The sequence below is a fragment of the Diceros bicornis genome, chromosome 2, assembly GCF_020826845.1.
Source record: "Diceros bicornis minor isolate mBicDic1 chromosome 2, mDicBic1.mat.cur, whole genome shotgun sequence".
NCBI lineage: Eukaryota > Metazoa > Chordata > Mammalia > Perissodactyla > Rhinocerotidae > Diceros > Diceros bicornis.
The window spans coordinates 70,997,916-71,100,309 of record NC_080741.1 but is presented as its reverse complement, the minus strand read 5'-3'; the positions used below and the strand labels follow the sequence as shown (position 1 = coordinate 71,100,309).

Below are 102,394 nucleotides of genomic sequence, written 5' to 3'. Positions count from 1 at the left end.
TTTTATTATCATGATTCTGATGACATTGCGTAAGCGCCCAGGAAGTTAGAGAGGGCGGGGACCTCGGAAGTCCTCTCCAGGCCTGGCATTTTTACCAATAGGATAGCTGAGGCGTAGAGAGCTAGCCTGGAAAACAGCACCAGAACCCAGAACATCTGGCTCCCAGCCAGCGTGTGGACATTTTTATTGTCTTCTCTTGTCTGTGAGCTTTTCAAGGAAAAGATCTTAACTTGTTCCACCTTCTCCTCTCAAAGCCTAGCACAAGGAAGGAAGGAAGGGAGGGAGGAAAGACTATTTCTTTTCTTGTCTTAGAAGGTGCAGATTTGGACACAAGCTGTTGCAACTGTTGACTCTCTTAAAAGACGATGGCCCTGACCCTGACCCTAACCCTGACCCCACGTGGCAGAGGTAGGCAAAAGCTGCCCCCACACAAAATACTTCTCTCAATTTTGCCATCAGAGAACCAGTCCCCTGTGTCTTGAAACTCTTCCATTGTTCAGAGCATCCAGCTCAATTACAAATAGACTTGCAGGGGGGTATAAGGGAGTGTCATCATCAAACACTTGGCCAGCACTCACCATAGATTTAGTTTATCTGGTCCCTTCTGATCTGAAGGGGCCTACTCTCTACACAGCAAAGCTTAGTCTCCACTTCTCCCTGCCACCCTGTCCTCTATTCAGGCAGGCCTCTTCCTGCAAGAGCTGTGAGGGACAATACAGTTGGCACTAGCCATGTGTGGGTATTTAAATTTGAATTAATTAAAATTAAATAAAATTTATAATTCAGTTCCTGAGTTCTTCAGTAAAATTCAGTCCCTCGGTCACACTAGCCACATTTCCAGTACTTGATAGCCACAGGTGGCTAGCGGCTTCCATATTATATAGCATGGATAAAGAAAATTCCACTATTGCAAAAAGTTCTTTTGGAACTTTCTGTTAGACAATATACCATGCTAATTTCTTTCACCTTGCTTTGTCTGTTTTCATCAACTGTTCCCCTCACTTGGGGTTGCCTCAACTTCTAAACACTGGAAAAGTCCATGACAGGAGACAAAGTACACACAGCAGCAGCAGCCTGGGGGATCAGAGAAAGTTTCCCTGGAGGAAGTAGGTATTTAAGCTGAGACCCGAATTATGAGAGGAAGGTAGCCAAGAGGAGCTTTCATACAGGAAAACCATCAGTGCACAGGCCTTGAAATGAGAGAGAAGAGCCAGGTGGGTTCTGAAGAGCCATAAGAAATTCAGTCTGAATTGAGCTGAGAGTGCAAGGGCAGAAGTGGCAAGAGATGAGGGTGAAGAATTATTTCTGCGGTTCATTTCTTTCTCCTTCCTTGGAATTCTCTAGGCAGCATGCATCACAATGTCTGTGGTTGCTAGAGCCTCTCACTGATACTAATCCCTTTGGAAGAAAACAGAATGTAAATGTGACAGCCAGCCTCTGAGATTGCCCCAATTGTGCTGTCTCCTGGGATTCACGCCCTAGTGTAGTCTCCTCCCACACTGAATCAGAGCTGGCCTGTGTGACCAGTAGGAGTGTGGCAGAGGGAATGGTGTTTCACTTCTGAGGCTGGGTCGTAAAATATGCTTTGGCATCTGCCTTGGGCTCTTGGATTGCTGGCTCTAGAGGAAGCCATCTGCCATGTCATGAGAACATTAGAGCAGCCCTGGGGAAAGGTCCCAATGGAGAAGAACCGAGGCGTTAGAAGTGGGTCCTTCAGCCTACAGAAATCCTTCAGATGACTGCAGCCCCAGCTGGCATCTGGACCACAACCTTATGAGGGATCCCAAGCCAGAACCACCCATCTAAGCTGCTCCTCAATTCCTGATCCACAGAAACTATGAAAGATGACAAATGTTTATAATTGTTCTAAGTTTCCAAATTCTGGGATAATTTGTTACACAGCAATAGATAACTAATGCGACAAATGAGAATATTAATAGTAACAGCTAACATTTATTAAGTATTCTCTGTTACAAAAATAGCCAGTGTAATCCTAGCAAAAATCCTATGAGATAGGTGATATTATTATCCCACTTAACAGAAGGGAAAATTGAGGTATAAAGAGGTGAACTAACTTGCCCATGGTCACACAACTACACAAGCAAGTGACTGACCCATGTTTCAGACCTGGACTGACTTCAAAGCCCCCAAACACTTTCTTGTCCTCAAGAAGGTTGCAAACTACCGGGAGAGATAAGAGTACGCTGTAAAAGTATAGTTTGGTATATCAGAGCATAGATTCTGATGCAAAGTAGAAGGAGTGTATGCGAACTGGGTGGTCAGAGGCCTTCGAAATCTCTTCCAGGCAGGGATAGAAGTTGCTCTTTAGAAAGGCCTTGCTTAAAGACTGGAAAAAGTTTGCACCTACAGGGAAGAGACTTCCAGGCAGAGGGAATGGTATTAACCAGGCGAACAGTCGTTGAGGGCCTCCTGGGTGTAGGGAGAAGATGTAACTAGACTCTATTTCCCCTACGGAGCTCATGGTCTGATGGAGGAGATGGACCTTAAATAAACGTAAACCACACATCAATGTGGAAGACGGGCTCATTGCTCCAGGAATATGCAAGAGGGAAAAAGCCCGAACTTGAGAAAACACAGAGTAGGAGGTGGAAGATGGAAACAGAAAGAGAAGTGAGAGAGAGAAAACAGCTGGGACCATGTCAGAGAAAATGCTTGAGGATCTTCTTATAACCCCAGGGAGAATTACTGGAGTCTGACCATGCCTCGGGGATGAGGCTGTGGGAAGGGACATGAAGAGGGGATTGAGGAAAAGTCTAGAAAAACTCACACTCCGTCTACAAGGATTGGAGGACAGGGAACAGGCCGGGTTAAAACACCACTACAGAAAGCCTTGGAGGCTCTTTGAAGATTTTATTTATTTATTTTTTCCCGCCAAAGCCCCAGTAGATAGTTGCATGTCACAGCTGCACGTCCTTCTAGTTGCTGTATGTGGGACGCGGCCTCAGCACGGTGGAGAAGCCGTGCGTCTGTGAGTGCCCGGGTCCGAACCCGGGCCGCCAGCAGTGGAGCGTGCGCACTTAACCGCTAAGCCACAGGGCCGGCCCTGGAGGCTCTTTGATTCTCATGGCCTTTTACTCATGCCTTTTGGACCTTATTTATATGTCGTAGTGGGTATCAAGATGAAGCTGAGGTAGGAAGGTGGACAAAATAAGGGGAAACAATTTTCTAAACAGTTAAGAGGGTAGTTTCACGTATCATCAGGGTTAACTTTTTTCTAGAGACTCTCCAAAGCTAACACATTTTTATTGGAAATAAGGGTAACAAAGGATCTGTTCTGAAAGACTCTGGGTTGCTTCCTGTGGTGCCACAACCGTGTGATTGCTGCTGGTGGCCGTGTTGAGCCGAAGAGCAGTGTTAGGAGAGGAGGCTGGCAAAGAGGAGTACTGCCGAGCTGGATGACTTCGTTGAGTTTGACTGCAATAATGGGAGTTCACTTCAAATTGTGTGAAAGAAAATGGGAATTTGGTAGGAGAGTAGGGTATTCCATGGCATCCAGGACTCTAACTGAACCCAATACCATTCTCTTCTTCAGGTCTCCACATTTCTCTCTCTCTCTCTGAATCAGTGTTTACTGCTCACAGATAGGTGGCCTCATTTCCAGTGACTTGCTAAGACAAGTGACCAGCATCTCTCAGTCGCAACCAGAGTATCTTGGGCCAAGTGTTCACTCAACTGTGGCCTGGAAAGTACAGAGGCTCCTAGTGTAAACCCCAACACTTTGGCTGTGGATGTGGGGCATCGAGGCCAGGCAATAGAGGAGTAGGGGAAGCGGCGGCCAGAGACCCCCAAAGATGACTACAACAGGGGCCTGACTAACCCTAACCAAACTCAAACAGCAGGCAGGATGGTGCAGTGTGGAGCCCAAGCAAACAAGCAATCTGAGAGAAAGTTCGTCCTAACTGTGGGTGTCGTTTGGAAACACAATCCCATCCCCATGTGAGAGTACACTCCTCCAGTGTGTGTAGGAAATGGCATCTCCCCTCTCCCTCAGGCAGGGCCGGATAGACACTAATCAATTCTTGCTATCAAATGTCCACTTTTTAGCCTAGTCTCTCTCTATATATATATAGATAGATATGTATATCTATATCTATAAACACACACATATATTATATGTATATATACTGTGATGGTTAATTTTATGTGTCAACTTGACTGGGCCACAGAGTGCCCTGATAGTCAATCAAACATTATTCTGGGTGCTTTTTGAGAGTAACATTTAAATCAGACTAAGTAAAGCAGATTGCCCTCCTTAATGTGGGTGAGCCTCACATCCAATCAGTTGAAGGCCTGAACAGAACAAAAAGGCTGGCACCCCCTCCCCTGCTGAGTAATAGAGAATTCTTCCTCCCTGATGGGTTTCAAACTGAGACATTGGCTTTTTTTCCTACCTTTGGACTCAAGCTGAAACACCGACTCTTCCTGGGTCTCAAGTCTGCAAGCCTTCGGACTAGAACTACATCATTGGTTCTCCTGGGTCTCCCGCTTGGAGAATGACCCTGCAGATCTTGGGCCTTGCCAGCCTCCATAATCACCAATTATAATAAGTAATTATAATTAATTATATTAATTAAATATTATAATAAAGAATCCAATTCCTTATATAAATATATATACACACACATATACATCCTATTGGTTCTGTTTTTCTGTAGAACCCTGACCAGTACATATACATACACACATATAGATGCATACATATACACACACAATATTCAATAATTGAATATGATAAAATTGAGTGGTGTGCTAATTAAGAGAAAAGGGTCTAAAATCAAACAGATCTGGGTTTAATTCCTGCTTATCACTTCCTAGCTGTGTGAACTCTGGTAAATGATTAATATCAAAATGCCTCAGTCTCCTCATCTGCAAATTGGAGTTAATAATAGTACCTCACTCATAGGTTTGCTGTGAGGATTAAGCAAGTGATTTGATTCAATCAGCATTAGTTATTGTTGTTATTTAGGTTAAGAAGTACAAAGATAATATTTGTGATTTTGTTTCCTTTTTCTTTCGAAATCATTTCAAACTCATAAAAGATTTGCAAGTATGGTACAAAGAACACTTTGTTTCTAAACCATTTGGGAGTGAGTTGTCCAACTTTTACCCCCGAACCCCTGAAATTACACACCCTTTAGCATGCAATTCCTTCAAGGCCATTCTGCTACATAACGACAATACTATCAAGATCAGAAAATTAGCATTGATATATTACCTCCATCTCATCCTCTGACTCTATTTAAATTATACCAGTTGAATCAATAATGTCCTTTCTAGAAGAAGGATCCAGTCCTGGGTCACGAGTTGCATTCAGTTGTGTCTTTAGTCTCCTTCAGGCTAAGAGAGTTCCTCAGTCTTCCCTTGACTTTCATTACCTTGATCCTGTTGAAGATTACCATTGTAGACTGTCCCTCATTTGGGGTTTGTATGACATTTCCTCGTGACGAGATTCAGGTGATGCATCTCTGGCAGGAATGTCATAGAAGGGATGCTATGTTTTCTCATTTCATCCTAGTGGTGGCCCACAATTTCAGTTTGTCCCATTACTGATGTTCACTTTGATCACGTGATTAAGGTAGTGCCTGCCAGATTTTGCCTCTGTAAGATTGCTCTTTTCCCCTTTGTAATTGTATGTTTCCTGTGGCTGCTGGTAACAAGTTACCACAAACTGGGTGGCTTAAAACAACAGAAATGTATTCTCTTACAGTTCTGGAGGCCAGAAGTCTGAGATCAAGTGTCAGTAGGGCCATACTCCCTCTAGAGGCTCTAGGGGAGACTCAGTTCCTTACTTCTGCCGGCTTCTGCTGTTCCTTGACGTGTGGCTGTATCACTCCCATCTCTGCCTCTGTGGTCACATCCCCTCTTCTTCTGTCTGTCAAGTCTCCCTTGACCTTACTCTTAAAAGGACACTAGTTATTGGATTTAGGGCTCACCTAGATAATCCAGGATGATCTCCTCAGCTCAAGATTCTTAAATTACATCTACAAAGACCCTTTTTCCCAATAAGGTAACAATCACAGGTTCCAGGGATGAGGACGTGGGCATATCATTTTGGGGGCTACCATTTAGTCCGCTATAGTAACTAAAATTGTTTTGTGAGGAGGTACTTTGAAACTATGTAAATATCTCATTTCTCATCAAACTTTCACTCTTGAGTTTTTGCATCCATTGATAATTCTTGGCTGAGTTAATTATTACTATGATGGTTGCCAGATGCTGGTTTTCTAATTCCATCATTCATTTTACATTTATTAATTGGTATTCTAATATAAGAGAGGATTCATCTTCTCTCATTCATTCATTTTTTTAAATTTATATTAGTTTGGACTCACGGATTCCTATTTTATTCAATGGGTTATAATCCATTACTATCATTATTTATTTTGATACATAAATTGTCCTAGACTTGGCCAGTGGGAACTTCTTTGAACTGGCTTCTGCATCCTTTTGACATGTCCCCATCATTCTTGGAGCACTTCTTTATTTTCTGTATGAAAAGCTATTCCAGGCTCATCTTGCATCTTCCCTCTCCCACCCCTGAAATTAGCCATTTCTCCAAGAAATCCTGATTCATTTTAGTGGAGAATGCTATTTAGGAACCTAGATGAGGCTGCTAGGGTCTTCACTGCCATTGAGATGTCATTGCTCCCAGGCCCTATTGACAGACAGAGCTAGAGAATATATACATGTATTCATATACACATCCACATTCATGTATATATTTCTGTACTAGCTATATAAATATAAATATATATATGTTTATTTATTTAATTAATTTATTTATAGAAAACTATGAGTTCACAGCTTCCAATGCCCATCTAACACTGGAAGGTTCATTCTAGTTTTCTCCCTTGCCGTATGTAGAACTCCAACAGTAAAGAAACTGGCTGCCATTATTGTCAATATGTTGACTTGCTGGATCAATCTCCATGGTATGCAACCGACCTGTTACCACTGCCAATCTTTTAACAGTTGCCGTTCTCACCTCTCTTGCACTCTGACACTCTGCACCAGGCTTCCTTCCCCTACCCCCTTGCAGATTCCTACTTGTCTCGGCTACAACTGACTGGTTTTAGACTGAATTATTCTGGAAGAAAGGGTAAAAATTATTAGTATTTATAATAATAATAGTAATAAAAGTAATTTTTAATTCCTCAAATAACTGATAAATAATGTTTCATAAAGCAACTCAAAGAATACAGGGCAAGCAAAAGTCTCTTATGACCCTCTCCCTGACCCAACACCCACCACAGCTATATGAAGCATTACGAGTTGGCTGTGAGTCTTTCTGGATGTTTATGTGGTGTATGTGTCTCACCTGTGTTATTACAACAGCCTCCAAGAGCTCTTCTGCCTTCTATCCTTGCTTTCCTACAATTTATTTTCAATACAGCAGCCAGGGTCCTTTGAACAAGAAGATCAGATCATGTCACACCTCTGCTCAAATCTCTGCATCGCTCTTGTTTCACTCAGAGTAAAAGCCACGGTCCTTACAATGAGCCACACTTCGGCCCCCTAGGCGCACTCTGCCACTCCCTCCTCTCTCTAACCTTATCTCCTACCCCAACCAGGAGCCCTTCTTTAAGCTGCTCCAGGCTTGCTGGCCTTGGTGATGTACCTTTAACCTGTGGGTACACTCCCTGCTTAGGACCTTGCCCTGGCTCTTCCTTCTGCCTGATCGCTCTTCCCTGGGACAGCCACGTGACCCCCCCCACCTCCTCCAGATCCATCTTCTCAATGAGGCCTCCCCTGACCACACTAAGTGACGTGGCACCCTCCCTCCTCCCCTGACCACACTAAGTGACGTGGCACCCTCCCTCCTCCCCTGCGCTCCTGACCTGTTTCTTTTGCTCATTTTTGCTCATTTGCCCTTTCCACCTCCTAACAGGTTACGTAATTTCCGTTTTAAATTGTGTTTGCTGTATGTCTCTGCGTTACTAGAACACAGCACCCTGAGGACAGGAAACTATGTTTTGTTTACTGATTGTTCCCAAGCATCTTGAAGGCTTGCACAGTGTCTGTATCCCATAGGTGCTCAATAAATAAATATTTGTTGCATAAATACGTATTGAAGTAGTTATTTTTGGCTTAAATTTCTCTCTCTGAATAGTAATGTATTCTTCTGCAATTTAATTTTTTTGACTTAGTAATATGTCTTGGGATCTTTTCATTTTATTTTATAAATACTAATCTAAATCTTATTTTACATAGTAGTTTGGAGTATAGGTAGAATATTATTATTTAACCAGTTATCTATGAGTGATATATAGGACTAACCAGTTTTGATCTGTTATAAACAAGATCTTGGATAATTCAAGTCTCAGTGTCCTCTTTTATAAAATAGAAATAGTATTCACCTCATAAAAGACTGAGATCTCATAAAAGACTGAGATCCTAGGGTAGTGCCTGGCAAATCTTTTATTATGTTTTCATATTATTATTATTATTACCTGTGCTACTGCCGTTGCTGTTACTATTACTATAAGACTCTCTGTGCCTATGGAATACTATTTTTCTAGGAGAGCAATTGCTGGATAGGTGCATTTTTAATCGACAGTGCCAACTGACTCCCTCAAACAGCGCTGTCAACTCCCCAAAGTATGTAAGTGTACACACACTTGTGGACTCACTAATTTTCATCAATCTGATAGGTAAAAAAATGAATACCTCTGTGTTGTTTTGATTTTCATTTCCAAGGTTTATCAGTTAGTTGCAGCATTTATTTCCTGTACTTTTTGGCCAAGTATGTAGTTTCATCTTTGTTTACATTTCAGCCCCTAAAAACTGGTGAGACCACCCAAAGTCACATTGATTGGATTTGGCTATTTTCTGGTTTGTCATAAGATAGGTCACTTCTGCAACTGCCTAATTGCATGTGGATTTTATTACAGATTTTATTCTACCCAGAAGGGTAGAATAGGTAGGGGGCAAGGGGATCAGCTTCTATCAGCAAAGTCACGGGCTTGGACCCCAGGAAATTCTCAGGGCTGAATATTTCCTGAGTGTGTATTTTATGCCAGGAACTGGTCTGTGGAGACAGCGGTGAACAAGGCAGACAGGATCCTTGCCGTCATGGATCTTACAGTCTAGTGGGATAGACAAATGTAAAGGAAGTAGACATTTACATAAAAGCCCAAGAATTGTAGATTGTAGTCCCAGTGCTATGATGGAAATAAACAGGATAATATGGTATGATAGCCATGGGGGGAGGCCACTTTGGATGGGGTGATCAGGGGAGGTCTCTCTGAAGAGGTGACATTTGGGTTGAGACCTGAAAATGTTGGGGAAGAGCTAGGGAAACAAAACATGCAAAGGCTCTGAGATAGGAAAGGGCGTGGTATGTTCAAGGAACCTGGAAGTGAGTTGGAGCGTGGTGGGTGAGAGGAGAGCAGAGCTAGGACAAGGGAGGGAGAAGCTGGTTACCGTGGGTTCCACTAAGCCATCCAAGGATGGCTCATCTTAAGGGTGATGGAGCGTAGAATGTTTTAAGCAAGTAAATGGCATAATCCAATTTATGTTTGTCAAAATCATGGTGGTTTATTGTCCAGTTTTCCTTTCTAGGAGCTCTGAATGGCATACTCCTCTTCTAGCGATTTCCCAGTTCCTGTCATTTCTTCTAACATCCTAAAACCTACAACTGATAACATGCCACCTAGACTGTCTGTCTCAAAATTTAGAGTGGTTAGAATTACTTGTGGAGCTTGATAAAAACGGGTATTCTGGGTCCCTACCCCAGAGATCCTGATTTAGCAGCCCTGGAGTGGGAGCCAGGAATCCTCATTTTAGGAAACTCCTAGGTCAGTGTTTCTCAAACTTCAGTCTGCATCAGAACTACCTGGAGGGCTTATTGAAACACAGATTACTTGGCCCCATCCCCAAAATTTCTAATTCAGTAGGTCTAGGGTAGGGCTCAAGAATCTTTATTTCTAACAAGTTCCCAGGTAATACCAGTCCAGGAACCACACTTTAAGAACTACTGCCCAGTGTGGTTCTAATAAAGGTGATCCCTGGGACCGCACTTTGAGAAACACAGGCCCAGGGACTAAAGCCAATCTTACCAGTATGTCATAAAGGGCCTTTGTAATGTTCTCCCAGCCTATCCTGCCAGCCTCACCTTGTTCCATCCACTCTCTGCCCTGGGCCACCCGCTAGCATTCTTTGCTCTTGGCACAGAAAATTTCTCAGCACGCCTAGAGCTTCTGATGACTGTGCACACTTCCAGGCCTTTGCACATGCTATTCCTTTTCCTTGCAATGCCCCTCCCCCAAACATTCCCTTAAGACTCCCTTAAGACTCCGCTCAAATGTTATCCCTTCCGTGTTGTGTCCCCCAACTCTCTGCTAGATGTTAATTGCTTCTTTCATTGGACTGCCTAAAGCTTTGTTTTTTTTGTGTGTGTGTGAGGAAGATCAGCCCTGAGCTAACATTTGCCAATCCTCCTCTTTTTGCTGAGGAAGACTGGCCCTGGGCTAACATCCGTGCCCATCTTCCTCTACTTTATATGGGATGCTGCCACAGCATGGCTTGACAAGCGGTGCGTCAGTGTGCGCCCGGGATCCGAACCCCGGGCCGCCACAGCAGAGCCCTGCACTTAACCGGGCCGGCCCCCTCATGCTTTGTATATATCTCTAACACAGGGGCTTGAAAACGTTTTTGTTCAAGACCTGTAGTAAAAAATTCGTTGTATATTGCAACCCAATAAACATAGACTGATGTGTAAAATTAAAATGTGATTTTATAAAACAATACTTACCTTAATATGCACTCTGATATTCTATTTCATTTAAAAAAAAAGGCTGACTGTGACTTTTTAAATTGACTGCGGTATGAAACACACGGTTCTAGTACACTTTTCTCATATCACATTATAATTATTTTTATATTTATCTCCTCAATTAAAGTGTAATCTGTTTGAAGGTTGGGGTTGTAGCTTATTCATCATGTGTCTTCAAAGCCTACTAAGGACTTTAGTATTAAGTCCTTAATAGATACTCAACAGACACTCAATAAATATTAATTGAATAAATGAATGAATACAAGGGCCTATTGCCCTTGATTGTCCTATCCAATATTGATCTAAACATTAATGTCTAGCTAAACACAAGCCACTGACTCAATTGTTGAAAAAACTGGATACCTGTATGGAAATCAATGAATGTCAACCCTTATCTCTTCCTGTACATAAAAATTAACTCAAAATTGGTCGCGTATCCTCTCAATGCTGAGAGAGAAATCATGTCTTTTGTGTTTCTTCTTATAAGGGAATTAATCCACCCTTGTAATTTCCTCCCAAAGGCCCCACCTCCCAATACAATCACATTGGGGATTAGGATTTCAACATATGAATTTTGGGGAGACACAAACATTCAGTACATAACAAAATCTAAAACTATAAAATTTCTGGAAAAAGACACAGAAGAAAATATTTGCAACTTGGGATAGGCAATCATTTCTTAAAATGAAAAGCATAAAACAAAAAAGAAAAAGTTGATATATTGGACTTAACCAAAATAAACACTTTTGTTCTTAGAAAGACCTTGTTAAAAAAATAAAAAGGTAGGGGCCAGCCCCATGGCCTAGTGATTGGGTTCAGCATGCTCCGCTTTGGCAGCCTGGGTTTGTGAGTTCAGAACTCGGCCGTGGACCTACACCACTCGTCAGCTGTGCTGTGGAGGCAACCCACATGCAAAGCAGAGGAAGACTGGCATAGATGTTAGCTCAGGGGGAATCTTCCTCACCAAAAAAAAAAAAAAAAGAAAAGACTAGCCACAGACTAAGAAAAAATATTTGCAACACATATATCAAAGGATTTGTGTCTAGAATATGTAAAGACTCCGAAAACTCAATAATAAGAGTTGCACAATGCAATTTTTACAAAATGGGCAAAAGCTTTGAACAAATATTTTACCAACGAAGGTCTATGAATGTCAAATAAACACATGAAAGGATGTTCAACATCATTACTCACCAGGAAAAAGCAACGGAAAATCACAAAGAGATACCACTTCACACTCACTAGATTGGCTAAAATTAAAAAGACTGTCCACACAATCTTGGCAAGGATGCGGAGCAACTGAAACTACTAGTGGAAATGTAAATGGTACAACCAATCAGAGAACAGTTTAGCAATTTCTTGAAAAGTTAAACATACATCTACCGTACTAGTCACCCACTCCACTCCTAATTTTTACCCAAGAGAAATGAAGAAATACATCCAAAGGCTTGTTCATGAATGTCCATAACAGCTTTATTTGTAATAGCCAAAAACTGGAGACAAGCAAATCCATCAACAAGAGAATAAATAAACAAATTAGGGTTAATCCATAGAAAGAAATACTACTCAACAATAAAAAAGAATGAACTATTGATACATGCAACAATATGGATGAATCTCAACTATGCTGAGTGAAGGAAGCCAAACAAAAAGGGTACATGCTGTCTGATTCCACTTACATAAAGTTCTAAAATATGAAAACTCATGTACAGTAACAGAAAACAGACCAGTGGTTAGCTGGGGACAGGTGTGGGGAAAGGGATGGATTGAAAGGGGCAAGAACAGCCTTTTAGGAGTGACAAAAATATTTGTTATCTTGATTGTGGAGATAGTTTCAAGGGAGTATACGTAAATCAAAACCAATCAAATTGTACGTTTTAAATATGACTAGTTTATTGTATTTCAATTACATCCTAACAAAGTTGTACAAAAATATTAATGACTAGCTAAACAAGTCATAAATGCAGAAACAAAACAAAAATCCTACTCTAAAATACAATGCATTTAAAATGCATTCCCTTAAAAAGAGAAATAAAGGATAATAGATCTCAAAGCATCTGGAGATCTTTGGAGTTAAAATAAATCACCCAACTATGTTATTATTCAGAATACAATTAAAATAACAGCCATGCCACCGACTGGAGTGTAAATGTTATAAACCTTGAATATGTAAAATAATAAAGCTAATAAAATCTAGTGAAGGGAGAAAAGTAATGAGGATATATAAGAATGCTAATTTCCAAATATTCTGTGCAGGGAATTAATCCAAATTTTCCAAAATGGAAATGAGAAGGAAGAGGAGGAGGAGGAGGGAAAGGGGAAGGGGAAGAAGAAGAATTATTCTCATAATAACTAAAATCAGATCATAAGTATAATTTATTTTATTTATTTATTTTTTTGTGAGATCAGCCCTGTGCTAACATCTGCCAATCCTCCTCTTTTTTTTTTTTTTTTTTTGCTGAGGAAGACTGGCCCTGGGCTAACATCTGTGCCCATCTTCCTCCACTTTCTATGGGACACTGCTACAGCATGGCTTACCAAGCAGTGCGTTGGTACGCGCCTGGGATCCAAACCAGCGAACCCTGGGCCGCCCCAGTGGAGCGCATGCACTTAACCGCTTATGCCACCAGGCCAGCCCACCCAAATATTTTCTTAATTAGTTCTTGACCTTATCTAAATCTCCTCTCATTTGAACACGTCTTCTTAGTTTTATGTTAACTCTCTTTGACATCACCATGCATGTGCAAACAATAGCAGAATATCATGGGAACCATTACAAATAACTATCAAGTTTTAAACATTTAATATACCAAAGCTGCTATCAGTCTTTTTATTTTTCCTTCAACTCTGTATGCTTGTAGTCATTTCTAATAACCATAATTTAGACGCAGGAGAATTCAATTTCCTAATATGACATTTAGACTTGCTTTTGTCACTAGACCCAAAGTAGCAATCCTAAAAAAGGAAATGCTATTATTTTGATAAACCCTAACTGCTCAGTAAAGAGACAGACACAGGCATTCCCAGGAGTCCCTTTGTAGTCATAGCCTAAGAAGACATATCTACATTCATGATTTTGACTATCACTTCTGGGTGTCCTTGGGGACTGTGGAGTTGAGGAATGGTGGTAAGCATTCTCGTCCAACAGATCAAATTTATGAGAATGCACTCCCCCCCCAAAAATCATCCATTCATATTAGATTGTTGAATCATTTCTGGTATGAGGGCTTTGTTTGATTAATGGTAGTTCTCAACGAGGGGAAAAAGATATATTACGGTTGTTTTAAAACATACACCAGGAGAACAATTTTCTTGATGTTTTGACTCAGGTTGGTAATATCATTTTCCAGCTGGACATGGAGACAATCTATTTTTCCAAAGAGGGAATGATTCTTTTGAAATGACATGAAAATCTTATGGCTGGAATCCTAGAAGGATGTGTGGTTTTCCATAAAATATTAATGAAAAAAGTCTTGTTAAAATGATGCATTTCCCTTGGCATCATTTGAGCCTTTGAACCCAGAGCTATTCCTGGATTTTTCACTTACTTGTGCCAATACATTCTTTTTTTTTTTTCTTTCCTTTACTAGTTTGAGTTGTGTTTGCTGTCACTTGCAATTTAAAGAGTTTTAACTAATATAGACATTGGTACCAGGAGTGGGGTGGTTTCCAGGCAGCCAAAATCCCACAAATGTCTACAACAGCGCCATAAAGAACAAATTATGGAAACATAGAGCATTTAAATAGAAAGGAACTTAAACATCTGACCCAACCATGTCATTTTATGGGCAAGTAAATAAATCTCCAAGAAATTAAATGAATCAATATACTTTCGATGAATGAGACTTTATTATATAGGTTATTATGGCCCAGCACCCTGAACAATTACAGGAAAAATTGTTTTTGAGAACACCGTTCAAAATCAATGTAGTGTGTTGTAAAGCTTTGCTGATAGGAATTGGTCTCAGTTCATGATGCAGCAGAATCACTTTATTTATTTTCAATAAATATTTATTGAGCACCAGAAATGTATTAGTCATTGAGTTAGGTGATGGGTGTAGAGTAGAGAGCAATGTCAGCAAGGACTGTACCCTCAAGGAACTTTGTGTCTAGTGGGGAAGGCAGTCAATAAACTAATAGTTTTACCAAAACAAGTATGCATGCATAATACATATTGCAAAGAAAAAGTGCAGGCTGATATGAGCGAATATAAGAGGAGGACCCGCCCTGATATGGAGGATCAGATGAGGCTTCCACAAGTAAATGACATTTAAATGGAGACCTGAAGGATGGTAGAAATTTGCCAGGTGAATTTGCAGGGTGGAGGATTCCAGGCACCTGCAAAGCCCCTGTAGTGGGAAAGAGCTGGGCTTCCTAAAGGAACAGAAAACAAACCAGCATAAGTGGAAAGTAGTGAAGTGGGAAAGAGTAGCTCAAGATGAGGCTAGGGAGATAGGTAGGAGGTAGATCACACAGGGACTTTCTGAGATGTTTGGAAAGGAGCTTGGACATTATCCTAAGAGCAAAGGGGAACCACTGAAGGGCTTTACATGGGGTGGGGGTGGGTCATGGTTTTGAGGGGGCAGAGTGAATGCAGAGATAAGAGAGGCAATAGAACAACAATCCAGGCCAGAGATGACAGGGACCCAGAGAGTAAAGGTTTGCGTGGAGACCATAGTGAAGATAAACAGAGGAAGCTGACTCAGTTACTATTGAGGAGATAGAAGCAATACACTCTCTTTTTTTCTGTACTAGTTTGAGTTGTGTTTGCTGTCACTTGCAATTCAAAGGGTTTTAACTACAACAGAAGCTGGTACCAGGAGTGGGGTACCAGGAGTGGAAGTAACAATTTAGTGATGAGGGTGATGTAAACTTCAGGGAGAGGGAGGAGACAAGAGTAACGGCCAGGTTTCTGGGATAAGGCAGGAGGTGCATGTTGGTGACATTTACTGACTTACGGAACAGTGGAGGAGGAGAAGGGAGGGGAATATCATGAGATCGTGACGAAGGAGAGGAGGGCTACTTTTGAGCTGTGTGTGAGCAAAAAGTCTTGATAAAGAAGCAAACAGGATTGCAGTGGGAATGGCAAAACTACTGAAGCCAGAGATTCTCAAACTTTTCCACCTAGGTTCCTTTCAAAAAGACAAAGCAGGCAGAATTCCAGCATATGGACTTTCTGGTTAGTAAACATCTGACACCATGGCAGACTAATAAGTTGCCATTCCTTCAATCTAATAGTCTTTAAAAATCCATTAGTCATTTATTTAGTGGAGGTAGGAGGCCACAGGCAAAGAATTTAAAAAATTTTGACATTTCATGTTTTTGGGTTTATTCCTCACGACAATCTATGAGGAAGGTCATGGTCAGCCCTATTCTAGTAGGTGGGAAGTCTGAAGTGCAAAGACGGTCAACCTTGAGGATATTACGCTAAGTGAAATAAGTCAGGCAGAGAAAGACAAACACTGTATGATTTCACTCCTATGTGGAAGATAGATAAACAAACAAACAAACACATAGATAAGGAGAACAGATTGGTGGTTACCAGAGGGGAAGAGGGTGGGGGGAAGGCGAAAGGGGTAATGGGGCACACATGTATGGTGACGGATATAGACTATCGGTGGTGAACATGATGCAGTCTATACAGAAGCTGATGTATAATAATGCACACCTGAAATTTACACAATGTTATAAGCCAATATGACCTCAACAAAATAATTTTAAAAAATAAGGTTGTCTGTCTGGGTCACACAGTCAGAAAACAGAGGAACTAGGATTTAAACTCAATTTTGTCTAAATGTAGTGACTGAATCTTCACTATATCTCACATAATAATTCGATGTGGATTCCCAGTTACTCCAGAAAACCATATCCAAATACCTTAGCATTTTAAAATGTTTTAAAATATAAGGAGGAAACTCAGTAGGTGAACTGAGTACCTTGTGCTGATTTTAAAGAGACTAGAGATTGAGGAAAACACCTTTATATAGACTCAAAACTCTTGGTACGGTTCAGTTATTTTTGATACGTGTTATGGGCTAAGTCAGGTTCAATTTTGCTAAATAAAATGTAGGAATGTGGAGAACTAATTTTCACATTCTCTGAACTCTCTTCATACTATCTCAAACACAAAACACCATTAAACCCAAATAACATAATTTATAGTATGCCATTTTTACAAATAAGGTACATTTTTAATGATTTTTAAAAGTAGGCAAAGCTACTTGCTAAACCAAACGTTTCATTACTAGTTGGAAGGACTTAAATATTACCATTTAATATTATTAATTTTTAAACTTGAAATCTTATACAGGAAAGGAAACACTTCCAAAATAACACCAAAAGACATGTCTTTTTTAAAGCCTTTAATTAAAAAAAAAAAAAGGAAAACAGGAGAGGGCATTTAAAAAGACAAGACAGTAATTAAATCATAATACTTATGTTCCTTTTAATTTGCTGTAATAATTCCCTTTCTTTGGAGTATTCTTTTTTATGCTCATTTCTTCCCAAAGAAAAATTACTAAAAAATTTTTTCAACATAAGAAATGCATTCAGGGTCTCCTTGGGAGCTATAAACAATGGGTGCACTTCTCAATGACAACACAAACATGTAAAACTGATGAAGCAGAAATTGCACCTGATTCTCACACGTTCCTGCGTATGGTGATACAAACACAAGTACTTTATTTTGAAGACTCAAGAGAATATTTCCAGTTTTGACCTGTGAAGAACAAAAACTAGGATAAATTTCTCTATCTGTTTGCCAAAGGAATCTTATCAGCTTTAGATACCAGCCCTGCAATTGTGAAATGGTTTGACCTAAGGTTTCACTATCTATAATTCTTCAGTTCACGCACAATGAATCCTGGCTCCTTCTTTAAAAAGCATGTGGGGTGTGTGTGTGTTTCTATGTGTGTGTTGTGGGTTTTTTTTTATTTTTGGAAAATTCTTATCATAAAGATTCGATCTAAGGATTAGAACTTAGTTCTGCCTGCACAGGGATTCTCAAATTCTGTCATTCTGCCACTAACACCAAGCCTCTTCGTAGCACTCAGAAACTAACATCAAAGACAGGAGGGGAAAGGCAAAAATGAAAAAGAGGAAGATGAAAAAGTAGGAGAGAAACAGAAAAATATAAGAAAGCTTGCTTACCATACAATTAAAAGATATAATGATTTGTACTCCCATGGAATTAAACATTTCTGAATTCAGTCATGAAATCATGTTCTTTTTGGTTTATCCAACACATGCAATTTATCTTTTTTTTTTTTAGGAAGATTGGCCCTCAGCTAACACCTGTTGACAATCTTCCTCTTTTTTTCCTTTTTTCTCCCCAAAGCCCCAGTAGATAATTGTATGTCATAGTTGTACATCCTTCTAGTTGCTCTGTGTGGGACGCCACCTCAGCAGGGCTTGATAAGTGGTGCATAGGTCCGCGCCCAGTATCGGATCCAGCGAACCCCAGGCTGCCAAAGCAGAGTGTGCAAACTTAACTGCTGAGCCACTGGGCCGGCCCCTCAATTTATCTTTTTTGTATAAAATCAGGCAATATATATACATAAACCTAAATTTGTATAAATGTTGTCCTGTCTTTAGGGTGGGTTGGGGTGTGACTGTGAATAAGGTTTTGTATGGTTTGCTTGTTTTATGAACACCATAATTGCAATAAGATAAATACTCTCAAACCTTTATGAATCCATATAAATATCCATTTCAATAATAAATTCAGTAAAAGTCACAACAACTTTCAATAAAAGCACTGAATATGTAATAGCAATTTCAAACAAATAGTAAAGCTTGGAGCATTATGCCCTAAATGCTAAATTGTCATTTTGGAAGTTGAAGGAAAACATAAACAGATTTTCTAGCCAGTTAATTTTTTAAATATTGGAATTTTCAACAAAAGTCACAATTTCTGGATTTATGTTGGGAAAAAAACTCAGCAAGAAAAATATTGTCCATATTTCTAGAGACCCTGCTATTGAAAGTCTCAATCTCAATGCATACAAAAATACTGTCACATTTTGCTACTAGTAAGCGTTCTTTCATTCTCCAATGGAACTCTGTAGTTATATGCATTAAACAAAATATGGAAGGAAAGAGAGGTGGAGAGGAGAGGACAGGATAGGAAGGTAGGAGGCAGTCTCATGCTCTTCCCATATAGAGTCAACGTGGCATATGGGGCAACACAACCCTTGGCAAACTTTAGACCACAGACTGCATATTTTAGGAGTCCACTGAATTAAAGTTTGTGGTTCCCAGATTTCAAAGGTGCACATGTATAAGTTTTCTGGAAATTACCAAAGGCAGAGAAAATACTGCCTCACAGTAACATCATAAGTATAGAAAATAATTAGTACTTTCAGGAAGCAGGGATTGGAAGAGCAAATTTTCTTTAAATTCTCCACCAAACTCACCTAAAATTTCAGGATACAGTGAAGGAATTCCAAGGCAGAAAACCACACCAAATTCTAAGGTTTCACAGTCTCATACTGCATCATTCTAGAATGTTCTAGAATGTTCTAGAATTCTGGCCTTGACCTTTGCTGGAAATCCTATTCTGCATTTTTAGACCAGAACCAATAATTGAGAGTTGTATGTAAATCTGGCTTTCATAAAAGAGAAGTCATTGCTGTATTCAGAGTCTTTATAGCAGATTTTCTTTTGTGGGACTCGCCAAAGGAGGAAAGGAACTTCCTCAGGTCTGTGAGCCATCAACAAATGAGTGACATTTGTGGGGTTTACTGGCCATGCTGAAAGAAAACTGGAATGAAAGTCAGGGAATCATGTTCACATCCTGGCTCTGTCACTAAAACCCTATTTGTACATAGGATGCATTTTCCCCCATCCAAAAGACAATGCAAAAATTGCCCCATATCCTTTAGATACAAAATAGTGAATGATGTCACCTCTAGTGGTGAAATGAGGAAACATAAAATACAACAGCAAAGATAAGAGTTTCACATCATAATGGTAGTTTCCTTAACAAAAACAACCACAGGCCAACCAAATGATCAAAAGGAAAGTATGGGTTACTACCCTAACATTTTAGATTTAAATTTGTTACTACCATCAAGGTACTGCATACCAGTATTGATTGATATCTATATATTTCTTTGTAGTGCTGAGATTGGCATATAGTTTTTCAGGGTAAGACTTTTTCTGCTGATATAGAATATACGGTATCCTACTGGATTCCAATATATACCTATTTGCATTAATAAAATATTTTTCATTTTATACTTTCAGATCACTGTCTATGTATGATGAAAAGTATTTAATATTTCTGTTTCCAAAAATTTCTCTGTAAAACAGGATGCATTTTATACATAACTGTATATCTTATAGAACAGCAATTATAGTGGGTGTTTGTTTCTTTGTGTTACAATTTCCTTATTTGCCCAATGAAGACGATATGGGCCCCTACTAAGTTCACTAGGCTGTTGCAAACATCAAGGAGATCATTTATGCACGAGTTTTTTGAGATAAATAAAGCATTAATGCAAAATGCCCTTATACTGATACCAGCTATGTGAGCAACTAGGGATTAAGTCAGATCCCTTTGGGAAATAGAATACAGAACTTCCTCTACTGTAGCTAGGTGATAAGACATGCCTGGTTCCTTGGCTAACAGCTGGGTAACCCTAGAGAAGAAAAAAAATTAGAGACCTTCCTAAGGCTGGTGGGAAGCCGAATTTCCTTGCCAACAGAATTGGCTGAACTATTTATTTTGTACACATTAAATTCGAAGTGGGCCTTTAATTTCCACCAAGCCCCCAAGAGTTTAAAGAAGAGAGAAGGCCACACCTACTGATGATGTAAGAGAGAAAATGTTTTTGCCTGTGGGCAAACAGAAAATCACATCTCTTTGCTAAACACACTCCTTAGGTTTAACACAATTACTGAATTTCCTGTCAGAAGCTATGGCTGCATAGACATTTCTTGAGATTTAGTCTTCCACCAATCTAAACAATTTTTCTTAAAAAATATCCTCAGACATCCTTCATCCTTTAACACTGCCCAATTAGCTGAAATCTGAATGCTTTTCCCAGATGTATTTCAAATAAAGCACTGTAAACATAATCATTTTGTCTAAATTTTTAGTATTACGTAAAAATCTCAGCATAGGGCCAGCTTTAACTCAGACTACCTGTTTTAGATATGTGTTGCAATGGAAAAGATAACCATCAAATAAATATAAAAGTGGGGGAAAAAAAGGCTGGAAGGAACTACATTAAAATAACAATCTTTTTTACTAGTTGATAGGATTATGGCTAATCTAATCCTGATTTTGGTCCACTGACCTATAATCTCTACAAGTTACAAAAATTTGTTTATTTGTTTTACAACAAGCATGTATTACTTTTATAACAAGGACATAGGGGAGTCAATTGCATAGAAAGAGTCTCAGGAATGCTAGATAAATATACCACGTCAGATGCCATTGACCTTGTCTCAGACACTTAACAGGAATTGGAAGGCTCACAAAAGTTCTTTTTCACAGCTAGCTCAACCTGCTTGAACAATGTTAAATGAGTAATAATATAATTTTTTAAAAAACAGAGAGATAAATAGCATCTTAGAAAACATTAAAGCATATTTCCTTTTAGGGACAACTAATTTAGCAACATTTGACAATGCTTTTTAAACTCAATTGTCATATAGCACCATTAAATAATCACACAAAAGAGATCCAGGTGGCTTAAAGATGAATATTTCCTCCTTCATGTGATGCTTAATTGACTTGCAACAATACGAAATGTTCAGCGCATCTGGTTGGGGCCGACCCGGACAATGACGTGTTTCTCATAAGCCCTTTTCATTGTTTTCTCAATTTGCTTCAGAAAAACTTGTGGGATTCGTCCACATAAAGTGTGCACAGTCTCCAGAAACTTCAGCTGAAGAGGGTAATACATGGATTGAAAGAGATTGTCTTGAAAGGGAAACTGAAAGATAATTAAAAAAAAAAGAAAGAAAAAGTTTATTTTAGTGACTGAAATGCCATTTAAAATGCAAATAACTTTTACTAAGAAATGAAACAGGGAATTACTGTAAGCAGGCAGGCACAGGTTTGTATGTACTTAGATATAGTGGAAAGGACCTCTGAAGACCGAGGTTCAAATCCTGATTCAACCCCAGGCAATCATTTACCTTCTCTGGGACTCAGTTTCCTTACCTCTAAAAAAAAATTATTTGGATCCTTAAAGTTCTTAAAATCGAAAAGCAAACTATATCTCCAAGGACAGAATTCTTCCTGAGTAGAAGCAAGACTCAAGGAGATACCTGAAATCTACTACAATAAAACACTGAATTCTTCATACTTTTTGCCTTTGTATCAATCTTAATGAAGAAACTTTAGAGCATGTGTATGGTAATTCTCATGAAGTCCCAAGTTTAGCAATTACTAGTGAAATTTATCATCAATGAACATTATTTTAATAATTCAGATACTAAATACTGGATGTTGGTTTTTTTTCCCACTTAATATTGGGCTTTTTTTTTTTTTAATTCTCTTGTTTTCCCATGGAATGGGAAAACATGTGCAGTATTTTCCAAATACTGCACATTCCCATGTGCAGTATTTTCCAAAATAAATCTTTCAGATCACTTAGTTATGAGCATGTGTCAAAGTTTTATTACAATTTTGCAGAAAGAGAAAAGGCCTCTAGTAGGTCAAGTCAAAGATTCATTGTTGGCAAGGACATTTTACACAAAAAGATTAGAGAAAAAAGGAAGAACAGATTGGTGAAAGGTCCGTATACCCTTGCCTGACAGCAGAGTGGGTGGGTGTCTGGTTTCCTAGAATAAGCCTTAATCCCTTTAAGGTTCATCAGAAATATTACTTAAGTTTGTTTATCAGAAATGAGAATTTCTTCCCAGAAGGAGATTATGCATTATGTAACGCAGACAGGTTCTGTCCGAGACCATGTTTGGGATGCTTTTTCTTTCATAGCACAATATAGACTATCGATAAACCCTTTTTCACCAAAACAACTTCCACTAATTATGGAGCACAACCATACGTCAGGTGCTGTTTAAACACCATCATTTTGTTGAATTCTCACAATGCTTTCATGAGGTAGATAATATTATCTCCATTTCACAGATGAGGAAACTGAGGCCCAGAAAGGCAAGAGCACAGATTTAATGAGTAATTACCAGAAAGTGACAAAATTGGGACCTGAACCCAGGTCTGTCAATTCCCAAAGCCAAGCCCTGACCCATTACACTATGGTGCACAGCGCTGTGGAGAGTGGGGGAATACATCTTTCGTGATGGAGTCTGTCTATATTTACTCACGTTTCAGGATGGGGTTAGTGATATTCCTTCTTGAAATGCTTGAGTAAAAATTGTCTTTTCAGACCCAACTGAGAAACATTATCGAGTGCATTAGGCAGAATCATTTATGAAACATTACTTGGCCCTCTTTCTGATCCCCCAGAAAACAAACAAGACGTGTTGTAACTCAAGAACCACAGTTGCTCAATTCCACACCAGAGCTGACAGATCACAAGAGAAACCCGAGAGCAGCTCTGATGTACACATATCTGCTCCATACTTACTTAACTTCCATTTGTATTCCTGAATGGGTTTGCCTCTGGAGTCCGCGTTTGAATATCTAAACGTGATGATATCACTAAGTACAGAACATGTTTTCAATGCAATTAAATCACCTGGCCTTTGAAAACCAACAGCAGGAAACGCAGGAGAAGAAAGAAGTGTTAGCTTATAGGCGTGCCAAACACTTTCCCTGCACAGAAGACAATTCTGGGAATTCCAGAGTTGGAATTCTCTGGGATTCTCCTTAGCAAAATGCACATTTTCATAACAAAAATATGTTACTGTGTTGCAGGATTCACCCTCTACCTCTACCTGCCAAAAGCCCACTCATGAAACCCTGAGGGTTCCTAGATCTTTAAGAAAAAAACTTCTAATAAAGTCTACATACTTTATGTCAGGGATCGGCAAACTGTTTCTGTAAAGGGCCAGATAGTAAATACGTCAGACTTTGTGGGCCATATGGTCCGTCACAGCTACTCATCTCTGCCATTGGAGCATGAACGCAGCCACAGACAGCACGCAAATGAATGTTGTCACTGTCTCAGTAAGACTCTATGAATGCCAAAATTTGAATTTCATATAATTTTCTCATGTCGCGAAATATTCTTTCCATTTTTTCCCAATTATTTAAAAAACCATTGTTAGTCCACGTGTCTTACAAAAACAGGCAGCAAACCAGATTTGGCCCAAGTTTGCATCTCTGCTCTCTGTCTTGGAATTACCGTTTCAAAAGGGAAATCTCTGACAGCAACTGCTGCTGGTTCTCCCCTGCAATCTTAAGGTCAAAGGCAACGCAGAATGCAGCGTTTCCCAAAGCCTGGGATGCAAGGCACTGGTGGGCAGTACTTGACATGATTCAAGGTGATGAACCCCAAAGCAAGATTCTTTCAACTTTCCCATTCACTGCAAGAAGAGAGTTCACACATGTCTTTGACGCCTCCTAAGACTTGCTAATCAATCTCTTCAAGGTAGGGAGATGGGGGCACCCCGGCCTGAGGAGTCCAGCTCCAGACCAAAAAGCCTAGGTGTGATCTTTCAGACTCAACCAAAGGCAGTCACAAGGCTGCCGCAGCAGACCCCTGGGGGCAGCTGCCCTCCCCACACCAGACTTGGCGCATGGGCAGTGCACTCTAGTTTTCTTGAGGGAGTTGCACTCAAGGACTCAGGCCCCACCTGGGCCTGCCAAACTCATACACATACCTGCCCTCCTAGTCTAGGCACCTGCATTTGGAGGCCGCCTTGGTGTGGGGGTACTTTCTCCTCCTCCCTCCTTCCCTTTTCCTTCCTCCTCCCTTGGCCCATGGTCCATAAATATGCAGGAGCCTTTGACCCTGCTTCTGTGCTGCATCCACTTGACCTTTGCCCAGCACCCTTAAATGCAACATGGTGGGGTGGGGGGGTGGTGGGGGGTTGGGAGCTGGCAACCAGGCAACACACTTAGCTTGAGCTGAATAATATCATTATATTCTTATTGTCTTATCTTCACTCTAACTCCTTACCCTCTATTATGGCAAATGGCACAGGGTTTCTCTGATATGAAATTTCCTTCTTAAGTCAATTTACTTAAAGAAAAAAAATGAGTGACTTACTGTCTTGGAAATATTAAATAAAGAGTGGGTAAAGTATAGTAATGGGGCAAGTGGATATAGTGAAATGGAGTGACTGAGGGTGGGGAAAAGTGTACAACTCAATGCTTCTGGGGAATTATTTGGCCTTCAAAGGGACTGGTGACCGAAGCTCCTGTACTGCTTCATGCTGAAAAGCACTTGTCTGCGGAACGGTGGCAAGAACACACTTACATCCCGTATTGCTTCATAGAGTGCTTTGAAAGTTGGCTGCTTATCGTCATGGTAGACGCCTCGGTTCCCATGCAGAACAGACACACCTTCACGCTCAGCTTCTTTGCAGTTGCTTCCGTACATGCAGTGATCGGGACGGTAGTTCCACTGGCAGGGGAACACATAGAGACACTCTAGTGGTGACAAGAAAAAGACATGTGTCCACAGTCAGTGCCAGCTCTCCTCTGCACTCCTGGCGATTAAAGCAATGTTTCCATGAACTGCATACCGCACATGATTTAAATGCACACAAGTGTGATTGTGACTCATAGACCACATTTGTGGATATTCTGAGATGGGGAATTGAAGGGGCACACATTAGTGGTGTTGTAGGTTTCACCCCCAAAAAGGAGGGCCGTATAGCACCATGGACAAGAAGGCAAACAAGGGCAGCAAGCAGCCTGGGTCTGAGAAACCACATTATTGCAAGGCATCAGTGTCACTCTCTCACTCAAAAACAGTGCCACCTAGGTCCCGTGACTTACCCTCCCTGAGCTTCAGTTTCCTCATCTGTGAGATGGGAATAACAGGACCTCCCTCTTATTTTGATGATTAAATTTTAAAAACACAAGTTAAATGCTTAGCAGAGTGCCAAGCATACAGTGGTGGTCAATGGTGTTAGCAATTATAATCAACTCTTTGGAAAGGTTTTGTGAAATGGACAGACACGAAAAATAGGAGCCAAGACTGAAGCAAAGTTTCCTCTTTGGATCAAAAACCAACCAACAAACAAAAACAAAACAAAGGAAACAAACAAACAAACAAAAAACTACAACAGAAAGGGAAAAAACCCAAAGAAGAAAGCAAAACAAACAAAAAAAGTCCCTATGCCAAGGTGACTACTATATACACTGTCGGTGAGCATGTGCACATACGTGTACTTGTGTGTGTTTGTATCTTCAATCCAGCGGTTCTTAGCCGGGGTGATGTTACCCCACTCCCCTGGGGCCATTTGGCAATGTTTGGAGGCAGACATTGGTTGTCATACATGGGGGAGGCTGCTACTGTCATCTGGTGGGAAGAGACCAGGGATGCTCTAAACATCCCACGATGATCAGGACAGCCCCCACAACAGTGTAGTGCCAACGTTGAGAAACTCGGCTCTAATCCCGTTGGACTCAGAGAATTTCCTCTTGGTGACTAGGATTATTAAATTAGCAATAAGTTCATGACCCTCGAACTTTCTGCCTCCTCAGCTTGATGCCTTTAAGGGCCAGGGCTAGAGGAGTAGGGATCAAAGTTCTCTGCGAATGTGTGTCACTGATCATGAGAAAGGCCCTGTGCGAGAGCACAGAAGGATTCGAGCAAATCAATTACCACTGTCAGAAAAACAACTTAGGAATGTACTTGTTGGTTGGGTTGACGGCATTTGCTGCTCATGGAAAGGACCACTGCTTAGAGGTTACTTACAGAAAGCTTCAAGATGGAAAGCAAAGGATGAAGAGATCATTACACATACCCTCTGGCAGACCGTGTATAATATTTCTACTGTTCAGTCTTTACAGGCCATAGCGACATTCTGGCACCCTCTATCGAATTCCTAATTGTTCACAACACACTATGACATTTTCCTTTTCTTGGGAGAACTCCATTCCACCACGATGTTTCTCTTCCCTGCATCTACCTCCACACTTGCACAAACATAATCCATAGCTGGGAGAGAGTAGTGCTCATCCTGAAGTCACACTATCCAGATTTGAACCCCAACTCCTCTATTAGCTGTGTGACTTTTCTGCATTTTAGTGCAGAGGGTGGATGTGAGGATTACATGAGTGAAAATATCTAAAAGTGCTTTTGCACCGTGCCTGACCCCAGTCCAGTTGCTGCCTTTTGTAACTCCATGGGTCACATCACTCATTTATGACGCCTGCCTGGGCATTTATTTGCATTTGCAATCCCGGCTTAAGCACCTGCTAACGTTCCCTGCTGAATGAATTGCCAGAGAACCCATCTCTGTTTTTGCAAATACAACAATTGAATCAACAAATATTTATTAAGTGCCTGCTTTGTGCACTGTGGACAAAGCAAAGTCTGGTTCCTGTCTTCATGGAGTTTAAGATTGGTGATGAAGGTTTTTGCCTCTTCCCAAGTAGCGTAGGACCCCACTACAAAAGGAAACGTTCTCTCTCTTTGCAGCCTCCTTAGAGGGCCGAGCCGGGAGAGGCACTCTAAGGAGGAAGATAAAATAGAAAGGCTTTGGAATCAGACGTACGTTCAAAGTTGGCCTCTATTATCTCCTAGCTCTGTAATCTTGTGTGCCACTGAAACCTTTGACCTTAATTTATAAGCAGTAAAGAGAAGCTAAATTATCCAGATTTGAATCCCAGCGTTACCATGTGTTAGCTGTGACCCAATAGCAGAGTGGCTAAGAGAGCAAGCTCTGGAGTCAACCTGCTAGGTTTGAATACAGAACTGTCACTAGTTGCACAAACTCAAGCAAATGACATAATTTATCTGGGCCTCAGATTCATCATCTGTAAGAGGGAGGAGAATTGCAAATATCGCTTCTCCAATAGGATTTTGGGGAGTGTTAAACGAGATCATATATATAAATACTTGGAACAGTGCCTGCCTGGCACACAGAAAGCACACCATAAATGTAAGCTGTAACGATTACTATTATCATTGTCATAACAAGAACTATTATTGCATTAGGTTGTTGGAAGGATAAAACAAGATAATTTAAATTGAACAAGTGTAGCATAGTTCTTGACACATAGTACACTAGTGATAAATGTTTTACTCCAACGGCTTCTAGACACGCAAGTGGCCAGTCATTCTTAACCTTTTATGGGTCACAGATCTCTCTGAGAATCTAATGAAAGCTTTAGACCCTGTCTTTGGAAAATTCAGCTGGGAATATTTGCTTACAAATTTAGGGGTTTATAGATAAGACCAGCTAAGATCCCCAGCTGTTGAATGTCAAATATGAAATTGGATTCCAGACAGAATTCAATTCATATCTTCACACTCCCTTCAGAATTTTCCAGAGGAAGAAATGCAAAATACATTGAGCATATAATTGAAACAAGTGTTCATTCACCACATTATTGTAAGGCATCGGTGTCACTGGATGAAAAGACATTGCTCCTGCCCTCAGGGAATTTATACCCTTGAAAGAGATAATATATATTCTTGTCAAAGTGGATGTGTTTTACCAGGGCTCATAGAACGGAGGACATTTCAGTCAAGTTTCATTTAAACTTAGACTTATAGTAAGGATGGATTTTGACAGTTAGACACAGAGGCCTGGAATAACATTCGAGGAAGAGAAAATGTCCTGATCACGGTGAAAGGTTTGGAAATCAGTGTGTTTTAGGAAAGATAAGCCATTTAATTTTGCTGGGGCAAATTTGATCTCTTCAAAAGGGTAAGATAATGGTAGAAAGTTGTTATGTAAATAGACTGCTTTGATCTAAAATATTCAAGAAATATCAATCTATATTAGGTTGCAAGTAACCAACTTTGATTCTAGCTTGTGAAACAAAAAAAAAAAAGAATTTTTTCTTTGAGAAGAAGAGCTCATAAAGTCAGAGGCAAAGCTGAATTGGGGCAGAAGTGGGGCAGCTCTTGCAGTCTGGGGGTGGGGACTAAGCAATGTCAGCTTTTCAGCATTGCTGCCAGGATGAACCAGCCTCCACTACTCTCTCCTCTTGGATTCCCAGACTCCAGACCATTCCTCAGGTTCCCAGGAGATGGTCTGACTGGTTTAGCGGGAGTCAGGGGCGGGCAGGGCTCTAAGACTGCATGCAATGCGGGAAGAGTAATTCACCTGAGAACACTGGGGTGCTGTTGCCACAAGAGAGGGAAATCAAGAGTGGGCAGTTAAAATAACAGATGTGTCTTTTTGCTCAGACAAATTTTGCGTGGGTTACACTTTGAAATCTCCATTTGGTTAACAGGGGAAGGAGGAGAAGGAGAGAGGCTGAACTAGCATCGTGGGGTGAGCTTAGGACGGAAAACCTATGTAGATCAGCTGATGAACATGTAGAGTGGACTAATCACGGTTACTTGGCACATGATCAATACCTCTCCTGAAATGGATCTATTTTTTTTTTTTTTTCTTTTTTGTGAGGAGATCAGCCCTGAGCTAACAACCGCCAATCCTCCTCTTTTTTTTGCTGAGGAAGACGGCCCTGGGCTAACATCGGTGCCCATCTTCCTCCACTTTATATGGGACGCCGCCACAGCATGGCTTACCAAGCAGTGCGTCGGTGCGCGCCCGGGATCCGAACCAGTGAACCCCGGGCCGCCGCAGCGGAGCGCGCGCACTTAACCGCTTGCGCCACCGGGCCGGCCCCTGAAATGGATCTATTTTAAGCAAGATTATCAAGGCTGTCAAAATCTGATGTTTAAAAATGACAGCATGGTGAAATGTTCAGGTTATTTTCCCGCTGCTGAGGAAATAATACAGTGAATGGTTCTAAAATTCCCAGTCCCTAAAGCCTCAAACCAATGCGACTTATTAAAAAATTTTTTTTTCAAGCCAACCTCTCTTCAAACCCTGGGTCTTTGCTATATTTCTCTCCATTTTACATAGATAAAGAAGCTCATGAACTGATTATCTCCAGGTCTGAAACCCCTTAGTGATCCTTTCAGGAGCCCACATTTATTTCCAGAGCCTTGCAACCACTAGCAAAGTACTGTGTGAATTGATTGCTTCTTACATTTCTGATAATTTCATACTCTTGGGGTCTCTGAGATTACTGAATAGCTCATGTCTGATCATTTTAACTTCCCGGAGAAACAGGCTTGCTACTCATTTGCTACACTGTATCAATAGAACAGAGAGTGTTTGCTGTTTTTTGTTTTGTTTTATAATGTCTCATTCTGGAATTGAGCTTTCCCAGCCTCCTCTTCTTCCTTCTTCCAGAATGTACTTTGTTCCAAAAAATGGCAAATAATTCTTCCAAGAAGACTTACTTCCCTGATCCCACAATCTAAAGACGCAATCCTCTCCCGCCAGCCTTGATAGTCTCTTTCTCAACTCATTTGTTTCCTTCACAGTATTTATCATAATTTGTGATTTTGAATGACTAGTTGCTATTCTTTGGAAATCTACCTCTTCCAGTAAAAGATAGGTTTCGTGAAAACAGGACCTCTACACAGAGGTCTGTCTGTCCTGCGGCTGGCACATAACAGGTGCTCAAAAAATGCCTGCTGAAGGAAGGAGTGAATGAAACCTTATACCCTCCTCGACCATGTGTATCTTTCTCCTTTCTCTTGCTTTCTCCCTCTCCTTTCTCTCTCCACTTCCCTGTCCTCTCACCTTCCTCATTGTGGCTTTTCTCTTCCATTTACTTCCCTCTTTCCTCTCCATTCTCTTAATTCCATCCATTCAACCAACCAACGCTTTTAAGGCCCTGAGCATTGCACTGTAAGCACTTAATGGAAGACAAAAAGTAGACACAACCCCTTCTCACAAGGACCCTACAGTCTCCATTCTTGCACTTTATATCAGAGATCATGGACTTCCCAGACTCCCAAAACAATTTGTCACCAGTTTTCCAAAACAGTCCTAATACCAAGTAACTGGGCCTGTCAATTACACAACACGCTCATAACTGTCAGTTGCTGGGTGCTTTTGGTGGAGTGAGTATACAGTGTGTTGGCACACTCAGGGGCAGAGCTCCGGTGGTCCCGGGCAGGATGAGAACAAGGCCCTGATGGGGCCACTGAAGGGGCTTGTTCCATGTGACTGTGTGTCCTGCTCCCTGTGGCCCCAGCAAACCCTCTTAACTCCCTAGTGTCACATTCAATTCACAGACAATCTATGTATATTCCATGGGCATTTCAGCTCTTCTCTCTGCCTGTGGTCAGAAGACTACTGCTTCTACTCTGGCTGGATGCCCAGTCTTGTCATCTATACTTGCTGGTTTCATTTCCTTCCCTGCCCACAGCCCACTTTTCTAGAAACTGCCCCTGAAGAAGGGACAGACTCAGGCGGTCATGTTTGAGAGAGGAAAATGCCACATGACCTTGCTCCTCTGACCCCAGATGACTGGATTGAGGATGGTTTCCCCATCCAAAGAGAACTGATTCATAGCTGGGCTGGGCCATTCTCTCTCTTGTTTTCTTTAAGAATTTGAATTAGGAAACATAGGAAACCTATCATCATTGAAATGAGCTTGTAAGGTTGTGTTGACCTGGGAGGGCCATGTGCAAACAGAGGATGCTGTCTGAGAAACAGAATGGAATCAGACAGCTGTGGAGAGGAGCAAAGATGACAGAGACCACGGGGCCTCTGAAGGATGGAGAAATCCAGTGCTACTTCTCACGAGGTCTGGCGTGATCTGATCCATGCGTTCACGGGACTGCCCCCTGGTCCCTTACTTAGCTGGCCTGAGTGGAGTTTTGTTCCCTGCCACCTAAGCATGCTAACCAAAGCACATCTTTCTACACAGCATTCTCTTTTGGCCCTTGTCAAGTTTACCCTTTCTATAGAACTCTGCTCTTGACTCAAACTCACCTGTAAAGATGTGAGCTCAGTCTTCCACCCCTTGAGGAAGCTGCCTTGGCTCACCTGCCAGGATACATCCTGTGGGATGAGCTACCTGCATGATCCCCATGGGCTTTCAGTGTTTCCACTTGAGTCAGTCTGTTACCTAGCACTGCAATTACACACCCACAGGTGTTTACTACCTAATTATAGCAAGAGTTTGAAAACATTTTTTAGCTAATGACTTTTAAACACATTTTAAATAGCAGTGTTACTGGCAATCAGAGGCTATAACAATAATAATAACATTCCAGACATGTGCTCAAGTTTTATGGGCATTGCTTCATCCATGGCAACCCAAAGGACCAGAACAATAACCATGTTTATTTCCTGTGTCGGTGGGGCCCTTCTTTTTCCCTCTCTCCTTTCCAGGGATGAAAATGACAAATCTTTTTTTCAAATACAGTTTGCTCTGGTTTATAGAAAGTGCTCACAATCAATACAAACAAAGAAAAAGCTTACAACGAGATGGGTATCACTAGATTTCAGTTCAAAGATCTCGTGTTTAATAAAGTATGAAATAGGAAGATCAAATGCAGGCCACACAAAGAACAATCTAGGAGTTACCTAATACTCACGGATCTGAAGCTGGGAAACTTGATTATTTACTTGATACTGCTCGGAACCAGGATTTAGAACAACTTCATAATTATTTTATAATATTCTTGTACTCAACGGATCTAAGATGGGGGAGGGTCGAAGGCATTAAACTCAGCTGGTTTCCAGCTCCAATTAAAGCAAGGGGTTCATGTCTAATCGCAAAGCTGCTATGACTGCCTTCGAGTATTATTTACTCACTGATCACGTCCTCAAATAATCTGCAACAGACTAAGAGGATTTCTGGGAAGGCAACTGTGCAAATCTTTTGAATTCCTCAGTTTGGGAATACGGACAGATAGGCTTGTGGAAGATAGTTTCAGCCACACAACAGAGAGGAAAAATGCAATATTAAAGGACAGAAATAAGGCAGCAAAGAGATACACTTTGGGATATCTGCTCTGCTCTCTAGGATCTCCCCTCTCTGAGAACTTCCCCTCTCCCCCAAATACACGGGGCTGGAGTTGGAGTGGCCTGGGTTTGTACCCTTGCTCTGGCACTCATTAGCTTTGCAGCAAATTATTTAACTCTCTTCTCCTTGGCAGCATTGTCTGTAAAACGGGGATTATATTCTCAGGGTTGTTGTGAGGATTAAATACAATAATGCTTAGAACAGCATCTGGCACTTAGTAAGTAATAAACGCCAGCCATTATTCCTTAGCTTCATGCTCGTCGCCTAGCTGACCCATGCTGGAACCATCCAATTTCTTCCCTGGGAACTTGGAATTGGGATGAAGTTAGTCTTTGTGTGTGGCTGGACCTGGAGTATGAAACGTCAGTACTTTGCTTTAAGGCCTGAGGAGCAGAGAATGAGTCGACAAAGAGAAGAAAAAACAGCCTCAGCGGGAGAAAGAAAGTCCAACCTGGGTTCCTCATCATTCTCCCTTTCCTGCTTCAGCTCCTGGGCAGAGCCCGCTGGCCCTTTTGCCCTTGGTTTCCATGGGACACCAGTTTGCTTATAAAAAAGTATCCTTTATGCTTAGACTAAACCCGGGGGTCTTTTATTTGCAGCCAAGAGTCCTGACTAATACATCTACACCTAGAAATAAGATGAAACCTGTGTAAGAAGAAAAAGGAGGAGGTGCAGACTTTAAATTTCCTGTTGCCATCAGAGTGAAATGGATTAAAACATGCCACAAGTCAATGGCCAAGACGTTCCCTTCACCTAATGAATTACTATTGGGAATCTTTCCCAGAAACTCTCTATCAACCTGCTTTTTTTCTTTTCCAGGATTTGTTTCTTTTTCATCCAAAGGCATATGAGATTAGGTTTTATTTCAGAATTTTGTTAAAAAACAAATAAAGGTCCATGGGAGGTGCTTCCAGGGTGACACGCAATCATAGGCAGAAGTCTTTATAAACAGGAGTCTCTGTTTCAGGATTTTTAGAGACAAAGGAAAGGCCCGCATAGGTTGGGGTGAGGAGTGATTTTTTTCCTCAAAGATCTTTCTCACGGAGAAAACATGGTTTTCACTTTAATGGTATTAAGTAAGGTGTCAGCAAAGAAGAAAGAAAAGACGGAAATTTTATTAGCTTTAGGTGTCAATCTAAAAACACAGACCAGAAATTTTCATCTTCCTCCCTCACTCAGCCCCATCAAATCATTGACTTAACAATATAAGAAGAATTTCTCTTGCCCCAGATGAAAAGAAAAAGGGATTGGGGAATCTGAGTCCTCAATCTAGGCTCTTAACCCTGAACAAGTCACTGAACTGTAAGGATCCCAAGAATCAATTCCCTTCAATCTAGCCATTGTTCAGGCGATGGAGGGCCTCATGCCTAGATTATAATATTTTCATTTAGTTCTGTGCCTCCCATTAATTTTGACTGTGCTTCTTAGAAGAATGGTGCAGCAAAATCTAAAAGATATTCTTGAAAAATGGAATCCAGTGTTGGAGGTTTCAACATTTGGCCTTTTGTGTCAGCAGCAGAAGGACCCGCCCCCGTGAAATACCCAGGGGGCCGGATGAAAGGGCGCACTTCCCAGGGGAACACAGGCACAATTCAAGCTTCGTCAATAGCAGACCAGGCCGGAATGAGCTCTGTGGGGCGAGGTGGGCGTCCTCCCACACAAACGGCATTCTCGAAAGAGAACCTACCTGGATTGAAATAAAAAATAATATTTAATAAATCCTGGTCTCCCCACGTGATGGCATTCTTGTACTTCTGGTACAGAGGGTATAACATGTCCTCCCAAGGCAAGCCTGTTGGAATCATGCTGTTCTGGAAAAGAGAAAACCATCAGGGCAGCTGAGGCAGAGCAAATACATCTTGTCCGTCCGCTGAGAAACAATGTAGAGACTGGTTCTCCCCACCCGCTGGGAATGAGGCAAATAGAGGAGGGGTCCTGCTGGCTGCAAGGCAGAGGACAAAGCAAAACTAGGACTGTAGATTGCAGGATTCTGCCAGATGTACACATGGATACCAGACAGACCAGGAACTGGTAGTTGGGACTACGGTTTCTCCTTAGAAACCCATGCCCCAAATTCCACCTCTTCTTTACGCTTAATTCTTGCCTCCGAAGTGAAGGAATAAAATACAGATAGCAGAATTAAGGCATCTTAAGGAAAAAACACCCTTTCTTTGTCTTAAAATAATTATTTGCCTTTAAAATAAAAGCAACACAGTCATAGACTATTCAAACAGCATACAAAGATCTAAAATAAAAAAGTAAAAATATTCTTCCTCCATTCTCCTATCATTCCCATTCCCACTTTCCCTAGAAGTATCCACAGTGAACAATTAATGGTCTATTAGGTATTTTTCCGGAAATTTCTAAGGCATAAAAGGGATCACACTCTGCGGTATCATGCTTTGTTGCATTTTAATTTTTTCACTTAATATTTTTTAGAGATCTTACTTATCCCACTTACAGATTTACCTAATTCTTTTTAATAGGAAGATAATTTTTTTTGACTAGTTCTCTACTGATGTTCATTTAGGTTCTTTCCAATTAAAAGATGAGGCCATGAACAGCCTTGTACAAACATCTCTGTGTACATATGTAAATATATTCCTCAGGCAATTCCAAGAAATTTTCCATGGTTTTTGAAATCTTGCATACACACAGAGTTTGAACATTATGGAATTCAGAAATGCAACATAATATTCCCGAACGGTAACTCTGCTGAAGCATTAAATTCCATAATCACCTGGGCTTTCCTGAACAAACAAATATGTCATAACTTTCCAAATACTTTTCTTTTCCCTCATTCCTTCTATCCTCACCTATAAGCCACCAACTTCCAAAATCAGCATAATGACACTCTAGGAATGTCACTGTTGAAAAGACAAAGTCTTGATTTTTAAACAAGGAAGTATAAAATACTTCCTTACCTTGAACTGGGCACTTCTTATACGAGTTAAATTCATCAGCATGACTCCGGAATTAACTCCTGCAGAGCCATAGAAAGGGTGCCGAGCAAAGCGGCTGTACCAGCCAATCTTGGGGATTTCATGCTCCGGGGCCATGGCTGCAAGCTGGGTGGAATTAAATTGCCTCAGAAGCTTCCAGATGTCATCCACAGGTCTCAGAAAGAGAACGTCAGTGTCCACGTAGAGAAGGGAGTCCACATTCTTTAAAATCACCTTTGTGTGTATTAGGGGAGGAGGGAGAAAACAAAAGCAAGTTAGAAACAAAGAAAATGGCCTGATATATCGAAGATGCCACCAATTTCATTGTTTAATGTTGGATTATAGAAAGGGTACCACTCTTAGCTCCCATTTCAACCTTTTCCTTTGACTCGAGGGATAAGTGTCAATCAAGGGGTGGAGACTCAAAGGAAGACAAATCTTGATCTAGATTGGCCCGATTGTGGGATCCTGGACTATATTTGGTGGGGGTCGAACTTTCAAAGGAATGAAAACATCAGCAAATTACTGTGGCTCTCTCTTCTACTTCCATCCTCCACCAATGTCATGTGTCTTTCTCAGTTTTTTTCTTGGAACAGCTAGGTCTAGTATTAGATAACTTCAAGTGGACAATCTCTAGACCAGTTTATGCCAGGCCTCGGGGGTAAATACTGTCTCTGGATCCATTTCTTCTAGTGTTGATGGGTATGGCTCTGCATCTTTTTGAAATGATATTTTTAGCTAAGATTTGACCTGGGGAATAGGCAAAGCAAGTCACTGGCCAGCTTTGTTTGCAGATCAGGGATTGGCAAACTTTTTCTCTAAAGGGCCGGACAGTAAATATTTCAGGCTGTGTTGCAACTACTCAACTCTGCTGTTGTAGTAATGAAGGCAGGCATCAAAAATATATAAACAAATGAACGAGACTATGTTTCGATAAAACTTTATTTAGGGACACTAAAATTTGAATTTCATATAATTTTCAGATGTCATAACATCTTCTTTTGATTTTTTTCAACCATTTGAAATATAAAAGCCATTCTTGGCTCATGTGCTACGGTTTGCTGACCTCTGTTGTAGATCATTCAAGCCAGCCACCTTAAGTAAATGAGTTCTCCTGTGGTAATTGCTTAGCTTACCAGAGTCTTGCCCTGGGGTTTGAGACTTGAATGCCTTAGTTAGTAATAGTGTTACTTGCACAGTTCTGCCTTGGTTCCCCAAATTTAGGGGCAGTGTAACCAAGGAAGGATTTGAATTTTCCTGGATCCCTTGCCTAACATCATCCTGACACCACAACAACACTTGTTATGGCCTAAATATCTGTGTCCTTCCAAAATTCATATGTTGAGGCCCAAGCCCCACTGTGACGGTGTTTGGAGATAGGGTCTTTGGGAAGTAATTAGGGTAAGATAAAGTCATGAGGGTGGAGGCCTCCTGATGGGACTGTGTTCTTATCAGAGACATCAGAGACTTAGCTGTTCCAAGACAGACAGATGGCCTTATTGAAGGATAGAAGAAGAAGACAGAGCCACAGTAATTAGCTGATGTTTTCATTCCTTTGAAAGTTCATCCTCTACCAGAGAGCTTGCTCTCTCTCTCCACCATGTGAAGACACAAGAAGGCAGCTGTCTGCAAGCCAGGAAGAGGGCTCCCATCAGAACCCGACCACGCTGACTCCCTCATCTCAGACTTCCAGCCTCCAGAACTATAAAAAAATAAATTTCTGCTGTTTATGCCACCCAATCTACAGTATTTTGTCATGGCAAGCTGACTAAGACAACACTCCATTGGGATCCCCAATGTTTAAAATTGATGAACGTGTGCACTACATGATACAAGTATCACAGAAATTTCAGTCTTGAATAATTGCAAAGCTTACATGATTAGCAGCAGAATTTATCTTTCCTTCTTCATCTACCAGAGGAATCAATTTTATAAACCAACAACATGAAATTAAAAATAATGATCATCTATCATTTCATAAAAGATTATCTTGACATCCATCTTAAAAACCGGATCCTAATTTCAGAATCAGGATGAATTTTTTATATTGAATACACAAGCTTTAAAAAATCTCCCACATTGGGGCTGGCCCGGTGGCGCAAGTGGTTAAGTGCGCACGCGCCACTGCGGCGGACCGGGGTTCGCCGGTTCGGATCCCGGGGACTCACCCATGCACCGTTTGTTGAGCCATGCTGTGGTGGCATCCCATATAAAGTAGAGGAAGATGGGCATGGATGTTAGCCCAGGGCCAGTCTTCCTCAGCAAAAAGAGGAGGATTGGCAGGTGTTAGCTCCGGGCCGATCTTCCTCACACACACACAAAAAATCTCCCACATTATCCTTACTTTTTCTTCTTATTTTGCCATGGAAAGGTAAAAACTTCGCTACAGATTAGCACTAGTCTGCTGACTTTTTTTTTTTTTTTTTAAATCTCAACTCTAGAGTACTGTGGAAGAAAGGCAAACTCTCTACAGAAGTATTAGTAAATGCATGTTATGATATAAATTATGTATCACATGTAAATACAATTATGATGTCTTGCATGCCCAAGACCATCCCAAGGACTCAACAGCCTGCCAATCTTATTTTACTGGGAAGGAAAACTAACACACAGAAAAGTGTTCTGTCTAGGTTAATGAGTCAAATAATGCTAATGATTGTTGGGTTTTCGCTAATAAGGTTATAGCAAGATAAAGTCACTTTTTAGAATGTGTTAAGGGAACAAAAGACTGCACAGTGTTCCAATAAAAAGCTAATTTAGAATTACAGGATCAGAGAGGAAGAGAAAGCTATTTCAACCCATGTGAAATAGAACAAATTTCTCTTTATGGTTGATTATCTAATAAAACCTGAACAAAAAGCATATAATATTAATGTTTTAATCAATGAAGGGTTATGCAGACATCTACCCCCAAAATTTAAGCTCATTGACTTGATTAATTTTTTTTCTTGGTCTTTAATAATTATTATTCTTAAAGTTATCATTACTTTCTTCAATAAAACAAATGTGTTACCACCCCTCATTGAAACAAAAAAGAAAACAAAAAGACTTGAGGAAGGTCTGGAAAGGAAAACTAGAAAAATCTGAAGGATGGAGGTATTCCATCATGAAGCTACAGGAAGTATCTCTAATCAGGAGAGAAAAAGACAAACAAGTTGTATCAGAAATTTATAAAATCAGAACAATCTTAAATAGGGTAAAATTTTTATTTAATCCATGTCCTACTATTTTACATGCAGATTGCTCCCACTTTTTTTACTATCATAAACAACACTACAATGGGTATATTGTTAGGAAAATTTCTAAGCACATAACATGGCATTTCTTTTTAACTTAGTAAATGTTTACATGTTCAAAAATAGAAACATATTAAAGTAAATTCATTGACAGTTATTCTCCATTGTCCTTCTGTCATCAGGTCCCCACTTTAGAGGTGACCAACGTTACTGGATTGCTCTATGTTGTGCTAGAGATATTTTATGCATATAAGAATAAATAGCCACACAGATACAATTCCCTCTTTCATGCTACAAATGGTAGCACGGCATACATGATGTCATTAGCCTGCTTGTTGTTTTTTTTTTAAACAAAACAACACATGTAGGAGGGCTTTCCATATCAGTCATAAAGATTTTATTTATTATTTTTTCTGCCTGTATAGTATTCCATTGTGTGGATCTACCATAATTTATCTAGTTACCTACTGTAGAACATTTAGGTTCTTCTCAAGTTTTTGTTATTACAAACAATGTCACAATGAAAAACCTCCTCGTCTTAATTCATTTCAAATACATCTGTAGGGTAAATTCATTAAAATATAATTCCTTAGTCAAAGAACACATGTATTTGTAAATCTGATAGATACTGCCAAACTACTTTCCTAGAAGCGGACCAATTTAGGCTTCCACCAGCAATGTAAGAGGGTGCCTCTTCCCCCTCATATTCTCCAGCACAATGCATGATCAGACTTCAGGGTTCTGGCCTACAAGGAAGCATACTTCAGAGGGTCGTGGTCTAACAACTCAGTTTAGTTCATAATTTCCTACCAGTCTTGCTCTGGAGGGCTGGCCTGGGATCTAGCACTGTAGCAGGAGGTGACGCAAGTCTGGAAGACAAGTGCCGAGCTTTGAGGAACTCTTGAATAACAGTGCTGGTTCCCATCAGCTGCAACCACCCAGGCCCAGATCCGAATCCTCATGGGTGGGAGGCCCTCTACACAGTCCTTCTCCAGACCCATACCTAATCCCTCCTCTGATGAGGTTTGATTCTGGAGACACGCTCTCTGGGCTAGGACTGAGGGACAAGGAAGGAAAACTTATCAATAAATTTCCAGCTACTGCTTTCAGTAAACTTGTGAGTCTTCAGCTAAGATGACAAACCCAATTCCGCCTAAACTAGAAATGGCAAACCAGGGCCTATGGGTCAAATTCAGCCCATGGGTGGTTTTTTTTTTTAATACATAGCGTTTTAAAAAAATGTGAATCAGTTGCCAACATTTTTTAAAAACTGGAGATTTCTCAAAAATATCCGAATTTCTGTCTTCTTTTGAAAAATCTATAGCTCAGGCAAGAACAGCCTGAATCCTGCAAGGGAAACATCTGCTGGTGCTTGGTCACAGGCGCCCCCTACATTCTCAGTTCATTCATATAATAAACATTTATGGAGGGTCCACTAGGTACCAGGTGTGACCAGCAGTGACCAAGACAGACAAAAACCTCTGTAGTCATGAAGGAGTCAGATGATAAACAAGACAAATATATTGATTATATAGTATATAAGTAGGTGAAAAATAGAGCAGAAAAAGAGACTAGGGTTTTCGGTATGGAGGAGTTTGCAATTTTAAATATGGCAATTGGGAAGGTCTCACTCAGAAGGAGAAGAGCAAGTGCAAATAAAGCGGGAGCAGGGCGGGCTCACTCTCAGAAGAGCAGGGGAGGGGGCAGCTGTGACTGGACCACGCTGAGCAACAGAAAGAAGAGTCCGAGAAGAGGATGGACTGGTAAAGGTGGGCTGGTCCCTCAGGGCTTTGTTTGCCCTTGGAAGAAATTCAGCTTTTGCTCTGAGTGAGACGAGAGCCACTGGAGGGCCTTTAACAGAGGAGTGACATGATCTGACTTAGATGAAATGACCAACACTATGGATGCTGCGCTGAGAACAGACGATTGGGGAGCACAGGGGAAGCGGGGCAACCAGTTAGGATGCTATTTTCCTAATTCAGGTGAGATGCGATGGTGGCTTGGCCCAGGTGGTTACAACTCAGGGAGTGAGAGAAGTGGTTGAATCCTAAACATAGTTTGAAGATAGAGCCAACAGGATATCCTGACGGACTGGATGCGAAATGTGAGAGTAAGAGAAAAGTCAAGGGCAACTCCAAGGATTTTAACCTGAGCAACAGGTGCGATGGAGTCGCCTTTAACTGAGATTGCACCTGCCGTGTGTCATTCCTGAGTGTCCTGTCTGGCCCTTGCAGGTATGCGTTGGAGTTAGCAGCTGCTGATCATAGCTCCCTCCCTCCTCCTCTGCAGCTGCCCTCCCTGAAATATAAAGAAGCCCATGGTGGTCCTGGGAAGGGATCCATTGTTGGTGGGTGTCTGGGGCGATGGTCGTGTCATCTAGTTCTTGACCACAAAGGCAGTCACACAGGTGTGAGCTTGTTAAACTAAGCATAGAGAGTTTTGATGTGCTCTTTTTGGTCTGTAGATCATATTTCAAATCAGAAACACAAAAGTAGCCCTCACGGTACATCTCAGAGAGGTGATAGAGGATAGCCCTGAAGAATCTTGAGTCTGGCATCCCTGAGTTCAAATCCAGGCAGCATGACCCCCTAGCCCTGTGACTGGACAAATTCCTCAGTCTTTCCAGGCCTCAGCTACCCAATGCAGAATGTGGAAAGCAATGCCACCACCACCACCTCTCTTCTGGGGTTGTCACAATGACCCAGTGAAATAAAACCCATGAGGTACTCAGTACAGTGGCTGGTACATAGTAAGTACACAATAAATAGCAGTGTTGTTACTGTAAGAAGTCTTTGTGTTTTCCCTTTTAAAGTGTCAAGTGTAATTAGTTACCCTTTGCATCAACACCCACAGTACTTCAAAACTTCAAAAAGCCTTTTATATAGTCAGGGTCAAGCTGAGAAAAAATACATTTTTTGAACTTTTCTAATATCATAATCCACTTAGTACCTTGACTGAAAACAAGAACATAGGGCCTTTTTACTCTTTATCTGAAAAAATAAAAGACCAGGAAAAAATCCCCACTCTTTCTATAACATTGCATCTCTGGAGGCTAATTCCGCAGCAATTATTGCTGGTATTAATTTGAAGAGGATCATTTTCGGCCATGTTACAATGGCAAGAGGAATATTTACCAAAAGGATATAAAATTAGCCATTCTAATTCCCTTATGGAAATTAGTCAGCACTAGAAATGAGGCCTTTGTTTTCTTAGAGAAGGGGGAAAAGAGGCAGCACACAATAGCTATTTGTACCCAATGTGCTGGCTGTGATGAGTGTTCCTGCCCCCGCTCCATTCACGGCCCCGACCTGGGCAGCTGCTTCTGGGGGACCCTGCAGGCTCTCTGTACCAGGTGAGGACAGGAGCCCAGCCACAGGCAGCAAGATTATCAGCGGCTCATTGGTTGACCTTCAAGTTCGTTTTGCTCCAATCCTGTTCCGACTTTGACAGTACAACTCGCTGGTTGACAGTTTTGGGTTTGAAATCTAACTACCTGTGCTCAAATTCCATTTCCACTACTAACTGTGTGGTCTTGGGCAAGCTGCTTAAGCCTCCTGAGCCTTAGTGTCCTCATCTTGTAAACGGGATTGGTAACCCACGTCACGGTGCTGCTGGGATGATGAAATGAGATAACGTGTGAGAAGCCCCTGGTATGCACACAGTCAGGACTCAATCAGTGCTGTGTGATGTGAGCATCCCACGCTCACGAGGGCCACGTTCCTGGACTCACAGCCCAGGTGACGAGTAACTGGCTGTAGTCACAGCAGCAGCAGCAGTAGTGGAAGAACGAGGCATATTCCCTGTTCTCAAGGAGCTTTAAGGGGGAGACAGGTAAGAGGCGAAGCAAAGTGAAGTGTGCATGACGATACGGGTAGCACAGAAGCACACAGAAGGTGAGGACTGAATTTAGGACTCTAAATCCTAAATCAGTCTGGAGTGAAAGCAGTGAAGGTTTCCCAGAAGAAGCGACGTCTAAACTGAGACATAAGTAAGTAAAGAGCAGGGCAAAGAGTGTTGAAGGTAACGTGTGAAAAGGTGACCCAGAGAGAGCATGGGACAGGACAGGATGGCAAGTTGCTTGGTGGGGCTGGAGCTTACAGCAGAAGAGCCAGGGGTGGTGAGACATTCAGCTGGCAAAGAGGGCAGGGGCCTGATCAGGAGCTGTGCTGACCAATTTGGACTTGATCCCAAGAGCAATGGGGAGATGTTAAAAGATTTGAGCCAGAGACCTCGGGGTCTGATGCTTCTTTTCCCACCCATGTCACCCACATCCAATCCTCAGCAAATCCCATAGGTTCTACCTCCAAAATACTTCTGAATCTGCCCATTTCTCTCCCTCTCCACTGCCTCACCTTGAGTCCAAGGCTTCATGATAACTCCCCTGGAATTCTGGAAAGGTCCGTTCACTAGTCTCACTGTGTCCACACTTGCCCCCCTCCAATCTGTTCCTCAAAGAGCAGCCAGAGGGATTTTTAATATCCATTATGATTTCTTCTTTGACGCATGGGTTATTTATCAAGTGTGTTCTTTGATTTCAGAATATTCGGGATTTTCCAGACATCTTTTTGTTATTCATTTCTAATTTAATCCCCTTGTAGTCAGGGAACATACTCTGCATGATTTCAATCCTCTAAAATTTACTGAGACTTGTTTTACGGCCCAGCATATGGTCTATCTTGGTGAATGTTCCCCGTACATTTGAAAAGAATGTTTATTCTGCAGTTGCTGGGTGGAGTATTCTATAAATTCTCTAGCTGTCAGTTAGGTTGTTTGGTTGATAGTGTTGTCAAGGACTTCTATGTCTTTACTGATTTTCTGTTTGTTTATCATAACCACAGGAGCTCCATGGAGTTTTATCTTCAGACAAAGAAAGAGAGGAGAAATGTGAAGTTACTGCAAATTCATTTACATCAACAGATATGATTTGGGAACCATCATTAATTTTCACACTAATCATAGTTGATTATCAAAAGAGGAGTGCTGAAGTCTTCAACTCTGACTGTGGATTCCTCTATTTCTCCATTTATCTAAGAATGGTTTTGCTTTATACATTTGGAAGTTCTGTTATTAGGTGCACACTCATTTAGCATGGTTTACATCTTCCAGATACACTGATCTTTACGCCATTATGAAACGGCCAGAGGGCTTTTTAAAAAACTTACATTAGAGGATGCCACTTTCATCTCTAAACCCCTTGAAGACTTTTCGCTGCACTGTAGTCACACGTGAACCATGGTCCATAAAAGGCTCTGCAGGATGGACATGCTCTGTCCACCTCTCCAACCTAGTCTTCTATCAGTGGCATTCTTTCACCTCCTAGCTGAACCTAAGGCTTCAGGGCCTTAAAGTTTTCATTATCCCTCTGTTACTGTCAAAGTCAGCAGAAGGTGGGGAGCAAAATGAACTCCATAGGGAGCCAATGAGCTCCTAATTCTCTTCCTGTCTACAGCAGTGTTTCCCCTGTCAGAGATGCTCTTAAGTCTTTGCTTAGATAGAAACGAACACATAAGTCCTCTCTTTCAGAAAGAAAACAAAGTTGAAACTACGAATTTCTCATTTAAGAGGAACTGTCTTTTGGAACGTTCTCTCACTTCTCTCCCAAAGTTCACGACACCCAAGGTGAAGAAGATGAGGTCCTCAAATGTGCTTAAAAACAGCATCTTTATTGATTATGAAATACATGTGCAGCCCCTGATGCTTTGGTCAGTTTCAAGATTTGTGAACTATTGCTTTAGATAATTACCTAAAGAATCAAAAAACTACAATTAGTGTGAAAATTAATGATGTTCCTAAATCATACCTATTGATGTAAATGAATGAGCAGTGACTTTGCATTTCTCCTCCCTTTCTGTGGGTCTGGAGATTAAGCTCATGGAGCTTCTGTGATCTAGGACAAGCAACTTCCCGGGCCTGTTAGTGAAGTGCTACCCAGGCTTTCCAGCTGTGAGGCAGAGCTTTCCACTTAATATTCTCGAACACCCAGCTCTGACTCATGCTTTAGATCAGAGCTCAGCAGTCACCTCCTCAGTAAGGCTTTCCCGGAGAACTCCCTCCTCTCTCCCTCCAGTCTCTTCATCACGACACCCTACTTATCTCTTTCCATCACTTCTCACAACCAGTGGCCTTTGTTAAATTATTTTCTCATTGATTGCTCCCCTCCCCCAGTTAAAACAGAAGCTCCATGAGGGCAGGGACCTTCTGGGTCTAGCTGATTTCTAAAGTTTGTGTGCCTAGCAGGTATCAGGCATCCAACAAACATTTCCACAAACTAAGGAATTCAACTGCTGAACTCCCTCAGAACCACTGCAACTTTAAATATGTTTCAAGGCTGATGGTAGCAGAGAAGGACAGGTCCCGAGAGATGAGATGGCCTATGAACAACTGAAGCATAGAAGATCCAAGTTCCTGAAGGGAAAACCAACATAACACCAACCACACAGAATATCCTTCTTTTGCTGCTACGTGTGGTCCAGTACATCACCCTCCGGGCCTCTGCTGACGGGACAGCTAGGTCGCTAAGTACGTCATTCCATTTCCTTACCTCTCTAGCATTTCTAAAAGACCCAGAAAACTGAAGGAATAGAAAGAGAGCGGGGGGAGAGAAGGACAGAACAGAAGCAAAGACAAAGAAGCCATTTAGATTCAAGGAGAACTGAACTCCAGAGTGGGAACCTCAGGAAAATGATGTTAGTGATAATCAGGAGAAGGAAAACATATTTAAAGAGGGTTAAAGCCGAAGGTGGAAAGAGAGAGGAGGAAAGGACAAGGTTTCAAGAAGAAAAAAAGAAACACTTGATTTTTGCCAAGTGAAGACATCTCCCACATATATGAAAAACAGAGAGACTTAAATATAACTAAAATAGCCACAGTTCATCTATGCAGAACCAGCAAGTCACAGTCTCCATAAATCCTAAATCAGATTATGAATAAAGGAGCGATGCTCCCTATGGAAAGACACAAGAAATGCAGACACTATTTCAGTTTGGGAAGATGAAAACATTCTGGAGACGGATGGCGGTGGTGGCTACACAACAATGTGCATGCACTTAATGCCACAGAACCGTACACTTAAAAATGGTTAAAATGGATAAAAACATTTTATGTTACGTATATTTTAGCAAAATTAAAAATAGGAAAAAAGAAATACAGACACCATTCTTATATTTTTTCAGTTAAAATAAAGTTTGCTTTACCTAATGTACTCTATGGTGTTTACTCACCTATTTCTACCTTTGCTCATTTTTACTTCCCTAAACCAAATATATTTGACGAGTTTTTCCAAGATAATCTTTCACTTTCACAATTATATCAGGTCCCTCTCCTTTCTTTTTTCCTTTTCTTGTTTTGAGCATCAGTCATTCCTGCGGCACACGCTTCTCCAGCTCAGATGTCCATCATGGCTCACCAAGAGGCCATCTCTGCCCAGAGAGCAGCGCGGACAGCACCCGCTCTGCTGCCTGCCTCCTCCTCTCTCTCACAGAGAGAGAGATTCTCTCCCTCGGGGAGATCCTGGGGAAAACGCTTGGTGTCCCCACTCCCCCTCATTCTATAGGAAGATAAATCGGAAAGAATAGGGTTTCTAGGGCCATCTGGACCGTCTCCTCTGGCACCAAAATTCCTGCATCCCCAAACCAAAATCAGACAGGAAAAGGAAGTCTACATTTCAACACATATTTTCAATTTGATGAAAATAAGTTCTCTTTTCCTCTACCATTCTGTCACAGTCTTTTTCAAAAAATGCACACTGGACCTACATTGAAGCAGGCTATTCCAGAGACAATAATTATTGAGGAAAGGGAGAAAGCCACATAATAGTGAATATTTCCACTGATGGCTGAATAACCTCTGAGAGATCCTCTAGTAAACAGAGGTGAAGATCTGAAAGACGCGAAACCATCATTAAAAGGGGCAATAGCCTAAGACGTCAATATAAATAATAATTCCATAAAATAATTAGGTAGATAAGCTATTATTCTGACCAAATAATTATAATAATTGTAAACACCTATATAGCACTTATTCTGTCCTCGCTACTATTCAACCAGCTTTCCCATATTAACTCATTTAATCCTCACAACAATCTAATGAGGTAGCACTATTATGATTCCCATTTTACAGATGATGAAACTGAGACACGAGAGAGGTTAAGTAACCTGCCCAAGGTCACACAGCTATACTAAATATCCAATCAGCAGATATTTTTGTCAATAAAGTAATTTAAAAATGTAAAGGAATAATAATCCCTTTGCTTATTTAGCACCTGTTATATGTTAAGCATTATTTTGGGCATTCCATGCACATTGTTGCCAGTGCCTCAACAACCCTGCTAGGGTGGTATTATTACCCCCATTTAACAGATGAACTTAAATAGCTTAGCTCAGGTCACCACTAGTAAATGGCAGCACCTGGATGAAACCGGGGCTCTTTGATGCCAAAGCACACGTTCCTTCTGCTCTACCATGCTGATTTTCTCCTAACACGAAGCAGTACCATGTTCACAATGCAAATGACGGACATGGGTAGGGTTAGAGCAGTTGTTCTTAAACTTCAGCGCACATGAGAATCATCTAAGAAGCTCGTTTAAGATGCAGATTCTCAGGCTCTACCTCCAGATTCTGTATTATTAGGTCTGGTGTAGGCCCCAGGAACCTGCATATTATCTGTATGTATGTATGCATGTGTTTTCAAATTTTTATTTTGAGATCATTTTAGATTTACAGAAGAGTCGCAAAAAGAGTCCACAGAGTTCCCAGGTACTCTTCACCGAGCTTCCCCTTGTGTTATCATCTTACATAACCACTGATCACTTATCAAAACCAAGAAATTGACCTTGGCACAGTACTATTAACTAAACTATAGAATTTACTCTGATTTCACCAGTTTTCCCCACTAATGTCCTTTTTTCCATTCTAAAACCCAATCGAGGATCCCACATTGCACTGAGTTCTCATGTGTCCTTAGTCTCCTCCAATCAGTGACAATTCCTCAGCCTTTCCTTGTCTTTTCATGAGCTTCAGACCTCTGAAGAGTACTCGTCAGTTACTTTGTACAAAGTCCCTCAGTTGGGGTGTCTGGTGTTTTCTCGTGATTAGACTGAGGTTATGCACTGTCGGGAGGACAGCACAGACTGAAGTGCCCTTCACAGCGTATCATGTCTGGGCGTACAGGATGCAGAGAGGTATTGTCAGTGACATGAACCCTGAGCACTTGGCTGAGGTGCCGTCTGCCAATATTCTCCATGGTAGGCTTACTATTTTCCCCTTTGTAATGACCATATATTTTGGAGGAGACGCTTTGAAACCATGTAAATACCCTGTTTCTGGTTAAACTTTCACCCCCTAATTTTAGCATTCACTGGTAGATCTTACCTGCGGTAATTAGTACTGTGGTGTTCTAATGATGACTTTCTCTTTCCCTCATTCTTTCTACATATATTAATTGGAATTCTTCTATAAGGAAGAGTTGTCATTTCCCCCCATTCATTTATTTATCCAGTAATTTATTTCTATTTGTATGGACTTATGGAAAATTATTTTATTTGGGGGGGGCGGTTATATTCAATAGCATCATTATTTATTTTGTTGCTCTGCTTTCTAGCACTACAAGACATTCCAGGCTCATCTTGCACTTTCCCTGCCCTCAGCCTGGAATCAACCAGTTCCCCAGAGAGTCCTGGTTCCTTTTATTGGAGGATGGAATTTGGAAATCAAGATCTGGGCACTAGGTGTGCTCATTGCTACTGGGGTGTCACTGCTTCTAGCCTCTCTCAGTAGATAGAGCTAGGAAATACATGTATGTATACTAACCAGTGTATACACACATATCTATAATTATCTATCTGCCTATCTATCTGCCTATCTATCTATCTATCTATCTATCTATCTATCTATCTATCTAAAAAAAACCTATGAGTCCACATTGATACCTGATCTCCGGAGTCTGTGTACGTGTGTCTTTTAGAAATAATTTGTTAAAGGGAAAGAGAATTTTGAGCTTAGATTATTAGGGTGTGGGGCTGAGTTTTCAGTGATTGGGTATGATTTAATAAGTGAGGCTGGAGGTGGGGGAGTGGAGTGGCGAGGGTATGGTCCCCAAGCAACAGTATGGAGGAGGGTAATGTGCGCAGCATCTTGGGAGGACAGTGGCAGACCCGCCTGGCTGGAACGGAAAAATCGTAATTTAGAATAATGCTGAAAAGTTACTAGGTAATCTTGGTCAGAATGCAAAGGGCCCAGAACACCAGGCGGAGGGGTCTGGACTTGAGCCTACAAGGGAACACAGACTCTGGGAAGGTTCTGAGCTGAGAATTCACATGATAAGAGGAGCATTCAAAAACCAAAAATCCAGGAGCGGCATGCAGGATGGAAGGGACACAGATGGCAGGGAGAGGAGTAAACAGCTCAGTACAATCATCTTTTTCTCTATTATCATTGCCATATTTATTTTTTGTATTAATGTAAATATATCCAGACCCAGAACACCTGGTCAGAAAAAGAGACCTGTACCTTCATGGCTCTATAATTCTGGCGTGTCGATATGTCCTTGCAAATGTGAACAGATAACTTCTGTATATTATAAACACTTTGATGTTCTTTTTTTCTCTTTCTCATTGGTTTGCCATTTAAAAAAACTAAGTTACACAATACACAAATTCATGCTTGTGTGTTATAAAAATGTACAGACAATTCAGCAATCTACAGAGTAAGAAATTCAAGTTGTTCTTTTCCTGCCTATTCCCACCACGTCACTACCCCAGGCCCCCACAACCCCCCTCTCCTCTCTTTACAATTAACTGACATTAACAGTGCAGTGAATATCACCGCAGACTGTTTCTATGCATTTATTTATACATGTGATCTTTGCATGGCCAAGAATTCAGATCCTAACCCCACTGTTACCTCCTCAGAGAGCCCTACTCCCCATCGTTGTCTAAACTCTTGAATTTTTTTCCATCATTCTTATTACTACCTAAAATTAACTTATAATTTACTTTTTTTTTTGGTCATTCTTCCCTAACTTAGATGTAAACTCCATGAGAGCAGAAATTCTGGATATCTTGTTCACAATCATATTTCTAGGGCTAGTCACATAATTGGGGCTCAATAAATATTGCTGAGTGAATGGCTGTGTATAAATGTTTATGTGTGTACATATATATACACACAGAAATACATATACTTTGGGATTTTTAAAAATACCAATGGATTCATACTATACATACTTTCTAATTGTCTATTTTGGGATATTTCCCTTCTATTTTGGATGTGCAAAGAACAAAGAAATTTCTCTTTGGTGCTGTATATTCTCAAACATCCTCTTTGATAATATTAAAATAGTTTAAGATAGGAAAGAGAATTATGAACACTTGGAAAGCATCATTTCTACATAGTGCCTTTTTTCCTGTGTGTGTGTTTTTTTTAATGCATTGGGAATTTGTACAAAAATAAATATTCACTCTTGATTAAATAGTGATCCACTATTTTAACTGTTTTGAGATTTTAAGTTTCATTAAATTACCAGCTTAAAATGTGGTGGTATAGGAGAAAATTAAAGTATATCAATTTTTATTTTTGCTTCTAGTATGCCCCCTTGTGGAATTACATATAACTTACATATTTATTTTTGTGAAGTTTTAGCAAAGAGCAGAGTGTACCAATGTCACGGCTACATTCATACATGTTCCCATCAAGGAAGTACTCTTCTGATCAGTGTAATCTTTGATCTCCATACAAACAGGATTCAGATTGCCTCTGAGTTGTGCAAATCAATGATGGCTTTGTTCAGGATGGTCTCCTAAAATTCTGCCTCATCAAACTTGTGTTTGGTCTTTGATTTCATCATCTCAGCTGTGTGGCCAACTGTTATATCTGCATGCAGGACATTTTCCACAGGCCTTGCATTACTGAAGGTATCTGGTTTCTCTGGCCCATTCTGAGATAATGGCTCTCTCAGATCTTCCATCTGCTTCCATCCCTTTTGGCTTGCTTCCTCCTGTTATCAGGTGTTGCAATCCCAGCCAGCAAGCACACACTCTTTCCTTGTTCGCTGTAGACATCTCGTTAGCCATGGCAACTGTCATTTAAAGCAGAATCTAGTTTCTCAGTCAGGTGGTGTCTCCTCAGAGGATGTGTTCTCTGCTAGGGAGTTGCTAGAAATAGGATCATTGGGTCACAGGAATTGTAGCTCTTCACTTGAATTGGAGGTGGTTTTCAAAGAATGTTTTCACTTTCTTTATATTTGAGAATCAAACCCAACTAACATTTACTGAGTATACATTGGGTTCAAGACTGCACACTTTTATGTGTTAAATCTTCAAACTCTCTCTACAACCCTTTGAAGTACTTGTTAAAGCCCTTTTTATAAGTCCATGCATCCATGCATCCATCCATCCTTTCTTCCTTCCACTCATCCATCCATCCAAATAGTTTTACAGAGTGCCTTCTGTTAAGATGTGCTATGCATGACTCTAGGTGCTGGAGATCAAAGATATTTTCCCTGGTAGGGCTTACAAGCTAGTGAGAGAAGCCAAAAAATAAAACAAATAAACAAATTATGTAGTATTCTAACTTTGCAGATAGTAGGATAGGGGAAAAATAAAACGATGGAGGGGAGTAATTTTAAATACAACAGCCTCACTAAACAGGTAAGTCTGAACAAAGGCATATGTACTATTTTTATATCCATTTAACAGTTGAAGAATGGAAGGTTCACTGGAATCTTCCAAAGGAGGTATTTTGGAACACTTTGGGAATATTTTCTATAAGTACAGGAGAAAACTCGGGCCCTTAGAACCTGCAAGCAGGGCAGAATGACTATACCACAGGAGAAAACTGGGCTCCAATCCAGCCTCTAGGATTTCCCCAGGAAAATGATTTAACTTTCCCAAACTTCAGTTTCCTCATTTGTAAAAAGGATACAAATCAGCATATTCCTCAAAGAGTTGTAAATAGTTAATGAAATCCTAAACCTGAAGATCCTGGCATGTGTTAAGTGTAGCAGACACGGTGTGGTCTTTGGCCACCTACTGTACATTCCTCTTCTTTCAGTGGTATGTCCTGAAGACATATTTTAAAGCCCCATTTCTCAAACTATTTTCAACTGCACCTCATGGTAAGAAAGGCATTTACATCACGATTCTGGTACATGCACACATAAATATATAAAACAGAAACAAAAATTTTAAAAATAATATTTGTCTTTACTATATACAATATATGTCCATTATTCTATTCTATTTAATTTTTTAAAAAGCTGATCATAATCCACTAAATTAATTTCAAGAGTCACTTGTGGGTAATTTCCCACAACTTGAGAAACACAAGGTTCAAAGAGTTAACACAGACTTGGTAAATAATTAAATCTAGATGGAAAGACAGACAGATATATGGACAAATAAAAAATGTTGTCAATATGCCCCACCACATTTCCCACTCTCACAGCAAACAACCAATTCCAACTCTTTAAATTGATTCTTTGGGTATGTACCTCCATGTCTCTAAATAACACGCTAAAAGAAAAACTTATTCTCTGAACTTACAGCACGTCTCACACCAAATTTGGGCGTGGCTTTTTCCACCAACCAATTCTCCAGTACTCCAGACACCAACTCAGTGTCCTGCGATTCAATTATGACACTAATTACCTGAGTTAGTGCAGACCCTACAGGTTAAGGTCCCAGTCCCACAAGACTGCCCTCCTTCAGATGCCAATGAAGTAGTGGGTCCCCAGGTTACCCACATTTCTGTTTCACTTGGCTACAAATTGGGGGTTCCCATGATACTCTCCTCAGGTTCGATGATTTGCTATAACAGCTTATAGGACTCAGGGAAACACTTATTTTTATGAGTTTATTATAACGGATATGATAAAGGATATAGATGAACAGCCAGATGAAGAAGTAGACGGGGTGAGGTCCAGAAGGGTCCTGAGCACAGAAACGTCTGTCCCTGTGAAGTTTGGAGTGTGCCAGCCTCCCAGAACATGGATGTGTTCGCCAACCCAGAAGCTCTCCAAACCCCATAGTTTACAGATTTTTACTGAGGCTTCATCACGTAGGCATAGTCAATTATTAACTCAATCTCCAATCTCCCTCTCCCCTCCCTGGAGAATGGAAAGTAAGGCTGAAAGTTCCAAGCTTCTAATCATGGCTTTCTGGTGACCAGGCCCCATCCAGGATCCCACCAGGAGTCACTTCATTAGAACAAAAGACACTCCTATCACCCAGGGAATTCCAAGGGATTTAGGAACTCTGTGTAAAATGCTCCTATGACCCCATTACTCAGGAAATTACAAGGTTTTTTAGGAGCTCTTTGTCAGGAACAGGGGTCAAAGACCAAATGTTAGAATAAAGGATGCTCCTAGCACCCCTATCACTCAGGAAATTACAAGGGTTTTAGGAGCTCCGTGTCAGGAACTGGGGGCAGAGACCAAATATATATTTCTTATTATGTCACGCATGCCTCATCTATTGACTCCCTACCCTGGAGGAAGAGAATTTAGCTCCCTTTCATACAGACTCCCAACCCCACCACATGTCTCATCCCCCAATACAGAGATATCAAAGTATTGTTTAGATCAATATACAATGTTATCTTATGATGGCCATATAAACACTATTTCCAATTAAGCTATGGAGTGAGCCATACTTTCTCTTTCTGTACAATTCTGTTTTCCCTGAAATTGATAATTTTCTTTTTTGCAGTTCTTAGTTTGCTGAATTTTCTATGTTTATTACAGTTTCTTCCACAGCTTTCTGATTTGTTCCACACAGGATGCTGGGCAGCTGTCATCTCCCTTCCCTTGAGACTCCTCTTATGTCTTTTTTGTGTAGGATTCCCTGCTCCCTGGATCCTGCATCTTCATCTTTCTTGATGCATTCCTTCATTTTGGTGGAGCACGTTATCCAGTAGCTCACCAAGAGAAGACTCAGAGGAGAAATCTTTTGAAACTGTGTACATCTGAAAATGTCTTGATTCTACCCATAAGCTTGATTTGTAGTTTGGCTGATATGGAATTCTAGGTTGGAAACAATGTTGCCTCTGAATTTTAAAGACATTGCTCCAATATTTGAGCACTTTCACCATTGCTGTTGAGAAGTTTGAAGCCCGTCTGATTTTTGATTCTTTGGATGTGAACCTCCCCCCCCCCGGTTACTGGCCCCTAACAGGATCTTCTTTTTCTCCCTACTGTTCTGAAAGTTCAAGTCCTTTGTTCCATTTGATCTAGTCTGCTGTTGATCCCTTCTATGAATATTTCAGGTCAGTTATTGCATTCTTCAGCTTTGTGATTTCTGTTTGGTACTTTCTTATATTTTCTATTTCTTTGTTGAAATTCTCACTTTGTCCATGCATTGTTCTCCTGACCTTGGTGAACATCTTTATGACTGTTACTTTGGACTCTTTATCAGGCAAATCACTTATCTCCATTTCATTAAGGTCTGTTTCTGGAGTTTTATCTTCTTTTGTTTGGACATACTCCTTTGTTTCTTCATTTTCCTTGACTTTCTGTGTTGGTTTCTGCACATTAGATAAAACAGCCACCTCTCCCAGTCTTGATGGAGGGGTCTCATGTAGGAGATGAACCTTGTCAATTAGCATGGCCCAAGCTTTAGGGTGTCTCTCAAACCTTTGTGATTATCCAAGCCACCTTCTTCATTCTTAGTGGCTCCCAATAGTTGAGGGTGTGCCAAGACCCATTTCAATGCAGGTGATGTGGGTATTTTCTTGTTTGCCCAATAGGTAGGAGTTACTCAGCTAGTTTTCGGATTTCTTTTAGAGGGAACTGCTCCATGTATAGCTGTAGATTCAGTGTGTCCATGGGGGGAGGTGAGTTCAGGAGGCTCCTATGTTGCCATCTGAAAGTTCAAGCCAATCTGCCTGATGTTGTGTGTCTTTTTTCCATCTAATATGATAGTCTTTCAGTGGGTTTCCTCAATCTGGGAATTTACGTCTTCTTGTTTTGGGAAATTTTCTTGAATTAATTTCACTGTTGATTTCCTACCCTTTATGTTCTCTGTTCTCTCTTTCCAGAGCTACTAGTGTTCAGATGTTGGATCTGTCCTCAAAGTTTCTGATCATTTCATTGCTATTCTCTATCTCATTGGTTTTTATTCTTTTTTATTCTACTTTCACAACAATTTCCTCAATTTTTTCTTCCAGTTCTTCTGAGTTGTTCATTTCTGCTACCACATTTTGAATTTACAAAAGTTTTTATCTTCTAAATGTTTCATTTTTGTAGAATCTTATGCTTCTTCATGTAATCTCTTTTATTTCTCTAAGGATCCTAATGATAATTTCTTTAGAAGTTTTATTCATCCTGCATAGATTATATTCTCTAAGTCGATGTACTCTTTTTGATTGTGTTGACCTCTGTCTTTCCCATGAGAGGGTTTCTTCAAATGTCGAGTGATTTCTGGATTTTTGTCAGTATTTAAAGCAGTTTGGAAGGAAGTGAAGGAAACTTGTCAGCTGTGTGCTTCAGTGTAGGAAGCTCTGGCTGGGCCACCACAAATATTTCTTCCATATCCCTGACTGGAAGGCATAATTTTCCTTGCAAGTTTCTGGGAGCTATGTGGGAGAAAAGGGTCTGGGGTCTCAACATTCATATGTAAGCTTTCAATTAAACTTCATGTTTCAACATGATGCCCTCAACTGTACCTGGATTTCTGTAGTCTGGAGATATTCTGTTTTACTTTCTCTAGAAACTAAACTTCCAATCCTTTGCCCAGGGAGGAGAGAGGCAGAATCCCAGTTACATGGTGTAAAACAGGCAACCTGGGGTCTAACTGCTTCTCAAAGAGACTTGCAACCAAACCTCCTGATTTTAGGCTCATCTTCACTGCCGCTTCTAGACATAGCTGGTGCCACCAATTCATTGGTCTTGGGGGATGGTGTCATGTAAATCATTTGCTTCTGGGCTTTCTCCACTGCTGGTTAAAGATACAGATGTCTCGGGCCGGCCCCATGGCTTGGCGCTTAAGTGCGCGCGCTCCGCTGCTGGCGGCCCGGGTTCAGATCCCGGGGGCGCACCATGCGCCGCTTCTCCGGCCATGCTGAGGCCGCGTCCCACATACAGCAACTAGAGGGATGTGCAGCTATGACATACAACTGTCTACTGGGGCTTTGGGGGAAAAAATAAATAAATAAAATTATTAAAAAAAAAAAAAAGATACAGATGTCTCAAGTGGACTAAGTTGGCTACCACCACTCAAAATCTATATTGAGCTTTAATTGCCTCCTCTCTTATTCTTTTTGTCCTAGAACAGAAGGTTTAGGCTCTTTTAAAAAATGAATTATCGGGTCCAGCCCGGTGGCCAAGCAGTTAAGTGCGCACGCTCCGCTGTGGCGGCCCGGAGTTGGCCGGTAGGGATCCCCGGGCGCACACCGACGCACCGCTTGTCAAGCCATGCTGTGGCGGCGTCCCATATAAAGTGGAGGAAGATGGGGTACGGATGTTAGCCCAGGGCCAGTCTTCCTCAGCAAAAAGAGGAGGATTGGCAGATGTTAGCTCAGGGCCGAGCTTCCTCAAAAAAAAAAAAATAAGAATTATCAATTTTAGTATAGTTTGGGGAAAGAATGAATATAAATGCAAAAGTTTTGCTTGCCACCTCTAATCAGACACAAGCCTAGTTGGCTAAACTTCTCTTCCTTTCTGAGAGCCCTTAATATCCTTTCAATCAAGTCCTCTTCTGATTAACTCAGCCTGAGTCAATTATGATTGCCTGCAACCAAAGAATTACGTTACAGTAGGTAATTAACACATATTAGTTATGATTCTTATACTATGCTTCATAACAAACATGGTGATACCAGAACTACTAGGATAGTAATCATGCTGGGGTCAAAAAGACAATCCCCTATAATGTGTTTGATGTCATTATAGGAGTGTTCTCTGCTGGAGCATGTTATAATTGTTCTGTGTTGCTTATGGCTTGGCCAAGGAGACCAAAAAAATTTTTGTTGCTATTAACCAAGATAAAGTCCTTTTGAGAAAATAGTTAATGATCTCAGTAGTTTTACGCCACATATCAGTCCTCATAATAAGAGCAATAATAATAAAAATAGCAGCTAACACTTACTATATGCCAGGCACTGTTCTTATGGGTATTAAATGTATTAGGTAATTTAAATTTCATTACATTTTGAGATGGTAATATTCTTTTTTTTTTTTTTTTTACTGACTATAATTTTATCTTTGTTGTTGAACGTTTTTTTTTTGAGGAAGATTAGCCCTGAGCTAACATCCATGCTAATCCTTCTCTTTTTGCTGAGGAAGACCGGCCCTGAGCTAACATCTATTGCCAACTCTCCTCCTTTCCCCCCCCCCCAAAGCCCCAGTAGATAATTGTATGTCATAGTTGCACATCCTTCTAGTTGCTGTGTGTGGGACGCGGCCTCAGCATGGCCGGACAAGCGGTGCGTCGGTGCGCGCCCGGGATCTGAACCCGGGCCGCCAGTAGCGGAGTGCATGCACTTAACCACTAAGCCAGGGGGCCGGCCCTGAGTTGGTAATATTCTTATTCCCATTTTACAGATGAGTAAATTGAGGCAAAGAAAAATTATTTCCCCAGGTTACAAAGTGGTAAGTGGTAAAAGCAAGATATGAACATATTTGGGCTGCCTCCACAGACTGTGGTCTTAACAACCACACCATACTGTCTCTCTATATCTCAAATTAATTTCTATCTCCATTTAATGCTTCCTAATACTGTGGCCATTAAGTTTCCTAAAGGTCCCACTGTTTATATATACTCATCACCTTAAACAAGTAAAAGGACCTCTCTGAAGGCCTGAGAAGAGGTGTTATGGAACTATTCATTCTGAAGTCAGTTAGATATCTACTGCTTGGCTTCCTCAGCATATCTTCCTCCATCTTCTGACAAGAGCAACTTCTCTCCTATGGAAAAACCAAATCCATGTGGTTCAGAGGCAGTTGGCCCCTGTCGCCCATGGGAGAGAATGTGACTTAAGTCGGGCCAATCAGAGTATCCTACATTCCTGGTATGATGATTGTTCAGGGATAAGCACATGAACCATGCTAGGCCAATCACAATACACTCCAGGATTTTTATGACAGAGTTGTTAGGTACCATGCTTTTATAGTCTCTTGTAACAGCTTTATTGAAATATAATTTACATATCATAGAATTCACCCATTTATAGTGAACCATCCAATGGTTTTCAGTATATTTACAGAGTCGTGCAACCATCATCACAACCTAACTTTAGAACATTTTCAGCACCTCAAAAACAAATTCTGTACCCATTAGCAGTCACTCCCCATTTTCCCCAACCTGATAGGCCCTAGGAAGTGCTAATCTACTTTCTATCTCTATACATAGATTTGCCTATTTGGGACATTTCATATAAATGGAATTATACAATATGTGTTCTTTTTTCAATGGCTCCTTTCAATTAGTTTTCAAAGCACACCCATGTTGTAGCACGTACTTCACTCCTATTTACTGCCAAATATTATTCCATTGCATGAATAAACTACATTTTATTTATCCAGTCAACAGTTGATGGACGTTTGGGTTGTTTCTATCTTTTGGCTCTTATGAATAATGTTGCTATGAATATTTGTGTACATATGTTCTCATTTCTCTCCATTATCTAGGAGGAGAGTTGCTGGGTCATATGGTAACTCTATGTTTAACCTTCTGGGGAAATGACAGATTATTCTCCAAAGCAGCTGCACCATTTTATATTCCCACCAGCAGTGCATGAGGGTTCCAATTTTTCCATATCCTTCCCGACACTTGTTATTATGTCTTTTTGATTATAGCCATCCTAGTGGTGCGAAGTGTTATCTCAATGTGGTTTTGATTGCATTTCCCTGATGGCTACTCATTTTGAATTTCTTTTCATATGCATATTGCCCATTTTTATACCTTCTTTGGAGACATGTTTATTCAAGTCCTTTGTCCATTTTTATTTGGGCTATTTGTCTTTTTATTATTGAGTTGTAAGAGTTCTTTATATATTCTAGCTACAAGTACCTTATCAGATATGTGATATGCAAATATTTTCTCCCATTCTGTGGATGTCTTTTCACTTTTTCTTTTTTCTTTTGCTGAGGAGGATTTGCCCTGAGCTAACATTTGCTGGCAATCTTCCTCTTTTTGTATGTGAGCTGCTGCCACAGCATGGCCACTGACAGACGAGTGGTGTAGGTCTGTGCTTGCGAACTGAACCTGGGCTGCTGAAGTGGAGCACGCCAAACTTAACCACTAGGCCAGCAGGGCTGGCCCTTTCCACTTTTTTGATGGTGTTGTGTAGAGCACAAAAGTTTTCAATTTTGATGTAATTCAAATTATCTGGTTTTTCTTTTGTTGCTTATGCTTTTGGTATCATATCTAAGAAACCATTGTCTAATCCAAGATCATGAGGATTTACTCCTATAGATTTCTTCTAAGACTTTTATATTTTTAGCTCTTATATTTAGGTCTTTGATACATTTGAATTAATTTTTACATATGGTACGAGATAGGGAATACAACTTTATTCTTTTGCATGTGGATATCCAATTGTCCCAATACCATTTGTTGAAAAGATGACTCTTTCCCTGTTGAATGGGGAAAGCATTAGCATCCTTGTCTAAAATAAATGGACTATAAATATGAGAGTTTATTTCTGGACTCTTAGTTCTCTTCCATTGATCTGTATATCCATCTTTACGTTAGCACTACATTGGCTTGGTTACTGAACCTTTGTAGTAAATTTTGAAATTAGGAAGTGAGAGTCTTCCAACTTTGTTCTCCTTTTTCAAGATTGTTTTGGATATTTTGGGTCCCTTAAATTTTTCTTTATTTTTTTTATATTGATGTTTTAATAGTTTATAACATTGTGTAATTTTGGGTTGTACATTTTTGTCCATCACCATATACATGTCTCCCTTCACCCCTAGTGCCCACCCGCTACCCCCATTGCCCCTGGTAACCACAATACAGTTTTCTCTGTCCATGTGTTGGTTTATATTCCACATATGAGTGAGATCATACAGTGTTTGTCTTTCTCTTTCTGGCTTATTTCACTTAACATAATACCCTCCAGGCCCATCCATGTTGTTGTAAATGGGACGATTTTGTCTTTTTTTATGGCTGAGTAGTATTCCATTGTATATATACCACATCTTCTTTATCCAATCCTCAGTCGAGGGACACTTAGGTTGCTTCCACTTCTTGGCTATAGTGAATAATGCTGCAATGAACATAGGGGTGCATAAGCCTCTTTGGATTGTTGATTTCAGGTTTGTTGGATAGATTCCCAGTAATGGGATAGTTGGATCATAGGGTATTTCTATTTTTAATTCTTTGAGGAATCTCCATACTGTTTTCCATAGAGGCTGCACCAGTTTGCATTCCCACCAGCTGTGTATGAGGGTTCCTATTTCTCCACATCCTCTCCAACATTTGTTGTTTTTTGTCTTGGTGATTATAGCCTTAAATTTTTCTTTATTTTTTTAAAGACTTTAGTTTTTCAGAGAAGTTTTAGGTTCACAACAAAATTGAGAGGAAGGTATAGACAGTTCCCACAGACCACCTACCTCCACACATGCATAGTCTCCCCATTATCAACATCACTCACCAGAATGGTATATTTGTTACCAAAGATGAACATACATTGACAAATCATAATTACCAAAAGTCCATAGTTTACATTAGGGTTCATTCTTGGTGTTGTACATTCTATGGGTTTGGACAAATGTGTAATGACATATATACATCGTTATAATATACGGAGTATTATCACTGCCCTAAAAATCCTCTGTGCACTGCCTATTCATCCCTCCCTACCCCAGCAAACACTTTTTCTTGTCTCCATAGTTTTGCCTTTTCCAGAATGTCATATAGTTGAAATCATACAGTATGTATCCTTTTCAGATTGGCTTCTTTCACTTAGTAATATGCATTTAAGGTTTCTCCATGACTTCTTATGGCTTGATAGCTCCTTTCTTTTTAGCACTGAATAATATTCTATTGTCTGAATGTACCACAGTTTATTTATCCATTCACCTATTGAAGGACATCTTGGTTGCTTCCAAGTTTTCACAATTATGAAGACAGCTGCTAAGAACATCCAAATGCAGGTTATTGTGTGGACCTAAGTTTTCAACTACTTTGGGTAAATATCAAGCAGTGCGATTGCGGGGTCATATGGTAAGGGTATGTTTAGTTTTGTAAGAAATCACCAAACTGTCTTCCAAAGTGGTTATACCATTTTGCATTCCCACCAGCAATGTATGAGAATTTCTATTGGTCCACATCCTCATCAGCCTTTGGCGTTGTCAGTGTTTCAGATTTTGGCCATTCTAACAGATATGTAGTGGTATCTTATTGTTGTTTTAATTTGCATTTCCCTGATGACATATGATGTGGAGCATCTTTTATTTTGTTTTATTTTATTTTATTTTTATTTTTTTGTGAGGAAGATCAGCCCTGAGCTAACATCCATGCCAATCCTCCTCTTTTTGCTGAGGAAGACTGGCCCTGGGCTAACATCCGTGCCCATCTTCCTCCACTTTAGATGGGACGCTGCCACAGCGTGGCCTGACAAACAGTGCATCGGTGCGCACCTGGGATCCGAACCCAGGCTGCCAGCAGCAGAGGACATGCACTTGACTGCTACACCACGGGGCTGGCCCCTGGAGCATCTTTTAATATGCTTATTTGCCATCTGTATATTTTCCTTGATGAGGTGTCTATTAAGGTCTTCTGCCCATTTTCAAATCAGGTTGTTGTTTTCTTATTGAGTTTTAAGAGTTCTTTGTATATTTTGGATAACAGTCCTTCATCAGATGTGTTTTTGCAAATATTTTCTCCCAGTCTGTAGCTTGTTTTCTTGCTCTCTTGATATTGTCTTTCACAGAGCAGAAGTTTTTAATTACAATGAACTCCGGCTTATCAATTATTTCTTCCATGAATCATATCTTTGGTGTTGTGTTAAAAAGCCATTACCATACCCAAGGTCATCTAGGTTTTCTCCTATGTTATATTCTGGAGTTTTATAGTTTTACATCTTACATTTCACTCTATGATCCATTTTGAGTTAATTCTTGTGAAGTGTGTAAGGTCTGTGTCTATATTCATTATTATCTAGGTGGATGTCCAGCTGTTCCAGCACCATTTGTTGAAGAAACTATCTTTGTTCCATTGTATTTCCTTTGTCAAAGATCAGTTGACTATATTTATGGGGGTCTATTTCTGGGCTCTCTATTCTGTTCCATTGATCTAGTTGTCTGTTCTTTCACCAATACCACTCTGTCTTGATTACTACATGTTTAAAGTAAGTCTTGAAGTTGGGTAGTGTCAGTCCTCCAACTTTGTTCTTCCCCTTCAATACTGTGTTGGCTATTCTGAGTTTTTTGCCTCTCCACATAAACTTTTGAATCAGTTTGTCAATATCTATAAAATAGTTTGCTGGGATTTTGATTGGGATTGCACTGAATCTATAGATCAACTTGGGAAGAAGTGACATTGACAATATTGAGTCTTCCTATCCATGAACATGGACTATCTCTCCATTTATTTAGTTCTTCTTTGATTTTGTTCATCAGTTTTGTAGTTTTCCTTATATAGATCTTTTAGCCTGTTGATGTGATGGATTATATTAATTGATTTTTAATGTGGAACCAGTCTTGCATACCTGGGATAAATCCCTCTTGGTCATGGAATATAATTATTTTTATGCTTTTTGGATTTGATTTGCTAAAATTTTGTTGAGGATTTTTACATCCATATTCATGAGAGATGTTGTTCTGTAGTTTTCTTTTCTTACAACTTCTTTGTCTGGTTTTGGTATTAGGGTAACGCTGGCCTCATAGAATGAGTTAGGAAGTTTTCCTCTGTTTCTAGCCTCTAAAAGAGATTGTAGAGAATTGGTATAACTTCTTCCTTAAATGTTTGGTAGAAATCACCAGCAAACCTGTCTGGGCCTGGTGCTTTCTGTTTGGAGGGTTATAAATTATTGATTAAATTTCTTTAATAGATATAGGCCTATTCAGATCAGCTATTTCTTCTTGTGTGAGTTTTGACAGATTACATCTTTCAAGGAATTGGTTCATTTCATTTAGGTTATCAAATTTGTGGTCACAGAGTTGTTCATAGTATTTTTTTAAATTATACTTTTAATGTCCATTAAAAGGAATCTGTAGTGATGTCCCCTCCATCATTTATGATATTAGTAATTTGCATCCTCTCTCCTTTTTTCTTAATTAGCCTGGCTACAGGCTTATTGATTTTATAGTCCCTTGAATTTCCATATGAATTTTAGGATCAGCTTGTCAATTACTACAAGGAAGCCAGCTGGATTTTGATAGGGATTGCATTGAATATGTATTTTGGGGGGACTATTGCATCTTAACAATATTAAGTCTTCTGATTCATGAACATGAGGTATCTTTCCATTTATTTAGCGCTTCTTTAATTTCTTTCAACATCCCTTGTGTTTTTCAGAGTACAAGTTTTGCACTTGATTTGTTATATTTATTCTTAAGTATTCTATTATTTTTATGTTATTGTAAATGGAATTGTTTTCTTAATTTTATTTTTGGATTGTTCATTGCAAGTGTTTAGAAATACAATTGTCTTTGTGTCTTGATCTTGTATCTTGCAACCTCACTGAATTTATTAGTTCTAATCACTTTTTAAATGGATTCCCTAGGATTTTCTATATACAAGATGATGTCATCTGAAAATAGATATAGCTTTACTTCTTTCTTTCAAATTGGAATTTATTTTATTTCATTTTCTTGCCTAATTGCCCTGACTAGAACCTCCAGTACAATATTGAACAGAAATTGTGAGAGTATATATCTTTATCTTTTTCCTGATCTTAGAGGGAAAGTAATGAGTCTTTTACCATTAAGTACGATGTTAATTGTGGGGTTTTTGTAGAGGCCTTTCCTCAGGTTGAGAAAGTCCCCTTCTATTCCTAGTTTGTTGCATGTTTTTATCATGAAAGAGTATTAGATTTTGTCATTTTTTCCCTGCATCTATTGAGATGATCATGTGGTTTTCATTCTTTATTCTATTTATATACTATATTACATAAATTCATTTTCAGATGTTAAACCAACTTTTGTATTTCTGGGATAAATTCCACTTGGTAGTGGTCTATAATCATTTTTTGAGTTGCTGGATTCTATTTGTTAGTATTTGTTGAGGATTTTTCCATCTATATTCATAAGTAATTCGTCTGTAGTTTTCTTTTCTTGTGATGTCATTGTCTGGTTTTGGTATTAGGTTAATACCTGGCCTCATAGAAAGAGTTGGAAAATGTTCCCTTCTCTCTTGTTTTTTGCAAGAGATGGGGAAGAATTGGTATTAATTATTTAAGTGTTTGGTAGAATTCACCAATGAAGTTATCTAGTCCTGAGCTTTTCTTTGTGAGTTTTAAAAAAAATTACTAATTCAAATTTGTCTATTTCATTTGTTACCTAATTTATTAGCATACAGTTATTTATAGTATTGCTTTATAATTCCTTTTATATCAGTAATGTTGGTAGTCATGTCCCCTCTTTCATTCCTGATTTTAGTAATTTGAGTCTTCTATGTTTTCTTCTTGCTCAGTCTAGCTATAGGTTTGTCAATTTTGTTGATCTTTCTGAAGAATCAACTTTCAGTTTTGTTGTTTTCCTCTATTGTTTTTCTATTCTCTATTTCATTAATTTTTTACGTTAATCTTTATTATTCCCTTCCTTCTGCTTGCTTGGATTTAGTTTGTTCTTCTTTTTAAAGTGTCTTAAGGTAGAAGATTAAGTTAATGATTTAAAATCTTTCTTCATTTGTAATGTAGAAGTTTGTAACTATAAATTTCAATCTAAATACTGCCTTAGCTGCGTCCTGTAAGTTTTCGTATGTTGTGTCTTCATTTTCATTCATCTCAAAGCATCTTCTAATTTCCTTTGTAATTTCTTCTTTGACCCATTGGTTACTTAGGAGTGTACTGTTTAATTTCCACATAATTTGTGAATTTCCCAAATTTCTTTTTGTTACTGACTTCTAATTTTATTCCACTGTAGTCAGAGAACATACTTTGTATGACTTCAATCTTTCTAAGTTCATTGATGCTTGCTTTATGGCCTAACATATGATCTATTCTTGATAATGTTTCATAATCACTCAGAAGAATGTGTGTTCTGCTGGTGCTGGGTGGAGCGTTCGATAGATGTTTGTTGGTCCAGTTGGTTTATAGTGTTTTCAAGTCTTATATTTGCTTTTTGATGTTCTTCCTAGTGTTTAATCCATTAATTAATGTGGGGCATTGAAGTCTCCCACTATTATTGGTGGATTGCCTATTTTTCCCTCCAATTCTGTCAGTTTTTGCTTCATGTATTTTGGGGCTCTGTTGTTAGATGCATATATGTTTATAATTGTTATATCTTCTTCGTGGGTTAACACTTTTATCATTATAAAATGTGCCTGTTTTTCTCTAGTAATGTTTATTTTTTCAATTCTATTTTGGTGAAAAAATTCGTTAAAATGCTACATTAGAAAATATTCACTCAATGCAAAAGAAAGCAGTACAGGAAGACTAGAGGAAGAAAAAGGACATGATAATATAACATATATTTTAGGATGTTTTAGATAATATATTCTAGCAACTCTGGATATTGATCTGCTCTCCCCCTTCCCCAACTTGTAAGGCTTTTTGATGTTGTTTGCTTGTTTGTTTAGTATCTTGACTGGACTATTTTAGTGAAGTCCATTTCACCCACTGTGTGAAGCCTATGATGTTGTTCCTCAGTGGGTGCAGCCTTGGGCATGTGCACAGTCACCCTGGGATGACAATGGTTTTATCGGGGCTCTCTTTGACTGACTCTTTGACTATTTCTCTACTCTTTCTGTTAAGCTGTCTGCCTCTGTTGGTATTACACCCAGCTATTGGCTGCTACTAATTGCCAGCTGATTGCTCTATTGTTTTTGACAATGGCCCAAGGTGCAAATTGCTCTGCAGTCTGATCCAATTAACTTCAGCCCCATTTGTAGGGATAGTTTTTGAGGCCAGTCTTTGAACTTTGTTCTGACACCATGAAGGTACTTTTAATCTGTCTCTTTTACTGGTTCTCCCTTGTAACCTAATTGGCCTATAGTTTAGCTTGTTGCTGTCATGAAGCTACCAGCTTCCTCTTAATTAAGGGAGTCCCTGAACCCTTGGCCACACTTGCCTGCAATTTAAGCTCTGCAACACATAGCTTGTGGAGATGAGAAATGCTGATGGCCTGCCCCTCCCAAGGAAATATCATATCCCTCAACTGGGAGCTGTGGAGAAGAGGATCCCTGTGTTATTGACTGAATTGCCTGGAGTTGAGTTTCCATTATGTCGAGCTAGAAGGGGAGAGGGAGGGAGTAAGTTGTGGTTCAAATGTCACAGATTCTCACTCTTTCTTACTGAGTTTTAGTAGATCTTCTTGAATAAGAGGTTTCTTCATTTGCTTAGGCCCTTAGGACAATTTCCAAAGACTCCAGATAGTTGTTTTAAAAATAATTTTCACCAGTTATGTTTGTTTCACTGGGGAGCAATTCCACAGAGCTTCTCATGCCATCATTTTGCATGTTGCCACCCTGCCAAGCCCTTTTTCTGCTGCAGTAGCTAAGCTTTTAGAATTTGGATCTCAGGCTGCTTCAAGCAATCATCATGCTCATGCGGTGAGCCCTGCAAGGGACTGAGGGAGAGACAGACAGAGCCCTGGTGATATTACGGGAGCCCCTGGATCTACTGTGTTTGGGATTAGTCCTATCTTCTGGACTTTGCAGTCACATAAGCCAATAAATTTCCTTCTTTACTTAGCTAGTTGTAGTTGAGTTTCTCTCACTTGTAACCAAGAGTCGTAACTAACATCCTGAATGTCAAACCTTTAATAATGTGTGAGCAAACCGTGGAAGGCTTGTTCAACAAAATTGTTATCTAGGGTCATTTCACGTGATCTTTTTGGTAGTTAATCTCATCCCAATAATTTACGGCCTCTTGGTGCTTGATGAAATATATAGACATCATTTATGGTGATTCTAATTGACGTTCCTCTTAATAGGATTTTTAATATACTCCTATCTGCCTGTCAATATTTGTTGATATTCAAATAGTTGTTTCCAAGGAAGCCTCAATGTTAATTGCTAATGCTGAGGTATAATATTAATAATAATACAGAGGCTTGACCTTAATTACAAAAAGTTCTTATAAGTCAGGTAAAACTTCCTTTTCCATTAGCCTACGGCAAACTCATTAGAACATCTCTGGTAAGCATACAGTGTTCCAAATACCGGAACCAGTTACAGACCTCTTTACTAAACTATATGTGGAAAAAGGGAAGATTATATGCATTGCCCTTGATATGATATAGAAAATCCAAGGAATCTAAGAATTTTGTTTATTTGGCATGGTTCTCCTTTGAAATATTAAAGAATGGGACAACTTCGTTGGAAATAGAGAAGCAGAAAACTGTCAGGAGAAATTTACCGGTCAAGGCTGTAAGCAATTTCATCCTGTCTCTCCTGACATATTCTTCCCAACTCCTTCCTTGAATGTGGATGCTTTTGATGGGAGCAAGAAAGACATCAGAAATTATTATAATCTTGGAACTTATGAAAACTTGGTTAAGAAAAACTTCTCCCTGGATGAGGCCTGGATAGTGCCTTAACCTACCTTACATTACCATATGGGGCGCCACTTGCCAATAAAGTCTCTGAAGATTCTGCAATCCAGTGATCTCTGCCATGTTTTAACTATCTCTAGGATCCCCAGAGGAGCACAATTATTGAGGAGACAGGTCCTTGTAATCAAACAGGCACAGTATGTAACAAAATGTATAGATACATTACAGAATCCCACTAAGTCCTATTAAATGGGGGAAAGGTGATGTGAATTCATGAAACTCAATTATTTTTACAGAAGTAAAGGCTTTCTGGCCTTCACTAAGAAAAAAGGGAAAAGTCCTCCAGGATCAATTTTAATAAACAGGTTTGATTTATTTGTAATTGGCATATTGTTTTAATTCCTTTAGCTTCTGAACTACCTGAAAGCAGTATGCATCTTAAAGAACTTAATCAAGCCATCTGCAGTTTAGTTTGCACAAATAATGGTCCTGTTTTTTAGGACCATTATTCACAGAAATAGAAAAGTAAACATCCACTGATTTATAGGACTTCATAAATCTTGAACTGGTGGGATCTGAATTCCACTAATTGTACTTGAGAATCTAATAGGCTTGAGTTGCAAAGACTTGTGCTCTGATCTTATTCTGAAAGTAAAATCTTACTTGAGAAGGAGTTTCTTCTACAGGTTTGAGGTAGATGACAGCCCCTCAGAAAATTGGTAAGACTGTGGTTCTCAGTCAATTAACCAACTACTTGCTAGAATGTTTGCATTTTAGGATCTCCATCTTCTCTGTGCTGCATCAGCAGCATACCTGATTTGGTTTTATAGAGATGAATTTCAAGGAAAACATCACCTAGACTTTATTTCAAATTACCCTGAGGATCAATACATCTCATTGATGCCCAAAAATGCCATGTTCATAATCTGCTGTTTTGATAAACGACTCAGAGAAGGTAAATGTCCTGTCAACCACAATCTCTCCTTATTATTTTCAAGGAGCTCTGGTTTCCATTATCAAAAGCAGATAAGCAATGCCAGCACCCATTTGTCATTCAAAATGGAATACTTACTTAGTTGGGAATGAATGAAAACCATCATGGTGGGTTTGTTTTTTTAGGAGTGGCAATAAAGTCACAATTGAAGGTCAGGGGAAATTCAAATGTGGTTCCACTGGGTTGCTAATATTTTTTGGATAGGTTGGAGAGAGAATTTTCTAACAGTAACTATGGCTATCCGATACTTTGTTTTTCTCCTAATATGGAGACAAGAAGCAAAAACCTGACATTTTTTTCACATCTTCTCAAATGGTAATTAGTTTTTACATCACCAAACTAGAGATTTTAGTGCCAATTTGAGGTAGTCTTTTCTTACCCCCATTTTTATGCAATTAATCCCATTTCATAACATGCCTAAAGGTCTGTGGCATGTGAAGAACAGGTCCTTTCATGAGTGAGCAAGCTTGTGCAGCAGATCAGCATCACCAGTACATCCAGGCCTTGTTCTTCTCACAGGTTCTATGTAGGAAATGCTAAGAGTGCCACTTGCCATTTAGGGTTTCAGACCAATAGATGGTAAGACTTCCCTGTATGGATGTCTCCCAGCACCTCAAAATCACAATATGATCCAAAGTAAACTCATCTTCTTCCTTACCAAAACTGGTCTTCCTCCAGGCTTTTCCATTTCTGAAGAGCACCAGCGTCCATGTAGGTTGAACCATAACAAATTGCCTTTTTTGTAGGTCATAAATAGCTGAATATCGGCAATTTCAAACAGATCAAGCTTAACAGTTGTTCAGGTCAGAAAACTGGGTGAAATCCTTATTACCTCACTCCCCTTCAACTCCTAACAATAGGCAATCATGAGGATGGGTAATTCTATTTCTCAGGCAGGTTCTGAATCCATCCTTAAGGCACCCCCCATAGCCCAAGTTATTACTAATTGGCCTCAGCAATGTAATGTAATGTAATGTAATGTAATGTAATGTAATGTAATGTAATGTAACGTAATGTAATGAACCAGTGTGTCTTCTTTAAAACACAAGTCAGATCACCCCACTTCCATGTTAGAAATCATTCAATGACTTCTCACTGCCCTTAACACAAAGACCAGACACTTCAACATGGCTCAAAGAGCCTGCAAACTCTAGCTTCAAACCCACCTCACTGTATCTTCTGGTTACTGTACCTTTTTTTATTTTCTAAAACATGCTCCTTCCCAACTCAGGGCCTTTGTTCATACTGTTCCATCTGCCTGGAACCCTTTTCTCTCTCATTACCCCTGAGTCCTCGTCACTCAGTGATCCCCACTTCTCCTTCATTCATGTCTCAGCATAATTGCTGTGCCTCAAGAGAACCTTCTATGACCTCTCCCAGACCAGTGTGGAACCTCATGCTACATACATCCATGAAACTCCGTTCTCCACCTCAGCACAGATCACGCTTCTAATTACCTATTTCAATGCTCTGCTAGACTCAAACTCCAAGGGGGCAAGACCACGCTGTCTTGTTCGCCTACATCTTGCCATCACTAAGCCAGGGCCTAGCACCTAATGAGCACTCGATAATGTTTCCAAGGCATGAATCCCTCACAAACATCAAGCTTGCAATTCACAATTGAAAGTTGCCATCTTGGCTCAATGACATTCTCAGGTTTGACATATCTTCAGTGATTTTTCTATTTAGGACTTTTAGAAAGAAAATAAAAATATTCAATTTAAAAATTCAAAACTCAAAAGCTGAACCAGAACTCTGGACATTTTCTGAATTATCCTCTAGCATGGCTACATCTAGTAGCAGTTACTGTTTTAAGTGAAATAATAATAATCAAAGCTCACATTTATTGAAGGCCAACTATGTGCCAAGCCTATGGAAGAAACTGGGATTTAGACAAGTTGGGGGGTTTACTAAGGTTCACACAGCTACTAAATGGTGGAGCCACAGTCACAAAGACCCATACTCGAAGACATGCTTTGGATGCTCTCAGTCCCTCAATCTTTGGGAAAGACAACCTCTCAAACATATGAACCTTCTCTATATACTCTGAAGACTAAGGGCATCAACTACAGAATCCAAGAAAAACATATTTTCAGCTGTTACTAAAATGTCTCTATAAACACACTCTAGTTAATTTCACCACATTTCCAAGAGCAGAAATTTCTCTCCCAAGCAGCATCTTAGTAGAAGCAGGCATTCCTACCGGAAGAAAGAGTCTCTGGGCAGCACAAGGTTTGAATAGTTTCTTCCATTCCTGAGGGTTTCCAACTGAAAATGTGATGGGGTAGATCCTGTGCTCGAACTTCTTTGTATATGAGTCAGGCCACTGTCGTAACTGAAAAACATGGAAGGCAAGGGGATGGTGATTAGACCTCAGAAACATGGGAACACCGAAAGCTTCTGAATGGTCAAGTGGAAATTGATCAGGCAACTTACATAGCAAGTCTAACTTCATCACCAATATTAATGCTCACTGAATGAAAGACCATTCTAGGATTTAAAGAAATAACATCCAGAGTTGGCAAGGGTGATGGGAAATTGATACATAAACACTGCAAGGGGAGTATAAATTTGAACAAACTTCCAAGAGGGCGATTTGGAAATTGATAATAGCAAACCTCAAAAGACTGAGATACAAGAACTTTCACCAAAACCTAGTTTGCAATAAAAAAATTGTGGGAACAAACCAAATGCCCAATAATAGGGAATTGGGAAAATTAATTATGGTAGAACTATACAATGGACCGATGCACAGTTAGAATAAAGTAGACCTATATGTGTTGGCATGGAAAAACAGTTGTGATATATAGTTAGGTTCCAGAAAAAGAAAAATGCAAAAAAATATTATAATATGGTTCTGTCTTACATGAAAAATATATGCATATATATTTTATATAGAGAGAAAAATCTGGACGGATATGCACCAAATTGTTAAAAGTGGGCACCTGTGGAGGTGGTGGTGGTGGTTTCATTTTCTAAGTTTATATTTCTGCATTCTTTAGAACTTTTACAGTGAGTATATATTACTTTCTCTCCATATATTAATTTTATAGAAAAATTATTTTAATTAATAGACTTTTTTTTTTTTAACTGTTTTTGTGAGGAAGATGAGCCCTGAGCTAACATCCATGCCAATCCTCCTCTTTTTGCTGAGGAAGACCGGCTCTGAGCTAACATCTATTGCCAATCCTCCTCCTTTTTTTCCCCAAAGCACCAGTAGATAGTTGTATGTCATAGTTGCACATCCTTCTAGTTGCTGTATGTGGGACGCGGCCTCAGCATGGCCGGACAAGCGGTGCCTCGGTGCGCGCCCAGGATCCGAACCCAGGCCATCAGTAGTGGAGCGCGCGCACTTAACTGCTAAGCCACGGGGCGGACCCTAGACTTTATTTTTTAGAGTAGTTTCATGTTTACAGAAAAATTCAGCAGGAGTACAGAGTTCCCATATATTCTCTTTCCTTCCCCTCCCCACCATAGTTTCCCCTATTATTAACATCTTGCATTAGTGTGTTATGTTTGTTACAATTGATGAACCAATATCCATACGTTATTAAGTCAAGTCCATAGTTTACATTAGGGTTCATTCTTTGTGTTGTACAATTTTATGGGTTTTGACAAATACAAAACCCGTATGTCCTGTATCTTCCATTACAGTATTATACAGAATAGTTTCACTACCCTAAAAATCTCCTCTGTTGCACCTATTCGTCCCTCCTCCCTCTCTTCCTTCCCTCTCTAAACTCTTGGCAACCACTGATCTTTTTACTGTCTTTAGTTTTGCCTTGTCCAGAATGTCACGTAGTTGAAATCATGCAGTATATAGCCTTTTCTTATTGTTTCATTTAGCAATATACATTTAACATTCCTTTATGTCTTTTCGTAGCTTGATAGCTTATTTATTTGTTATCACTGAATAATATTCCATTGTCTGGCTGTACCATAATTTATTTATCTATTCACCTACTGAGGGACATCTCGATTGCTTCCAGTTTTGAGTGATTACAAATAAAACTGCTATAAATATTCATGTGCAGGTTTTTCAATTGAGTTGGATAAATACCAAGAAGGGCGATTGCTGGATTGTGTATGGTCAGCCTACAGTTAGCTTCCCAAGAAACTGCCAAACCATATTCCAAAGTGGCTGAACCATTTTGCATTCCCACCAGCAATGAGTGAGAGCTCCTGTGCTCCACATTCTCATCAGCACTTGGTGTTGTCAGTGTTGTGGATTTTAGCCATTCTAATACACGTGTAGTAGTATCTCATTTTAATTTGTAATTCCCTAATGACATATGATGTTGTGCATTCTTTCTTATGCTTATTTGCCATCTGTGTATCTTCTTAATTTTTTGAGTTAATGCCTTCCCATTGCCATAATAATTCTACTTCTAAGAATTTATCCTAAGGAAAACTTCTAAAAGTGCACACATATTTATTACAAGGTTGTTTATTACAGTGTTGTTTGTAACAGGGAAAAATGGGAAACAACCTAAACATGAGATTGGTTAAATAAGCTCTGGGGTATGTCTACATAGCAGAATACTACGCAGCCGCTAGCAACAATGTTGTGGAATGAGGGTCAGCAAACTATGGTATTGCAAGGGCCCCCTCCAGGCTGCTACAAATAACACACAGGCCAAGAGTGGTTAGACATTTTTAAATAGTTGAAAAAAATAAAAACATGAGTAATATTTTGTGACATGTCAAAATCACATGAAATTTGAATTTCAGTGTTCATAAATAAAAGTTTTATTGGAACACAGCCACACCCATTTGTTTCCATATTTCTGTGGCTGCTTTTACGATAAATAGCAGAGTTGGGTAGCTGTGAGACCAACGAGCCTGCAAAGCCTAAAACAGTTACTATCTGGTCTTTTACAGAAAAAGTTGGTAAACTCCTGTTTTAGAAGAAATTGGTAATATAAGTGTCAGTGATATAAAAGAGAATATAAACTATGATTCCATTTCTGATGTTGAAATGAAAAGGAATGTAAATAAATACACCAAAATTGTTCTCCCTGAGCATTAGTATGATGGTTGATTTTTTTCATTTATGATTTTATGACTTTTTTTGTTATAATGTACATATGTTGCTTACATAGTCACATAAAAATTTTTGAAAAAACATACCATTGGGAACTTTTTAAATCTGCAATTTTGAGATGGATATTTGGGAGAGAAATCTCAGGGTGAGATAGAGTAGGTGTGATGGTCAAAGTACTTGACAACTGATGTATGGAGGGCACTGACCAATCAGAATGCACATCAGGCACAAATACCCAGTACAATCGCATGGACACATCAGAGCTGACACTGGGCATAAACATTCAGTGCAACAGTACCAATCAACCAGAACAGACACTGGGCACAAATACCCAGTGCAATTGTGCCACTGCACAACAGCCCAAAATCAGCCCTGGAAGGAGAATGGGAAGGTCCCATGGTCTACTGGTTTCCTTGACTCTTTGATCTTTAGCACCCTATCTTCTAGAAGGGTTTATCCACCTTTGCCAATCTATGCGTTTTAACCAGAACGTTCAGTCCGTTTACATTTGTTAATATGCATATATTTGAATAGTATACTGACTCCACCTACTGGAAGTTCCTGTTGACACCTCTTCCCACGGCAGAGCTACACACACACACATACACACACACACACACACACGATGTTGCTACCCCACTGGCCCCACCTATCACCAGAAAGGACTGGTGGCCATCCCCACTTCTGGGTCCCACTCTTTCTTGACTTTGAGTCTGGGGCAGGAGCCCAGACTAGCCAAATCTAAACCACATGTCTGATCCTGAGCTGCCTAGAGGGGCTAGGAAATCAACCAGCTGGCATTTTCAGTTTCTATATTGGGAGACGACAAAAATAAATGAAACTTTAAAATATTAAATATCTACAATGTAGATGGTAAATACCACCACACACACTGTACTTTAGCAGCGTTAAAAAAAATTCTACTTAAACACAACAGAACTTGCTTGCAATGCAGCTTCCAGAGGAATCATGATGGCAATGAGCATTTTGTTTGGTTTTGTTTTTACCCTGAGGTATGTAGCCCTGGGCTTCCCAGGAAGTTATCACAAGAAACTGTAGATATTCCCACAATGCCTCAGTGTTGGAACTGACAGCCTTGAGAAGGCTGCATAACCCACCCCTCCACCCCGGCATCTCCTGTGGCTGAGCAAAAACCAATGGCTGCTGATCTCCTACTTTAGGGATAACATAGTGCCCAACATATAGGAGACATTCAAAGACTCTTTATGGAATGGGAGAATAAATAGATTACGTGATTCAGCCCCACAATTATACTCTGCAATGAGTGGAGCAAGAATCATTTGCCCCTTTTGTTCATCTACTACAGGTTTTTGCTTACCCCTGATACAGACGAAGAAACTGGCTAGGAGAAGCTCTGTGACTTACGTAAGAGCCAATGTTTTAAATCTAAACTGGTACCATAATCCCAGCATGGAAAAGAAAGGGGTAACACCACATGCCCTGCCTAGCTTTTAACACTCTAATATAATTTCTTTTGTTAGTTGAGCTTCATTGGTCTAACAATGACCTGACGAAATGAGCCATCAAAGGGCAATTCAAGTATCTCCAATGATTTTCCCATACAATTTAGCTCCTGACTTATAATGTTCCAGTTACTGTGGCTCATAACGAATTACCCCAAAACTTAGTAGTGTAAAATAACTGTTTATTATGCTCATAGATTCCATGGATCAGGAATGCAGACAAGGCACTGAGGGGACAGCTTGACTGCTCCACGATGTCTGGGCCTTAGCTGGAAGCCCTGAAGGCTCGTTTACTCACAGTCTCTGGCGGTTGAGGCTGGCTATCGGCTGGGGACCTCACCTCCTCTGTGTGGGCCTCTCCATCTGGTCTCTCCATACGGGCTAGTTTGGCGTTCCTCAGAGTACGCTGGCTGGGCTCCACGGGTAGGCAACCCAAGAAGAGCCAGACAGAAGCTGTATCCTTCCTATGACCCAGCCTCAGACGTCACACAGCTTGACATTTGGCATATCCTATTTTATATATACATACATATTATGTATGTAGATGTATAATATATTAGCTATTGCCTTATAACAAATTACCCCTAAACTTAGTAGCTTAAAACCAAACACATTTATTATCTCTTACAGTTTCTTAGGGTCAGGAGTATGTGAGCTGGGTTGTCCTGGCTCAGAGCTGCTCATGCGGTTGCAGCCCAACTATTGGCTGGGGCCACAGTCATCTGAAGGCTTGATAGGGCTGGAGGGTCTGTCTCCAAGCTCACTCACCTGAGGGTCTGCAAGAGGCTTCACGTGTGGGCCTCTCAAAAGGCTGCTCTGACACGGCTGCTGGCTTCCCCCAGAGCAAGTGATCCAAGAGAGAAAGAGAGTGTAACCAAGATGGAAGGTGCCGTGCCTTGTTAAATCTAACCTCTGAAGTGACACCACACCACTTCTTCCCTATGTTACTGGTCACAGAGACCAACCCTGGGACAGTGTAGGAGGGAAGTACACAAGGGTGTGAATAACAGGACATGGGACCCCTGGGGACCTCTTGGAAAACACAATCTGCCACACATACATGGTTACACATACACATCTTCCTTCCCCTTATCTTATTTTTAAAATTTTGTTCTACTCCATCCTCATGCCCCAGCTTCTAGCATCCAGTAGGCACTCAATAAATACTTGTCAGATGGATATTGTGCAAGACATTCCTACTGTTTGCCCATAGCCAGTTTCCTCCATTCCTGCACATACAGCACTTCTCAGCCCTCTTGGAGTTGGGTGGGCCTTGTGACTGCTTCTGGACAGTTGAATGTCACCAGAAAAGACCTGTGTCACTGTGAAGCCGAGGGAGTAAAAAGCCCAGTGGTGATCCACTAGTGTCTCTCTTTCCTGCAGTGGCATCCCAAGAACTGTAGAAGCCAATGTTCCAGCAGGTGCAACTAAAGCATGAACAGTCTGTCAACTTTGGTCCCAGACCTAAGTGGCTTTGTGGACAGAGACCCTGCTGCCTGTGTGAGACATGCAGCCACATGTGGAAAGTCTCAGAGCTTTATGGGAGTTGTTACTGCAGTTTGACCTAGCCTTTTCTGAGTACAGATATATCACCTCTTTCATCAATCCTGCTAGCCCCAAGCTGCAGATGGGGAAATTGAAACTCAAAAACATCACAAGACTTGCCGGAGATCACATGGCAAGTAAAGAGCGGGGCTGAGTTTTCTATGAGTTCGGGAGGTAGTATGGTGTAGTGGTTAAGTTCATGGAGGTCTGAGTCAGTAACCTTGAACTGACACGTGATGAGCAAGACACTATAACTCTCTAAGCCTCAATGATCTCAGTTTGTAAAACAGAGACATGATTGTTACCTTCTTCAAAGGGTTTTTATAAGGATTAAATGAGTAAATCATAAATCATAAGCCGTTGATGAATGCTATTTTTTAATACTATTATTATTATTATCATTTCCCTTACACCACAGCTTCAGAGCAGCTAACTATGTGTGTTTCAACCTGTTTCCTTTCCCCTTCCCCTGACTCAGATCCTTTTCAAGGCATTTTCCAGCCAATTTCAAAGCCCCAAGACTATTTGTTCCCCTGGCTTCTTGGTGAAGACGTCAAGGTAATTTTTTTCTTTAGAAAACATAACACATTTTCTAGCTTTCTGTTATAAGCCTTTCTATGCCCAACATGGTTCTTTGGCATTTCTCATTAGCGCAGCTAGCCTGGTAGCAGGATGTGGCACTGTTGACTCAGGTTGGTAGATACACAACAAAACAGGGCTTGCTCTGCCAGCACGCAAGAACTTAGCGTAAGAGAAGACTTTTAAGGAAAACAAAGCTTGGTCTGCAAAGTCACGCATGTATCTAGACTGGGGAGAAGAGGCATTTCCAAAGCCCTCCTCGAGTCCTGGTAAAAAATCATTATTTGTTCCTCAGTATAGGAATAGTCAAATACATGATGACCCAGACACATCATAAAATATTAGGTAGTCACCCAAAAGGATGAAGTAAGAGTGCATGAGTCCTGACCTTGAACGATGCTGATGATATGGTTTCAAGTGAGGAAAAACAAGTTCCAGAACAATACATATAGAATAATCCTGATTTTGTAAAAGAAGTACATTTTTATTGGGTACATACATATGTGTGTGTCATACATGAATATGTCTAAATATACAAATATACATATATACACACTCATATAGATACATAAACACACACACACACCTGTACATGAAAAAAACGTGGAAGAATCACTCAAAACTGTTACCTCTGATAGTTGCTTGGGTTGGACTGAGGGTAGTGATGACTTCCACCTTTTAATTTATAACACCTAAGTTGTCTGAATTTATTTTAATGAGCATATATTACTTGTCATTCAAAAAACATATATAAGTAGGTAAAAATAAGCTACCTGTCCCCAAATGGACAATGTTGATAACACCAAGAGGCATGGAGCCCCAGTGCTTTAAGTGCGTCATCTCATTTAATCTTCACAATATCTCTACAAGGCAGAAGTAACTCTCCCTATATTATAGATGAGAACAGTAAGGCTCAGAGTCAAGGGTTCACGGTCACACAGTTAAGTATGCAGCAAAATACATTACGCATCTCCCAAATGGAATGCATGTCCCAAAATGCATTCCATGGGATATGCATTTCCCAAAACGCAGTCTGCCTGCACTCAGTCAATATTGTGCCATGATTTCCACAAATTCACCTGTTTATCAAACTCAGGCTTCAGAGATTCTTCTGTGAAGATGTGAAATTGCATCTTTCTGTGGCTGAAGAGCACAGCTGATTTGAGCATGACCAGTGTCTCCTCCAGCCGATTGCCACAGGCCACCACGGCCAGGTGGATCCAGAGCTCAGGTGGCAAAACAGCTTGGAAATTCCTGGGTTCTCCGGACCTCCTAGAAAGAAGACAAACAAGTAAGAGCTATTACTAAACTCATAAAAAAAAAACAGCTAGCGAATGGTTGGAACATTTCAAAACATGAACAGGCACAATCTGTTATATTTTATAAAGTGATAAGCATTTTGACAATTCTTCCTGCTTAGAGAAAAATACCATTTATTCCCATATTTATCCTGGCAAGAGCAGGATGAGTCACTGTTTGGACTACTATAGGTGTCTGAGACTTTTTCTGCCAGCACTCAGCTGTCTAGTGCCTGCTGGCTGCCTACTGGCCTATGTTTGAAAATAGTATTGCTAAACTTCAACAGCTGACACTAGGGCTGTGGCGCTCCCACTCACACGGGCCATGGAAATTAGATTTAAATGCAACTTGAACAAGAGGAGGGTGGGTCATGGCTTTCCCATGTGAAACGAGCAACATGATATTCCCATCATCTGGATGGTTTTAGGTTGCGGTGGAATGCATGACCACTGGACCAAAGGAAAATCATGCAAGTCCAGGAGGTGAGCAAAGAAAACAACATATGTGTCTCCATTACATCTTGGGAGAGTCTCGAAGAAACAGGTGTTAATCCTAACCATCTTGCTCAAGATTGCTGAGGTGGTAGGTATGAAATTCAGCTTCCAGTATGAAATTCATATTAATGAGAAACAGGCAGGAGAGGGGACAGGTTAAGCCGAAAATTACCAAGGTATCAAATACTGAGTCAACAGCTGAGAGGGAAATAGGGTCCAAGAGTCCAGAATCATCATCCAGCTATTTCCTCGTAATAAAAGATTTGTTCCAGACAAAGAGATGCAGCCAAGCCTCAAACACACCACCGAGAAACATTTGCAGGCAAGTTGGAAGAAGTTAGCCTCGAAAAGGTACCCTGAGACAAATGAAACTAATTTACTTGCACAAAAGATTTGGAGACCAGGGGAACTTGGACGTTGAAGGCTACCTTCCTTCCAAAACCTTCGAGTTCAATCAGCACGCTCCATTGTTCACTGCTCTGTTGGATAAAGGCAGCCTTGCTCCAGATTTCTTTCACCAGGAGGGAAGTGGAAGATGTGGGTGGAGCACTTTGGATAGTTTTCCAGTTTGATTACTTAAGAGCATGCTTAGTAGAAGCACAGCCTTCAGGCTCAGCTAAGCCCAGATGCAGAGTTACTCAGATTCCACTTATTTCGAGGATCACAGGAAAAGACAGCAGAGATATCCTAAGTAGCTCCTGAAATTGTCCATTTCTCTTCATCTCCCTGTTGCTACCTGCTACCTGAAGAGGCCACCAACTTCTCTCACCTCGATCACTGTGACAGCTCCCTAGATGGTCCACCTGCCTCCAATCTTACCCTTAACCCCCACCCTCTGACTTCTTCTTGTTGATGCCAGAGTGATGTTCTAAAATGCAAATAGGATCATGTTATTCCCTGGATTAAAATCACGTAAGGGCTCCTGATTGCCCTCAAGATCAAGACCAAACTGCTGATCATGGCTCCTACTTACATCTCTTGCAACTGCCCCCGGCACCTCCAGCCCGGGTGGACGGCCATGCATAATCATGGTCATAATTACACTTATATTCATACTCTCCATTTCATTCCAGTCATGGGACCATGCTGGGTTGTCTCCAGGTCTTGGCACATGCATTGTCTCTCTCTCTCTCTTAGAAATGCTCTTCTCTGCTCTCTTTTTCTTGCTAATTCCAGCCCATTTACTAATCAAAAAATCTGTACTGAGTACCTACTATGTGCCAGGCACTGTTCTAGGTGCTGGGACAACAGCAGTGAACAAAACAGGCCAAGGTACCTCTCCTTGCAGAAGTTACATTCTATAAGGGACAGGGGAAAGACAATGAAAAAAATAACAGTCAAAGCAAATAGTAACTAAGTAACTTGCACAGCAAGTTATCCAGTGCTAAGTGCTATGAAGGAAACATACAGTTGAGCAGGGAGGGACACCGGATCCGCTGATGGGCTGGTGCATATTATATAGGTGCAAAGTCAGGAAGGCCTCACTGAGAGGGTGAGATCTGACGACAACCTGAAGGAGGTGAGGGCGTGAGCCACGTGCATTTCTGGGTGAGGAGCATTCCAGGCCAAGGGACAGTCAGAGCAAAGGTGCTGAATCAGCAGCGTGCCTGGTGAACTCGAGGACCTTGCCTTCAGGACTTGGGTGTCTTCTCTTCCTCAGCTTCGTGGGTGGGTTTTCATACCTGCTATTAAAGCCAACTCCCAACTAACTCATATAAACGGAGGGAAAGGATGTGTCACAGATAATGCTAAAATCACAGTCAAAAGACTAGCCAAAATATACTCCAAAAGAGATTTAATGCAAACCCATTTGCTTAAAATTATGCTCAATATTTAGGAACACAGGTATCGTCCAAGGGTTCTAAAACAACAAATGCAGTCGTTTATATATCTTTTCTTTTTTTCTCAAATATTTATTGTACCAATCACTGTCCTGGGCACTTTTCACGCAGTTCATTAGATATCATAAATATGAACCATTACCCTGCCCCCAAACAGACCAACTCTGCCTGCTTTAGCTTCACATATTGGGCTTCTACATGAACAAAAAGTTTTAACCTTAGTAATCAGGGAAATACAAATTCAAACAGTAAAGAGTTTCGATTTTATTTTCAGATTGGCAAAAATTAACGAATAAAATAAAAACGGGACATTACAAGCTTCTGAGTGCATATGGAGATGAAGGACCGCTCAGACACGGCTGGGGCAGTGCAAGTGGACCCAAACCCTTTGGAGAGCCTTTTGGCAACATCTAGCAGGAGGGAGATGCACGTACACCCGCCCCCTCCCCAGTTTTACGCCTACCTATATAACCTGAAGAAACTCTTGCACATTTGCACAAAACCCATGCAAGAATGTTCACAGCAGTCCTGTTTATAATAGTGAAAAAGTAGAAATGATTTTGCTGTCAATGCACAGGAGAACCGTGAATATATTTGATATGTTTAAGTGGAATACAACATAGCAGTGAAAATGAACAAGCTGGAACGTCACGTATCAACACAAGGCAAAAGAGGAAAAAAGCAATTTACAGAAGGTTAGCAAGAGAAGGATACCATTTAGATGAAACTTAAAAACAAGCAAAACAGCATTGTACGTTGTTCACACACAAATGTAGTAAAAGTAAATATGCATGAGGATGATAAACACCAAATGCAGGATAGTGGTGTTCTCTGGGGACTTAAATTTTACCTCTTAAGAGGAGCATAAGGCACACAGAAATTCATTACGTTATCTGTATCTTTTGTGTGTGCCCCAACTATTTGACAAACACTTTTTTTTTTTTTAATTAAAAAAAGTTCGCACCCCCCTGCAGCACAGCAGGCCACTTCTCTTCCTTGCAGGCTTCAGTGATTCGGTGCTGCAAGGTACAAAAAACAGGGGCTAGGGACTTCAATCTTTCTTGGTATCTGGTGACAGGTACTAAAAAAGACAAATAAAAGCCTCTCCTGGTGGTAGTGCAAGTATCCATGATTGGGATTTAACGAGACCTTTGCTGCCCCCACTCTATTACCTCTCACATTACATTAAAACTCTCAGGCTTCAGGTAATAAGCGTTTGCGTTGTGTGGTCACAATGAATAATCCACTGTAAGGGCGCTGAGATGGTATGCCTTTCACCAACTCCTACCAGTGGCACACTCAGCACCTCTCAAATGTCACTCGGGACTCTGTGAGGATTAAGGGAAGTCAAGTCTACGAACCTAGAACTTCTTAACCCCTTGAATCACCAGGCTTTGGTGGGGAATGGGTGATGGGGAATTGTAGCACAGCTCTGACTGGTGGCTGACTATGTTCTTATTTAGACTTGATAAAAGAGGACTGGAGTGGACACTTGTTGCCCAGGATTTTTAAAGACCTGTTGCTAAGGCTGGAGTTGACAGTAACCATCTTGGCCACCACACTGGTAGAGCCTGAATGCGAGTCAACGCAGCACAGTAGAAAGCAGAGCCACAGTGTGGCCGGTCAGATCTCTGGTAGCATTACTTGAGCACCTGGATCCAGCTGTGCCTGACCCTAACGTCAGACGGTGCATCTACTAAGCCAATAAATTCTCCTTTGCTGAAATCTGTTTCAAACAAACTTACAACTTAGCAATCAAAAAGAGTCCTAACATAGGTCTTAAAAAATGTTTCCAATCACCTTGGACTCACTCCGCCTCTCTCCTGTTCTCACCTTGATTCATCCTTTGAAATGTTCATTGAATCCGTTCCTTCTCTGTTGCTCACTGCTAGGACCCTGATCCAAATCCTCATCATTCTTCCAGTTTTGTAGCTGGAAGAGATACCAGACAACATCTAGGGCAGGGGATTCCCTACCTGGCGGTGCATCATAATCATCGGAGGTGTTTGTTAATATGCAAACCCCAGCTCACAGAGATTCCAATTCAGTGGGTCTTGGGTGAGGCCTTGGAGTTTGCATATTAACACACTAGTGCTACAACCACCTATAGTTCAGCTACAGCCAGGAACTAATTATCTGAGCTGACCTCTCCCCTCATGTCTCTCTCCCAAACTCTTAGGAACACCCACTCTATCCTCAGCCTTGTCTCAGAGTATTCTCTTCACCTGCATTCATGACAACATGGCTGCCTTGTGAGGCTGCCACCACCCCCCCCGCCAGGAGACCCCCAAGTGGAGGCTGTTCTTCCTCCCCTGCCCCGGGAGCCTCAGGGGAGCAGACGGGGCTGGTGTCCTCCTTGCTCTTCCCTGCCACGTCCAGACACGGAACATGTCTGGATAGTGGAGTCTGTGGATGAAACCATTCCACCTTCTCCCTGTCCTTCTTGGTGTCATCTCTCAGCTTCACAGTTACCCCTCTTCACTCTCTGAAGAGTGGAGCTCCTCGCTCTCAGTGTTCCTTCCCTCCTCAATTCCTGTCAGCATTCTGGGGGACTCAACTGCTATTTACAAGAGGCTTCCAGCGCCCTGACCCTTCAGTTTTGTGACCTCCACACCGACCACCCTTTCCTTCTTTCTCCCCGAGACACCCAGTGCTGTGCTCATAGCCTGGACCCTCACACAAACTGTGTCCTGTCTAGAATGTTCTTCCTGGGCTCTTTGCATAGCCACCTCCTTCTCTTTTGGACAGCAAAATGGCCTTGCCTGACTACCTCATCGAAGAAGCACCCTCCCTTTTACATTCTGACATGGTCTTCGTTTATTTTCTTCTAAAAACTTATCTCAGCTGGTGATTACATATTCTTCCACTGTAATTTATATCAAGTATACAACATTATATACAATCAATATAAGACAATGTAAATAAACAAAAATCTCTATCTTTAGAAAAAAGATAGGAATGAAACACACAATGTACACTTTCAATTTAAAAAGTATAAAACATTAAGTGTTGAAATAGTAAAGTTGATAAAAAAGATCTTGCCCCATAAAATTTTTTTTTGCATGTTACTTTCTGGTCTTTATTCCATTGAGTACATATTTTTACAGCTGTATTATTGGTGGACATATAATTTTATATTCTACTTTTTTCATGTGACTCTTTTTCTTGTTACTTTTTAAGTCTTTATAACCATCATTTTAACTAGCTATTATTCCATCCAACTAAAACACCATAGCTTATCACCATTTCCCTTTTGTTAGTTGTTTCCAGTCGATCTCAGTTATTAAAAAAATATATCTTGCACTAAATAGGTGTGGGCCAATAGATTTTTTTTCTTCTTTTGCATTATTTCCTTAAACTACACTCCTCAAAATGGAATTACTGGGTTAATAGCTACTATTCTATCAAAAATGTTGTAATTTTGACAGTTTCTCAAATTTACCCAAGAGTTCTCAGAAAACACCAGACCATGAGAAGAAAAACAAAAAAACATAACAACACTACCCGAGTCACCTCTGAGTTACTTGTATGATATAACCATGGAGCTGACGGCTGAAACCAGATGACACAGGTTTGCATACAGTGTCAGTGCCTCCAAATTCCATGTGTTCCAAAAGGGAGATGCATAAGTGGTAGTTATCATTTAGACATCGCATCAAATAACGTGCGGTCTCAGACTGTGCCAGTTATTCCATCTTCTTTCTTTTTCATCAATGTCAATAAGAAAGTCTCAGCTTGGTGCTAATATATGTCTTGAACACCTTTCTAATGTTGCCTCACCTTCCCTTTTAACTGAAAAGACAGCAGACCTCAGATATAGAACCTTCAGCAGGCAAGAGCACCAAGTTAGAAATGAACAACATTGTTCAGTTTTCCTAGTGTTTGATTTGACAATTACCTTCTATTTATGCCATTGCTGGCAATTTATGGCAATGATATAAAGTTTAAAAAAATAAATAAATACACTTAGAACACGGAGAAATTAGAACCCTCAAACATTGCTGGTGGGATTGTAAAATGGTGCAGCCACTTTGGAAAACAGTTTGACAGTTCCTCAAAATGTTAAACATAGGACTACCAAATGACCTAGCAATTCCACTCCTAGGAATATACCCAAGAGAAAGGAAAACATATGTCCTCACAGAAACGTGTACACAGGTGTTCATAGCAGCATTATTCACAATAGCCCAAAAGTCCAACCCAAATGTCCATCAACTTATGAATGGATAAATAAAATGTGGTATATCCATACAATGGAATATTATTTGGCAATAAAAAAGGAATGAAGCACTGATACATACTACAACATGGATGAACTTTTAAGAGAGTGAACTGTGAGCCTTGTGAAAATACAAAAGACCATGTGTTTTATGATTCCATATATATGAAAACTCTAGAACAGAAAAACCCATAGAGACCTAAGGCAGATTAGTGGTCCCCAGGGGCAGGGGGAGGGGGCAAATGTGGAGTGACTGCCTGATGGGTACAGGGCTTCTCTTTAGAGTGATGAGAATGTTCTGAAATCAGAGTGGGGATGGTTGTGCGACTCTGTGAATAAACTAAAAACCACTGCATTGTACACCTTTAAAGGGTGTTTGAATTATATCGTAATAAAGCTGTTATTAAATAAATAAATGCACTTACGTTTATAACAAGGATAGATTTTTTAAAAATTCTTCTAAAGTCAGCAATGGTCATGTAGCCATATTATTAGAATTTTGACGCTGATGTGGGAATGAGCAACGTTTGGAAACCGCTGTCCCAATTGTCCTGGCTCAAGCCCACTGTGTACTCAAGCGAAAAATGATCTTCAGAGCAGCAGAGAAGGCTCGGGGGAGAAGCAGTCTCACCACCTCCACGCGGCCCGAGATAAGGCGTCTCCTTAATTGCTTACAAGTCTCAAGCATTTGACTTAATTAAACTTCAATTTCTGGAGTGTATAAATAATGAAATACGGCATTTATGTGTAGTGCTATTTACTTTGTAACCTATTAACTGCAAAACACACTGAATTATTAAAGTGAGTAATTGGTTCTACTCAGACCCTCTTTTCTGCGGGCTCCGTTCCCTCTCTTATCAGTGCTTCTCCTTAACTGACACACTAAATTAACTCAGGTAGACTGATGCTGCAATACGGCCGGCCCTGTAAGCTGGACGGAAAATCTCAGTTTTTTAACATACAGCCTAAAACAGTGCTGTTGGTAACTAGTTTTAATAGAGAAGGAAACACAGGAATGTCTGGGAAAAAATGGTAGAAGATGAACTACAGGAAGTTGAATATGATCACCTTGAGGGAAGAAGAGATGAGCAGAATCCCTCTCCCCAGTGGAATCTTTCACAAGATGAAACCGTAGCTATTTGAACATGGAGAAAGTCTGCAAATGAGGCCAGAGTGGCAGCTGAGGAAGTGGAAACACCTTGATATGGCCCCTAGAAGGAGAGTCTGGTGATGGCTAATTATATCCCCGTTAGTGCTGGCAGCAAGAGGCACTCATAAAGTTCCCTGCAAACCACGGGTTTGGGAACGCATGAATCCTTTGACAAAAAATTTCCCCACCGAAGCTGTGAGCAGAGCCTTCACTGAAAAACCCAGACATGACGCTAAGGACTGTGCTAACAGTTAAATCACTTTTAATGACCCATGGTTTGGAGTTAAATCAAGTATCATTACTCTTCCAAGATAGACAGAAAAGCTTGACATTTGTCTCGAAGTCATGGTATTAGATGACTTGTGTCAACAGAGTGCCAGAAAACTGCCATGGGGGGGCCTAATAAAATTACTTGATAAGCGCATTCAATTAATAATAGTATGTATTTAGTTTGGATCATATTTGAAACATGGCTGTGTTCCTAAACAAAGTCTGAGTCTAATGCATAGTAGGTATCCAGTGCCTAAAGTTGGTAATTTTGTCTGTGTCTACGTGTGTGTCTGCTTTTAGCCATCATTGTATCACGCACATGCTTTACGATTAGTAAGTGGCAGAGCAAGGATTCAAACTCAGGGAGCTGGACTTAAGAGCCCAGCCTTTTAATCGTTATGTTCTATTTGGGGCCACACACAAGTGAGTTAGAAAAGGAGACCCCTCCGGGCAGATGAAGCCTTTATCTCTACTCAGGGCTCCTGGCTCAGTGATCCAAGCATGGACTGGATTTCAGCCCCCCTACTCACAGCCTTCCCCGGGCTCAACTCCCATGGTGAAGCATACCTTTACCAACTCTACCTTTGTAATCCACCCATCGCCATTAGCTGAGGTTACGCACAATTGTGTTTACAATTCTCCCTCCAAATGATGCTGCCCGGACTAATTCTCATTTCACATTTTCCTATATGATTGTTCCTGACACACAGGAGATTCTATTTCTCCATCTCCCTCTTCTTTCAAATTAAGATGTTACTGAAGTTTCAAAATATGAACCAGCAGTGCTAGGTTGAAATAAATGGCTGGTGACATACAAGAGAAAAGAAGGAGGATTGCAGATTCTGCAAACGGGCACTTTCATCTCATTTCCTGAAAAAGAGCATGAAGGACTTACCAACTTGAAGGGAGGAAAAATGGTCTCCCCAACTAATTTCTATCTTCCTATGCCTCAGGCCAATAGGCCAATACGAGATTTTTAATTTTTATGACAATTTATAAATTGTCATACTTTAACTTGTTTTATCAATGATACAAGTAATGCATATATTTATCACAGAAAAATTTAAAATGCAGACAAACAAAAGAGGGGCACCCATAACCCATAATTCCAATTCCATAACTACTGTTAATGTTTTGGTATACTGTCTTCCAGAATGATACCCAATATATATGGATGTGCATATATAAATATATAAATGTATAAAATCTTTTTTTTAAATGGGATAATTTTTATAACCTATTATTTTCCTTACAAATATGAATAATCTTCAAATTAAAAAAAGAGATTTTATCAAAGGGATCTTCTTGAAAGGGATTCTAGAAAGCAATCAAATGGTTCAAATTTCAAGATTTGTTCCCAAGTACAGTGTGGTGATAAGCACTTTGGCTCTAGAAGCACATGCCCCTGCTTCAAATTCTAGGTCTGCCACTTGGCTGGCCCATCTTGGGTAAATGTTTAACCATCTCTAACCCTCAGTTTCCCCATCTGTAAAATGGGCATATTGATTATAGTGTGGACATCTGCTTCGGTTTTCGTGTTTCTTACCAGCATCCATTTCCAAGAGTTTCTGGTAAGAGCACCCCAGTTTTCTTTTGGGGAAACCACTCCTCTGCTGTTCTCAGTCAGCGAGGTTTGGAGGGGCAGAATCATCCACCCCTCAGGGGTGGCCATCAGTGATTGGGTGCGCATGTGATCCAAGTCAGGTCAATTGAGGCAGCCCTGGGACTCTTGCTGGCTGAAGTTTTTCCCTTTGGGGTTACTAAAGGAGGAGGACGAAGCCCAGACCTGTTGGAAGTATCACACAGAGAAACGTACCTGAGAACGTGGCCCACACAGAAGGAAGCAGAGCTAAAAGATGGAGGCAAGACGGGTAGGCGTCCTGGACACTCCTGTGCCTACAGCTTTATCTCCTTTGCACTTTACAGTTTTATGAGCCAATAAATCCCCTTTGACGATTAAGTGATACAAGCTGACGAGCTGGGAGTTCACCACTTGCAACTGAAAGAGTTCTGACCTCTCCAATAATAGCACCTACCTCTTAGGCTGATGGGAAGATTAAATGAACTAATGCAGTGAAGTGCTTCATATAGTACCTGGCATATTTTAAGTCATCATTAAATATTAGTTGTTATCATTATTATTAAATATTAGCTTGAAATGCATCAGAAGCCTTCGTTTTTCTCTAAATATTTTACATCCATGCCAAAAATGGGCTAGGAAGGGCAGCAAAAAGTTTGTTATTTTAAATGTCAATACTCTATCTTATTGCAAACCAGATTTGAAGTTTTTGTACACTTTTTAAACTTCTCAGATGTTAACACCAGTTTCCATTCACCCATTCTCCCCAAGGGATAAAATCTGATACTTGAACACTAAGGCTTCTTACTTTGGGGCCAGTGTTCAGACAACTGGGGTCCTTGTAATTTTCACAAAACTAGGAAGAGGAAAATGCAGAGCAAAGGTTCAGCCAACCAGAGACACAGGCCCCTGAAGAGCAGTGTCTGCGGACAAAATTCTGCATTTCGGTTCCTTGAGGACACCTATTAATTCTTGTGAACGCTTCACTCACCCTCTGCTTTTCTAAGCTGGGAAACAATAGCTCACTGCCCTTGAGTAGACAGCAAAGCTACACATAGCCAGAATTCCAGGTCTGAAACTCTCCACAACAATAGCCCAACTCTACACGAGGCAGTGGAAAGGGTCCTGCCTCACCCACTCCCTCAGCTTTTACTGAGGACTGGGAGACTGGAGGTGGTGTATCGTTTATTATGTATGGAAGTCTCAACTTCCTCGAGTCACAACCCAAGAGAAGCCTGCCTGAATTTGCCTCTTAGCCCTGGCTGACATTTGCTGAGCGTTCTGTGTGTGGCACATACCGTGCCAGCATTTTACCCGCATTATTTCACTTCATCGTTGAACCTACGAGAAAGCCAAGATTTGTTGAGGAGGCCTGACTTATTCAAAGCCACAGAGCTAGTCAGCTGGGTCTGGTTATAATTCAGTTCCTAACTAACAGAGCAACAATGGACAATAACAGTATGCAGAACAGCAAATCACTTGTTGAGTGACCACCATGAGCTAGTCCTGGGCTTGGTACTTTATTTGCATTATTACAGTAGTCCCCCCTTATTCGAGGTTTCCTTTTCTGCGGTTTCAGTCACCCACGGTCAACCACAGACATCGTCTGCTTCTGACAGCCAATCATTGACACCGTCATGGCTCGATGATCCTCCGTCTGACATACTGTTAGAGGGTCAATAGTACCTAACACTATGTCACCATGCCTACATCATTCACCTCACTTGATCTCATCACATAGGCATTGTATCATCTCACATCATCACGAGAAGAAGGATAAGATACTTTGAGAGAGAGAGAGGGAGACAAAATTCACATAACTTTTATACTATATTATTATAATTGCTCTATTTTATTATTAGTTATGGTTGTTAATCTCTTACTGTGCCTAACTTACAAATTAAACTTTATCAGAGGTATGTATGTACAGGAAAAAACATAGTATATGTAGGGTTCGGTACTATCCACAGTTTCAGGCATCCACGGGGGGTCTCGGAACATCTGCAGGGGTAACAGATAAGGGGGGACTACTGTACTATTTTAGCTCTTTGGACCTCAGTTTTCTCTCCCATAAAAGGCAATCATGTTTTAGATGATGTGTTCTCTATTGTCTGTTCCTTATGTAAAGCTCATATTCTAAACTGTGCCGTGATGAATTTTTACTAGAAGATTACAGTCTTTTGTGTTGCCAAAAGAGGTCCGGGGGAGGAGGGCATGGAAGGGCATCAAAACATCACCTTCAAATATACCAAAGTCACTCTTTGCTGGCACAAAATCACGGAGACCCAATAAAGGCACAAGTCAAGAAATACCTCTTTCCAGGGGCAGTTTTTGGAATTTCATAATCTGCAATAAATCAAGTGCTGGGGAAGATTTGGAAAGGAACATAAAATGAATTCTGTCTTCAACCAAAGTCTCTTATTATTTCTTTTTTTAAAAAATATTTTAGGGGGGCCGGCCCGGTGGCGCAAGCGGTTGGGTGCGCGCGCTCCGCTGCGGCGGCCCGGGGTTCGCTGGTTCGGATCCCGGGCGCGCACCGATGCACTGCTTTGGCAGGCCACGCTGTGGCGGCGTCCCATATAAAGTGGAGGAGGATGGGCACGGATGTTAGCCCAGGGCCGTCTTCCTCGGCAAAAAAAGAGGAGGATTGGCGGATGTTAGCACAGGGCTGATCCCCTCACAAAAAAAAAAAAAAAAATATTTTAGGGCTGGCCCCGTGGCTTAGCGGTTAAGTGCTCGCGCTCCGCTGCTGGCGGCCGGGGTTCGGATCCCCGGTGCGCACAGACGCACCGCTTCTCCAGCTATGCTGAGGCCACGTCCCACATACAGCAACTAGAAGGATGTGCAGCTACGACAGACAACTATCTACTGGGGCTTTGGGGGAAAAATAAGTAAATAAAATCTTTTAAAAAAAATATTTTAAATGGTGGTAAAATATATATAACAAAAATTTTCTCATCTTCTTACAGTGAATTATAACATGAAGAGAAGTAGTCCCAAGGAAAATAAATCTGTTTCCAAATTTTCTTCCAAAGCATCTTACCTGTGAGTTTCTATGGGACTAAGCGTCTGTTTGGCCTCTATGTACCGAACTTAGCAAAGGTGCTAAAAGCAGGTGCTACATGTTCAAATTAGTCAGGACTCTTTGGTGGTGAGTGACAGAAACTCGATTTATGGAATCCAGGAAAGGGATGGAACAGCACTGCCAGCAAAGGACTGAAGATGGCCTTGGGGACAACATTAGGACCCGCCCCCACCCAGTCGCTCTGCATTGCTCTGCACTGCCTCTCACCTCCCCACATCATCTCAGGTTCATGCACTCTCGACGCAGAGCAGCTTTCTCCACGTGGCAGAAACACGGCTGCCAATTCCTGAGTCTCATATCTTATAGCTTCAGCCACCAGAAAGAGTTTACCCTTATATTGTCTCTGATTCCAATTTGTAAAATCCCTAAGAAAGGCTCTAATTTGGCCCAGGAACCTACCCCTGAGTCACCTGCCACCTGGGACAAGGTCAAGTGCACAAAACGGCTGTTCTAGGGTGTGATGGACGTTCATTTCTTATGTGTCCCCTGCAACCGGTCCCCTTTCTCTCCACCAACAGCACTGAGGTTTTGATTTAAAGAACCACCTGGTTCAGTTAAGAAGATTTTGGATGTGAATAACAGAAACCTCAACTCCAGCGCAGGTAACACAAGGGCCCAAGATAGTGCAGGCCTCAGGATTTGCTGATTCTGGGGCTCAGCACCGTCCTCAAGGACCCATACTCTCCTTCTTTCTCTACTGCCCATAGAAATGACTTCATCCCAAACCTGGTTCTCTAAGGACCTTGGTGGTAACTGGGACTATTTATTTCCTTGTTCCTATCTAGAAGACGGAGTCTTTTGTCCGATAATGTAAAATAAGTCCTTTCCTTCTAGCTGATTGGGCCAGCTTGAGTCATGTAACACCTGTGGACCAATCACTGTTGCCAGAGAAATGAATGTATCGAATGTCTTAGTCCTGGATACACAGAGGTTATACTACAAAAGGGATGGGATTGTCATGGCTGGCTGAGACTATCTCCTGGAGGTGCCGTCCACTCATAAATTGGGGGTGGGGTGGCGGAATAGAGGTCAAGAACCAATCGTAATGTCTACCACATCACCCTCCCCATGGGAGTTTGCGTGGTCTTGGCCTCATCCCTAACTCAAGCAGGGGCCCTTGCTTGATTTAAGTCAATTAGCTGATCCAATCCTGACCTCCATTCCTTCCCATTCCCTCCTCCGTTTTTGTTGTTAGTGCCGTCAAGTCGATGCCAACTCCTAGCAACCCCGTGTACAGCAGAGTGGAACTCTGCCTGGTCTTTTTGTGCCACTCTCTCACTTTCTGGCACCACATCAGACAATGCTCTGCTGTATTCATACGGTTTTCATGGCCAATTTTTTCAGAAGTGGGTGGCTAGGTCCTTCTTCCTAGTCTGTCTAGTCCGGAAGCTCTGCTGAATCCTGTCCACTATGGGTCACCCTGCTGGTATTTGAAATACCAGTGGCATAGCTTTCAGCATCACAACATGAGGCCACCACAGTATGACAACCGACAGGTGGGTGGTGTGGTTCCCTGACTGGAAAACAAACGTGGTGATGGTGAGAATGCTGAATCTTAACTTCTAGACCACCAGGGCTGGCTGCCCCGCCCTGCCATCCAAAGTATAGGCATTTAAACCAACAAAAGTCAATGAGATGGAAGAAAACTTCTGCTGAGGCTTCTGGGAAATAAAAACATTCCCTCTCCCAGATAACCAAGGGAAAGAAGTTAGAACGATCCATGTGGTAATGGATTAGGGCTGGAGACATCAGTATAAATCCATGTTTAGCTTAACATAGATAGAGATGGTTATATACAGAAATATTTATAGATACGTATACACACACAGGTTAGTCTACACACATATATGTTTTGCTCTGTCAGCCATGAAGGCTAAAAGAAAGGACTCCCCAGTAGCAACGAGCATGCATGGTGCCCAAATCTTGGTTTCTAATACCATTTTTCAATAAGAGGAATCAGGGCTCCTTAAAGAAATGACTGATTCTAGGACTGGAGCAAGAAATATACAAGATGAGCTGGGAGCATCTTGTTGTGTCAGAGAGTAAGGAAGTGCTCAAAGAAAACCAAAATGAAAACAAAAACCAAAAACACATTGATGGGGGTATGTCAGAAGAGCATAGAAGCCAACTGAAAGAGCTCCTAATGACAAAACTGAAACAAATTCAGCGACAAAATAAAGTCGTATTGGATTGTAACTCAAAGTATAAAATAGGTATATATGGGTCCATACTGATACAATGACTGAATAAATTAATAAATGGGGGAGAAGAAACAAATCTCCCACGCAGAAGAACTTTAAATAATTTATATAGATACTCCACCCTTAAGGTGTGGGCTGTGCACCGTGACTTCCTTCTAAAGTATACAGTATGGAGAAGGGGAAAAAAGAGGATGTTTACAGTGGAGAAACCTAACCAACGCTACCCGAGCCAGGTGACCAAGGCCAATATTAGCTGTCATGTATCAGGTGGATAGTATAGACACTTGATGTGATGTGATGAAAATAGCACTCTACCTCTATGGTTTTCCTCCCAGTAATCCATAACCCCAGTATTATTATGAGTAAAATATCAAACTCATTCCAATGGTGGCGCATCCTACAAAATATCTGACCAGTGCTCTTCAAAACTCTCAAGGCCATCAAAAACAAGGAGAGTCTGAGAAAGTGCCACAGCCAAGAGGAGCCTAAGGAGACATGACAACTAAATGTAACGTGGTATCCTAGATGGCACCCTGGAACAGCAAAAGGGCATTAGGTAAAAAGGAAGGAAATCTAAATAAAGGAAACATTAGTAATAATGTATAGTATTAGTTTATTAACTGTAACAAATGTATCATACTAGTGTAAGATTTTAATAATAGAGGAAATTGGGTACAGGGTATAGGGAAACTCTCTGTACTACTGTCTCAATTTTTCTATAAATCTCAAACTGCTCTAAAAGTTAAAATCTATTAAAAAGAAAAAAATTCCCTCTCTTTTAAGGATGTTACTATTAAAGATCCTCACTATTCTCCTAAAGGGTATGGCATTGTTTTGAATATTATTAAATAATATGTAATTTAATAATGTAAGTCTTAGCATAGTGCTGGCACAAGGTGGGTGCTGCATTCACTCATTAGTTCATTCGACAAATATTTATTGAGTACCTACTATGAGATCATCCTTGTTCCAGGTGCCAGCAATACAATGATTAATAAGACATGAAGTGTACATAAGAGGGAGAGGAGCAAATAAAACACAATGTTCGTGTAATGATGAGTGCTATTAAAAGAATAAATAAACAGGATAGGAGGATAGAGACAATGGGGAGGGTTCTGTTTTTCTAGGGCAGCTGGGAAGATCCCTCTGAGGAGAAAACCTGAAAGCATAGACCCGAAAGAAGTGAGGGAGCTAGCCATGCAAGGATGGGAGCAAAGAACATTCTAGCACAGGGAACAAGTAAAAAGTGCTGAGGAAGGAATGAGCTCAGTGTATTTGAAGGCCAGTGTGGCTGAAGCCAAGTGAACGATGAGGGAGTGGTAGGTGACGAGGTCAGAGAGCTAAATGGGGTTGAGATCAGGCAAGGGCTTGAAGGCCACACTAAGAAACTGAATTTTATTCTCAGTGTGATGGGAAGTCTATCACTGTAGGGCTTTAACCAGAAAAGTGACCTGACGTGGTCTACATATTCAAGATTATTCCAGCAGCTGTATGGAAAGTGGACTGTAGAGGGCGCTAGAGTAGAAACATGCGACCCAGAGAGTAGGCTACTGCAGTGGTCCAGGTGTGAAATCATGGTGTTTAGGAGCTCAGGGGTAACCACAGAAGCAGTAGAAATGGGGGGAGAGGGGATATATTTTGAGAGAGAACCACTGGGGCTTACTGATACAGTACGTGTAGAGGAGGGAAGAGGGACTCATGGACCAATCAACAAAAATGAGTATGAATAGAATCAAGACTCATAGGATGTAATATCATAGATGGTACCCAAGATCTAGAGATCTTTAATGTGTCTGGGAGCTACCAGCTAATTATAGGATGGCCAGTCTCGGCATTTTGTTATCTAACATCATCCCTCTTTAGTGAGACCTTTATTCAGGCTGGAACCCTCTGAGAAGACTTATCTCAGAGGAACTGCAGGAAACGGTGTCTCTTGAGGAGCTAGCAGGCACACTTCCTCTCACTAGGGCCCCTGGGGAGGCTCCCAAGTGTAACGTGTTTCTGTATTGTCTCCCCTTCCACCCTAAAATTCTGGGAGGGCAGCAACTCTATTCACCATCATAGAGTGAGTGCCTGCCCAGAATATGTGTGCAATACACATTTGCTGAAAGACTGTGGAATACAATAGCAGAGGAGCACCACAGAGCTTAGAGGTAGCCTAAGTCTCCCTTAGAAACCATATTTTAAGAGAAAACAGCAACATTCAGGCCAACACATGAGAAAAAGAATAAAGTTCAGGAGAGGGTTGAGGTTGTGTAATCAGTAAGAGTTCTAGCTAGGGCCAATAAATGAGAAACAGAGTGATTTTGCAAGAGACAGCATAAAGGGCTAAGCACTAGTCCTTGTTGGGATTTTGCAGCTAAACTTGATGATCTCATCACAGGATCATCAAATTTCAGAGCTGGAACAGATCTCAGAAAACTTTTGTATCGATTGGCTCCTTTTATAGATGAGGAAATTAAGGTGAAATGGCTTGGGACTAGAACCCAATTCTCTGGACTCCAAATGCCAAATTCTTTTTTATATTGCACTGATTGGCAGTATATTAAACTTCCTTTTCCATATGTAGGCTCACAGAGGAGTTTTCAGAAGCTGGAAAGACAGTCTTCTAAAGTCTGAAGTTTATTCCCAAGTAAAATTCTCCTTTTAGAATTCAGTTCCACGAAAAACAAATCATCTCGATAAACTTTTCCTCTTATCATTCAGCGAAAATGAGGCAGCCCATCATGATTCCCTTTTTGACATGGCTGCCAGGAAGCTTAGAGCTAAATTTAACACTTAATCCTCATAACAATAGTGGCCTCAGTTTTTGACTAACAGTACTTATTTTCCCCTCCTCTCTTTATGACTTTTCATTTTTTATAACTATTTCAATGGCCTTATTGTATATGTGTTTTTTACTGTAAGTCATCTCAAATTCTTTTTGGAAGTCAGCCAGGTATAAGTCACCAATAAACCAAAATAGAAGGAAGATTTCATTTCTCTCGTGCACTGGAACTCCTACTTACAGTGTGGTGTCCGTTTTCAGATCCCACCCTTGACCTAAAAGCTCAGACCTTACCTCCCGGCTTTATATTTATAGAGGGAGCAGGCCACTGCAGGACAGATTGCATACAAATGACTAGTTATAAAATTGTAGGGTCTGCCTGCTAACTAGGCAAGTCCCTGGAAACTTCTCTGAAATGAAAACAAGATGTGGAAGGAGAGTGCTATGCTTCCTGCGCTGACGTGGCAGAACTTCACTTAGAGCAGTACCCCAGGGGAGGCAACGCAGCCCGGTCCACGGATGGTCAGCAGGTGGTGGACTGTGTCACATCCAACTCCAAGCTTTCTGCTGCCTACTCCCCAGGCCCGAGAAGTGAGATCACGGGGCCTTCATCTCTTCTGGATTCTAGCCACGTCAAGAGATTAAAGCACTCGTTTTCTGAAAACACGAGGCTTTCTTTTCCCTCCCTAAAATGAAATTCCTCCTAAACCACAAAAATTTAACCCCGGCAGGATCAGGAAAGCAATAAAGGAGTCCATGCAGAGATCTCTCCTCCTGCTCCCTTCTGCTTCAGAATCTTCTGTCGCCATTTCTGTCCAGGTAGTAAAAGAAACATTAATAAGTCCCAGAAAATGTCAACTTCTCCAGAGGACACGAGATTTCCATGTTTATGCATTTCAGCCTGAGACTTCCTGTGGCTCTTTCTGTTTTTCCTGAATTTTAAAATTTTGTTCTTTATTCCTATAGTGTTGGCCATGATTGCCATGATAATCTAAGAGATATGTTCAAAAGAAAAATAGCTTCAAGAGGTACTGTTGCTCATGGTAATAGTCCTTCCCTAAAACATCCATTTGGATTCTGTTCATGATCTCTTCCCAGTCAGAGCCAATTTATTCAGATCAAGACAAGAAGATGCTGTCCCCACGTTCCCAACACTTTGAAGAATCAGACAGTCGCAAAAATTGATGTTGTTTCTTTAGAAAAACCTCAGAAAAATAATGAAATGCAGGTATGACATTAGCACAGCAGGTAAGTGCTCCACCTGGGCCCACACTGCCTGGATCTTTATCCTTAACTACCACATGTTATCTGTGAAACTTGGACAAACTGCTATACTGTGTGCCTTACTTTCCTCATCTGTAAAATGGGGATAACATTAGCACTTACTTCACAGAGCAAGCTCTCAAACTTTGGTGTGCATTACAAACAATGGGAGGGCTGTTAAAACACAGATTACTGACCTCACCCCCATGGTTTCTGATATAGTGGGGCTGGGGTGGGGCCTGAGAATCTGCATTTCTAACAAGACCCCCCCCCCCCAGGTGATGCTGGTCCTGCTGGTTCAAAGACCACACTTTGAGAACCACTATCACAGGGTTATGGAGCGGATGACACAGTTAATACACATAAAGTACATGTTAACAATGACTATTCTTATGTACTGCTGTCAGCACTGTGCCTGGACAAGGTTAGCTATGTTAAATGATGTCAGTTATTATTATCTTACAAGTTGTCCCATCAACTTACAAATTATAGTAAACTTGTAGTTGAACTGTAATATAATCCATTATAAGAAACCTCAGTATATAGGAGAGGAAAATCCTATTAAGTTTCTAACAGAAATATCCTTACTTGAAAGAGTATACATTCACAAGGGATTGTAAATGGTTGTAAATACTTAAAACCGATTCTACAGATCATTGGGTTTTTTTCCCATAAAACTTGTCAGTACCCATCTGTACATTTATTTTGAGGCAGAAGAGAAACAAAAGCTGACACAGCTACTTCTTGAGGTTTCGTGTCTTTTCTCTTAGTTACAGTAAAAGCACCAAAATGCATTTAGTCATATTATGGTCAAAAAAATTCTTCAACTCATTTCAAGTAATTAAGGAGCCCAGCCAGCGCAGACGTTGCAACTGCAGTTAGAAACACCAACAGCTTCCAAAGGGCAAAGGAAACAGACCCGCTACAAGACCAGGGGATTGTTAAAAAAGCTCTCCACAACAAAGGAAACGCACGCAAATCCCTAACCTGCAGGCGTTCCAGCAACCCCAAGGGCAAAGATAAAACACTCGGACGAAAAGCTGCAGCGCGTTAAGCTTTGTGCAGAGAAAATCAACATCATGTCGAAGGTTAAAACGTTTCCCTTGTAGGACTCTTGGACTATACTTGAGTCTGAAACAGAATGAGGAACAGGGAACAGGGAAACCCCCCACTCTGTCTTTCCCGTGCCACGCATCACTCGCTCCAAGGAGAAACTTATGTTAATGAACTTAGGTCGAGTGCCTCTTCTGTTCTAAGCACAGGGCGACTGGAGGTTTGATGAGAGGCAGCCAGTCTTTGGTAAACAGCTAACTTTCCAACGCAATCAGATCTAAGTTTTTGGTAAAAATTCTCCAGTGAAACATGAGAATTAGATAAAGCATTCTTGCATCATGATGGCTTTTGAAGAATTAAACAAAGAGCGCATGTTTGCAAGAAAGCAAAAATACGCCTTGCCTTGACAGTTAAAAAACGTAATATACAAACCACTTTCCCTGACACTTCTCTTTCAAAACTGTACATGATTATCAGCACTGCGCTGTCAGGACTCCACGAAGGTTGTTCTTCGTATCTAAAAGGGTAAGAGATAGAAGTGGGAAGCCCGTGGGTGAACTTGGAGTCTGCTCCTCCGGCCCAAAGCCTCCCTTGGACTTGGCACGGATGGAGGGAGTGAGACACCGGTCCCCAGACGGGATTCTGGGGCTGCCACGACTCACCTCGCCAACTTCTCCATGCTCGCCGCGCCCCGGCGGCCAGCTCCGGGGCGCGGACGCGGTGGCCGGCGCCTCCGAGCGCCCTGGCCGACCCCGGGGAGGGCGCCCGCGCCCGGGAGGCGCTCGGGGCCCGGCGCGGGGTGGCGCTGCGGGGCGGACGCGGGGCGCGCGGGCGGCGCGGGGGGCTCGGCGCGGCCGGCGCGCAGGGACAGCAGCGTGAGCAGCAGCGCGGCCAGCGCGAGCAGGAGCAGCGCCGCCGCCTTGCTGCGGAGCTTCATGGTGCGGCGCGGCGGCGGCGGCCCCCGGGCGGAGCGGCCCCTCTGCGCATCGCGGCGCGCCGGGCGGCGGCGGGGCGAGCGCAGCAGCGCGCGGCGGCCACCTCCTCCGCCCGCCCGCCGGGGACTGGGGTCGGGGCGGCCGGCGGGCGGGCGACGAAGGAGGAGGAAGAGGGAGGGGAGGAGGCGCGAGCGGGGCTCGAGGAGGAGCAGCCCGCGCCTACCGTACTGTGTGGAGTAGCCGCCCGTCCGCCCACCCACCAGCCACCAGGCGCTTGGGCTTCAGCGAGCGCAGCCTCGAAACCTCTCACTTCCTCATTCACACATTCATTCCCTCGTTTACTTCCTCATTCGCTTACCGTCCCATTCCATCCCCTCTTCGTCTGATTTCCTCATTATTCCATGCATTTTCCCCATCATTTATTTTTATCCATCTATCCACCCACTCACGCACCTATGCATACATCCAATTAGGCAGGGACATCCCTGTCCTGTTTGCCCAGTGCAGAGCCTGGCACTGAGTGGATATCTGTTGGATAAAACACTTCAGATCCATGTAGTCTAAAGAAATTATAGAATGAATTTTAAAGTCTGAATTTGAAATCTGACTCTACTGCTTATTGGCTCGGGGACCATGAGCAAGTTGCACCGCTTTCTTGAGCCTTAATTTCCTTACATGCAAAATGAGCATGATAATACTGCTTTCCACAGAGGCATTTTGTGGGCATTAAACAATGCATTCAAAGAAACTAGCACAGTGCCTGGCTCACAATAGGCGCCCAATAAAAGCTCTGTGAGAATTAGTACAATAAAATGCAGTTTATCATATATATATATATAAATGCAAATGTTATTTTCTTTCTGACATAGATTTGAGATAGAGTAATAACTTCACAACCCAGTGTAGCAAAGGATTCTTGTGAGACTTTAACAGCCACAATCACCAGATCAAGGTTCCAGAATTTCCCAAATATTCTTCCATGGCATCCCCAGTCACCAATCTGAAGCATTAGGACACATCCTCTTATTATTCACCATGAGCAGACAGCCAGTGTTCTATTAACTCCCTTTTCAGCATGGCCACAGAACAATGAACACAAGTATAACAATGTCTCTTAGTTTCTACACGATTCCATGTTGCCCTACAAATCATCTAAAATTCAGTTATATTCTGAGTCATTCTCATATTAGCATTATATTTTAACTCTTTGAGAACCATTGTATTTAAAGTTCTAGGAATGAGAATATTTAAATACCCGGAATCTCTTGCCCAGCGGGCACCTAGGAGATGGCAGGGTGCAGGGTCAAAGTGTGGGTGGCGGATGTTGCAGGTAAGCAAGCACAAACAAGCCACTGGGTCTCAACAAGGGTAGAGTTCCATCCCACTAGGAAACATCTGGAACTGTGGGAAGGATGTTTTGGGTTATCTGTCACAATGACTGGCAGTTTCTACTGGCCTGTGCTAAACCTTCTGCAATGCTCAGGAAACTCCAGCATGACACAGAATTGTCCTGGAGCAATTGCCAACATGGGGGACCCATTGAGAAACACTGGGCTAGGCTAAGGCCTGGTGTTTAGGCCTTTCAGGTTTAAAAATGGCTACTTATTATGTGGGTATGTGGCCCGGTGAAGCAAGAATTCCCAAACTCTGTCTTGCCATCTCCCCTTTTCTCAAGGAGACATATGCAACAAGGATAAAATAAGGCAAAGTAACACTTGATTGTTAGCTGGGGGTTTGGCTTCAAATACCAAAGTAGAACTTGGGACAGCTAGGCTTGACCAAACAGAGGACTTCATTTTCTTAAACTCCGCTGAAGCAAGAGGAAAGGCCACATTTATTTCATTCCCCTGAGTCCAAACCCAAGCTTTGGATTTTATTGCTATGATTGGTGGAAAAATACAACCTCTAATATCATGGAAAAGGCGTTCCAGATACCATATCTATGACTTACCCAAATTTCTCACTTGGATATCTAATACACAAAATGCCTATTTATTTGTCCCCCTGACCTCTATTTCTTCCCCTGGAATTTTGACACTCTACTCAGTTGCTCATGCCAGAAATTCGCTAGGAATTATCCTTGGTTTCTGTTTCCATCACCTCCTGTATTAGTTATTTATTGTTGCATAACAAACTACTCCCAAAATTTGGTGGTTTATGATAATATACATATAATCTCCTCATTTTTGTGGGTCAAGAATCCAGCACAGCTTAACTGGGTCCTCTGCTTCATAGGCTCTCACAAGGCTGCAATCAAAGTGTTGACCCAGGTCTGTGGTCTCATCTGAAGGCTCAGCTGGGAAAGGAGCCATTTCTACGCTCACTCACCTGGTGGTTGGAAGGTTCCAGTATCTTCCAGGTCATTGGACTGAGGATTTCTATTCTTTGCTGTCTTTTGGCTAGTGGCAGCCCTCCCTTCCTTGCCAAGGTGGCCCTCTCTATCAGGGTAAGCACATAAGAAGAGGCAGAGAGAAAATGCAGCAACACAGAAGTCATAGTCTTTTATAATCTAATTTCAGATGTGACATCCTGTCACTTTCTCATGTTCTACTTGTTAGAAGCAAGTCATTAAATCTAGTCCACACTCAAGGGGAGAGGATTACACAAGGGCTTGAATACCAGGAGGCCAGGATTATTGGGAACCATTTTAGAAGGCTGCCTCCCTCACCTCCCATATTCAGAGAATCAGCAAGTTCTGTCAAATCTACTTCCAAAACATGATTCGCATGAGTCCAGGCATGTTCTGAATTGCCAGTAGGGGTTGCTTGACAAGGCCAAACTTTGCTCAATTCCAAAAGGCCTCATTCCCATTGTATTCCATGTAAATGGAATCCCCACCGAGTTGTATGATGTGGCTGTTCTACGGTCTAGAAAGAATAGCAATTACCTTCTAATCAATCTCCTTGCTTCTTCCCATGCCTTCTTCCAATCTTTAATCCAGAATGATTTTTAAAAAAACATAAATTGAGGGGCCGGCCCGGTGGCATAGAGGTTAAGTTCAAGCATTCCGCTTCAGTGGCCCGGGGTTCACCGGTTCCAATCCTGGGAGCAGATCTACTCACTGCTCATCAAGCCATGCTGAGGCAGCGTCCCACATAAAAGAGCTACAACTCTACAACTGT

The 102,394-nt window shown here is 41.0% G+C and overlaps 1 protein-coding gene across 1 annotated transcript; it reads right to left on the bottom strand.

The window, feature by feature from the left end:
- Positions 1-18,785: 18,785 nt before the first annotated feature.
- GXYLT2 (glucoside xylosyltransferase 2) lies at positions 18,786-99,274 on the bottom strand. The gene is made up of 7 exons (XM_058563165.1): positions 99,000-99,274; positions 78,196-78,388; positions 70,668-70,799; positions 35,624-35,875; positions 34,387-34,510; positions 25,153-25,325; positions 18,786-21,738 (listed from the first exon to the last, which is right to left on the bottom strand). Exons 1-7 carry the CDS (start codon positions 99,272-99,274, stop codon positions 21,556-21,558), a joined length of 1,332 nt encoding a protein of 443 aa, XP_058419148.1. The 3' UTR covers positions 18,786-21,555.
- Between the last annotated feature and the right edge of the window lie 3,120 nt (positions 99,275-102,394).

Excerpts from the sequence above, each read along its gene's own strand:
- GXYLT2 (XM_058563165.1), bottom strand. The coding sequence starts at position 99,274 with ATGAAGCTCCGCAGCAAGGCGGCGGCGCTGCTCCTGCTCGCGCTGGCC. Across the intron at positions 35,876-70,667 it reads CCCAGAGACTCTTTCTTCCG|GTGATTTTAAAGAATGTGGA; the intron begins GTAGGAATGCCT and ends ATACACACAAAG. Across the intron at positions 25,326-34,386 it reads TATTTTTTATTTCAATCCAG|AGTGTCTCTATGTGTTCCCC; the intron begins GTAGGTTCTCTT and ends TGTCACCACTAG.